The sequence below is a fragment of the Pinus tabuliformis genome, chromosome 3_2 (assembly GCF_031772625.1).
Source record: "Pinus tabuliformis cultivar Carrire ecotype Pingquan chromosome 3_2, CPIR1, whole genome shotgun sequence".
NCBI classification, from domain to species: domain Eukaryota; kingdom Viridiplantae; phylum Streptophyta; class Pinopsida; order Pinales; family Pinaceae; genus Pinus; species Pinus tabuliformis.
The window spans coordinates 788,535,316-788,679,494 of record NC_142302.1 but is presented as its reverse complement, the minus strand read 5'-3'; positions in this window follow the sequence as shown (position 1 = coordinate 788,679,494).

Here is a 144,179-nt window from a genome sequence, read left to right as displayed (position 1 = left end):
GCTATCATTGGCACGAATTTTTCCAGGTGTGACAGTGTTCTTCAACCTTGCCTTTCCATTTTCGGATAGCCATGGTGTGATGGGTTCTCTTGTATTTGGTTGATCTAGATTTTCAGATGGTTTCAAAATTGAGTGAGATGGTCTTTGTAAGAAATAACACAAGGCCTAAGAATCCTTGGACTGGACAAGGTGGGATTGTGGTAAAGCTAGATTTTGTGTGCCTCAATGGGCCTATGAATCCTCGATCGATGAATTGTGGGATATACGGTAAAGCCTAGAGGTGTGTTCCCTCAATCTGGCCTAGGAATCCTTGACCAGTGAATGGAAGGATATATGGTAAAGCCTAGAGGGTGGAGTCTTGATTAGGCATAGGAATCTTCGACTGTTTTATGGCGGGATATACGGTAAATCCTAGAGACTAGCATATATGAAAATTATTCACAGTGTAGGTAGAGAAATCTTGTGGCATCCATGCTTTTTTAGGGCCTAGTGATCTAGTGGGGATTGCAATAAAGCCTTAGGAAATATGGTTTGTTTTGGTTTTGAGTCCCACATTCATGCTTGGAATGTGGCACGGGGGTGATTGGATGAAAGAGAGATTTGGTTCAGCTAATATATGGTCGGGTGGTTCATGGAAGTCCCATACCTGGTTGGATTTTGCATTCATTAATAAGAGCTCTTTCTCCTTGGGATTTCATATGTAAATATACCAGTTCATATGTCATTCTTATGGTTGTTATATCCTTGTTATTTCTGTTGGTTATATGTTGGTTTTAAGTATGTTTTATGATAGACTTGATGTATGGATCTCATCATTTTTTTATTTGCAAATGAGTGTACAATGAATAGATGACCTAATAGATGATAATGCAACTATTGTGATAGAGAAACAATTCTTCTTTATGAATCTCAGATAAATATGAGACCCCTATGCTCAGATCTATTGTTATGACCTATAGATTACATATTTGTGACATGTTTGACAAAATTCTTGTCATGGCTAGTAGGGGTCATATCAAGTACTTGTACCAGTGATTGCATTAGTATCCTTATTCCATTGTTATTTATCATTTCTGAAAGTTTCATGAAGTTCGGAGCAGTGGTCTGAGTCATGGACCTGAAAACATGGCACAAAATCTAGGGTCATTGGCTCAAAACTAGATGAAAAAGTCCACAATCACTGGCATGCCTTCCTATGGGAGTGAATGGAAGGCATCAGTCGCATGAATGGATTGTCATGGGAGTGGTTGAGGGTCTATATCAATGAAATGTCAAGTTGTCTCAGGGGTTGGTCACCTGCAAAGGTTGGTTGGCTCCTGAAGGTTCTGTGGCATGTGTGGAAGGTCAGAATGGTTTTATTTATTCGGTTCCACTTCCTTAACTATACATGGGGAGTTGAATCACATCATAGTAGCCTCTCATCACATGTTTACACCAGCAGACTAGTTAAATTTGGTAAATGCAGGAGGAGGGTGTTACAACTTCCACATAATTTTTGGTAGAGAAATATTGTGTCTTTTGTTATCAGTTTGATCTCATTAATAGTTGCAAGGTTTCAAGTATTTTCTACAATCCTAACCCATATATTAAGGTGGTCTATGGTGAACCAATTATCATACTCTTGTATTTAGATGATCTACTTGTTACGGGTGTAAATCATCGAATTCATGAATGAAAGTAGTTAACAAATGGGTTTGATATGAAGATCTTGGGATTATGCATTATTATTTGGGACTAGAAGTTTGGAAAAAGCTGGGTGAGATATATCTTAGTCAAGGGAAATATGTGATCACGATTATTCATAAATTTGGCATGATGGATAACAAGCCTATGATGACTCCTATGATTACCAATCTAAAGAAGTTGAGGACTTCAGATTCTATTCTGGTGGATCCTACTTTCTACATACAATTGATTGGGTCCTTGATGTACTTGGTAAACACTGGACGAGACATTTTTTTTGCAGTAAATGTTCTTAGTCAGTTTCAGATGGAGCCAAACATGATTATTGGATTGTAGGCAAGCACATCCTAAGATATTTTTGTGGAGCTATAATTTATTTCCTTCATTATAATGGTAATGAGATTCAACTCATGGGATACACATATTACGATTGAGGTGGCAATGAGACAGATGGAAGAAGAAAAACAAGTGGATGATTTAGCCTAGGATCTTCCATGGTCCCATGGATGAACAAAACACATGATACACTTGCTTTCAGTAGTGTTGAAGATGAATATGTTGCTACAACTGAATTCTGTTGGGAAGCAGTTTGGCTCAAAAAGTTATTATCATATTTATTTAAAGTACTACTTAACCCTACACACATACATTGTGATAACAAAATTTGCATAAGATTGATAGAATACCTAGTATTTCATGCTAGGATGAAGCATATAAATATTAAGTACCACTACATCATAAGCTTAGTAGATATGGGGTTGTGGAGCTACATTATCTACTTATAGATGAACATGTAGTAGATATTCTGACAAAAGCATTACCAAATAAGAAGCTTGAGTACCTGCAAGGTAAGCTTGGTCTGGTGGACATCTCTTCCCTAATAGAGAGGGAGTGATGTTGGATAGTTCTTGTCTTTATGGGTCATGCACTAGACTATGACTAACAACCTTAAGTATTAGTGAAGACAATAAAGAAGGAATGGAGTCCGAAGGATTGCAAAACATCTAAGATTGGAACTTCTTATGGATTGAAGAATCCAAGAAAAAAGTTAGGGACCGATACTCTCCGAGGATGAGGAAGGGCATAAAAAACAAGAGTAGTCGAAGAGGATGAAAATTATTTGAAGATCCAGGATTGGGAATCCAAGATAATAATAGTGTTAAAAGGACATATTCAGTTAACACCTAGATGGGGTATGTTCCTTAGAGGCAGTGTGGCAGATCATGTAAAGTTTCCTAGCATGATGTCTAGTTAAGGCCTTCAATGACAATGTTGGTAATGGTATAGATGCTTGACAAATATGGATTATCAATCTTAATCTTCTTATGATAATGCTTCAAGGATGAGATTACTTGTACTTCATGATGGGATTATGAATACCTCCCTCATTAACAGGGAGTGTTGGAAATTGTAACTAGGTTCAGTCTTCATAATGACATGACATGGTATATTTTGTATAAAGAAAGAAAAAGAAAGAAAAATAATTTTATTTTATTTAAAGCATGGGTTTCATACTCAGTCTAGGTCAAAGCACGTTTTTTGTGCTTCTAGGTATTTCTAGGTCTTTCTAGGACAAAGAAGAAATTATGTTGCGTGTTATAGTCCCATTTGGACTCATTGTAACAAAGAAAAATATTTATTTTGTCAAGAAAAGACCATGCATTCCTCTAATACCAAGTCAACCCCAACCAAGGATAAGTCAGCCTAAAGGGAGGGATATTTAACTCCTCAAGAAGGCGATAAATACAAGGTGATCAACCTCATGTCTCTCACTCATTCATCGCAAGTTTGATCTACAATAACAAAGGAGAAGAAGAGCTAGAAGGATGAAGAAAGGAAGGAAGAATAGAAGTTTCTTGGGTAATATCTCTCTCTCTATCTCTCTCTCTCTCCATCAATACATGCAAAGTTATGGTTTTTGTGTACTTGTAGTTGTAGGGAGCCAAAATCGTAGGGTTGAAATTCTGAGAAGCAGTTGCAGGGCTAAACTTATTGAGAAAAGCTACAGAAGGTCGAATTTTAGAAGTTGGCTTGAATAAGTTCTTGTTGGCGGTTGACTTGGTGCTTGAGAGGATTTTGGGATTTGGTATTTGGGTCTTATAAGTCTCATTATAAGAATATTCTATAAGAAGAGAATCATTTCTTTCTAGTTTTCCCCCTTGGCGAGGCTTTTGCTAGCTTGGAGCCTATATCTTGTGTACTTTGTTTCATTGTGATGTTCATTGTTTTGGTAATTTCTTTATGAAAAAAGAATAATAAGTTATAAAAGTCCATCTAACATCACAAGTAATTATCAAATAAGGAAAGTCAACAATAATTTGCAAAACCCTTGATTTTCCAACACCTATTGGCCTTCCTAATTCTCATGGAGGACAATCCAAGTCTTCTAGTAAGGCATGCCCAAGCTTTGGGGTTGTAATTTCACTCCCCAGGCCTATGCATAAATAAGCCTTATATATATATATATATATATATATATATATATATATATATATATATATATATATATATATATATATATATATATATATATATATATATATATATATATATATATATATATATATATATATATATATTGCGTCGTAGATGACTCTGCCTTATAATATGGAATAATTTCGTTTTATGTCTCATGTACCTAATATAATGTTGCATCTTTGCTATGCACATAATTAGTTCAAATTTATAGTAGATAAGTGCCCTATTTCACATGTTTTTCATTATTGTGGTGTTTATATACTTGGATTATTAACTATGACATATTCTATGTTCCAGGGGGGTTGGGTCTCTTTCATACACTAATCATGTTGAGTCCAAAGATAAAGATGCTCTATACAATCAAATTATAGTGGAGATAATAACTATGTGTATAGTGCTAATAATATATTTGATCTATTTGACCGTGTAGAATCTCACATAATAGTGGCTATATCCCTTACATAGGGTAATTAACTATGTATACTAAGAGCTTGGAGTCAAGAAATTGATTTCCATACGTGGTTATGGAAAAATACCTTCAACATAACCTCTTTTATAAATAACCCAATGACATGTATTATCACCTTAATTTCCTCTATGCTCGAGGCTCACTCTAAGGGTTTTTACTTGAATGTAAATGCATGATTGTGGTATTTTTGGGTTTACAATGACATAGGTGTTTGGCTCTCTAAATATTGTTTCTTTCGGTGATGAGATATGCCATATGGTAAACCAATTTAAAGTTATTTTATCTCATTACAGACACAAATATGTGATGGTCTATTTTCACTTTAGGGTGCAATATATTGATTATTTATCCTTAATCAGATGTATAAATATATATATTGGTATGAAAAAATGCGTTTAATAAAGACGGGTGGCATTGGAAATGCCCCTTTATTTTATTTGATATTATCTTCATCACATTGGGAACACAATACAAGAAGTTAATATAGTTGGGTGTCGGGGTCAGACTTCCCAATGCTAACTCAAACATTGCAGTGAAAGGTGGGACGAAATTCGAATCGAGGTTGGATGGTCGTGGTCAGGCTCCATGGAATGGAGCGACAATTGCCAGTAGAAGTTGGCGCTGACCTTGAGGTGATTTGTTCTCAACAAAATCCAAGTTGAAGTTCTGGGCCTATCTTGTGGTGGTTCATTTTCAGGATCGTACAGATTGCAGGTTGGGATGCTCTGGAGGCCATGGTAGAATCCAAAGGGCCTTAAACTTGTATAGACATAAAACTTGTTGCACCCCATATAATTATCTCCACTACAATAGCACATAACTCTGTCACCACCACTTGGGTGGAGGATCTTCGCCCAAGGGACATATAACTCACGTAAACACAAGCCATAACCAAGGGAGGGATCAAAATTATTGAACGACAATGAATAAGTTTGAAGGATCAACGGGTATTGGTGTGTGCAGGGCCTCTCCCATGCGACATTAGCATAAGGAGGGGAGCCCCCGCCTCAATCTAGGTCGTCGATCACTTTTGAAACAATCAATGGTCATGATGCCGATGGAACCCATCTCCCCATTGTGACGTAAGTGGGGAGGGGTTGAACCCCCAAAAACCATCAGATTAAACTATTTCTCCTCAACCATTGGTTATATGAGTGGATCCTATCAAAATTACGCCATTGTAGGTATAAGTCTACATACATATATCTTTTGAATATGATTATTATAACACATATCATGAGGAATGATCCTCGACGATGCGTATGGTGTGGTATCAACAAATATATATGTATGCCATATTGAATGTAGGTTGTATAAATCACATATATGTAACACCTATTAATCCTATGTAAGACATGACCGAGGTTTGGCATGTATACCATATATAGACAAATATAATGCGACCACTACGTAATGTGTAGTGAAATGAATCCTAAATAATTTATTTCTATAATGCCTTATGTGATGCACACAGAGGGATGGCTTATGGGATAAAACAATGTTATGAGATAGTTCGTCGCATCGTGATAAGGAAATCATTAATATTTGTATGTGTCCATGAAATTAAACATATATACCTATGTATACAATGGGTGTATTAACCAGAGGAGCACCAAGACATTGTACTTATGTTTTGGCTTATAGGTGGCATCAATATATGCTGGGATAAACCGCGTAGGCACTCGAGAGTTTTAACCCAAAAACAATGGGTTACTATGCCACGTGGGTATCTCATGGTGCCACATGCCAGTAAAGGAGGAAATGATAAATTTTAAATGAATAATATTTTTACAAGAGCCTAATATTTTCTTCCTTGTTGTTTGAACGGAAGGAAACTTGGACCAATCCTTCCTATTTTAGTTACATTGAATGCATAGTCAACAAATGTATTTATTTTTAGCCAAGCATGAATGGTATTTAAAAACAACCATTTTCTCAAGAAACCTCATACCTCAAGCAATGGAATTTGTGTCCTTTTCTCAACCATTTTAAAATAATTACAATTATTTACAAGAGGGAAAATATTAACCAAGAGATATCACAAATGGGATCAACTCCATATAAACTAGGTAGGATTATCTAGGGTGGGATCACCTCCACTGAAATTAACAAATAATAGGGGGTCTTAAAACCCTCAGAGTGTTAGTCTCAACAAAATTAGAGATATTCCAATCCAAATTTATGATGAAAAATGATTCCAACTCTCCTTTATTTACAAATTTCCTGATGGGTTTTTCTCCAATGTGAGATGTTGCAAGTGCAACCCCCAATTTGGTATTTTTTCCCTATCTACGCCAAAATTTACCCAATGTTTCCCCAAACATTGGATAATTTGGATTTCCCCCCTTTGTCAATTGTTATAGCCCATGGGGTTGGATAGTCTACTTCATCCTTCCTTGGGCAATTAATACATAGGGTACATGTTATTCAACCAGCTCAAAAAACAAAACAAAAGATAGATCAATGACTTAAAAATTATCCTCTTCGAGGGGAAAACCTCCTTTACATTACATAAATGAACAATTCTTTAATGATTCAAATGACAAGACCTCCTTGGTATATATAGGAGTCTAAGGGGTCACAATATAATTAGAGCCTACATAACAATAATAATGTAAGGACACAACAATAATAATAGTGGGATTCTATGGGGCACACCAATAACAATATGGGGGATACATGGGAACAACGATAACAATAGGGGTTACACTAGTATTATAGGGACCTAAAATGCCCTATCCTTCAAAAAAGGTTTCTTCCTCAATGCTTGAGTAGTTCTGTATGATTATATATAAAATTTTCATCCTCCCATTTAGAATCTTCAATGGGTAAGTTATTCCACTTAATTAGATATTCTAAAATTGATCGATTCCATAGATGTCAAGTTCTTTTTCTATGACTACTTTAGTCTCTAATATTATTTTTCCTTCTTTTTCAAATTCCGACAATACTGTTTAAACTAGGATTTTGTCACTAATAACCTTATTTAAGCATGAAACATGGAAAACTGGGTGTACTTGGGAGGATGTAAGCAACTCTAATTTGTATGCCATAGTTCCAATCTTTTGTAGCACCTTGTAAGGACCATAATACTTGGATGATAATATATTATTCTTCTTATCTTGCTTGAGGGACATTTTTTTGTATTGTTGTAGCCATAAAATTACCTAGTCGCCTACATCAAAACTTCTTTCACTGTGATGCTAATAGGCCTATTGTTTCATTTGATTCTGTGCTAGAGTGAGGTTATCATTTAAGAGTTGGAGAAATTGTAGTTTATGCTTGATGTTTTCTTCCACTACTTGAACCTTATAATTTTATCTTAAAAATTATGTGATGGATGGTGGATGATATCCATAAAGTGCCATAAATGGGGTCATTTTTTCTGCAATATGGAAGGAAGTGTTATACCACCATTTAGCCAGAGGAAACCACTTGACCCATTGTGTTTGTTTATAAGATATAAAGAAACACATATATCCTTCCAAACATTTGTTCACTATCTCATTTTTCCCAACAGATTGAGGATTATAAGATGAGCTATAAGGTAATTGAGTACAAAGACAAGGAAATAATTATGTTAAAAAATTTCCAATGAAAATGGAGTTTTTGTCACTTACAATAATATTTGAGTTTCCCCGTAGCTCTAAATTCTTTTCATAAATGAAATAAAAACTGTACTAGATTTAAAAGGATGAGATACTGCACAAAAGTGTGCATACTTGGTTATTCTATCAACTACCACCATGATGACACTTTTTCCTTCAGACTTGGGTAAACTTGTGATAAAATCCATTAAGACCTCCTCCCAACACTAACTTGGAATGGATAAAGGTTGTAAAAGACATGGTGTCTTAATTGTCTCAACTTTATTTTGTTGGAAAACCAAACATTTCGCCACAAACTTATGAATATTAGATTTAAGGCCATCCCAAAAAAATTCCTTCTTGACCCTGTGGTAAGTTTTTAAAAATCCTCAGTGCCCTCCTAAGGGGGAGGTGTGTAATTCCAAAAGAATTTTTTGTTTGAGTTGGGAATTTGTACAAATATATAAGATATATTTTTACCATAATGAATCATTTTTCTAGATAAGTGTATCAGATTTACTGGGATCTTGCTGCAACTTTCAAATGAGTGTCCACTTCTTCATCCTTTCTTGAGACTGCATCTGCAACAACATTTTGCTTCCATTTTTCGTAGATGATTTCAAAGTCAAAACCAAATATCTTGGTGACCCATTTTTACTACTCTTCTTAAAATAATCATTGTTCCAAAAAGTATTTAAGACTATAATGACCTATTTTTACCTTGAAGTGTCTTCCCATTAGGTAAGGTCTTGATTTATTTAGTGCATGTAGTATTGCCAACATTTCCTTCTCATAAATAGGCTTGTGTAAATATTTTCCCTTGATTGGATGAATTTCAAAAGAAATGAACATTCCTTCTTGCATTAAAACAACACCAATTCCATTTCCTGATACATCACATTCCACAATAAAGGTTTTTGTGAAGTCTGGTGTAGCTAAGACCAGTGCTTGGCACATTTCCTCTTTAATATTTTCAAAGGATTTAGTTACTTCTGGAGTCCAAGAAAATGCATCTTTATTTAGTAATTTTGTTAGATAATTGCTATTCTCCCATAATTATTAACAAACTTGCATTAATATCCTTTCAACTCGAGAAATCCTCGAAGATGCTTTAGAGTTGTGGGGTTTTTCCATTCCTTAATGGATTTAATTTTGTTAGGGTCTACCTTAACACCCAAATATTCTGCCTCTTTTACTCCAAAGAAACATTTGGAGGTTTTTGCATATAATTGTTTCTCCTCTAATAGTTTGAGCACCCTGTCAACATGTTGAACATGATCCTTCCAAGACCTTTTGTAGATTAGTATATAATCAAAAAATACTAACACAAATTTTCTAAGGAAGGATTTGAAAATGGAATTCATCAAACCTTGAAATGTGGAAGGTGCATTAGTAAGGCCAAGAGGCATGAAAAAAAATTCATAATGACTTTCATGAGTTCTAAATGTTGTTTTTAGAATGTATTCAACATTCATTATAATTTGATGATATCTTGAACAAAGATCCAACTTGGTGAAGTAAATATATCCATGTAATTCATTCAACAATTCATCAATGACAAGAATGGGAAATTTATATTTAATAGTGAGTTTATTGAGCTCCCTATAATCGAGACACATACACCATGATCCATCCTTCTTGTGCAACAATACTACTGGAGTAGAGAAAGAACTTTGACTAGGTTGAATTATATCGACCTCTAACATTTCTGCCACCATACGTTCAATTTCACTCTTTTGGGGATAGGAATATATGTAAGGCATGATGTTTGGAGGAACACTTCCTAGAATCAAGTGAATAACATGATCATAATCATGAATAGGTGGTAGGCCTTTGGGAGTCTCAAATACCTTGTAATGATTATGCAAGACTTTTTGGAGATATGGAGAAATATATGATTTTGATGTTTGAACCTCCAATGAGCATAATTGTGAAATTACGTACTGTTGTTATTTCTTAAAAATATTTGTCATTCCATTAAATATGATCATCTTCCATGATTTCCTTGTGATACCCCTTAATTCAATTTCCTTTCCTTCCCAAAAAAATTCAAGAAAAATTCTTGAAAATTAAAAGCTTTTGTCCTCAAAGATGGTAACCATTGGACTCCTAGCACAACATCAACACCACCCATTGGAATGGAAAGCATTGGACTATTCAATACATATCCCTAAATGGTTGAATTGATATTATGGAACTTTCCAGAGAAATTTATTTTTCCTCCATTTTCAACGATCACCGACACCCTAGTGCTGGATATAGAAAGCAATTTAATTCCTTGGCTATCTTACAATGAATAAAATTATGGGTACTACTCGAATCAATCAACACTATTACCTTTTTATCTTGATATATCCTTCTATCTTGTAAGTTTGAGGAGTGTTAATTCCTTCCAATGTATTACAAGATATGGTCAGATTCATTTCTTCTTTCTCTGAGGTTGGTTCCTGGTGTATATCCTCTTCTTTTGGTGTTTCTTGTTCCTTTTCTTCCTCCTCTTCACAATATATGTAAAATAATTTATTCTCAACACACATATGACCTTTAGTGTATTTTCTATCACAACTATAACTGTTACACTAAAAAATGTCACCATGACTACTTACAGTTAGTATGGCTCAAATCAACAGTCATACTACCCTTTTTAGGCAAGTCTTATGCCTCTGCTATCCATCTCAAACTCAAAGAAGAGAGAAAGTCTTGTAAAAAATGTGTTTATCTCTGGGGTCGCAGGTTCTCTCGAGCCTTACCTGCGGGGATGCTCACAATGTTCACAAAGTCTGCGTCTTTGGACGCTCTGTATGTCAAAGGACAGGTGCGTCCTTCTGTAAAAGGCAAAATGCGCAAGTTTCATCTTAAAAAAGTTACTTGTGGTTACTTCTAGAACTTTCTAGAGGTCGGTTTGATGAAATGGATGCGCCTCCAGTTGGTTCATGTATCTCTATTAAGGGGGAACTTATCCCATCAATAAGGGAGCTATCCCACTCAAAGAGGGGGATTATCCCATTGATGGTGGACCTGAATAACCTCTTTATAGCACTATAAATAAAGGCATTGAGCCAGAAGGAGGAGAGGTTGAAGCTATACATTTTCTTTGGGTAAATGCTGCAGGAATTAGGACTCCCATTTAGAACCTTGTGAGGAGAGATTGTCTTTGCTTGATTCTACTTGGAAGTGGGTGAGCTTTGTCAAAGTAGAGGAAAACCCTTGATGGACCTTGGGAGGAACTTGCACAACACCAAGGCCAGGTTGTAAGAGTTTCTTTGTTTCGTTATTAATACAAACTGGTTTATTTTTCTCAATAGCTTGTGTTAATGAGTTATTTCATGTGTTCCTTGGTCTGCATGTTGAATATATGTTTTATTATATGAAATGCAAGTGCTTGGTAATTGTTTGATTGTCTGTGGTTGCAGGAATTGATGTGAAGGAGGAGCTCATCCGGATCGGCAAGGACGGACTACAACAACAACGTTTTGGAATAAGGTAAGCCTAAACACTTGTAGTTTTCATGTTTTAAAAGGTATATTTAGAGAAAGATCACTCCATTTTGTCTTGTTTGTCGCTAGAGAGTTTAGACTCCTAGGGAGGTCAGTTGTGCCCGCACAAACAACTTTTTCCGCCACGACAAATTGGCGACTCCACTGGGGAATCCATTAATGAGAAAGTCTTTTCCTTTGTGTGAACTTTGCTCTGAGAAAATCATTTTTATTTTCTGGTTTTTGACTGTGAGAATTAGTATTTGGGTGGCTTAGCTTTAGATTTAGTTAGATTTGGTTTTTCTTAACTTTTCCAGAGAGACGCACCCTCTGAGTTCTGCACAGTGCGTCTTTGGACGCGCTGTTGCCGTTTGCACAGAGCGGGCCCGCGCCTGTTATAACGGGTTGCCTGCGTCTTCCTGTAGAATTTAGGAAAATTCCATTTTTTGCTTTAATTGCTTTTAGATTTTGATTTTTCTTAGTGTTTTCTGCCCAGATCCTTTAGTACCCTGTCAAAAATTTTCACCTGAACTTGTTTTGTGAGCTTTGAGTGTTTTAGTGGATTTCAACGAAGTTTAGGCCTGGGGTTTGATTTTTGAATAGGTCCTGTAGTGACTTTGACGGTAGAAAGTTGTCCAACCTTAGATCTCTCTGGTTTGTCAGCCTTCTTAGAAGTCGGGCCTGTCGTAAAGTCTCCTTGTGTGAGCAGCTTGCCATTTAAGTTGTCTTTTGGGTCAAATTTCGAATTACTTGTTTATAAAGTGTTGATTTCCATTTTACAAAAGAACAAAAAGATTAGAGTTTTGTTTTGACTAGTTTTTGGTTCTGCAATAAGCTAGTCCTTGATTTGATTGTGATCAAGTAAAACACCTTAGAATAATCATTGTTGGCTTTGCCTCATTAGGATTAATTAGGGTAATTTCCTTTTGATTTGTTTTGTTTCTGAGTGAATTTTCATAGATTTCATAGTTTGCAATTGATTTTTATTAAAATAGATTTATGTTTTTCGTTAAATAGGAAAATACAAAAACATCTTCTTTAAAAGTCTTGTTTCAAGTAGCTTTTTGTTTTTGAAAGAGAAAAAGAGTTTTTTTTCGTGCAAGTAAAGAGTGGTCATGTTTTTATGCTTGGAAAAGACAAACGAATTGTTTCTTTGATTGTCCTTAATTAAGAAGTTGCTTTTATAAAAAGTGCATTCTCTCAACTTTTTAGTTAAACAATTCATCGAAAAAGTAAAGTAGTGGGTAAATCATCCTAGGTGCATTTTGTAGTGGTTTCGAGTCGAGTCAACACACCACTGGTTTCACTTCCATCACCTTTTGACTTAAGAAACAACCTTAAAAGTAACGCTTAAATTAAAATCAATCTAGTAATTTTTATTTTTCTAGGGCTCTGAAACACCAACATAGCTTAGGTTAGGGTCTTGGAGTAGGTGAGTACTTAACTCTCCAAGACTACAAAACCAAACGGATAGTTTATCTTGAGTAGAATAAATCCAATTGTTTCAATTGCATTCTGGGAAAGCTCCTCTTAAAGGAGAAGCACGAGCTCGTGTCCGAACCAGTGAGGGGATCATTCCCCCCTCGTTGGGAACGACGCCAGACAGTACGTATTACAAACGGTAAACCTCGGATTAACCATTGTCGAGGAGCCAGGGGTCACTTATCGGTAAACCTTGGATTATTGTCAAGGAGCCGGTAAGGGGATTGAGCTTGTTACTCTGCCCTTGCGTGCTGTCGGAGTTTAGACTGTTCCCCCAGGTGTAATTGTTGTGATTGGTAACTTTAGTGACCATAATCTTTAGGGTTCTACCAAGGTGACGGTGGAGGGAAGGTCCCACTGTACCTGGAGCAGACGTCGGTTATACTCACTTGGATTTTCCGGGGGGTTCACTTCACTTCGAGACGGTTAAAGTGGAGGAACTTGTGCCGGTCTATTCATTAAGCAGGTTGCCGGGGTAACTGTTCCACCCGCCATTTCTGTACTGAATCCAGCGAGGTTGGATTTCATCACCAACTAGCGCTTTTGGTCCGGAAGACTACTGTTTGTGTGTGGTTTGACGCTCTAGATTATTTAGGCGTGTGCTTCAATTTGTTTGCTTCTTTAGAAGACTTTAGGTGGTTTGATTTGAAATTTTTACTTTGTTTTCGTGTGTTGTAGTTAAAAATCTTTAATTGTGGCGGAATTACCGAGACAGTCCCGTAGACTTCGGGGCAAGTCTCCTGAGATTGTTACCGGAATAGATTTGTTAAGAAAACTCCGTAAATCGCGGGGTGAATCTCCTGAAGACATTCCGGGTCAGTACGAAGGGTTAAAGGTCCTTGTAACTCCTCCTAGTGACAGTAGAGTAGGTTCACCTGAAGAAGGAGAATCTTCCTTGGTAGTCCATCCAGATTACCAAAGTTTAGAGACAGGTTATAATCCCGAAGCTGTTACAGTTTCCGAGCTTGCTGGTAGTTTTTCATCTGCCAGTGAAACAGGCGAAGAACCTGAAATATCTGAACCTGTTACTCCAACTTCTAGTGTTCCAGATTCACCAAGAATAGAAAGAATTATCACCGAAAATCTTCCTACTGGTTTGATTGCTATAGAAGAACTTGCTCCAGAGGAGGATATAGGTGTCTCTAACCTTGAAGGTCAACTTACTATTGATCTAAGGGAGCGTGAATCCATATTTTACAGTCCTCCTAGAAGTACTACCTGGTACCTTTCGTTAACCAATTATTTGGACAACTCAGGGGCAGGTTTTTCTCCACCTCGTACTCCTTTTCCACCTAGAGGTATTTACACTCCTGTAAATATGACTGGTCAGTCGTCCGTGTTTACTCAAAGTCCTGAATCTTTTTTACACGGCGGTCCTTCTGTTCCCACTGGGTATCAATCTCTTTCTGGTACCTTTGCGGGGGCATCTCCTCAACCCGTTGATCATGGGTTATTAATTGGAAACAGTGGTAATGTACCATTGAGTGTAGGAGACATTTACATGATGTCAGGTTCAGTTCCCGTTTCTCAACCTCAAGGTGGCCAATTACCGCCTGGGGGGCAACCGCAGTTAACGCCTGGGGGACAACCTCAAGGTACACAAATCGTGTTTGGGGGGCAACCTCAAAGTCAGTATGCACCTATGGTGCAATACGCGCCTCAAGGTCAACCCCAGCCTCAATATGTACCCCAGGGTCAACCTCAGTATCAATATCAACCTCAAGGATGGCAACCTCAAGGGTATCAACCCCAAAGTTATCAACCTCAAGGGTACCAACCTCAAGGTCAAGGTCAACCCCAGTATCAGTATTTACCTCAAGGTTATCAACCTCAAGGTCAATACTCGAGTCAAGGTTATCAACCGCCTCAAGGTCAGTCATATGTTCCGAGTATGGGAACTGCACCTTACAATTATCAATCCTACCCTCAATCCGGTTATGGATCTCAGTATCCTCAACCTGTTACGGGTCAATACCCTGGAATGTTAGTATGGGATCCATCACAGGGTCAACAGGTGTTGCAGCCAAGTGTACAGATGGTTCCTCAAGCTGGACAACCCGTAGTTTCTGGTCCAACCCAGCAACCGCAACCTGTCCAGCCAAATGTTCAAACTTCTGTAACTTCGGTAGTTACTCAGCCGCCAATTGCACCTAGTACTCCATCCCAAACGACTGCGGCAACTACCGCTACATCTACCATACTTACTTCTGGAGTATCGACGGCTCCAGTTTCTACTGTCCCTGTTACCACACCTCAGACATCTTTACCGTTGTCTGGATCTACGATTCAAACCACGGTCCAGATGCCTATAGGTCAGCCTGGTATAAGTACGGTTGTGACTACTCAACCTCAATTTGTTCAACCCCCGTACCAGGGACAGTACCAACATGGGCAAGCTGTCCAACAACCGGTTTACCAGTATCAACCGTATCCTGGGTATACTTATCAACAACCTCAACAACCCCAGTACGGTCCGGTTAATCCTGGTTTTCCAGGAGGATATAATATCCCAAATGCGACTCCTGTTCCTAGTTATCCTGGATATCCTCCTCCTGGGGCTGGTATTGTGACCCAGAGTTTTAGAGATCCTAACCGGCAGTTACCATTTATTGCAACTTTAGATTTACCAGACTTGACGCGCCTAACGAACGATCCAATTCAATATCTTCCGTTCTGGCCGCCAATGCCAAACAAGTTGCCCAGTGATATACCCAAGTTTGAAGGTAAGTCTGGAGAGGATCCGTCCAATCACGTGATGACTTACCACCTCTGGTGTGCTTCGAATTCTATCTCAGATGATTCCATCCGCTTACGTCTTTTTCAACGTACACTCATTGGTCTCGCGGCCAAGTGGTACATTGAGTTACCACGGGCCTCTTTTTACAACTTTAGCCAGTTAGCTACCTCGTTCTTAACTCACTTTCAGTTGCCGGTCAGATACGATAACGGCACGGAGTTATTAACTTCACTAAAACAATCGACGTCCACGTATATTTCTGATCACATTCATGAGTGGAGACGTCGTAGGAGGTTAGTGAAAGTTTTTATCCCGGACCAAATCTTAGCTGAATGGTTTGTCAAATCATTATTACCGAAGATTACTGAAGATGTAGCTAAGGCCGGAGTAGTTACTGAGGAGCAAGTCATTGCTCAGGCACAATACCTTGACTTAGTTTACACTCAGTCGGGTACATTACACGAGAAGATTCCGGATCTTCCAAAGTCGAATCAAATCACTGCCGCTCCTTCGGGATCTCATGCCGCTGATGGTATGATTGGTATCGTGACTACGAAGAGAAAGAAGAAGTCTTCCAAGGCTTCGAATACTCCAATTATCACTTTGCCTGATTCTCCGACAGGAGAGTCTTCTCCTCCTGAACTTACCGCCGATATTCACGCTGTAGAGTCATCTACGGCCAAATCAAAAAACGGTGGGAAGAAGAAAGGAAAGAAGAAGGCTAAAGCAGACAAGGCTCCGAAGGAGAAAACAGAAAAGTCGGAAACCAATGACGAAAAGCGCAAACCTCGATATCCTTGTCTTATTTGTGAAGAGGATCATTTTACGAGAGATTGCCCTCATCGGGCCGAGGTTGTGAAAATAGTCAAAGGTGCTCCCACTCCTGCTGTGTTAAAAAATCCATTTCCGGAGCAGGAGAATAAGATGATAGGTTCTTCTTCGAATGCCAGTGAAGAACCCATTTTGATGATGTCTCATGTGAGGATTGCGACTCGATCGCAAGATTATGGTAGTAAGAATCCTGTTGATGGTAAGGAAGCAGAATCTTCTCACTCTAACCCATCAACCTCAGCTCCTGGTTCCGATCCACTACAGATCGAAAAACCTAACCCAGACTTAGTGATTAAGCCGCCCGCCAAGGGTGTACTTCGAAGGTCTGCTTTCAATCCACATGCGAGAGCAGCCCAGAATTACAACATTGTTGAGGACTTAGCTGTTTCACCCTCAGCAATGTCGGCGTTAGAAGTGCTGCAATCATGCCCAGCACAACGAAAATTGCTTTTGTCGGCTATCGGAGCTGTTGATGTTCAGGACCCGAATCTAATGATCTTCGATCTAGAAAATAGTACACCGCGTCTCCCCCATCAAATGGCTTTCCAAATTCCAGTGATAGTCAAAAACAGGCCTATTCATCGGACTGTGATTGATGAGGGAGCTTCTACGTGTATTATGTCGATTCAATGTTGGAGATCGCTTGGTTCTCCTTCGTTGAACCAATCCCCCACCATCCTTAAGGCCTTTGATGGCCGTGGGTTCCGTCCGTTTGGTATTCTACAAGAATTGCCTATAGGGGTAGAAGGTAAAACCGTTAGTCTGGATGTGGAAGTGGTTGATGCCCCTCTAGACTACAACCTTCTTTTGGGTCGAAGTTGGTCATATGCTATGACAGCGGTCGTTTCATCGGTCTTCAGAGTAATTAAGTTTCCACATAACGGTAAGATCGTGACTATTGATCAGCTGACATACTTTTCATCCGACCCAGCCTCTTCAGAGAGTATCCAGCATGTCGGTAAGACGACAATCCCTTATAGGGACGTTGGTGTAGGTTTAGTTAAGGATTCCGGTTTACTGGGAACTTTTCCTCTCCCTCCACTCAACGTAGACCCTTCATTTGCAACAATTCATATGATTACATCAGAAAACATTATTTATGATGATCCTTGGATTGTCCCATCTGACTCTGAGATAGACTCATTCGGTGATGCTATGCCTTTGAGTCCATATGAAATTGCTTATGAAGCTGTCATGTCTTTTACCGACTCGCATTCAACCGAAATCGACCAAATGAATGTGGTCAGTGAAGAATCACTTTTCACCTCAACCTTAGAACGGATAGCGTTTCCCGAAGTCGTGTCATCTGACGAACAACTTCGCGAAATCCTAAGTGTAGATGATCTACCATGGGAGGATCTCCATCACAGATCTTCGTTTTTACCTAAGGATGATGCATTTGAAAATGATTTTTCATCTATCTTTACCGCTGAATATGTCAAAGACGCTCAGGATCCAACGAAACATTCTGATTCAGAGCTGAATTTAGGGAATATTTCTCGTACTATTCCCATTGATATTTCAGTGAAGCCCGGAATTGAGGAGAACATTCATATAGGTGCCGCATGTACTGAAGAAGAAATCCAAACTTACAAGGCCCTATTCCAAGAATTCCGCGATGTGTTTGCCTGGTCTTACGAGGAAATGCCGGGAATCGATCCTGCCATTGTTGTTCATGAAATAAAGACCTACCCGGATGCTAAACCCGTCCGGCAACGGTTGCGTCAGATTCACCCTCGAAAAGCGGCTGCGATTAAAGCAGAAGTCGAAAAGCTGTTGAAAGCAGGTTTCATTTATCCGATCCCGTTAACGGATTGGGTATCGAATATTGTTCCGGTCAACAAGAAACAAGGAACAATAAGAATCTGTATCGACTATAGGGATATAAATCGAGCTTGTCCAAAAGACAACTATCCTACGCCTTATATCGATCAAATTATTGATGATTGTGCCGGAAGTGAAATGTTTTCCTTCATGGATGGTTTTTCGGGCTATAATCAAATCAATATTCTACCTGCCGACCAACCAAAAACGGCATTCATTTGTCCATGGGGGACATTTGCTTATTGCAAATTACCTTTTGGGCTTAAGAATGCCGGGGCTACTTTTCAACGGGCGATGTCTTATGCATTTCATGACATCAAGCACATTGTGCAACCCTATCTCGATGATTTGCCTGCTCATTCTTTACATCGAGCTGATCACCTTGTCCACCTACGAGCAATCTTTATGAGGTGTAGGCATTATCGAATTCGGTTGAATCCCCACAAGTGTGTTTTCTGTATAGAAACAGGTCGATTGCTGGGATTTGTTGTTTCAAAAGCCGGCATTCGCGTCGATCCCTCGAAAGTCGAGGCTATCATCAAATTGCCTCCTCCTTCGAGTTTGCGCCAACTCCAAAGTTTGCAAGGGAAAGCGAACTTTTTACGCCGATTCATCCCAAACTACGCCGAGGTCACTAAAGGTTTTACACGGTTGTTGAAACAGAACGCACAATTCTTTTGGGACGAGATTGCCCAACAATCTTTTGATGCACTTAAACACGCGTTGACCCATGCACCGTTATTGCATCCTCCCAACTACAACCAGGACTACTTCTTATACCTCGCAGCTTCGCATTCCACCATTGGAATGGTGTTAGTTCAAGAAGATGAATTCGGAGCGGAGCATGTGATATATTATCTTAGTAGGACCTTGAATCCCACTGAGCTAAAATATTCGCATGTGGAGAAATTGGCCCTGGCAGCCGTTCAAGCTGTCCAGCGTTTTCGTCACTACATTCTTCTCCGTAAAACTACAGTTATTTCGGATTGCAACCCTATGATTTATATTTTGACAAAACAACTGCTAGGGGGCAAGTACTCTAAATGGATTGTTATCCTGCAAGAGTTCGACTTGGAGTTCGAGAAGTCCAAGTCTAAGAAATCCTTAGTTTTTGCGGAATTGATGTGTGATTTCCCGAGTGCTGACACAGAGACTGTGGCAGAGGAGTCCATTGCGGACGAATCTTTGTTTCTTATCAGTACTGTAGATCCGTGGTACGGGGATATAATCATCTATCTCCAAACCCAAACCTTTCGGCCTGAAGCTTCCAAAGCGGAACGTCGAAAAATTCGGTTTCAATCCCAGCCATACAGAATTATTGGAGATACACTTTATCGCCGGGGGGCAGACTTAGTTTTTCGACGTTGTTTAACTCACGAAGAGGCTGAGAGAGTTTTGAATGATTGTCACTCTGGAGCATGTGGCGGTCATATGTCTGGGTATGCCACAGCTCAGAAGGTGTTGCGCGCTGGCTATTTCTGGCCGTCTATGTTTAAAGATTGTATCATTGCCGTCAGGAAATGCCACAACTGTCAAGTGTTTGATCGCAAGATGCGCGCTCCACCTGCTCCTCTCCACCCTATAATTGCCGCTGGTCCATTCGCCAAATGGGGTATCGACTTTATTACTTGTAACCCTCACTCGGCCGGGGGGCATGCGTATATCATCCTTGCGGTTGATTATTTTACTAAGTGGGCCGAGGCGATGCCTACATTCGACGCAAGCGGCAAAACAGCTGCAGTTTTCGTATTCAATCATATCATAACTAGGTTTGGTGTCCCACAAGCAATCATTACTGACCATGGGAGCCATTTTCGAAACATCATGATGACTGAGCTTACAAGCCAGCTTGGTTTGCGCCACGATAGCTCTACTCCTTATTATCCGCAAGCCAACGGTTTGGTTGAGTCTATCAACAAAGTTCTAGTTATCATGATCCGACGAACCATTGGTGTTCATCGGTCGAATTGGCACAACATGTTATTTTCAGCGCTATGGGCATACCGAACCTCAGTGAAAAATTCAACAGGGTTCACTCCTTTCCAGCTAGTTTATGGCTTGGAAGCTGTGTTACCCATTGAATGCGAAATCCCATCACTTCAAATGGCTGTCGAATTACTTCCAGCTACTTCCGAAGAGGAGAAACGTTTATTATACTTGGCTAAATTAGATGAGACTCGACGTGACGCTACATTGGCAATCGAGACTCACGCGAAACGAATGAAAGCTCAGTATGATAGAAATGTAACCCCTCGAAGTTTTTCGGAAGGAGACCTAGTACTATTATATGATCAAGCTAACGATAAGCTAGGTGCTGGAAAATTCGTTCCCATGTGGCATGGACCCTACATTGTAAAGCGAAAGCTAGCAAAAGGGGCTTATGAGCTAGTTGATTTTGATGGGGACTCTTTGGGTAAACCCAGAAATGGACTTTACCTAAAGAGGTATTATGCTTAAATGGTGGATGGAGAAATTTTTAGATAGGTTAGATTTTCTTTCTAGCTAGCAATTTGTTAGTTTAGTCAGTGTGCTTAGCTTAGAGAGTGTGTTTTTTCGTCATTATTCTGGCTTATCTTGGTTTTACTCTTGATATTGCAGATGTCGACGCCTCTCCAAACATACATTGGATTTGCTGATGGTGCTTGTCGTAGTACACGGAATATCTCTTCCGCAGCTTGGGTTATCTATTCGCCCTCTGACGAGTTAGTTTCTATGCATGGGGTAAGCCTCGGTCAAACAACGAATAACATTGCAGAATACAGTGCAGTGGTTGAATTATTATCCGAATCTATTTCATTTGGAATTCGACGTTTGATAGTGAGGTTAGATTCTGAACTTGTTGTATTACAGCTTAATAGAGTTTATGCCATTAGAAATCCTGTGTTATTAAGGTTGTTTTTGAGAGTGCGTCTCTTGGAACGTGAATTTGATTACATTGAATATCAACATATTCCAAGGTCTTTAAATACATTAGCAGATGCAATTGCTTCTCGAATGTTGGACAGACATTTACGATAATCATGCAAGTAAATTTAAAAACATTTCATCACATATGTTAAACAAGATAAGCCGGTAATAGTGATATATATAGATAGAAGTGTGTCAAAAAATATATACATCGTCTTCGATCATAGGTTGAAAAACACCTTATGATCGGCAAAATGATAAGTACAAAAAGTCAAAATGTCACATGTGACTACAAAAGTGACTAGTCAATCACTGGTGGTGCTCTCTGTATGACACCACTGCGCGGGCTACCTTACGCAAAAATCTCCTAAACGGTCCAGGGACCGCGACTACAAAGCGCTGAAGCCTGATAGGAATGTCGTCCATAGTAGTCTCAGGTATATCTGCCGTGAGACGCTCTAGATCATGCTCCAACTCAGCTAGTACTTCTGCAGCCGCGTCCTGTGGGGCCGGTACCGGTGCAGCTGGATGTAGTCTATCAAAAGGCCGGAGGTTGGCTGGACGCTGTGGACCAACATCTGCATTTTGAAAATTTTTACTGTTAGTTTGAGACGATATATATGAAAAATAAAAAAAATACATAATTAGAAAACTTGTGAAAAATAAAGTACCTCTGTCATCCCATTGTTCTCCCGGTGGAAGAACCATGTCCGGATCACCTCTAAAATCCACTCCGGCATACGGAAAGTCCTGTATCGAAAAAACCTGGTCCTCTAACCAGTGAAAGTAACTATCTGAGAATCGAACCACCGCCGCGCCCTCGTCAGGATGCCGGGCCATCACCGCAACCCATCGTATCAGCTTTGGCTCCCGAGGACCCAAGATATCAACAGTGAGTTGCTGAGGGATCAGCATTGGAACTCTCTCCAAGGCAAAGCTCACGACTAGAGGCCCATATCCAAAAGTTTTTAGTCGTCCGTTCTTTGCCTTGGTCAGTTGGCTCTTCATATGAGCCGACACAGCTTCACACCAGTTGAAAATGGTGCCTTGGTAACAGTCAATTGCCATCCGCATTTGGGATCCGGAAGCAATGTGTAAAGCGGCCGCGCCGCAAATTCTGGTAACCGTGAACGCTATGACTTTGAGTTCACGCAGAGTGATGTGTTTTATCTCTATGCCTTTCGAATGGTGAGCCCCAGGTGTGCACCACTCGTCGCGGAGACTATCAAGGGATTGGCCACCCGGCCTAGTCCCCGCAAGACTGAGTTGCTCACCTCTGTTCGGCAAGCCAGTGAGAAAGTATACATCCGAGGGCTCTATCTCGAGCTGGTGCCCTCCTATGTAAAAGCATTGTTCTTGAACGTTCCATCGCTCAACCAGCCATTCCAAGAATCTTACCTGGCCCCTCATGCCCGGTATGGTCCAGTATTTGTATAATCCGCATGCTCTTAGGGCATCCAGGGAAGGTTGATGATTTATTGCAACTTCATCATCCTCTACATGCTCTCGTTCTCTCCAATCTAACATGGTTAATACCCTGCACATCAAAAATAGCAATTAGAAATTGATTTGGGAATTTTTGGTAGTTTTTTGAGAGAGTTGGGGTTTTGAAATGCGCACTTCTCGGAAGACGCACCCCGGCTTTGTAGCACAGGGCGCCCGGACGCGGCTGGCCTGAAGGTGGGCCGCGTCTTCCGACCATTTTCCCGTATGAGAAAAAGTCGGGGGACGCGGGTCACCCGAAGGGCACCCGCGTCCGCCGAGAGGCGCATTCCAAAACCAAAACCCCCCCAAAAAATAAAACTAAGACCTAAAAATTGATTCTAAACGGATAGAAATGCAGAGTAGGATGTGTAAAATACCTGGATAAAACGGCGTTCGATTCCGACGGTCGGATTTTCTGCAGCGACCACGGGAAATTTTCTTGTCAAAAGCTCCTTTTTCAACCTCAACAGTGAAACGGTAAAAATGACATGGTAAAAAGTCTTTTTATAGGTTTTTTGGATGAATTAGTTCATTTTTTACCATGAAAAGGTATTTCTCGATGTATTTTTGCCTATTTTAAACAGGTATGAGTAATGTGTTGCTTTTGTGCAGGACAAAGGGATCTCGAGGGAAATAGTAATTTTTCACAAACAAAAATATCAGAGTCATCTTTAAGCCCTTTTCTGACTCCTAAAACATGAAAAGATCGCCGAGCGTTTCTTTTACACTCGTTAAAACGGAATTAAAAGACGGTCCCCTTTTAGCTCTTTTCTGACCGCAAAATCAGGAAAAGATTGCCGGGTTTTTGTCGTTTCAAACTCGATAAGGAAATAAAACGACGTGTCCTTGATCGCTTTTTACTTTTCAGGTCAACGACACTATTATGAAAGTACTCCTTGGTCGCAAGATCAAGCGGTTCCCCCAGGTATTATTTTATACTTTTTCGGGCTTGAGGGACACAAATATACGAAAAAGTTCAACGTGGAGTCTCCTTTAGTTTTTTCAGACTCTCTAAAATTGAAAAACACCGAGTTTCTCCTATACTGGGCTCGTTAAACTTTTACAGTAGAGGACCTGTTCAATTACAAACAGGAACGAACCACTCCTTCCTAGGGTTCGAATTTAAACTAGGTTGGACTCGTCCGAAGGATGAGCTTATAATCAAGCATATGTTATCCTCCTCAAGCTTGTTAAAAATAAAGAGGTACTTGCCAGAAATGGTGGGGGAAAAGAGAGAAGAATGAACCTGTTTGTTACCTTTTGTCTCGAAAGAAACTTTATTACCGCTCTTGAACACGACACTGTTCATTCACCTGGGTTGGGAAATCTTTTACCTCACAGTTGATCAAACCACTTTGAAAGTCTTTAACCGGGTTCCGGGATTAACTTTGAGTTATTCGTCACCAAGCCATCTGTCGTGTCGTTATGTGTTCAAGAGGTCTGCAAGCAAAAACTTTCATCTGCAAAATACTTGTCATCCATTTGACCATCCTTGAGTCAGTCCTTACAGCAACATTTCTTCAACTTGAACAATGATTTCGTGTTGCGGGCTTGCCTGCAACGGGTCGCTTTCTATCGACATCGACACATTATCTAGAAAGATGACTTAGGAATCGACAATACCTTGAAGTCTGCATGCATCAATGGCAGGTTTCTCGCCTTTGACGTCAGTTTACATCATTGACTTTCGATCAAAGGATTCCGTGAAGTGTTCGACATCAAAACATCTATTCACATTTCACGGGTTGTGCTTGGTACTTTGAGAACCATTGACATTACTGGTGGTCTCTCTCACGCTTGTTAACAGTTTACATCATCGACTGGTAATCAAGTGGTTTCTAACATGTTCGACATCAAATCATTTAAATCACATGGCTAGAATCGTACCAATTCGGGAAGTAGAAGTGAAGACCCTGGATCTAGTTTCTACCATCCAGGCTGCGAGGAGTTTTGTATTCATTATCTATGTAGACTAATCATAAACAGATGGCTGCGTCCATACTGTGTCTACAAAAGTCTATAAAAATGATGTACTGCAAGATCATTCCTGTATCAGAATAGTTAGTCCATTAGTTAAAGTTTTGAATCTGAGTATGGGAATGCCTACCTCAGTGATGATATAATCTTATACATGTATTTTGTGTTGAAAATTGCAGGTTCCAACCAGGTCATCCACAAGACAATCCTTGAAATGATAAAGCGCTTCACCCTTCCTAGATATTACAAAACCCTAATCTATTCCAGGCTTCGCACTTTAGGGGGCAATCTGTTACACTAAAAAATGTCACCATGACTACTTACAGTTAGTATGGCTCAAATCAACAGTCATACTACCCTTTTTAGGCAAGTCTTATGCCTCTGCTATCCATCTCAAACTCAAAGAAGAGAGAAAGTCTTGTAAAAAATGTGTTTATCTCTGGGGTCGCAGGTTCTCTCGAGCCTTACCTGCGGGGACGCTCACAATGTTCACAAAGTCTGCATCTTTGGATGCTCTGTATGTCAAAGGACAGGTGCGTCCTTCTGTAAAAGGCAAAATGCGCAAGTTTCATCTTAAAAAAGTTACTTGTGGTTACTTCTAGAACTTTCTAGAGGTCGGTTTGATGAAATGGATGCGCCTCCAGTTGGTTCATGTATCTCTATTAAGGGGGAACTTATCCCATCAATAAGGGAGCTATCCCACTCAAAGAGGGGGATTATCCCATTGATGGTGGACCTGAATAACCTCTTTACAGCACTATAAATAAAGGCATTGAGCCAGAAGGAGGAGAGGTTGAAGCTATACATTTTCTTTGGGTAAATGCTGCAGGAATTAGGACTCCCATTTAGAACCTTGTGAGGAGAGATTGTCTTTGCTTGATTCTACTTGGAAGTGGGTGAGCTTTGTCAAAGTAGAGGAAAACCCTTGATGGACCCTGGGAGGAACTTGCACAACACCAAGGCCAGGTTGTAAGAGTTTCTTTGTTTCGTTATTAATACAAACTGGTTTATTTTTCTCAATAGCTTGTGTTAATGAGTTATTTCATGTATTCCTTGGTCTGCATGTTGAATATATGTTTTATTATATGAAATGCAAGTGCTTGGTAATTGTTTGATTGTCTGTGGTTGCAGGAATTGATGTGAAGGAGGAGCTCATCCGGATCGGCAAGGACGGACTACAACAACAGCGTTTTGGAATAAGGTAAGCCTAAACACTTGTAGTTTTCATGTTTTAAAAGGTATATTTAGAGAAAGATCACTCCATTTTGTCTTGTTTGTCGCTAGAGAGTTTAGACTCCTAGGGAGGTCAGTTGTGCCCGCACAAACGACTTTTTCCGCCACGACAATAACAAATCCCTTTTTCTCTTTTTTCCTCTAATTGTTGTGGTGTCAACCTTGTAGGTTGTGGAAGGCTAGGAGCAAAAACACTTCCATCTTTATAGTTGTGAGAGGTAGACTTCCTTGTTTCCATAATTTTTCTCTCAAACTTTCTTGCCACCACAAATGCCTTCTCCAATGAATCAAGGTTCCCAAAGGTGAACCTCATGTTGTATGTTATCCTTTAAAGTCCCTATGAAGACATTAATCCTATGCTCCTCAGGAATATCGATTACTTTGATATTCAATTTTTGGAAGTCCTTAATGTGCTTTGCCATTGAACCCTTTTGTTTGAGACTTATCAATTGGCTAAAGAAGGTGTTGCTCTTTGTATCAAGATAATGTGATATCATTTCATTCGTTAAAATTTACCAAGTGACAAGTGGTTTACAAGAACAAATACATAAATACCATACAAATTGATTGGGTTCTAAATATAAAGATGCAATGCGTACCTTTTGTGTGCGTTGATCAAAATATTGCTCCATCTGTAGTATCCATGTTACTGTATCCTTTCCATCAAACTTCCTCATATCTATATTTTGAATTTGGTGGCTTTTAAACCCCACATTGGAGTCTCTAAAATCATAATTCATATTCCTTTTGTCGTCATAATGATTTTCATGGATTACCTTGTCACCACTAGGAAGCCTTTCTTGCAACAACTTTGTCAACCCTTCTAATTTTAAATTCATCGCGTCCATGTCTACTTTAAAAAACTCCATGTTTCCTTTTATTTTTTCTTATAAACCATCCATCTTATATTGCAATTCATTTTTTGTTACTCTTTGTGAGAGAAAAATTTGTTGTACTTTGTCTTGTAATTTTGATATATCATGTTGAATTTCTACCTCTTCTTCATGCGTCATAGTAGAGCTTTTTGGTTGCTTACTAGGTGTATCCATTTTTTTCGAGGCTTTTTGGAATCAAACAATGATACATATGTTTTAATATTCCCTTTGAATCACTTCAAACAGATTAAAAGAAAAAAGAAAATATGTAATAAAAAAAGAAAATACACACCTTTTTCTTTCTTTTAAGAGCATGATATTGAAACTATTTTATCTCTACCATTTCGACCTCCCAATGTCTGAAATTTCATCTTGCGGTATCCCTTTGAGTCTTCTTTCCAATCCCAGAAGTCATACCAATATTGGATTCTTCAAGGTAAAGTTATGCCAAATCTCCCATGATGACCTGATTATGGACAGGTTCAGTAGATCGAATTTGTACGGAATACCACATGTCAGTTTTTCGACATTTGGACTTGAAAATGATACATGAAAAACTAAAGTCCGTTCGCTTTCATTTGAATTTTACAAAATTCAAATATGATTCTTGGAGAAGAATTTATGATGCTTTTCCGTAGGTCATTTGTTTGAGGTTGAATTTTGGAGCCTGCAAAACCCCTAAATTCTTTGGAACATAGCTCTGAAAATATAGTGAACAAGTCTATGAAAGTTTTACATGAAGTTCACCAATTTTTAAACTCTAGTTGGTATAAGTTTCAGCTTCTAAATCCTCATAGAAAAACAATTATAGCGAAAATATCAAGATGACCCGTTTGAAGTAGCAAAACCCTAGAATCCAAAGCTCTGATACCAAAGGTTATACAACCAGATCACAAAACAGAAGAAAATATAGAACAAAAAATTACAAATTATCCTCTTCGAGGGTTAAACCTTGTTTACATCACATAAATGAATGTTGTTTAATGATTCAAATGACAAGACCTCCTTGGTATATATAGGAGTCTAAGGGGGCATACTATAATTAAAGCCTACATAACAATGATAAAGTAAGGACAAAACAATGACAATAGTAGGCTTCTATGGGGAACAACAATAATAATATGGGGCTACATGGGCACAAAAATAACAATAGGGGTTACACTATTATTATGGGGACCTAATAGTACATTACATTCAGCTCTTCTTGACATTGATTTCCCTCAAGAAATGACATGTCTAGGCACCTCACAATTGTCATATCAAGTGTTGTAGCTAAATCTAGCACCCTATGGCACAAGTGTTGCAGGGGAGATAGAAAACCTCCGAGAGACAACCTCTGGGTTGATTGTAGACCAGTGCCTAGGAAATCTTAAATAGAGAAGTGCATGAAAGGTTATATGTGAGGGGTTTGCAACACTCCAATTGTCATATAATGAAGGATAATAAGGGGGCTTGGTTCATTCCTCCAAAGGTATAAGTTATGTATTTCAAGTACTTCCTCACACACACAGTCCCCAGAAGTATCACATAGAATAGAAGAGGTCAATTACTTCAAAGGGGATTACAGCTTAATAGGATGTGTTGAGTAAATGAGAGAGGATTAGGAGAAAGCATAACTCATCATATAGAGCCCAAAACATCCAGAATTCTATAGTGAACACATAGAGCTGCAAGCAATGGGAAATTCTACATTTGTTTGAGTTACAAGTAGAGATAATGGACTGAAGAGAGGATGGGTGCTATGATTCATATAGAGTAGTTTACATATATAATTTAAACCCTTCATTTAGGCATATGCATTAATAAATCAAAACACATGGATCTGCAAGGAAGCATGAAATCATTTCTAACAGCTATTATAACATGAATGCAAAGAAGAATATGAACATAATGGAATTAAACAGGAGGATAACATACTGTAATACTTAGAAGGGAGAATAACCACCATTTATTTGCTTAGTTTGAAATATCTTCCTTTGTAAAGTAATACAATATCAAATACAAGTCATTCTCTTATAGATTTATGAGTCAGATTGGTATCACAGAGTTCAGACCCATCAAGTGAGAAATTCCAGAACCAACCAACCCTTGTTAAAGTGTTGCTTCCCCCTTTTTATAAGAAGTGGGGGGGATGAAATTACAGTTTATAAAATATCTAAGCCAGAGCTCCAGTTGTCTGCTAGACTAGCTGTCTCGGCCCATGTAAGGTGTTGTTGCCCAAAATTATTACAATTGGGATTTGATCCCTTCTTGAAAATAAATAGAAATTTACAAAAGTAAAAATAAAATTGGAGGATGATGGAGGAAGTTTCCCTTCTATTTTCCCTGTGAATGGCCTCTGGTCAAGCCACTTCCATGTTGTGATGTGTTCCTCTATTGCGGAGCTGTTTTCTGTCATTTCTGCCTTTACTGTGTGGACGACCAGTTCTGTGGAATAGGGAGTGGGTCACTGCAAGTGCCTGTCTAAGCAGTCCTTTGTTGTGTAGAGGAGTGAGGCTCCATGTTGAGCCATTAAGTCTTCTTGAGTTCCCCCCATATTGATCTATTGCTGCGCCATACTTCATTCATTGCTTTAGTTGTCGACCCATACACCTTCAATGCCCTGTATTGTACTATCAGGGCCTCACTGTAATCAAGGATTTTTCCTTTGAAATATTACGAATCTACGAGCTATGATCCCCCTTAAGCCCCTTTATGCTTTTCTTACAATATAATCAGGGGATATGACTAGGGGCTTAGCCCTCAGGTGCTAAGGCTTTCAGGCTCCCATCCTGGAGGCCTTTTTACTTTGTTACTTGGAATCTTGCATCTCGATGCTTAATAGCACTTTACCTTTAGCCTTTTCCCCTTGACACTTGCGATTGTCAATCTGTGGGATAGAGTGATGAATGAGCGTGTGGCTTGTGAAAGGGTCAGATCCGACATCCCTATAAATCCAGTGTATAAAATATCACATCCTAGGAGTTCCCGATTACCTTTGGCGGAAGAATGAACTTTGCTATGTGCGATCGCCGATTACCGATCTACAGGGAGGTGACGTCATCACTTCCACATGTCACTGTATGAGTGGTGGCACGTGTCATCTGGAAATGCCCCTATAGGACCCCTGAAAATGCCGAATTTGAATGCCATGTGTCCTCTATACTGGCACATCACTTCCGTACTACCACGTCATTTATGACATCAGCTGACATGTCATACATATAGGCCAATGGGATTGTGCCATGTGGCCCCTTAGAGGAGAGAGAAAATAGCCCACCTGACCTTGGTTTTGTATGCATTTATTTTGTTAAATGATTGATTTAGGCCTTTCCCCGACGATTTAACATTATATCGCAAATCAATGATATCACAAGGATTTTAGAGTTAGAACCTCGCCGCCACGCCGGTCATCGATATGCAGGATTTACTGTGATACTGCGGGATTGCAATACTATGGGACTGCGGGACTGCATTATTGTGGGACTGCGGGACCGCAAGACTGTAGGACTGCAAGATCGCGGTACTGCGGGATCATCATACTGTGGGACCTACAGGATGTGGGATTGCGGTATCGCGGGACTATGGGATTGTGATATCACAGGAATATGGGATGCGATATGGCTGATATGCAGGATTGCGGGAATGCAGGATTTTCTGTGCTCGGGGCCCTCCAATGTGCTCCTCTCTTTCATTTCAAGGCAACATAACCCCCATATTCAAGTTTCTCTAACTTTCGATCTAGAAGTCCATTTTTGGACTTCTATATATCGTTGGAAAGCTTATCATGATAACTATGCATTGGAGAGGGTCTGATTTGACCTTGAGAGCTTTAGTTGCTTGGGAAATGGCTTTAAAATTCACTGTTTTCTGTACTCTGGGTAACTGATAACCATATAAAGCATTGAGTGACAACATTGGCTCCAACTAGGGACAATTCCTTGTTGGCAAGGTGTTGAGAACATGTTGAACATCCATGACCACCTTGTCCTCCTATAAATAATAAGAATAAAAAATAGGAGGAGGTTATTGATCATGTTCTCTAGGTGAAAGATGTGCATCGTGGACTAGAGCCTCTTTAGTGACTTCCTGGTGGGCTTCCTCTTCTTGCGCAACTTCCCATGACTGGGAGCGTGGTGGCTCTACATCACTTGACTCTTCACCAGAGTCGTATTCATCATAGGAAGGGGAAACATCACATTCGGCCGAATCAGACCCTAGAGGGTTTGTTGGTAGCTCAATGATGTTTCCTTCTTCACTTTCTCGCTTAGTGGGTGATGCTTCTTGATGCGAGTAGATGTTTTCTTGGAGTGGAGCTCCACAAACATCTTCAACAAAGTCATCAACCTCAGGAATGTCTTCGTCATTAAAGTATGCACAAAAATATTCAAATAGAGCATTCGGTGGATATAATCCTTTGTAATAGTGATTGAACACTATATGAAAACTTTTTAGGGAAGATATGCTACCACGAGGTATTGTTCTGTACCAGACTCTAGCATCCTCATCTAAAGACAAATTGAACAACTTCATTTGTACATATTCAAGAAGAATACCTTGTTGCTCCATGCATTCATGAAAGTATTTGAGGTGTTGGTGAGGACTTCTCTATGTGTTCCCACTGAATCTAGGCAAATAGGTATTCTACTCATGAAACAAAGGGACATGATTGGGATAACCAACAATAGAAGATAGATTCAGTGGGGCAAAGTGGTTGGCTAGAAATGCAGGAAGGGCCATCTCGAAAACTTCCCTATATGAGTGATTTCAGTTTCAAAACTAGGGAAAGTTTTTGGCTGTTGTAGCATCAGAGTGAGTATGGGGCTGCTTGAAAGTCAGGATGATCAAACAAAGATATGGATAGTGGAGTCGCTAGGATGTTTACCATAAAATTGACAGTGGAGTCACCAAGATGAGAGATCTTCAACCCACACTTCCCTTAATCACCTAACAGAGGAAATGTAAAATTTTGTCGTACCCAATGAAATGTATTCTAATTTGTTCCCCAGCAATGATGCCAGAAAGATGTTGTAGCTAAATCTAGCACCTTATGGCACAAGTGCTAGAGGAGAGATAGAAAGCCTCCTAGAGACAACCTCTAGGTTTATTATAGACCAGTGCATAGGAAATCTTAAATAGAGGAGTGCATGAAAGGTTATATGTGAGGGGTTTGCAGCACTCCAATTGTCATGTAATGAAAGATAATAAGGGGGCTTGGTTCATTCCTCCAAAGGTATGAGCTATGTATTTCAAGTACTTCCTCACACATACAGTTCCCAGAAGTATCACATATAATAGTAGAGGTTGGTTACTTCCAAGTGGATTACAACTTAATAGGCTTTATTGAGTAAATGACAGAGGATTAGGAGAAAGCATAACTCATCATATAGAGCCCAAAACATCTAGAATTCTATAATGAACACATAGAGCTACAAGCAATGGGAAATTATACACTTGTTTGAGTTACAAGTAGAGATAATGGACTGAAGAAAGGATGGGTGCTATGATTCATATAGAGAAGTTTAAAGATATAATTTCAACCCTTCATTCAGGCATATGAATTAATAATTCAACACACATGGATCTATAAGGAAGCATGAAATTGTTTCTAGCATCTATTATAGCATGAATGCAGAGAATAATATGAACATAATGGAATTAAACAAGAGGATAACGTACTATAATACTTAGAAGGTGGAATCACCACCATTTATTTTCTTAGTTTGAAAAATATTCTTGTGTAAAGTAATACAGTCTCAAATACAAGTCATTCTCTTACAGATTTATGAGCCAAATTTGTATCACAGAGTTTAGACACATCAGGTGAGAAATTCTGGAACTAGCCAACCCTTGTTAAATTGTTCCTTCCACCTTTTTATAAGAAGAGGGGGATATGAAATTACAATTTACAAAATATCTAGGCTAGAGCTCCAATTGTCTGCTAGAATAGCTGTCTCGGCCCATGTAAGGTGTTGTTGCCCAAAATGATTACAATTGGGATTCGATCCCTTCTTGGAAATAAATGGAAATTACATAAGTAAAAATAAAACTAGAGGATGATGGAGGAAGTGTCCCTTTTGATGTCTCTATGAATAGCCTCTAGTCAAGACACTTCCATGTTCTGACACGTTCCTCTGCTGCATAGCTGTTTTTTGTCATTTCTGCCTTTATTGCATGGATGACTAGTTTTGTGGAATAGGAAGTGGGTTGTTGCAAGTGCTTGTCTCGATGGTCCTTTGCTGTGTAGAGGAGTGAGCCTCCATGTCGAGCCATTAATTCTTCTTGAGTCCCCCCCCATATTTATCTACTACCATGCCACACTTCATTCACTGCTTTAGCTACTAACCCATACGCCTTCAATGCCCTCTATTGTACTATCGGGGTCCCGCTATAATCGAGGATTTTTCCTTTGAAATATTACAAATCTATGGGCTATGATCCCCCTTAGCCCCCTTTGGTTTAGCCCCTTTCCGCTTCTCTTATCATATTGCCGAGGGAAATGATTAGGGGCTTAGACATCAGGCACTAATTCCTTCAGGCTCCCATCCCAAGGGTATTTTTCCTTTGTTACTTGGAATCCCACATCCCGATGCTTGATAGCACTTTACCTTTAGCCTTTTCCCCTTGATACTTGCGATCAACGATCTGTGGGATAGAGTGATGAATGAGCATGTGATTTTTGAAAGGGATAGACCCGACATCCCTATAACTCTAGTGTATAAATATCGTGTTTGGGGAGTTCCCACATATCACAATCGTGGGCCGAGAAGGAACTTCGGTGGAAGAATGAACTTTGCTGTGTGAAATCACCGATTACTGATCTACAGGGGGGTGACATCATAGTTTCCACCTGTCACCCTATGAGTGGTGACACGTGTCACCCAAAAATGCCCCTATAGAATCCCTAAAAATGTTGAATTTGAATGTCATGTGTCCTCCATACCGGCACGTCACTTCCATACTACCATGTCATTGATGACATCAGTTGCCATGTCATACATATGGGCTAATGGGATTGCACCACGTGGACCCTTGGAGGAGAGAGAAAATGGCCTGTGTGGCCTTGGTTTTGCAGGCATTTCCTTTGTTAAATGATTTAGACCTTTCCCCGACGATTTAACATTTTATTGTAAATCGGTGATATCACAAGGTTCTTAAAGTTAGAACCTCAACCGCTACACCAATTGTTGATATGAAGGATTTACTGTGATATTGTGGGACTGCAGTACTGTGGGACTACAGGATTGCGGGATTGCAGGACTACAGTACTGCGAGATCACGAGACTACAGGATTGCGAGATCGCAATATTGTGGGACCTGTGGGATGTCGGATTGAAATATCGCGAGACTGTGGGACTGGGATATCGTGGGAATGTAAGATGCGATATGGCTGATATGCGAGATTTTGAGAATGTTGGATTTTCTATGCCCAGGGCCCTCTAATGTGCTCCTCACTTTCATTTCAATACAACAGAACCTCCATCTTCAAGTAGCTCTAACTTTTGATCTAGAAGTCCATGTTTGGACTTCTATATATTGTTGGAAAGCTTATCACGAGAACTATGTATTGGAGAGGGTATGATTCGAACTTGAGAGATTCAGTGGCTTGGGAAATGGATTTAAAATTCACTTCTTTTCTGCACTCTGGGAAACTAATAACCATATAAAGCATTGAGTGAAAACATCAAGCATGCCAACTATTGGGAAAATTAATTGCTTAATAAAAAAAAACTAGTCACCTTGTTACAGATCCATTTGGGCACGTCAAATCCCAACATTCAGATCAGTGATTTAGGATTCATCAAACCCTAAAATTAGTTGTTTCATGCCCTAAACAAGTCAACCCTTTGAATTCCTCCTTCCCAGACTATTTCATGACTTGAAGACATCCAGAAATTTCCTCTAGAAGGACTAGCACAGGTAAGCCCTTATGAAGGTGCGCTGAAGAGCAGCTAAGTCCACTGCCAAAGTGCTCTGCAGAGCACTTAGGCTTCCTTTCACCTGTGCTGGGTGAGAATGAGTGAAATTCACATAGGGTGTGGAGTCATATAGAAGTTTCCCTCTCTTATCAACTCCTATGAGCTCGAAAATGGACGAGGAATGAGTTAAGGATCATCTTATCCTCTCATTGCTTCCTCCATGGAACTAATTCTAAGTATGGAAGGTCATTCAATGTCACCATTAATGACAAAACCTCCTTCATCTTCCTATAAATTGACCACTCATCTAAGTGATCAGCGACTGGATTGTGTTGAATTGTAAAGAGATAATGTTGCTATGAGACTTGACTTTGGAGCAAATGATGTGATGCCACAAGCTTGTCTTGCTTTTGATGTGATGTGGATGGGATCCAAGCTGGAGGAATGAATTTGAATCAGACACTAATGGTTTTAATTCCTTATTCTATCTAATAAAGTGTTTGAACCTTTTTCCATATTTGTGTTCTTTCATAACACTTATATGTATGAATTGCTTCTGATTCCTTTCATTTATATTCAATGGATCATATGCTTTGATCGGCTTTCTTCTTCTGTTGTGTTGACAGGGTACGTTTCAAGCGGTTTAAGTATGGGAAGGAGCAACAAAATAGATACAAAGGAGATGAGAGGAAAGCAAAACTACAGGTAGGCCTTCTATCCTCTATTCTTATCTATTGTTTATAGGGAAAGTATAAAACACTTTAAACTGTTTTTCTAGGCACAACTACTTGTCTAGTGAATTAGTATTTATCCGTAGATGCTAAATTCTCCAAAACAAATTGGTAACTCTACTGGGGAAGAATCCTCTTTCCTAGTAGCTTATCCACCTCCTAAGACATCCTTGTAGACTCTATTTGTGTTCATAGATTGTAATTTAGTTGTTTACATTGAAAAATTGGTCAAAACTGTGTCAAATTGCCTCTTAAAATGGCTTACTGTCACCAACACAGGCTTGTGAGGGAAAGACTGCGCTGCAGAGCATCCCTGGCTTAGGGACAATGCTCTGAAGCACATTGTCTCCCACTCTGGGCTGTGTTGATCCTCCTAGGATCAATTTCCCACCTTTGAAAAGAATTTTTACCAAATTTTCTCTATTTGTTTGTTTGTTGATTGATTAATGAATGTTATGTCTCTGAAAATGAGTGTTTATCTCCTGGTCTAGCCTGGCTTTGATTGAATTGATTAATGTTTCTTCATGTTTTCTTTGTCATTATCGATAAATAGTCAAAGTTAGAATATAATTGACTAATCATTCATTCAAAAGAAAGTGTCGGAAAGTCTTCTCTTCCTTCGAATTTGAACTGTCGTAAAAGTCTTCGTTCATATGAAAGATTGATTGATTGTATGTGCATATTTCCTTTTTGGTCATATTCACGTTAAGGGAATTGAAAAGAAATACATGCATGTTGCATTGAAAAATTTTGTGTGTGCTGATAAGAATAGTGTAAAGAAATTACATTTAGAGTGTGCTCTTTGCTCTTTGATCAAAAGAAATCTGATTGCTCTATCCCTAAGTAGCTAGGATTTTCATCGTTAATTTTAATGGAAAGAATGCTTATCATGATAGTTGCATTCCTAGGAATTTTAGAATACATCACGTGGTGAACTTGAAAGGAAAATTCCTAAGCAAGATCAACTTAAAATAAACATCAATTTACCTAATGGAGGATTGTCATTAATGAGAACATTTAGTGGTTCTAGGCTAGAGACGTGTTCTAGCGTCGTAAAACAAAGCAGCTATCACTAACTTGTCTACAATACATCCCAAGTGTGATACCTCATTCCACATCCATGAGTATATCGTAGCTCGTCCATGTACCTTCGGGTATATATGGTAGGACAACTCTAGGTTGCTATCCATCATTAAGTAACCGAGTCAGCCACCTGTAAACTGTGATACACCGAACACAACATTCGAGGAGATTACTTGCCCGTACTTCTTGGTTCACCAAGAGGTATTCTACAGTTCATAGTTGCTTGGTAAACCTTTTGCCTACTATACCCCTTTTTGTTTATTTCTTTTTTATAATAAAATTAATCAGGAATCATGGAGGAACATCAACCCATACCCCATCATTCACGGAGAACAACGAGCAAACCACCTTTGTCTCCCAAAGAGACACCAATTCGAGCAAAGTGGTCTCAATTAACTGAGTCTAGTACATCAAGAACTCCTAGTTCTTCATCTGAGTTACTTGAATCATCTATTTCGATAAGTACAGAGATTCTAGTTACTCCAACTATTTCTGGCCCATCTGTTTCTGAAGAAGAAGTTTCACAGTTACCCGAGGACATTAGCATTGATCCTAGTGAAACAATGACCGAGGTTGTTCAACAACAAATTGATCCTCAACTTGAAATTGTTCAACAAGAAAGTACTTTTGAACTTGAATTAGTTCAACTAGAAGTTAATCCAGAATCTATCCCAGTTCAAATAGAAGTTACATCTGAAGCTGAAATTGTTCAGGAACCTCTTTCTGAAACTGTTGTTCACTTACCCAAACATCTGGACTTCGAATTTGAAGATTCAAAAAATGTTACTTTACCGGAAGACAATCAATTGGTTACCCCTCAAACATCAGTAACTATTGAAACTTCAACTTCATTAACACCAAAAATCTTTTACGCACCTGACGGTGAAGTTCTTCCACCAGGTTTAATTGCTATAGAGGAGGAATTGGAAGAAGATTCCACACCTAGAACCCCGTTTCACTTTGGAACTGGGATTTATACTTACCCTAATACCTGATTTTTTTGCTTCATTTGATCCTGCTTCTTTTCAAGTACCCATCGATTCTTTAGGATAACTTTTGGGTCAGTTAACTATGGCTGAACAACCATCAACATCTCAGACTATATCATCTGATGCAGCTGCAACAAAATATTCTATTGTAATCTCTTTGATGTTTCTACTACACCTGAGTCGTACCTATATGGTGAATTGTCCATCCCGGTTGGTTATCAATCATTGTCTGGAACCTACTCAGGGGTTGCTTCTACACCATGGTCATCACCCATGTCCTCAACCAGAATTTTACCTGGTTCTTATCTAATGGGAACACAATAGTTTGATCCTGCATACCAGTATCAAGCTGGGTAATCTGGTCAACAAAGACCTATGTATCTATTAAATACTGGATTGCCACCATATGGAGAGCAATATTCTTATTCATCGTATCCTCCTTATTCCGGAGGACTACCATATGGTAATATCCCACCGTATTCAAGTCAATTTGGAACTAGAGTTTGTCAATGGCAACCAGCAATTCCATTTCAACTGAGGCTTGTGTATCCAATGCAACCAATGCAAACTGTGTCAACTATTCCTACTACACCTGTTGTTACCACTGTACCATAGTCACAAGTTTAAATCGTTGTATCTCAACCAGTACAAACTGATCCTTCTACCTTGCAACCACAAGTTTCAAGTCAATAAGTTCAAGTTCCTCAAGTTTTTTTACAACAACCACTTGTTTCTGGAGTTTAGCAAAAACCTTAGGTTAATATACCCTTATATGGACTAACCCAAGCTTATACTGGTATATTTTATTCACAGCTTGGCCAACCTTTCATTGCTGAACAGCAACAACCGTTAAATCAACAACAATTGTACCAACAAAAACAACAGTTGATTCAACAACCGTGGCAGCCTCAATTTCAACAACCCCAACTCCAGCAATTCCAACCCTAGTTTGGACTTGTGCCACAGGCTCAACCTGGTTTTGGTCAATCTCAAGCTTACCAAGGTCCTGGTCAACAAATCTTTGCAGGTTATCAACAACCACCTTATATTGGTTTTTTTCAACAACCATACCAAGGTTACCAAATGCAGATGCCCTATGTTGGTATACAAAGACCTATAGCTCAGGCAATTCCATCATATCCTAGGTATGCTCAACCTGACTTAAATCGATAGTTGCTGTTTGTAGCAAATTTAGAATTACCAAATTTAAATTAGCTCACTAATGATCCAATCTTATATGCACCTTGGTGGCCAATAATTATGCATAAGTTACCATCTGACATTCCGAAATTTAACGGAAATCCTAGAGAAGACCCATCAAATCATGTCATGACCTTTCATTTGTGGTGTTCATCAAACTCCTTAAATGATGATTCGGTCAGACTTCATCTTTTCCAAAGAACACTTACTAGTCCAGCTGCTAAATGGTACATTGAATTACCAAGAGCTTCTTTCGATAATTTCACCACTTTAGCCACTACATTTTTTACCCACTTCCAGTTACCTATCAGATACAAGACTGGAACGGAACTCCTAACCAACTTTAAACAGACTACTGCTACCCATATATCATATCATATTCATGAGTGGTGGCGTCGTCATCGAATGGTTAAGACATATGTTCCCGATCAGCTTTTAGCTAAGTGGTTCATAAAATCCTTGTTGCCATCAATCATCGAGGATGTGGCAAAAGGTGGAGTTGTCACAGAAGAGCAAGTTATTGCTCGTGCCCAATACTTGGATTTGATTTACACACAATCCGGCACGCTTTATGATAAAATTCCCAATGCACCTCGACTAGCTTTCACTATTCCCCCTCCTCCACAATCGAGTAAGGACTCTCATGTCGGTGATGGTGTGATTGGTTCTTCAAGCACACAAACAACAGGAAGACCATCTGATCAAACTCTTGTTTTTTCCAATCAAACTACCAATGCATAAGAAAATACTCTTGCCTCCGAGATTAATGCTGTGTCATTTGACAAAGGAAAAAATCCAAAGCAACCAAGGAGCAAGAAAAAGGGGAAAAACAAAATGAAACAAGAAAATTACCCTCTAGAGAAATCATCTGATTCCTCTACTTCGGCAAGGAAACCTCATTATCCATGTCTGATATGTAATGACGAGCATTTTACAAGAGATTTTCCACACCGCTCTAAGGTCTCTAAACTTTTAAAGACTTCAAACACATCGGCAGTGTTGATTGATCTGTTTCCAACCCCGGAGACACATTTGGTTGCAACAAACCATGCTTCCACATCCCAAGTACTCATGTTATCCATCACAAAGCCACAAAACAAAGTTTTGGTGTCAACGAGAAACAAAGATTATGGAAATCCGTTGTCATGATCGAATAATCAGGCCACTGATCAACCTAATCCTTTGACTTTGACTTCATCTGAAGTTGTTCCACCCATTGTACCTGAATTGACAATAAAACCACCAAAGGGAGTTGTGCACAAATCAACATTCAACCCTCGAGCTCGAGCAGCTCAAAATTATAACATAGTAGAAGATCTTGCTCAATCACCTTCCGCTATGTCGACACTCGAGGTGTTGCAAAACTGTCCCTCCCAGAAGCAGGCTTTACTGTCAGCAATAGGCGGAATAGATCCTACGGATTCAAATCTTGTGGTTTTTAACCATGCGGGATATACACCATAGTTACCGGCACAATTAGCTTTCCTAATCCAAGTAAAAGCTCTCAATAAGAATGTTCACCGAACTATTATTGATGAGGGGGCATCTACTTGCATTATGTCCATGAGCTACTGGAAAAAACTTGGTTCACCATCGTTGTCATGATCACCAACCACATTGAAAGATTTTGATGGAAGAACATGTATTCCATGTGGGATTTTGAGTAACCTGCAAATCGAACTTGGGGGAAAAACAGTTACTGTTGAAGTTGAGGTAGTTGACGAACCTCTCGATTACAAGATTTACTAGGAAGGCCTTGGGTATATTCTATGGCTGCTGTGGTTTCCACGTACTTTCATACTATTGCATTCCCTTTCAAGGGGGTAATCACAATCATTGATCAGCTAGCCTTCTTTTCCAATAGTTCACAGGCTATGAGAAGCATTATTTTGGTACATGAACCCCCGCTGTCACTTCAAAGTGTTAGAGTAGGTCTCTTTAAAGATCCTTCCCTAATGGGTACTTTTACCCTACTGTCACTCTCTGATTTGGCGGAAGTGGCGAGAGTAGAGACTTGCAACATGATTTCCTCCACCTCATCTAATTTAAGGAGGATTACCAACAAAGTTGAAGTTGATAGTAATATTGAGGTGATTTTGTTAAGCCCCATTGAATCATCATAACAATCAATCTTTTGGGCTTGTGCGACAAACCCAAATCCACACTCAACAATTGTATGGGTAGATAGGTCGATAGAATATGGTACCTCTTTAGATCCTTTTTCATGTATACATTCTACGGATGAAGGAATCATCCAATCAATGATGATAGTAGAGGAACCATTGGAAGACTATCATCATCACTCCCATCTTCTAGATGACATCGAAGATTATTCAAATGAACTAAATCACCCATCAGTCGTTGATTTCCTATAGAATTCAGTTTTCATAGACACAATCGAATCTGAGCGAAATCTATCAAATATTGAAGAAACAATTTCTATTAATATTTCGACCAAGCCTAAGATTGTAGAGAACATTCATGTCGACAAATCTTGTTCTCCATTGGAACTTGATAATTACCATGCCTTTTTTTGTGAATTTAGAGATATTTTTGCATGGTCTTACAACTAGGCATTGACTCTAGTATTGTTGAACACGAAATTAAAATGTACCCTGATGTCAAGCCAGTTTGACAGCATCTTTGACCTATTCATCTAAAGAAAGCTACTGCAATTAACGTAGAAGTTGAAAAACTTTTGTGGGATGGTTTCATTTACCCCGTTCCTCTTACTGACTCGGTTTCCAACATTGTTATAAGGAACAATACAAGAGTGCGTCGATTATAAGGATGTAAATCAGACATGTCCAAAGGAAAATTATCCTACACCTTTTATCGACTAGATTATTGATGAATGTGTCAGATGCGAAATATTCTCATTTATGGATGGATTTTTCGGCTACAATCAAATCAATATACGCCCACAAGACCAATCGAAAACAACTTTTATTTTTCAATGGGGCACATTTTCTTATAGGAAACTCCCATTCCGTTTGAAGAATGTTGGGGCCACATTTCAGAGGGCTATGAATTATGCCTTCCATGACATCAACAACATTGTTCAACCTTACCTTGATGATTTACCTTCTCATTCATGAAAGCGGATTGATCACCCACAACATTTGAGAGCAATATTTTTATGGTGCCGACACTACAAGATTCAACTCAATCCACACAAATGTGTGTTTTGTGTTGGTTCTGGTCATTTGCTTGGATTTGTAGTGTCTCGAGAGGGAATTCGATTGGATTCTTTAAGGTTCAGGAAATTCTGGATTTGCCTCCACCTTCAAATATTTTAGAGTTACAAAGACTCCAAGGGAAAGCCAACTTTCTGAGGAGGTTCATTTCTAATTACGCTGAAATGGCTAAAGGTTTTACATGTCATTTGAAAAAGGAGATACCCTTTCATTGGGATCAGGTTGCGCAAGCTTCCTTTGATGCTCTTAAAGATACCCTGATTAGAGCTTCATTAATGTATTCTCCAAATTATAAAAATGTCTATTACCTGTATCTCGCCACTGTAGATATAACCATTGGCATGGTTTTAGTCCAGGAAGAAAACGGTATTGAACATTCTATTTATTACTTGAGTTGTAATCTCAACAACATAGAAAGTAAGTACTCATACGTTGAAAAACTAGCTTTGGCAGCTATGCAAGTTGTTCAAAGATTTTGCCACTATATCCTGTTACGGAAAACAAATGTCATTTCAGATTGCAACCCTATGATATACATTTTTTCAAGTCAATTGCTGGGGGGAAAATATTCAAAGTGGATAGTTATTTTACAGGAATTTTATTTAGAATTCATCAAGTCTAAGTCAAAGAAATATCTAGTTTTCGCTGAGTTACTATGTGACCTTCCCTCGACCTCCATTGAATGAACATCCAAACCATCAAGTTTGGATGAGTCTCTATTTCTAATTTCATCATCTGATGCTTGGTATGGAGATATACTGATCTATCTCCAAACCCAAACTTTCTGGCAAGATACCTCTCGCTCGCAACAACGACGTATTCGTTACCAAGCCAAAGATTATCTGATCATTGCGACACTCTTTACCGTCGTAGTATCGATATGGTTTTATAGAGGTGCCTCACGAATGAGGAGGCCGTGAAAGCATTGAATGATTTCCATTAAGGTGCCTATGGTGGACACTTATCTGGGTATGCGACCACACAAAGGATTCTTCGTGCAGGTTATTTCTGGCCAGCTATATTTAAAGATTGTATTATTGTTGTTAGAAGCTATCATGCATGCCAGATATATGACTGGAAAACCAGATTACCACCTGCATCACTGCATCCAGTCATTTCTGTTGGTCCATTCGCCAAATGGGGAATTGACTTTATGACATGTAACCCCACCTCGGCCGAGGGGCATGGGTATATTATAGTCGTCGTTGACTATTTTACCAAATGGGCCAAGGTGATGCCAACATTGAACAACAATGGTGAAATGGCTGCTCTTTTCTTTTTTAGCCATGTGGTTGCCCGGTTTGGTGTAGCACAAGCCATAGTTACAGATCATGGGTCGCATTTTTGCAATCACATGATGGTTGAGTTAACTGCTAAGTTAGGATTGTCACATGATAGTTCCACCCTGTATTACCCACAAGTGAATGGACAAGTTGAGGAAATCAACAAGGTCCTGAAGCAAATGTTGCAAAGAATGATAGGGGTTCATAAAAGAAATTGGCACTTAATCTTGTACCCTTCCTTGTGGGCATACGAAACTCAGTGAGAAATGCAACTGGATTTACACCCTTTCAGTTGGTGTATGGTTTGGAAGCAATCTTACCGATATAATGTGAAATTTCATCGCTCAAACTCATGATTGACCTGTTACCCAACACTTCTGAAGAAGAAACACGTTTCTTGGAATTAATCCATCTAGATGAAACCCGTCGTGATGCTGCATTGGCTAAAGAAGTGCATAAGAAACATACTAAGGTGCAATATGATAGAAATGTCAAGCCTCATATCTCTTCATATGGAGACCTAGTCTTGCTTTACAATCAGGAAGCTGATAAACTTGGAGTAGGGAAATTCGAACCAATCTGGATGGGTCCTTGTGTTGTCAAGTGTGTTCTAGCGAAAGGAGCCTACGAATTAGTAGATTATGATGGGATTCCCTTGTCATAGCCCCGAAACGGGCTGTACCTTAAACGTTACTATGCTTTATTAAGTGTAGTAAAACTCATTGTATATATGCTTTCATTGCATGTGTGTGTGTGTGTGTGTCTTTTAGAGATTTTTATCTAGTTAGTAATCCACTTTTCATTTGTTGCAGATGTCAGAGTCTTCGGAACCTTTTGTTGGTTATGCCGATTGTGCTAGTCGTAGTATGCATAATTTGTCTTCTACAACACGGGCCATTTTCGCTCCAAGTGGTGAGTTAGTGAGTTTTCAAGGGATTTGTATCGGTCGATCGATGAAAAATATTGCTGAGTATATCACGTTGATTGAACTACTATATGATCCATTTCACTTGGCATTCAATGAATCATCGTTAGGCTAGACTTGCAACTCGTTGTATTACAACTAACAAACATTTATACTGTCCGAAATCCAACAATTTTTCGCATGTTCCTTAGAGTTTGTATTTTGGAAAGATGTTTTGAACACATTCAATATCAATATATTTCCAGAAATCTTAACACATTAACTAATTCTCTAGTGCATTATGTGTTAAATAGACATTTTCAACATATGTAAAAGTAATATTTTCAATTCACATCATCAGTTGAATAGGATTGCATATAACCATAAAAAACACTGAAAGTAAAATAGATAGGTGTTTTAAATTTTTTTACAAAATTCGTGCCCAAGACACAATTGGTCATCTGACCTGAAAACTCAAAAATACATACAAAATATCCTAAGTAGATCTAGTGGTGCTCATGGTAACAAGTCATAGCCTGTGCTATCATGCATAAAAGCCTAGCCCAACGGTTAGGAACACCAATAGTGTGGCACTGCAGCCTCATAGGTAACTCCTCGATCTGGATATCTGGAATACCAAGGGTTAATCCCTCTATGTGATCTTGCAACTCTGCTAAGGTCTCGGCCAAATCCAAGTCCTGGAGAACTGCTCTCCTGATGTTTCTCTGTGCTAGCCCACCTACAACCTGTTGGCGTACCACAGGTCGAATAGTACCCACATCTGTATGCATAAGAGTAATTTTAGTTTAGTCTTGGAAACATTAAAAAACACAAAAACATGTAGAAACTTGAAAAATCAAAAAACACTTTGGTCAAACAACTTACCCATAGCACCCTATTGTGCTCCAACTGGGAAAATCAAATCTAGATCTCCATGATAATCCATCCCTAAGTATGTATGCTTCTCGATAATGACATGTTGTCGCTCAAGCTAGTTGAAAACTTTAGGGGAGAAAATGATTGTTGACTGACCAGCATGTCGAGCCATCCATTCGACCCACCTCCGCATATGTGGATCTCTCAGACCAGCCACAGCTAGTGATACATGCTATGGTTGCATCAATGGGATTTTCTCTAAGGCAAAAGAAATCAAGATCGAACCATAGCAAAAATTCTTCATCTTACTACTTTTCACCTTAGTCAGTTGTTCTTTTAGCAGTGAAAGTACAACCTCGCACCAGTTGAAAACTTTTGGCTCTAGACACTCCAGTGCATACTGCATATAAGATCTGTTCGCCAGATGTAGTGTCACACTGCCAGCCAATTTTGTGATCGTAAAGAGGATCATTCGTAAAGGAAAATCACTCACATCCCAGATATTTATTTTCCCATCCCTGCTAGGTTGTGTACCTAGCCGACAAAACTGTTTGATGTAATATCTCACCCATTCACCTCCATGGGCAAATCCATAAATTGAGATGGGGGCACCTCACCTCGACAGTCTGGTAAGAAAGTAAATATCCTCAATAGTAATAGGGACCATCTTGTCCCTAATGTGAAATGTTTGATCTGTCAGATCCCATGAACGAACAAGGAACTACAATAGTTCTATTTGTTGCCTCATTTCGGACAACTTGAAGTATTTGAGTAACCTGTAATTCTTGAGGGCCTCAACTGTACCTGGGTTATTTAGGGAAACCATGTCTTGTTCTTTGTGCTCTCTTTCTCGCCATGTAATCGACATTTTGATCTGATGAAATCCTGAAACACAATCGTAAGCTAAATTAGGATCCATTCCATGCAAAAATAAGAGCTAATTTTGGAGCAAACAACTAAAACCAACTTGGTAAATGTTCTTAGCGCAACCTAGACATTGAGACAGTGCACTGCAGAGCATCTAGCCTTCTATCTGGGTGCTCTTCAGCGTAGTTTTCAATGTGAAAGCCTGCGTTGATCCCAGGGAAAAAAATGAAACCCCAGGGGCCCAAAAAAACCCTAAAACTTGCATGAAATGAAAAAAGAATGGACTGAAAAGAAATTAGAGAGGTTGAGTTCTAACCTGGTCCAAACGGCTCGGGAAACGGTCCACAGAATCTTTCGCAATCAGTCGGTGAAGTTTGAGGTAAAAACTGAGCTCAGAGCACAAAACTGGATGGTAAGTTCCAAATGGTAAAAATGATATGGTAAAAACTTATTTTATGTTAATTAATCAACTAAACATTAGTATTTGCCTATTTTTACCTATGAAACAAATATTTTTAATCCATTTGGTGATGTTTTGAGCAAGTTTACAACTGATTTGCAGAATTCATGTGCTCGGTTGTAAGTTGTACTTTTGACCACAAAACACACTTTTATCTCTTTTTTGAGCTTTGTTGAAAATGAAAAAGGAACCCCCTTGGAGTCCTCTTTAAGCTCTTTTTAGACTCTCTAAACATGAAAAGATTGTTGAGTGCTTGTCCTTTCCAGCTCGTTAAAGGATTGGAAAGGATATCTCTTTTGTATTATTTTACACTTTCTTGGACTTGAGAGATTAATTTCCGAAAAAGAACTTGTGGAGTTTTATTTTTGTCCCTTTTCAAACTCTCTAAACATGAAAAGGACCTAGTTATCTTTGTCGTTAAACTCGTTAAAAACATCAAATAGCGACAAACTTGTCCATCTAGACAATATCGAGTTTCACCTTCGCTTGATCCAGGTGGATATTGGTGGCCACCCACCAAGTCCACTTGGACCCCCACCATTGTTTCTTTTAGCTTTTTCAGTTTCCTTAATTGTAGCACAATTTACTATTTTTAGCAGTTTTTTGGGTCCTGAACTTCTGGAGCCATTTTTAGGCCCTAAACAACATTTTCTGGGAAAACTGGGAGCAACATGGGTCCATGGACCGATGTTTCTCTTCCCAAAGTTGTAGTTCTCGAATAGATCTTTCTATCGAGATATTGTACGCGTCAAACGAAGATCATATACCAAAGTTACGACTCCGGGAAGTTGATGTACCAATTTACCCAAACGGGGCCCACAGTTTGGCGTTTCATCTTCTAGGGTTAGGTTTTTGGATGTTTAGGGTTTTCCATTGTTTCTCAACAATAAATAGGCCTTCAAGCCTCATTATAATGGAGTTCAGAGGCATGTAGCCACCACATCTCTTCTCATAGATAAGCTACCATCGCCCTAGTTGGTTTTATTTCTATTGTTGTTTGTAAGAATATTTCAGTATTTTACATTAATGAACTGAAGTATTATTTCGACTGGGTCTCTGTGTTTATGGTTATCTCTGTAATTTGTTGTGTTCCTGTTTAAATCTGGATCAGTGGTATCAGAGTGGTCTGCTTTTCCTCTGGTTTTCTTTACATGTCCCTAACAAGGTCGGGATATAAGGAGTTAGGGCTTGAACTGGTTGAACCTTTGCAAGACCAGCCTCGCAAGTCCCGATAGCATCCATGGCGGATGAAAGACGAGGGGGCAAGAGATCCTATCAAAATCTTGCTCGAAGAAGCCCTCGAGCGACAAAGGAATGCGATGATGAACAACTTTTACCAGATCCTTTAGCGGCTACCCAAAAGCGACGCATCGGCTTCCAGTAGCCACTCTTGAAATGCCACACCATTTAAGGTACAAGTTAATTTTGAAATTCCCATATTCGAGGTTCAGATAGACGTAGATGCTGTAGATAAATGGTTAAATCTGTTGTAGGGTTATTTTTCTATTCATGAATTTTCGAGTTGAGAAAAGATTGTTTTCTCTCTTCTCAAAGCAGCCCCCCATGTCAAGGACTGGTTGGAAACCTACTGCGAGCAGAAGGATGAAAGTACCGGCCCACTATTTTCAGCCGCACCCACCTAGAACTCATTCCGAAATGCCATCAAGGAGCAGTACTACCCTCTCGGAAGCTATGAGGATCAATACATAAAGTGGACCACACTGCAGTAAGGAAGGGACCAAGACGTGCTGGAGTTTACCAATATTTTCCATACCCTTCACACAAAGTTGGGTATCAAGGATTCGGAGTAGCATTTGATACTCAAATACTGTGGCTACCTGCACAAGTACATCCAGGAAGAAATAGAATTCCTAAACATCTCCTTGCTCGGCATAGCATACCGATATGCCATCAAAGTCAAGCAAAAGTTTAAATAGAAGTAGCGAGACTTTGGATCTGCGAATCCGAAGCAAGGGAAAGGTGCTCCCAAACTGCAGAACAAAGGACAAAGCCAAGGCAGAGTGGCCCAAGACAACCCGCCAAAGTTGCAAGCAAAGAACAGTGTCGTGAAGCTAAAAAAGGACACGGGAAAAATGGTGTGAGTTCCATAAGAGCTCCACTCACAACACAAGTGAATGTCAGGCCAAGCAATCACTGGTGGTTGAGCTAAAGGTTTTAGAATCAGATGCATGTTCTGACTTTGAGTTAGAACCCGACAAGGGGAATGACAAAGGGAAGCATATTATTGATGTGGAGCCCAACGCCACAATTGCCACCATGAAGATCTAGAAGGAGGAACCCGAAGATCCAAAGGAGGAGGAGCGTCTCTTCCACTCCCAGATGTGGGTAAAGGGATCCCCACTACAGTTCATTGTCAATAATGGGAGCCAAAAGAACCCCATTTCGGCAGAGGTCATGAAGCGGCTAAGCTTACTGACCACGACACATCCACAACCGTACACCATCGGGTGGCTTCACCAAGGACGGGATCTTCGCGTGAGCCAGCAGTGTCGCCTTCCATACAACATCAAGCCCTTCACGGATGAGGTATTGTGTGACATTTCTCCCCTAGAAGTTTTTGATTTATTATTAGGACAACCATACTTGTGGAAGCGACATGTTGTGTATGAATCAAGGCTTCGTGCTGTTATTATTACTTTGGGAAATAAGTTTTATAGGATACCGGAGGTAGCACCGCCTATCGCCATCTCTTTGGTTACTGCAAAAAAATGCAGTACGCTCATTTCCAAAATCGGGAAATTTGTTTTCCTGATGATATTCCCTCAAGGAAAGAAGAATATGGTGGCCACGACCTCTAGACAAGGCCCCTCCACACAACAACTACAGATGGACAAGGTAGCGGAGGAGTACAAGGACATCTTCACCTCCCCTGCAGGGATTCCTTTGCATTATTAGGTCAAGTACTCCATCGATCTAACCCCAGGTGCACTGCTACCCAATGGACCAATATATCGGCACTCCATTTTGGAGAATGATGAAATCAAGAGGCAAATTTAGGAGCTTCTGTAGAAAGGTTACATCCATTCGAGTTCATCGCCCTGTGGGAGCTTGATCATGTTGGTACAGAAGAAGGATGGGACTTGGATACTTTTTATTGACTATCGAGCGCTGAACAAGATAATTGTTCGTAACAGGTACCCGATCCCACAGATTGATGACCTCCTGGACCAACTAAAGGGGGCAAAATATTTCAACAAGATCGATTTGAAGTTAGGATATCACCAGGTATCGATCGAACCCTCTGATGTGTGGAAGACTACCTTCAAAGCCAAGGAGGGCCTTTTCGAATGGTTGGTTATGCCTTTCGGATTGACGAATGCTCCTGCAACCTTCATGAGGCTAATGGATGACATATTGCGACCATTCACCAACTCATTTGTAGTGGTATACTTGGATGACATCCTGATCTTCAGCCAGAGCTGGGAAGAGCACCTCCACCACATCCGACGAGTTCTCCAAACATTGTGGCAACACAAGTTATGTGCTAATTTGGAGAAATGCACTTTTGGCATGACCCAGGTTTAGTATCTAGGATACATTATTGATGAATAGGGGGTGCATGTGGATCCAACCAATATCCAAGTCATTTGGGATTGGCGCTCTCCAACCACTCTAGCAGAGCTCCACAGCTTTCTAGGTCTTGCCAACTTCTACCGCAGGTTTGTGTTGGGATTTTCTCATATCACTTGGCCCTTGAGTCAAGTCACCAAGGGAGGAGCGGAAGAAAAATTATTTTGGTCTGAATCTCAACAGAAGGCATTCATAGAGTTGAAAGAATGCCTCTACTCGGCACCAGTGCTCGCATTGCCAAACTTGCAACAACCATTTGAGGTCGAGATAGATGCCTCTGACTATGCTATTATGATAGTCCTTACTCAACATGGGCATCCAGTGGCATATCATAGTGAGACACTTTCAGACACAGTCCGGAAGTATCCCACTTATGACAAAGAGATGTATTCCGTTGTGCAGGCCTACCAATAATGGAAGCATTACATTTTGGGGAAGGAAACGGTCATCCACACAGACCACTGACCCCTACAGTTCATACAGACCCAAGGAAAATTTCAAAATGATCGCCATCAGAAGTGGTCCACATACCTGCAATAATTCCATTTGAATATCAAGTATAAGAAGGGCAGCACCAATAATGTTGCAGATTTCCTTAGTCAATCACCGATCATGGCACTAACCACCGTGCTCAACTCTTGTGGGCATGAGACTTATGATTGGCAACTTCTCTACAAAAGCGACCCAGAATTAGGCCACACATACCAGACACTCTTGGAGGGTCGGCATGTTCCAGATTTTCACCTCTAGGATGCCTTGTTATGCCACCTGGGTCACCTTTGTGTTCCTTCAAGCGAGCGTGCCAAGATGATTTGGGAAGCACACTAGTCAGGCTGCTGGGAATTTTGGAGTTGAGAAAACGGTGGCAGTACTGTAGAAGTATTTCTATTGGCCGATTCTTCGATAGGATGTCAGGAATTACATTAGATCATGCACCACCTATGCCATTTCCAAACCAACCGTCAAGAAGCAAGGCTTCTATACCCTGCTGCCTACCCCTAGTCAACCTTGGGAATCCATCTCCATGGATTACATGTCAGGCCTTCCTTCCAATAATCATGGAAATGACTGTGTTTTTGTGGTCGTTGAAAGGTTCTTGAAGATGGCCATTGTGGTGGCCTGCAAGAAGAATATCACAGCAGAAGCCACTACTAAACTCTTCTTTGAATGAGTGTGGGTACACTTTGGGATCCCATAGTCTATCATCTCAGATAGGAACAACAGGTTCCTCAGTACATTTTGGTCTAGTCTCTGGTCAATGCTGGACACCAAACTCACTAAGTCCACAACTTTCCATCCTTAAACTGATGGCCACACAAAGGTTGTCAACAGGATGATTGTACACATTCTGTGCATGTACAACTCAAAGAATCCATGCACATGGGATGAGAGCCTCCACTATGTACAGCACAGCTACAACCAGGCTCTCCATAGCTCGACTGGCCACAACCCTTTTCAAGTGGGCTTTGGATTCCATCTACTATATCCCATTGATGTGGCCATGCCATTTGCAGCTACTCACCCAGATTCAGCTCATGTCTAGTCTGAAACAAATAAGGCAAACAGCTTCATTGAGCACATCCAACATATTCGCCAGCAGGTCCATGAAATTCTAGAGAAATCAAATGCCAAGTACAAGTAGCGACATGATCAGCATCGAGTGCCACATAAGTTTCAGGTGGGTGACAAAGTCTGGTTGCATTTGCAAAAGGAATGCCTTACCGGAGCCTATCAGAAACTTAGACCACTTCGATATGGTCCTTACACCATTACCAAAGCTATGGGAGATAATGCATTTGAGCTCAGCATTCCCCCATTCCTTAGCCTACACTCAGTGTTCAATGTGGACCGCCTTTGGCCATACTTTCCACCATTACTAGACACATCCAACATTGCAGAACAGCTCACGCCCACAGAGTTAAATCCAGATTGCATGGAACAAGTTGCAATTGATTAGATCATGGACACACAGATCAAGCACACTTGCCGACAGAATATCCAACTATATCAAGTTGTCAAAGCAAGCCAACTCCTTCACTAGGGCAAGTGGCTCACCAGGGACCAAGTTCAGCAGAAGTTTCCTCATCTCATGGAGGAACTCAACGCAATGGGGACCATTGCTTCCTAAGGGGGGAGGAATTATCTAGGTGGATATTGGTGGCCACCCACCAAGTCCACTTGGACCCCCACCATTGTTTCTTTCAACTTTTCAACTTCCTTAATTGTAGAACAATTTACTATTTTTAGCAGTTTTTCATGTCCTAAACTTCCAAAGCCATTTTGAGGTCCTAAACGATGTTTTCTGGGAAAACTGGGAGCAACATGGGTCCATTGACCAATTTTTCGTCTCCCAAAGTTGTAGTTCTCAGATAGATCTTTCTAACAAGATATTATAAGTGTCAAACAGAGATCATATGGCAAAGTTACAACCTTGGGAAGTTGATGTACCAATTTACCCAAATGGGGCCCATAGTTTGGCATTTCATCTTCTAGGGTTAGGTTTTTGGATGTTGAGGGTTTTCCATTGTTTCTCAACAATAAATAGGCTTTTGAGCCTCATTGTAACGGAGTTCAGCGGCATGTAGACGCCACATCTCTTCTCAGAGATAAGCTACCATCGCCCTAGCTGGTTTTATTTCTATTGCTGTTTGTAAGAATATTTCAGTATTTTACATTAATGAAATGAAGTATTACTTCTGCTGCAACTCTGTGTTTATGGTTATCTTTGTAATTTGTTTCATTCCTGTTTATTTCTGGATCATCGCTAGACTCGTTAAAACCTCAAATAGTGATGGATTCACCCGAAGGGTGAAATTATACAACAAGCATATGTTATCCTCCTCAAGCTTGATAAAAAATAAAGAGGTACTAGTCAGCAATGACTGGGGAAAATGGAAAAATGGGAAAACCACTTTATGGTAGCAGGTCACTCTTGAACATGACACTTTCAGTCCATCTCCGTGACTATCTGGGTTGGGTTATTAGCTTGATGGTTATCACACCGTTGGTCTATCATACCATCCATTGCTTTGTTTTGGGTCAATTCTACCAATTCACTTTAGTGTCATCGACATGTTCAAGAGAAGTCATCTAGTCAAAATCCATCTTTTGCAATACCATAAACCTTCATTTTCATGATTGCCATTCCTGAACCTTGTGTCATTAGTCAAATTCCATCTCTAAAATCACTACATTCATTTCATGTCGTTGATGTGGGATACATCAAGGCCCTCCTGCGATGAGTCACTTCTTGTCGACATCAACTCATTATCCAAGAAGTTGACTTAGAAACACCCATTCAGTACCTTAAGGCTTGCATACATGAATGGCAGGTTTCTCGCTTTCGGTGATAGGCATACATCAATGGCCTTCAACCAAAAGACTTTATATGGTGGTCGACATCAAATCATCCATTCACACCATGTAGAATGTACTCTAGTACCTTGAGCATCATTATCATTATCGGTGATTTCTCTTGCATCTGTTAGCAGATTACATCATCGGCTGGTAATCAGATGGTGTCTTCCCATGTTCGACTTCATATCACATATTCACATGGTTAGACTCGTACTTGATTGAATAGTTGATCGAGATTGAAGACCCCAAATCGAGTTTCATCCATCCGAGCTACGATATCAGGAGTACTAAATCATATGTACAATGGCTTTACATTGATAGTCATTCCGATCATGGGTCTATATTTGTAGATGGTTGTTTATGTACATGTAATGAAAGTTTATAAGCTGAGCATGGGTATGCCTTCCCTCAGTGATTCATGTAAAATAAAATATCATGATATATGTATTGTAATTGATGCAGGTCATCTTCCACTTCGATACCTCCTCATCACATCGTAAAACATTTCATTTGACATTGGCATTTTCCGACTTCATGCTTTAGGGGGCAACTGTTATAGATCCATTTGGGCACATCAAATCCCAACATTTAGATCAATGATTTAGGGCTCATCAAACCCTAAAATTAGTTGTTTCATGCGCTAAACAAGTCAACCCTTTGAACGCCTCCTTCCCAAACAGTTTCATGACTTGAAAAAATCCAGAAATAGCCTCTGGAGGGACTAGCACAGGTAAGCCCTTATGAAGGTGTGCTGCAGAGAAGCTAAGTCCACTGCCAGGGCGCTCTGCATAGCACTTAGGCTTCCTTTCACCTGCATTGGATGATAATGAGTGAAATTCACATAGGGTTTGGGAATATTCTTATCTTGTGCAGTCATCTAGAAGTTTCCCTGCCTTATCAACTCCTATGAGCTCGAAATTGGATGAGGAATGAGTTAAGGATCATCCTATCCTCTCATCCCTTCCTCCATGGAACTAATTCTAAGTATGGAAGGCCATTCAATGTCACCATTAATGAAAAAACCTCCTTCATCTTCCTATAAATTGACCACTCATCTAAGTGATCAAGGGTTGGAATATGTTGAATTGTAAGGAGATAATGTTGCTATGAGACTTGACTTTGGAGCAAATGTTGTGTTGCCACAAACTTGTCTTTCTTTTAATGTGATGTGGATGGGATCCAAGCTAGAGGAATGACTTGAATCAGACACTGATGGTTGTAATTCCTTCTTTTATCTAATAAAGTGTTTGAACCTTTTTCCATATTTGTGTTCTTTCATAACGCTTATATGTATGAATTGCTTCTGATTCCTTTCATTTATATTCAATAGATCATATGCTTTGATCGGTTTTCATCTTCTGTTGTGTTGGCGAGGTACTTTTCAAGTGGTTTAAGTACGGGAAGGAGCAACAGAATCAATACAAGGGAGACAAGAGGAAAACAGAACTATAGGTAGGCCTTCTATCCTCTTTTCTTATCTATTGTTTATAGGGAAGGTCTAAAACACTTTAAACTATTGTTCTAGGCACAACTACTTGTCTAGTGAATTAGAATTTATCCGTAGATGTTAAATTCTCCAAAACACACCTAGAAATTAATTATGAACATGAGGAGCATCTTTTTATTTCAAGGAAATCAGAAAAATATATGCAAGCAAATGCCAACAACTAACACTGGTTCTACATGATTATGTTCTACGCTATCAATCTCATTTGACATGAAATAAAATGTAAGACTTGAAAAACAATACTAAATGAAAAAGAAGGAATTAAATGACAAGAAAAGAATTATGATAATCACATGAATTAAATCAATACTGAATTAAATGACACCTTGTTGAATTGGAAATTTAACCTATTACACCCAACATAATTCCAATGCTAATCTAGAGCGGCAAATTAAATGAAATCTAGAAATTGCAAGAAACAACAAATCTGGAAAATGCAACAACCAACAAATTACTTGAATAAAAGGAAATTTACTTTAAGTGACAACAATTGAAATTCAAATAAACAAACACACAACTAAACTACTTTAGATGCTCAAGGCATCACCTCATCCAAGGTAGTGGTCCCAACTGTCCAAGACTCAGTTCTGCCTTGAAAAATAACTCAAATCAGATTACGAATGACAGATGCAAAACTCAATGGATAGCTTCCTTCATTAAAACATATGAGAGAAATAATTACTTAAAATTGAAGTTCTTATCTTTGCCTCCAATTCAACAATGGTTCATTCTCTCCCCTCTCCCGCTCTTTAATCTTTGTTTTCATTTAAATACAAAAAGAGAAAAGGGAAGTTACAACAAAGCTGATTACAAACTAATTTCTATTACAAACTAAACAAAGTCTTTCGGTAGAAATCACATGAGAGAATTTTTTGGCCGATGCGTTTCGAACCAACAAGCGTGGCTCATCATCAGGATGAGATGAAGAGGCAGACCATAACAAAGGCTTAAATAGAGAGCAATGTAGAGACATAGTTTCAAGTAACGGCTATATTTGAACAATAATGTTTAAATTATAATATTAATTTATTAATATATTAAAAACAAATATTATTAAGTAACAACTATATTAAATGACAAGTTTTGAAAAATAATATTTAAATTAATTTATTAAAACCAAACATTACTAGTTCCTTGAAAAGTAATATTTAAATAATGATATTAGTTTATTAATTTATTAAAATATTAATATGTAGTTCGGCTATATTAAACGGCTAGTTTTTGAAAAAATATTTAAATAATGATATTATTTCATTAATTTATTAAAAATATTAATAGATGTTAAAAAGTGATAATAATGATGACAAATTAGTGGCCCAACATCTCCCCCAGAATGAACATGTTGCATGTCCTCATGCAACCCGATGCCTCTGTATTAACCATGTTGTAATACAATAATCAAAATGCTCACCCAATTTATGATATTGATGGAACAAATGACTTCTTCTTCAAATACTTCTTTAAAATAATAGATATTCAATTCTAATAATGTTCGTGAATGTGTAACAATTGACACATTGACTTTCAACCATATGTATATGAAGTTGCAACAAAATATGATACAATTAAGAACAAACTTCATTAACCATTTTCTCAAAAACTAGAAACCATGTTTTGCTAAAATTTTTCAAGCAGATGTCTACTATATTAATGCTTCTCTAATCCAGAAATCAAATATTTCTAATACATAGATCCTGAGATATAAACAAAATGGTTGTAGGTGACATTGCATGATTTTTGGAATTTTACAAACTGATTTAGCTTGAAATTTTCTGGGTTTGTGTATTTTAATGATATCTTTTTGTTGTCCAAAAATCACAAGAATTTAGCTCATAGTTTTAAAAATATACACAAATCAATTTCTGCACTATATAAAAATGAAATTGTATGCCTTAAATGAGGAAGAAAGGATAAAACATCCATCATGCATAACAACTCCTCCCCCAGACTGGAGAATTGGCATGCCCTCATGCTATACTAGAAAACAAATTGAGGTGGTTGCTACAATCATTCTTGAAAGCTATGCTTGGTGTAAAGCAACATCGAATAAGGGAGGTTTTGAGAATGAATAAGGAGATCGATGGATGATAAAGAATATTAATGGCGTGGTCATGATAAATAAATAAATGAAAGTAACACTCCCCCAAACTGAAAGCTTTTGTGTCTCTGAAAAATGGGAAGTGGTAAAAAAGTGGAACTAATGGTTGAAAAACATGAGTAAATAATGCTCAGTGGTTTTTCATGATATGATCTTAAACTTTTAATAAATAAAAAACTTATGTTATTTTACCTCAAGTTTTACCTCCATAAAAATGTGGAATGAAATGTATGGACTAACATTTGTTGAAACTAATGTAGGTTGAGCTGAGGCTGAAAGTGATGCAAAAGGTGGAAGCCATGCAAGCTAAAAGAAAGTAATTACAAAGCGTAGCAGGGTTTTCTTCCCCCAAACTGATTAGTTTCCCTGTCATCAAGATTTTTGTAACACATCTCATTAGTAGCGTCAATCAACCATTCATCACCTCAATTACCTTATTATATATAAAAGTGACATAATCATGTTATGAATGCCATGGGATAATACTAGATAAAAAGGGAATATAAAAGAGGGTAAAAATGATGAGAAAAAGATGCATTCCCTATACCCATCAACTTTGGTTTCTATGGACACAAAAATGGTGAGAATTAGCTATCTCAGTGTTTGCCTCTCAAGATCTGACCAATTACCGACGTTCACAATTAGAATTAGGCCTCTGTATTCTACCAAAAAATAAGAGTAGTGTTGTCAAACTAAGAATAAATGATGATTGATTTGGAAAATCAACTATTTGATCTTTTTTTTTAAGATATGAAACTTGTAGAATAAAAGAATGATAGATTAGATGATACGAAATGTCAAATATCAAATATCCCAAAAGTTTCATCCCTTGCATATAAAGTGAATATTTATAACTCAATAATAGATATAAATCATAACCATCATCATCTAAGAACTGATTAAATATCACCCCATGGATCGTAAGTTGTAGCAAACCTTATATATGCAATAGTAAGATTTACCATAAATTAGTTTTGAGAAAACAAGGTAACCAAGTATATCATAGTATTGAATTAACTTCTAGACCATATGCATGGCCATTGCTACAAGCAAACATCCATAACCTTGACAGGGATGCCTTTTTAACCCATTGAGATGCCAGTGTCCCATCTATTAGAAATAAATACATAGTTACAAGAGCATTTCAATTTACTTAGATGTTTACTCAACATCATTGTTTTGGCTTGGTAACCAGTTAATAAAAATGCCATTCATGGGAGCTAACAAAAGTGAACAAGTTGACTCATGATGAGACCTCTTGTCCTTCAACTTTACAACCAAAGGCCATTACCCTGGCTTGGTGACCAGTAGTGGTAATGTCACTTTATTAGGACCTATGATCATGGTAGTTTGGCTCGTGATGAGACCTATCCTCCAGTTGAGTATTTTTGTTTAAAATTCAACTATGGTTATTGTTAATCAACAAAGTATTATTAATATATTATTAATAGATGGGGTGGAAAGTCAACTCCTTAAGAGTTAGGGATTGTGTAAAAAGTTTTATATAACTATTTTCAATTTAGGTAGTCTTGCTTCTCAAAAACTAATAACCTTCATATGAATGTTGATAAATATATTTTGCTTTTGTTAAGATTGGGGTTGAGGAACAGTTCGTTAGATAGTGACAAAAAGATTTAAGTACAATTTTGTGGTAATTATCATAAATTTTACAAGATTAGGGACTTGACAGATTAAGAAAGTTGGAAATTGACATGATGAAATCATGTTTGCATAATTATTCCTTTAAAAATAAAATTATGTTTATAAATAAACAAAGATAAATTGACCACCCAATCATTATATCAAAGAGGACCTAGAACATCAAAAGTATTTCCCATTTACCAAGTGTTAAATAAAAAGCGTGAAAATGGGTAACCGTGACATAGGTAACAAAAACTGTAATAGAGGGAACAATAACCACAACCAAGGGAATAACAATTGCGACCAAGGGAACAAGAAATGTGATTAAGGGAACAACAATCATGACCAAGGGAACAACAACTGTGACCAAGGGAACATCAACCACAACCAAGGGAACAACAACTGTGACTAAGGGAACAACAACTGTGACCAAGGGAACGACAACTATGACTAAGGGAACATCAAGCATGACCAAGGGAAGAAAAACTGTGACTAAGGGAAAAACAACCGCGACCAAGGGGAAAACATCTTTGACTAAAGAAACAACACTCGTGACCAAGGGGACAAAAACTGTGACTAAGGGAACAAAAATTATGATTCGATATTTATTTATCCAACAATACCATTGTTGCATGTTACAACCTCGAAACTACTCATTCCATTTTAAGCTCATGGACATGAAGTATCAAGCATGACTTGTGGAAATCCCTCCCAAAAACTATCTCAAAGCGAAATCCTAACAAGGTGATATGGAAAAGGACTAGCCATACAACAATCATAGTCACTTTAAAAAATAATGAGGAATTAAGAGTAAATCATTCCTGACAAGACTTACCATAATAATGTTTAATATTAGATATGAGGCAACCATATACTTGATAAGATTTGGGGAACAAACTGATAGGTGTGGAGCAACATCATGAAACATAAGAACTTCCTTCTTTTATTTTGATGAAAGAACAAAAGAGGTGATTTTGAAGTAAAAAACACCTGAAACAGAAAAACATAATAAATATTAGAAAAGAAACAACACTTTATTGAAAAATAATAAGTAAATAAATAACCTAATTTACAACATTTGTGATTTCGGTTGCAGGAATGTTGTTTCTTAAGGGAACAACAATCTGTCAATGGTGAATGAATGGAAAAAAAAGATATTTTGGAAAAATGCTTTGGTAGCAATGATTTGGATCTTCAAATGGAGATCAATTCTTCATTTCTCCTGTTATGAATCTGTCAAGTAATGAAAAAGTCTTCACGTTGTTTTCTCCATGTTGGTGAGCAATAACGGGAACAATTTTGTAACAAGGTATTATGTTTCAAAATATTTTTAGATCATGACACCTAGAAAAAATCAAAATCATATGATATTAAATTTCCCTACAGGTCTTTGGATCAAATTGCTTTATTTCATTAACATTTTCTTCAAGAATAACTCGTTCATAAATTGACCTTCTTGATTCTCCCGGGACCTGCAAACAACGAGCGTCTACGAGCAAGAAAACATGAAATCATGGAGAAAGAGAGGTGATCCGGCTCTCCTAATCCAAGAAGTATGCAAAGAAATAACAAGTAATTATTCTTTAAAACAAATCCACGGGAAAAATAGCAAAGTAAAATTAATTTATTACCTACAGGAGAGTAGTGGCCAATCATGCTAACCTGTAGTGTTTTAATCATAACTTCTTTGTTTTTCATCCGATTTGAGTGATTCCAGAGCTAAATGAAAGTAAATTTAGGGGATATATCCAATAGAAACAAGTTTTAAAAATTTCATGAGATTATGTGTCAAATTTACTTAGCACGACTTGCATAACAAAGTCATTTTCAATTTCCCATCTTAGACCAACAATTGATATTTTAAGCATAATTTTTTTGGTTAATGACAGATTGAGTTGATTAAAATTGGAAATGAAATTATATTCATGTATATATCTAAAATAGAAACAGGTTTTGAATAAAATAAGAAGTGGTGGGTCAAATATGCTAAGGAACGACCGAAAAACAGAGTTTTAAGAATGTTGATTTACGATAGGTAGTCAATAGTTTGGTCATAACTTTCTCATATGATATCAAAATCAAGTGATTCAAATTGACTTGTAAACTAGATTCATGGGGGAATATACCATACGAACATATTTTCAAAATATAGTCATTTAGGTTTCCAAAAATAGACCGTCCCAACTCTGTCCCTGAACTGCCTACTAGACAGCCTATCAATGTTTAAAGTATAACATTTTTGTTTAAAATCCAAATTTAGTAATTCAAATTGGGTTGTAAATTATGTTCATTTGGTCCCTCAAAAAATAACTATCCCAATTATTTTTTCAAAAAATTTATCAAGTCCGTAAGCCATAAAATATGATAAACAAACATTTTTTCCAAATTGGTAATCAAAATGGATATGAGTGTTTGTAGAAATATGATTTTCTATATAAAATGTCTACATACACAAATAAATTCAAACATTAATCATCGATGTTAATTTTCACAGCGTGTTGCAACAAAACCAAATATTTTTACATATAAAGAAATTTATTTATTTATCTCCTTATTTATTCTATTTTCTACATTAGCCTACTCTGCAAAAAAAATATGCTTACGTATAAGAGTACTTCCGGTGGATCCATTTTCGAAATAAGGCCTCAAGTATGTACATACTCGAATTTGAAAAATGTATGTTAATAAATAATAAGGTATGAGAGGCCAGTTTCCCTTGAAAGGATGGTGTTAAGAATTGCCGAAGTATGGAGTGATGCTGCAAAAAAATGATAGAGTGAAACCAATCTTCAATATAGCCTTTACTCTCTTGATTTCCATAGTTTTCATTTCTTGAATTTCGTGAGTTTCTAATGTCTTATTGATCTCAACGACTTGTTGACGTAGAGTAGAAGAAACCTCATTTTCTTCCATAACTTCTACATTTTTTTTTATTTCAAACCTTCCCAATCTCAATATAAGGTTTATACAATGGTGCATGTGAAATAGAATTGGTGGGAAGGGTGGGTAAATTTTCCAGTTCAACACTGTAAGCATGCTGTACTGGTTTATTATTGTGAGGGTGTGGAATGAGTTGAGTAGGAAATTGTGTAGGGCATGGAGGATTTTGATGATGTAGTTGATTGGGTTGTGTGGATGATTTTGATAGGCAAGCAAGATGTTATTGAAGATCTGGTGAATAATATGGATGGTGTGTTTATGCTACAAGATGAGGGAAAGTATCCATGTAATCATAAGATAATCCATGCCAAATTTGTGGACAATATTGGTGTGGGTAATACTGAGATTGGTATGGATGCCCTAACATAGGTGTATTCCATGATGGATTATGCAAGTAATAAAATGGAGAGGAAGTGTTTTGAACTATACATGTAGGCCGTGGTTTCCATGGTTTTGACCTTGTTGCAACTTCCCCATCTCTTTGATGCTTCCATCCTAGATAAGGAAGAGTGACTATCTACGGGATGCTCCTTTTGGTATTAAGGGAAAACAATTCATCAAATTTTGCATGATTTTTCTTAACCTGCAAAAATGCAATTGTGAATTTAGAGAGCTAATAAAATCATATTTGAAGTTTTCAAATAAAACATTGATTTCAGCTCTTATGTCTCTTGTTCTTGTAGTAGATTTGGAAAAGAAATAAGAAAGTTCTATAGAATTATTACCAACCCTGGAGATTCCTCTTGTATACCTTATGCATATTTCAGAAACATCATCATATGATAACTAAAAAACATAATATTTTCCCATTAGATTTAAGAGTTCTAAAAATTCGTCTTTAATTCCTTTGAGTAGGACTGTTTTCAATGTGTTTTTTTTCCAAATGCTTATGCTTTGGTTTTTGAAGGTTGTATTGAAATCACTCCACATAGTCCTCCAGGATTTCATCTCCCCTTGTATCATACCAAAAATATCTTCATTTGAGTTGTAGTAGTCTTTACACTTCTTCAAGAATACATTCTTCATATCTTCCCATGTTTGAATGTAGTTCCCACCAAGGATCATCAACTATCAAAGAACTGCTCCTTTTAAAGTAAGAGGAGAAATTTTCAACCCTTGAGCATCAGTACAATAATCATATCCTTTACAAAGTACTTCAAACTCAAATAAGAATGTATATGGATCTTCATTTACCAAACCATGAAAATTTGGTAGAGTAGATGGGGGAATGATGTGCATTTGTGTCAATCCTCCTAGATCTCTGATAGGAAATTCAAAAGTAGCAGCGTGTGTCATTTATTCCAAAAATATAATATGTTCTTCATGTGCTACTTTGGGGATCCTCGTTCAGATGTTCCTATCAATTGGTTAGTGAAATGGGTGGAGCTTACATCACCACTTGAGTGGAATCATGAGACTTTTTTTGTTTTCAAAATTATACCTCTAAAATTCCTATTTCTATCAATGCATGCTATATGACCTAAGGCTGACTACTAAGGGTAGGCCAATCATTGGTTACCCAGGATGCATGCATAGGTTCTTACCTTCCATATCCAATATCCATCTCTCACGAAGTCAGGTATGCATCTGCAACCATATATTAGTGTGGTAGTGCTATTTGACTGCCTCCCTGGAAACAATGCCAAAATGTTGGGCAAAATAAAAAAAACAACTAATCACCTAGACATTAATTATCAACCCGAGGAGCGTCTTTTTATTTCATGGAAATCAGAAAAATATATGCAAGAAAATACCAACAACTAACATTGATTCTACATGATTATGTTCTACACTATCAAGCTCATTTGACAAGAAATAAAATGTAAGACTTGAAAAACAATACTAAATGAAAAAGTATAAAGTAAATGACAAGAAAATAATTATGAAAATCACATGAGTTAAATCAATATTGAATTAAATCACACATTGTCGAACTGGAAAATTAACGTATTGCACCCAACATAATTCCAATGCTAATCTAGAGCATAAAATTAAATAAAATCTAGAAATTGCAGGAAACAAAAAATCTAGAAAATGAAGCATCCAACAAATTACTTGAATAAAAGGAAATTTACTTTAAGTAACAACAATTAAAATTCAAATGAAAAAAAACGCAACTAAACTACTTTTGATTTTCAAGGCAACACCTCGTCCAAGGTAGTGGGCCCAACTGCCCAAGACTCAGTTCCTTCTTGAGAAATAACTCAGATCAGATTACAATTAATAGATGTAGAAATCAAAGGATAGTTTCCTTCATTAAAACATATGAGAGAAATAATTACATAAAATTTAAGTTCTTAGCTTTGCTTCCAATTCAACAATTGTTCATTCTCTCCCCTCTCCCTCTCTTTGATTTCTGTTTTACACAGAGAGCAAAGGGAAGTTACAACAAAGTTGATTACAAACTGATTTCCATTACAAATTTGGACTGTCCAAAATGAATTGATCAGCAATATCATATCTGAAAGATATTTCTATCAACATTTAGTAGGAACAAGTCGAATTTGGTATTACAATTGGAAGAATTTGGAAAACGACCGCAACAATAAATCTGAGAGAATCACCTTCAGAGAACCTTGCATTTCTCTCAATCCAAAACTAATTTTGGAAAACTAATTTGGAAAACCCATGGCTCAATTTTCAAGTTTCATCTTCATTTTCCCAATACTTCCAACGCAAAACTGTCACATTTTATCCCAACGAATTTTTCAGTTGGAATATTTGATTATGAGTTGGAGATCAAATTTGCAATCTGGAAGAGATCTTAGAGGCTAAAATAGTGGGTGATGTTATAACAAATTCACTAATAAACCATTATTAGCAAAATAATGCATAATAATCATAAATTTATTAAAAATAAAGAAGAACAAGCATTATTTACTCACAAGAGCATAAATAACTATAAAATGGAATTATATGATAGATTATGATAAATAACACAATAAAGAATGGTAGAAATGGATGAAATAGTTGTTAAAGAGTGATAATAATTATGAAAAATTAGTGGCCCAACACCAACACCCCCTTTTGCCTCTTGTAGCTTGATAGCCATAATGATTGCATGGAATATCATCATACAATAGTTGCTACTCCCTCTTACTAGATGATAGGTGAAAAAAATACATATGTCTATCATTGTTGAAGTAAAATTTTATTTTCTTGATATAGTAGCATTTTCCCATAGTTCTAATAAGTTGTAGAGAATTGATCCTGTTGTTGGAGGTAATAAGTTCATAATAGTTTCCACAAGCTTCCCTTATTTTAATATTGTATCCACATTACTTGAAGGTGACTTGTTTCCATTTTTTTAAAGTGTTTTCTATGCATGAATGAACATTTAATAACTTCATCCTTGTGTAGGTGAAGGACCCATCAATCCAGGAGGGATGAATAAAAATACCTGTCCATGTAACTTTGTAATTATCTGACCATGGTAAGAGTGATATGGCATCCTACAATGCAATCACGACATCTTTCCATCTGCAAAACATCTCACCTTTACGGGCTAGATTCCTCTTTTTCATAGATTTTGTTATCCCAAGATAATTGGAAGCATGGTGAAATGTAGTAGCATTATAATCATTGAGTGCAATAATAATCTCATAACAAAATTGGTATATAGGTCAAGGGTATGAGGCCATATTTGAAAATCAATAACCTTTCCCCCCAAACTCTGTAAATAATGGCTCTTACACAAAACATAAAATTTCTGCATATATAACTTAACATTTTCCCTACTTATTTCTATTGCCACATAACTTCTTACCTGATTTTTACAATGCTTCTTACAACCAAAATGTATTGTGCTCTCCCTTTTATAAGATTGCCATTAACTTTAGGAGAGTTTGTTGTTGCGATAAGGTTTTCTTTGGTGTCTTTCCCATCAATATTTAACCTGTTTTTGCCATTTTTTTGTTCCATGTTCGTTCAATCCCTAATTTGAGTGTGAAGCTCCAATGTGACTTCTATTGTTATATCATGTGTAGTTATAATGAGATTTCCCTTGAGTGTATATTTGGGAACAAAATATTTTTGATATTCATAGAATATGATCTCATCTTCTACCTTGTACTTATCATCATGCATGATTACATCCAAAAATTCACAGACAAACTTATTTTTGGAGTACTCTTCTAATAGGTGAGCTCTCCAATCTCTCAATAATGTGCATATGTCATGTTCAACATTCTCTTTGCATCTCAACTCACAAGGTTGTAAGATATTATTTGAAAATATAGGGCTTTCACTACTACAAGATTCCTTCCGTATTACTTTGTCCTGCTTAGATGTTAGAACTCATGGGCCACCATTGTTCATTCCTCTTAGTACTTCCTTTCTTCCATTTGGGTCTCAGAATTCCATTTCCATTGCTTAGTAGTTCATGAAAAATATTCCTAGCGAGTATAAGCATTGCACTTCTAACACCACATTCATATCCTCCAATTCTATCCCATAAAAATCATTAGTAAGTGTATACTTACCTAATGTAATTCTCAAACGTGGAACTACCTATGTGCATGTCATATTATACCCATCAAATTCCATCAATTCAAAACCTTCAATTTCATGGGTAGGGATGCCTCTCCTTGCCACCACGATTACAACAATGAAGTTGTATGTTGCTCCAACATCAATCAATACTATGATTCATTTTCCTCAATTAACACCCTTGATTTTGAAGGTGTGATATTTAGGGAATCCTAAAAAGGTGGTGATAGTATGTCCTTAAATTTTTGGGCTTGGTTTCTTATTTTCCTCAGCCTCTTCCAAGGGCAGTACTTCTTCAAAAATACAAGGCTCATTTCTTAGTGTAGGTGTCGTGTCATCTTCATTGTCGCTATAGGACACTACTTCGATGTAGTGAATATTTTCCTTTCCCAAAAAACATTTACCAAGTTCCCATGGATCCTTGCAAGTGAAACAAAGCTTCTTTATTCTAAGATAATTTTGAGTTTCTTCATCCAACTGATCCCTCTTGATTTCACTTTTCTCAGATGTCCTCATGTCCTTGTCTTTTATAAGGATTTGACTTGTGGTTGGAGTCTTCACTTGTGGTGCTACACTTCCCATATCTTGAGTCTTGGTGATGGTCTCTTGCAAGGTAGTGGGATAGAAGGCCTTGACCTAGCCATGTAAGGGTTTGACTAACCCTTCCATTAAAAAAATAATTTATCTTTGTTCAAATATGTCCATCACCATGATTTCCATCTGTTCAAATTCTATGATGAAAGCCTCTGTTGTTCCAATCGATTTGAGTTTTTCCAACTCTCTAAAATGTATATTTTGACGGTACTCGAAGTTTTCAACAGTAAGGGGGTCTCCTCAGTATGAAGTCCTAGCTAGTGTTGAATGTTGGTATTGTATGGATGGATGGTGGTAGTAAGTGTGTTGGCATTGATGTCAACACCCATGTTGGGAGATGTGTTGGGAAGTTGGTATTGCCTAATAGTTAGCAAGTATGTTGGCATTGATGTCAACCAAACTAGCATGGATGTATGTGCTATAATGTTTATTCTGGGGGGTGTTCCATGGTTGCTACAATCTCTGGTAGAGAATCATCACAATAGAAGACCTATTGGAAAATCCATAAAAAATAATTGTGTTAGCCAGGAAGTATAGGATTCTAGGCACAAGAAGAAGATTCAAGGTGTAAATAATGGAAAAGAGTTTGCAGCCATGTTTTAGGAATAAAATGGGCGCAAGGACTACATTAGACCTTCTCCACTGGAGAGTGCTTTGGAAAAGGTTTCCAATGGTATGTGGAAGTCCATAAATGGATCTCATAATCAAAAGTTATTAATAGTTGAAGTAAGGAACTTGAAGTCGTTAGGAGCAGGTTGAATTTCAGAACCTCGGAACCAAGGAAGCAGGTCAAATATTGGAACCCCGAATTTTGGAACTTCAAAACTTCAAAGGGTCAGAGTCTCAGGATGTCAGAAGGTTAGAATATCAAAATCAGGCTGAATATTGGATCACCAAGTTTCAGAACCTCGGAACCTTGTAACTTCTTATTAATGAATCCTTTTAAAAGCACTGAGGGTTGCATGGAGTAGGTATTTACAAAGAAAATCATTTGCAAAACCAAGGATCGAGGGACCCTTTCTCTCTCCTCGAATAGGACACATGGAAACAGTTGATTGGACCTCAAGAGATGATGGTAGAATATGACATCAACATGACAATGTTGTATGAAGGAAATGTGGTAGTCATATTCAACACTATTCAGTGGCATAATGGGGCGAATCATGGAGGCACGTGTCACCAATAAGGAGATGGCACATGGGGTTGATGACAAGAGCATGATGCACCTTGGAATTATATTTTGAAGGTCGAATATTTCTTAACTCCTCTATAATTTCATTTTGAGAAATTTCTGATACCAGGGAGCTTCCGATGTTGTTGGTGTTTGGTCATGGAGCCTAATGAACCAAGGGCATAGAGAAAGAACACAAGGAGATAGGCCCCGGAAAGGATCTTAAAGGGCTTAATACCTAAGTGCTATGGAGATTCCACATTGGGTTGATGACATGAGCATGATGTCACCCTGGAAGTATATTTCGAAGGTCATAGATTCTGTAACTCCTCTATAATTTCATTTTGAGAAAGTTACTATACTAGAGAGCTTCAGATGTTGTTGGAGTTTAGTCATGGAGCCCAATGAAACAAGGGCGTGGAGAAAGAACACAAGGAAATAGTCCCCTGACATGACACTGAAGGGCTTATCACCTAAGTTCTATGCCACCGGTCACATCACCCAGTCCTATGGTGGGAAAACAATAAGAGGCGAAGCAAAAGGGGCTAAAGGCCAGGCTCAAAATCTTGTGATCTTGTAATATCCTGGAACATAGTCGCCTTAATAAAGTTATGATATGTGGGGCTCCAAGAATTCAACACAAAGGTGTATGAAGGATGAATGAGTTGAAAACTAAGAGTAATGATCCGGACTTAAAACAAGAACACAACAAATTACAGAGATAACCATAAACACAGATATGCAGCGAAAATAATATTTCATTTCATTAATGTGAAATATTGAAAAATGCTTACAAGCAGTGATGGAAATAAACCAGCTAGGGCGATGGTAGGTTATCTCTGAGAAGAGATGTGGTGGCTACATGCCTCTAAACTATGTTACAATGAGGCTCGAAGGCCTATTTATTGTTGAGAAACAATGGAAAACCCTTCACATCCCAAAACCTAACCCTAGAAGATGAAACGCCAAATTGTGGGCCCCGTTTGGGTAAATTGGTACATCAATTTCCCGGGGTCATAACTTTGGCATACGATCTCCATTTAACGCATAAAATAGCTCATTAGAAAGATCTGTCCGAACACTACCACTTTGGGAAGGGAAACATGGGTCCATGGACCCATGTTACCCCCAAATTTCCCAAAAAACGTCATTTAGGGCCTCAAAATGGCTCTGGAAGTTCAGGACCCAAAAAACTGCTAAAAATAATAAACTATGCTACAATTTAGGAAACTGAAAATATTGAAAGAGACAATTGTGGGGGTCCAAATGGGATAGGTGGGTGGCCACCAACATCCACATGGATCATTCCTCACCCCTTAGGAAGCAATGGTCCCAATTGTGTTGAGTTCCTCCCTGAGATGAGGAAGCTTCTGCTGAGCTGGGTCTCTGGTGAGCTGTTCTGCAATCTCTGATGTGTCTAGAAATGGTGGAAAACATGGTCGACAACAGTCCACATTGAACACTCGATGCAAGGGAAGGAATGAATGAATGTTGTTCTTCAAAGCATTGTTGTCCATAGCCTTGGTATTGGTGTAAGGACCATGTCGGAGTGGTCTGAGTTTCTGATGGGTTCTGGTAAGGCGTTCTCTCTGCAAATGTAACCAAACTTTGTCGCTCACCTGAAGCTTGTGTGGTACCCCTGTGGGTGAGGAGAAGTTGTTCCTGTGTTCTGTCATGACCGTATCCCTTTGCTGCCACTTCTGCATGGAGGAACCCTTCGTGGGGGTCATGGATGTGGTGACAATCTTCCCCTTACTTTGGGATTGAACCAGACAGATGAATTTCCTGGTCTGCGAGATGAGCTTGCTGCCTTTCTTAGCAGTGATCAAAGAGGTGGCAGTAGGTGGGGCTACCTCTGGTATCCTGTATAATGAATTATTCAAAGAAATAATGACAGCACGAGGCCTTGACTCATACATAGCATGTCACCTCCACAAGTATGGTTGGCCTAATAGTACATCACAACATCCAGAGGTGTAACATCACACAATACCTCATCTGTGAAGGGCTTGATGCTGTAGGGAAGGCGACACTGCTGGCGGACTTTGAGATCTTGTCCTTCATGAAGCCACCCGATATTGTATGGCTGCGGGTGTGGTGTAGTTGGTAGGCCCAACCGCTTCACGACCTCTGCTGAAACGAGGTTCTTCTGGCTCCCACTGTCAACAATGAATTGCAGAGATGAACCCTTCACCCACATTTGTGAGTGGAAAAGGTGCTCCCCCTCCTCTGGGTCTTCAGGCTCATTCTTCTGGATCTTGGCGGTGGCAACAGTAGCGTTGGGCTCCGCATCAATGATTTGCTTCCCTTTGCCATTCCCCTTGTCGGGTTCTGGCTCAGGGTCAGAACATGCATCTGATTCGGAAGCCTTTAAGTCGACCACCAACGACTGCTTGGTCTGACACTCACTTGTGTCATGAGTGGGACTCTTGTGGAACTCATACCACTTTCCTGTGTCCTTTTTTGGCTTCGTGGTGTTGTTCTTTTCTTGTGGCTTCGAGGGGTTGTCTTGGGTCACCCTGCCTTGGCTTTGTCCTTTGGGCTTCGAATTTGCAGATCGAAAGTCTCACTTCTTCTGTTTGAACTTTTGCTCAATTTTGACAGCGTATCGGTATGTTGTGCCGAGTGAGGAGATGTTCAAGAACTCCATCTCTTCCTAGATGTATTTGTGTAGGTAGCCGCGGTATTTGAGTACCAGATGTAGCTCAGAATCTTTGATATCCAACTGTGTGCGAAGGGTATGAAAAATGTTTGTGAACTCCGGAACATCTTGGTCTCGTCCCTGCCGCAGTGTGGTCCATTTGATGTATTTGTCCTCATAGCTTTTGACAGGGTAGTACTGCTCCTTGATGGCATCCCAGAAGTCATTCCAAGTGGGTGCGGCTGAAAACAGTGAGCATGTAATTTCATCCTTTTGCTCGCTGTAGGTTTCCCACCAGTCCTTGATGTGGGGGGCTGCTTTGAGAAGAGTGAAAACAATCTTTTCCCAACTTGAAAGTTCATGAACAGAAAAATACCCATCTAGCAGATTTAACCATTTATCTACAACATCTGCGTCTATTTGACCCTCAAATATGGGATTTTGAAATTAACTTGTACCTTAAATGGTGTGGTGTTTCCAGAGTAGCTATTGGAAGTTGATGTGTCGCCTCTGGGTAGCCGCTGAAGGATCTACGCAAAGTTGTCCATCATTGCATTCCTTTGTCGCTCGAGGGATTCTTCGAGCAAGATTTTGATAGAATCTCCTGCCCCCTTGTCTTTCTTTTCATTCGCCATGGGAGGCCATCGGGATTTGCGAGGCTGGTCTTGTAAAGGTTCGACCAGTTCAAGCCCTAACTCCTTATATCCTGACCTCGTTGGGGACATGCAAAGAAAAATAGAGAAAAAGTAGACAGCTCTGATACCACTGATCCGAACTTAAATAGGAACACAACAAATTAAAGAGATAACCATAAACACAGATATGCAGCGGAAATAATACTTCATTTCATTAATGTGAAATAGTAAAAAATGCTTACAAACAGTGATGGAAATAAACCAACTAGGGCGATGGTAGCTTATCTCTGAGAAGAGATGTGGTGTCTACATGCCTCTAAACTATGTTACAATGAGGCTCGAAGGCCTATTTATTGTTGAGAAATAATGGAAAACCCTTCACATCCAAAAACCTAACCCTAGAAGATGAAACGCCAAATTGTGGGCCCCGTTTGGGTAAATTGGTACATCAATTTCTTGGGGTCGTAACTTTGGAATATGATCTCCGTTTGACGCGTACAATAGCTTGTTAGAAAGATCTATTCGAGCACTACCACTTTGGGAAGGGAAACATTGGTTTATGGACCCATGTTGCCCCCATATTTCCCAAAAAATGTCGTTTAGGGCCTTAAAACGGCTCCGGAAGTTTAGGACCTGAAAAACTGCTAAAAATAGTAAACTGTGCTACAATTTAGGAAACTGAAAAGATTGAAAGAGAAAGTTGTGGGGGTCCAAATGGGATAGGTGGGTGGCCACCAACATCCACCTGGATCAAGTAAATTTGTAGGTTTTAACCCCGTATAGAAATTACCTGCATACGAATTCTAAAACACAGAAAATAAACGATGCGAGAGCATAACACATAAAACACATATACACAGAGATTTTCCCCTGATCCCAAAACTGGGACTACCAGCTTGATTTTTCATTATATTCCTTTCAATGTTACAATACATATTTATACATGCCGAAACATCCAATACCATGGACCAAAAACCATCACGTCCAAAAAGCATGTGCGAAAATCATGCATAAAACCATAGGTGGGTCCGCCCAACCTAACATAGGGTCCAAAACCAAAATTTTCCGGGGCGCTACCCCAGACCCCATAAAGTGGGGTTACGGGTGCCCCCTAAACCCCCTGTTATCTATGTGGAAAGAATATAACACAACCCAACATTCTCCCACTTATTTTTTTCTTTCCACAGGGGGCCACAAGAGAGCTTAGTCATTTTTCCAGCCCTAAAATACCCATTGTCTCTCTACACCAAGAGAACTTCTCAGAACTCATAGATTTTGTCAATGCATCTGTAGTATTCTTCAAAGAGTCCACCTTTATCAGCAACACCTTTTTGTCTTCTATCATATCCCTCACAAAGTGATACTGAACATCAATGTTCTTTGTCTTTGAATGATATGCAAGGTTCTTTTCCAAGAAAATTGCACTTTGGCTGTCACAGTCTATCCTTATAGCTTCTTGTACTAACCCCATACTTGAATACAATTTCTGCAACAAAAATGCTTCCTTACTTGCATAAGTGGCTGCCATGTATTCTGCCTCTGTAGTTGATAGTGCCACTACAGATTGTTTCTTACTCATCCAACTGATTGCACCTCCAAATAGGTTAAACACATACCCACTTGTAGATCTTCTCTGATCCAGATCTCCAACTCAGTCTGCATCAACAAAGCCATGAATATCCAACACTCTATCCAACCCTAGTCTTCCTTGGTAGCACATACCATAATCACTAGTGCCACGCAAATACTTGAAAACCCGCTTCACTGTGGTCCAATGCTCCTTTCCTGGTTTTGACATAAACCTGCTCAATACTCCCACTGCATGTGCAATGTCTGGTCTAGTACAGACCATTGCATACATTAGGCTACTGACTGCACTTACATATGGAACACAGGACATGTCCTCTTCCTCTTCTTGTGTCTTGGGACATTGTTCAGCAGATAACCTCACATCTATAGGAATAGGAACCTTCACTAGTTTCCTATCCTGCATATTAAGCCTCTACAGTATTGTCTTGATATGCTTCCTCTGGTTTAACCAGAGCTTCCTCTTTGCCTGATATCTTTTAATTTCCATGCCCAAAATATAGTTTGCAGCACCAAGATCTTTCATGTCGAATTTGGAGGACAATTGGGTCTTCAAATCGTGGATAATTTCTTTGTCATTTCCAATTAACAACATATCATCCACATACAAGACTAGATAAATAACATGGTCACCAAGTAATTTAAAATACACATAGTGATCTGCTTTGCTTCTGGTGAAGCCAAGTCCCCGTATAAATGTATCAAATTCTAATACCACATCCTTGGTGACTGTTTTAACCCATACAGAGACTTATTTAACTTGCATACCAGTTCTTTCTTACCCTTCACTGCAAGGACTTCAGGTTGCTTCATTTATATTTCCTCTTCCAGATCCCCATGAAGAAACGTTGTCTTCACATCCATCTGTTCTACCTCAAAATCAAAAGCAGCAGCAACAAATAAAAGTAATCTAATAGAAGTTACCTTGGCAACAAGAGAAAAAAATATCACCAAAATCAATTCCCAACACCTGGGAATAACCTTTTTCTACCAACCGAGTTTTGTATTTCTCCACTTTTCCTTCTGCATTTGTCTTTTTTTTGAACACCCATTTGTTGCCAATGGGTTTCCTTCCAACTGGCAACTCCACCAGATCCAAAGCCTCATTTTTGTGCAAAGATGCCATTTCATCAACCATGGCCTCTTTCCAGAGTTTTCCATCCTCTGAATCCACTGCTTCATTCACAGTTCTGGGATCATCATCAGTAACAAACAAAGCAAAATTTGAACAGAAAGCAGATGGAATATACCTTTCTAGCTGCCTTCTTTCTCGAAATGATCTTCTCACAACAGGAGTTTGTGGATCTTCATCTTCTAATTCCTCCGTTGTTGTAGAGTCCGATTCTTCCTCCTTTAGCTCAAACTCTACCTTCTCAGGTTCCTTTGGTTGGACTTCATGTTTAATAACATCTTTTACCTCTCTAAACACCACATCTCAGCTGTACACAACCTTCCTTGTTATTGGGTTCCAAAGCTTATAACCCTTTAAGCCATCCTTATACCCAATAAAGATGCACTTTTCAGATTTACTATCCAACTTGGTTCATTTGTCCTTTGGAACATGTACATATGCATCACATCCAAATACCATCAGGTGTGAGAGAGATGGTTTCTTACCAGTCCATACCTGTTATGGAGTCTTATCCTCCAACGCTGATGAAGGTGACCTATTGACCAAGAAACATGCAGTATCCACCACCTCTGCCTAGAATTCCTATCCTAACCCAGCACCATTGAGCATGCTTCTTGCCCTTTCCATCAATGTCTTATTCATTCTTTCTGCAATTCCATTTTGCTGAGGTGTATATGGAGTAGTCTTCTGCCGTGCTATACCACACTTCTTACAAAATTCTTCAAATTCCTTACTGCAAAACTCTCCACCGTTATCTGTCCTCAGCACCTTTATCTTCTTCTCTGTCTGGTTTTCCACCAGAGCCTTAAATTTTTTAAACCTGTCAAAGACTTTAGATTTCTTCTTAAGGAAATATATCCATGTATTCCTTGAGAAGTCATCTATAAATTATACATAGTACACAAACTTACCCAGTGATGGAACCTTCACAGGTCCAAACACACCACTGTGCACAAGTTCTAATATATGTTTCGCCCTCTTACTACTAGAGGGGAAACTCACCTGATTCTGCTTCCCATATACACAATTTTCACAAAAATCAAAATCCAAAGAGGTATTACTCATACCTTATACCATACCTTTACCATGAAGTATTCGAAGGCCCTTTTCTCCAATATGTCCAAGCCTTTGATGCCATAGCATGGTCTTCTCTCTAGAGACCACTAGATTTTCTGCTCCACTTTCAGGAACCACAAAACTATTGCACCCATCAATAATCGTGCTACCTTGAAGCTTGTATAGAGTTCCAATCTGAACTCCTTGCATCAATACCAATGCTCCCCAAACCATCTTGCAGGTATCCTTCTCGAACACTGTTTTTACACCTGCATCATCCAGCTTGCTAACAAAAATCAGATTTCTGGCTAATGCAGGAATATGTAGAACACCTGGAAGCATTCTAACCCTTCCACCTTGCAACTTCAACTTTACTTTTCCACAACCAATGATTCTAGCCTTCCTTTCATCCCCCAAGATGACATCACCACCATCATATTTCTCATACTTGCAGAACCACTCTCTATGGGGAGTGAAGTGAAAGGATGCACCTGAGTCAATCAACCATGCCTCATGATCTACATGTGTACTTGAAGAAGCCAAGTACACATCCCCAACTTCATCTGAGGTGGTTTTCGCCTCTGCAGAAGGAGCCTCATCAGATCCCTTTCCTTTGTTAGGAGCTTTAGATTTACATTCCCTTTTGTAGTGCCCTTCCTTTCCACATTTCCAGCACACCACCTTTACAGGTTTTCTTGGAGATTTAGATCTCCCTTTAGATTTAGATCTCCCATTCAATGACTTATTTTTGTTTCTATTCTAGGTCCACCCTCGTACAAACAAGGTATCACCATTTTGGCTCTCCATACTTTTCCATCTCATCTCCTCCGTTAGTAAGGATGAGACTATTTCATCAAAATGCAAGGCAATTGCATTGCTATCTATTGCAATAACCAGACTATCCCATGAATATGGTAGAGAACACAAAAAACTGATGCACTTATCTTCATCTGAAATTTTAATATCAACAGATGCTAACTAACTTACCACAGTATTAAATGCATTCAGATGCTCTATCACCGAGTCTCCATCTTTCATCCTCAGGTTATACAGATTTTTCCACAGGAACAGTCTATTCACCAGAGACTTAGATTGGTACAAAGTCCCCAACTTGTCCCACAAAGCCTTCGCCGTAGCTTCCCCTGATACATTCAGCAATACTGAATCTGAGACACACAATCGTATTGTGCTCTTTGCCTTCCAATCCAAATTCTTCCATTCTTCATCGAACACTCCCGTTGGTTTAGTACCTGGATCTACCATGATCCACTAGTCTTTATCCACCAACATATCCTCCATATTGAGTTTCCACAACTCAAAATTCTGACCATTAAATTTCTCGATCTCTATCTTTCCACTGCTCGCCATCTTCTTTCACCACCAGAATTGATCTCGCAGATCTCCCACTGAACAGGGTCTACCACAAGCCTGAACGAAACCCCTCAGCAACAAAGGCATCCCCTTGAAGCCAAAGCAGCTCTGGTACCAAATGTAGGTTTTAACCTCGTACAGAAATTACCTGCATACAAATTCTAAAACACAGAAAATAAACAATGCAAGAACATAACACATAAAACACATATACACAGAGATTTTCCCTTGGATCCCAAAACCGGGACTACCAGCTTGATTTTTCATTATATTCCATTCAATGTTACAATACATATTTATACATGTTGAAGCATCCAATACCATGGACCGAAAACCATCGCGTCAAAAAAACATGTGCGAAAATCATGCACAAAACCATAGGTGGGTCTGCCCAACCTAACATAGGGTCCAAAACCAAAATTTTCCGAGGTGCTGCCCCAGACCCCATAAAGTGGGGTTACGGGTGCCCCTCAAACCCCCTATTATCTACGTGGAAATAATATAACACAACCCAACAAAATTCACGTAGAAGAGTTTATTGCTGGAATAAATAGTGACTATAAATATCATTGAGTCAAGGGCGACGTTGACCATGATTTTCAGAGAAGAGTGTTGGGCCTGTCTTGAGTTGAAATAAGGTACCTATGATCTCTCATGCACACTTCATTGAATTAAATTAAGAAAAAATAGGACCATGGTTTCACATGATGAAATAATGGAGTCTATCATGAGCTGAGACAAGCCATCCCTAATCTTGGTTGCATGCTACAAGGAATTGAATTAAGATCAGATCCTCAAGTGGAAATTCCTTGCATTAATTGTACTACAACCGTAGTTGGTGAGTAAATGAAGCCAATTATTTTATTTAATGTTGCAATGACAGAATACAAGAAATGAGACACAACAATAGGATGGAGAAGCCATGTAGAGCTACACTCTGATAGTGTAAATGACATAGTGATGGATGACAGAGACAACATCAATCATTGTGTTTCAGTGAAAAAATTCCAAGATTGCAAGTGAGCAATGTGGGGGGAAGCAACATTGTTTCTAGTGATCTATGTGGAGAGCTATGTGCATGAGTGCATTGTTGAGGAGAGTCCAAGTGTGTCTGCTCTGTAGAAAGAGGTTGTGTATGCCTATGTTGCAGAGAAAAGGGGGTGAGTGGGCCAGTGCTACTATGTGAGGCCAAGATAGCCTATGGAATAGAAGAGGGCCAAGGGTAGAGTATATGCTATGGAGTGTGAGTTGTGTGGATAACTCTCAGTGTGTGTACACTGCTAAGAAGAGGCCATGTGTGCTTATGCAAAAAGAGAAGGTAGAGAGAATAAATATCATGTGAGTATATTGTTGCAGAGTGGGAAGAGTGCAGAGAGTGTTGCATATTAGTGAAGAATATCGAGTAGAAAAATGGGTTGTTGAAGATTGTTCATAGGACAAAGTGTTGCATGGTCCAAAAGGTTGCTGAGGAGAACAAAGAGAATAAAACAGGTAGAGAGGCTGCCAATTACAATGAGAAGTAAGTTTTTCTTTTGAGTGTGGGTTGGAGATTGCATACAACAAGTTGGTGCTTCCATCTCTAGTGCGTGTATGAGAAGGCTTGGGGGTTGGTGCCTCCTGAAAGTTGGTGCTTGCAAGAAATATATGAAGTTGGTGCTTCTGGTAGGTTGATCAGGTCTTTTCAAAAGGAAGGTGTTGGTGCTTCCTACCAAGTGGGTGCTAGAAAATAATCAAATGGAGTTGGTGCTTCCTATGAGTGTGTTGAGGGCCCGGAAATCGGGTCGACAACAAGGGGGGTACCCACCTGGTACGGAACTTGGTTGGTAGCTCCTTTTCCTTTTGGTATAGCGGGTCCGACTGGGGATAATGGGACCAGTTTCCCAATTTAAGGGGTGTTTGTGTGTGTAGAGTTTGATGATGCTGATATAGAAGTATATTTTTGAGCTAATTTAATTCTAACTTCTAAACTGACTCTATGCTATTGTAATCTAATAAAAACAACACATCTAATCTACGCTAACCCGAGGTAGATTTCCTCTATTATGCGATCTAAAAAGATTTCGAACAATAACTGGTAATAAAGATCATTCAGCTATCATAAGAATAGAAATCATTTAAGATAAACCATTCTACATAAAAAGTTAGACAAAACAGTTGTGAACAGCATATCGCATAATAAGTTATTCATATGTCAAGCACAAATAAATGACTCCACCGTACAGAAGTGCCAAATGGTAACCCACACATTCATACATTAACATACAAACAACTCAGCTGCATATCACTCTAAGAATATAAGCAAAAATTAGTCAAGAGATAAAAGTACCATTTATGACTGATTTCACTCATAAACTTCAAGCAATAACGATTTATCTCTACTTGTTCTAATATCTACTAAGAGTACAGAAGTGCAACATCAGTAGCAGACATTAAAATGCAAACATAAATAAATCTTGATCCATCCATTCATCAAAAACCCCCTCCGAGGGTGCAAAAGTGCATGTTCTGAGGACAAGTTTTTTGACAAATTTCCAGACCCTTCTCCAAATGCCATGAGAAGGGTTAAATACTACTAACTAATTAATCTTAATTACACAAATTTAGGAAACGGCTTCAAATGACCGCCCTTTTACTAAAACAAATTTATTTCTAAAAATTGAATCTAATTTCTAACCGTTTCTGTATCTGCTCCTTAGTGCTGTAAGCAATGCAACGTTCGCCTGGAAAGAGTCGGCTGGTTGTCTTTTTCCTTTCGTTCGAGCGATAAAAGTAGAAATAACAAGAGCTGACACCTCTTTCTGACAAAGTAGGAGATATTTTTGAAAATCTTCCTCTGGCTGGGTGTATTCACTGTGTGTATACTTAGTGTAACCCAGATTTCTTTCAAACTGATTGTGTTGTTGCTATTTCAGTTTCCGGTCGTGCGAATGACTCAATGAGTTAGGGATTTTGTTGCCTGAACAATCTTCTGTGTTGAAACTTGCTTCCGTTCTTTGTTCCAGGCTTTTCTGGAGCGTCTTCCCTCTTTAGCGTTTTTCTTTTTGCTTTACCCAGTCTGAGCTTCAGGATCTTTTGCAAACATGCTGCTTTTGTGCGCCTTTGACTCTGAGTCTTGGATAGTCTATTTCCATCAGTATCTGTTGAGTGATACTCTGGAATCCGTGGTCCTGCTGCATGCGGAAACTATTTGCGAAGGCATCTCCTCTCTGTTCTCCTAGTATTGGCGCTTTCCCCTTCTCCTTAGATGTTTCCTGCATATTGATTTATATTAGTTGCTGCCTTACAGTTTACGCAAAGGAAAAGAAGAATTACGAAAAGATTGACATGAAAGCATTAAGTTCTAATGAATGCATAATCATGACACTCATAATGACTTGACTCTTCGAAAAACGCAACACAATCATTCTTGGATACTCAGGCGTACAATCATTAATTTCCCTTAAGGTGTGCGCTCAATTTTGGGTTTACAGACTATGTCGAGGAAATCTTGCGATGAGTGGTTTCTGTGATTCGCATCGCAGTATCGAGGATTGTGATGTCAAGAAGTGTCATCGCAGGAATTGATAGTCTCATTCATCGCAGATCGCAAATCGCAGGATCGCAGATCGCAAGATCGCGTTTTTCATTTAATCACTGTGTGCTGCTTATGCGATGTTGCGATATGCGACGTCGCATATCGGCCATCGGCGATTCCTTCAGATTTTTCATTTAAGGGCGCTTTCAATATATGCGATGCGATGAATTTCGCGTCGCTTCTTCGCAGCTTATTTATGCGCATAGGAAACGCTTCACTCTCTCTTCGCGATGCGATCTAGCTTTAGGGAGTTAAAATACAAAAATTTTGATAAAAATATTTTTGGATTTTTTGCTAAGGGTCCCCCTTTGCTTGGTGTTATTGCTAATATCAAACAAAGAGGGGGGTTGTTGGTGACCACAACAATGGCAATTCACTGTGAAGAACCAGTTATCTCTGCTTTTCTATTGAATTTCCACTTCCGAAACAGAAAAATTTTCGTATGTCTAAATTTTGTTATGGACAGATAGAGTATGTTACCCCTTATCCTGTCAACGATACTTTGTCTCAACCTTTTCATATTCCAATTGTCTGCTTCCTCAGGCTTAGTTCTTGCATTCATACCAAACATTACTTGGTCTTATTAAAGATAAAATAAGGTCTTCTCTGCGTACTGGCTTTTTAAAATATGCTCATTTGTCGTAGGTAGAGCCTCTGCTGCCCGCAAGCGTTCATAGCCTCGACAGGGTTACCATGTTATCCAGCAATGATCCTTTTTCCTACTTGAGGTTATTTACAACATTTCAGAGAAAAATCCTTTTTGACACTTTTTCCTTTTTTATTCTCTAAAGAACAATGTCTTGGTTTGGTGGCCAAATTATGACACAGTCATTCACTTGATTTACACTTTTGCTGAACAAGCTGGCTCGTGATGAGACCCCTTGTCTTTTGATTGCAACAATCTTGAGTCGTTGCCCTGTTTTGATAGAAAGTATTGGAAAAGTCAGCAAGTTATAATATATGTGATCATGATAAGCCGGCTCGTGATGAGACCTCTTATTCTTTGAGATATAGTGTTTTCTCGGATTGTTCCTCTGAATGCTACGATTTCCTTTAGCAGGGAGGAAGTCATTGTTTTTCCTTAAGAAAGCTCTGGACGACAATAATAGAGTTTGAAAACAGCAGCTTTACAGAGAATATTTATTTTATTACTAATGATACCTTTTATTGTGCTGACATGAAACAATTTTTTACCAAAGGTTGCTTTCATCAAAGTTTTTCTTTTAAGGTTGAAACTAACATCATATTCAGGCTAAAGTTAACTCTACTTGTCAATAATAAAAATCAGATTTTTCGAAAAGTTTTGCTATTTGTACAAGCGAAATCAAAATCTGATAGAGAAGTGGTGTGCTCTTTCATGAATCCTTTTTTATGATCATTTACAACCGGTTTTATTTATAAGAAAGAAAAAAAATAAAATAAAAACTAAAACTATCCTACAAAAATAGAAGAATGATCTTCTATGGAAAATACATTTTAAGAATCTGTCCATTCACAGGCAAAGAATCTCTTCTACTTGCCAAATCCTGCAACACAAACGTCGATGGGCCTATGACTTCTACAATCTGAAAAGGACCAAGCCATAGCTTCTGAAATTTCGTATGTTTGCCCTTTTCTTCATGAGCCTTATCCCATTTTAAAACTAAATCTCCCATCTGAAAGTTTTTTCTGGTCATTATGCTTGAGTCATAAGAGGATTTTATTAGCGCTTGGTGGTGAGCATGGGTTTTCTTAGCTTGTTCTCGTCGTTCTTCTAGTTTGATTATTTCCATTTGTCTCAGTTGTAAGGAGGAAGTAGATACTTCATCGATGTATTGTACTAAAGACAAAGAGGGAATGACTAAGTGAGTTGGAAGAACCACTTCTTTCCCATAAACTAGATTAAAGGGAGAAGTGTCGATTGAAGCTTTCTTCGTAATTCTATCTACCCATAAAGCATTTACCAGTGCTTTGTGCCAATTCTTTTGGTTTTGGTCGACTGTTTTTTTAATAATCGTGATTAGGTTTTTGTTTGTTGATTCAGCCAACCCATTACCTTGTGGATAGTAGTTGGCAGAATACTTCAGTTTGAACCCTATTTTAAGTGCAAACTCAGTCATTGTATTTCCAGAAAAGTATGAGGCATTATCAAACATTAAGGCCGTTGGCAATCCAAACCTAGTGATGATAAATTGATCTATGAATTCAATAATGTTTTCAGAATTAGCTGTCTTGAGAGGAACTGCTTCTAGCCATTTAGTAAAATAATATGTTGCCGTGAGGATATACCTATGCTGCTTAGAAGAGTGAGGAACGATCTCACCTATTATGTCCAAGCCCCATTGGCTGAATGGTTGCTCGATGTTAACCGGCTGCAGTGGCATGGACGATTTCTTTTGTCTCCCTGCAGCAGTTTGGCAGACTTGGCATTTCCTTACGTAATTGTATGAGTCTTTGAACAGTGTGGGCCAATAATATCCTGCACGTAAAATTTATGTGCAGTAGCTTCTCCAGCATAGTGTCCACCTGCTGGTCCATCGTGGAGTTCCTCATACGTATGTACCTCTTCAGATGAGTTCTCAGGAATTTGCGATGCTCCAGCTAACATCTTGCAGAAGCCTTGACCTCTTACGATGTTTGCTGGCTTGATCTCAAGATCGTATTCTTGTAAGGCGGTAATCCAATTTGCTCTCTTTTCGCCCACATCCTTCTGTATCAGAAGGTTTCTTACCGCTGGAAACGGCACTATGACTTTGGTATGGGCTTTAAGTAAGAAAGGTCTGAAATATTTGATCGCTTTGAAAACAACATATGCCTGTTTCTCCACGTCTGAATAATTGAGTTCAGCACCTTGTAAGTTCGAGCTAAAAAATGCGATTGGAGCTTCCGCCTTCTCTTGATTTGCTTGAGTTAAAATCGCGGCATAAGATTTCTCTGAGGCAAATGTGTATAAGATAAAAGACTCTGAAAAATTTGGGGTTGTTAAAGATGGAGGGTTGATGATAGCTTGTTTGATCAAGTTGAATGCTTCATGTTCGTCTTGACCCCATTTAAAATTTGAATTCTTTTTTATCATATTTTGTAAAGGAGAAATAATACGTGAAAAATCCGGGACGAACCTTTTTACAAAATTGATTTGACCAAGGAAAGATTGCATGGCCTTTTTGTTATGGGGCATGGATATTTCGGAAATTTCTTTGATTCTGTCAGGTTCAATGTGAATACCAGATTTTGACACTATGAATCCTAGCAATTTCCCTTCACTTAATGCGAAAAAAGATTTCTTTGGGTTAAGTGAAATCCCATACCTTAAACATCTTTGAAAGATTTGTTTCAAGTCTTTGAGATGGTCGCTTCGCTTCTTGGAGTACACTGTTATATCATCCAGGTAAATCACTACAGATTTATTGACTAATCCTTTAAACGCGATGTCCATGGCTCTCTGAAAGGTAGCGCCGGCATTGATCAGATCAAATGGCATCTTCCGATATGCATATGTGCCCCATTTAGTTCGGAACGTGGTTTTTAACTGATCATCGGGATGTACCAGCACTTGATTGTATCCTGAAAATCCATCCAGAAAAGACATTAATTCTGAGCCTTCTACTGCCTATAATATTTGCTCCATAGGTGGGAGGGGAAAATTGTCTTTTTGACAGGCTTTGTTGAGATTCCGGAAATCGATACAGATCCTAATATCTCCGTTTTTCTTTCTAACGGGCACCATATTGGATACCCATTTGGAATATCTGACGGGGAAAATTATTCTGGCTCTCAAGAACTTATTTAACTCAGTCTTTATCTAATTTTCTAAGTTGGGGTGGATTTTTCTGAGTTTCTGCTGGACAGGTTTTTCATTGTCAATCATAGGGATAGTGTGTTGAATGATAGAAGTGTTGTATGTCTTCAGCTCATCGTAATTCCAGGCAAAAACGTTTTTGTATTGTCTAAGAAGACGGATATATGCTGATTTTTCTTTAGGGGCTAGGCCGTGGCCTAGATTAACGTTTTGTGGCTTATCATCGGTTCCTAGGTTCACTAATTCATAGTTTAGAGTCGAACTGTAGAGTTTAGAATTGGCAGACCTTTTAAACCGACTTTTTAGATCATATAAGTCTTCTAACTTAACCACCGATTTAGGTATAGCGTTATCAGTGCTATTTAGTTGTATTTGGTGATCATGATGGTCTTCATCAATTATTTGGTTTGAGTAGGATCCTTCAGAAGTGAGGAAGTTTACAATGTCAGGATCGTCGTTGAATACTCTCCAGTTGGTGATGTTGTCAGGGATGGATGGTCTAAAGATTAATTCTATTGAGAATCTATCTGGACTAAAATCTTCGGAGGGAAGAAGTCTAGAGGCTACGTTAGCTAACAGGTCTGCACTCGCATTTTGGAGTCTTGGGATTGAAGAAATATTGAATGCTATGAAATGTGCAGTCAGATCTTGTACTAAATATTGATAGTGCTTCAAATGACCTGATACGCAATGTATGGTGTTACGTACCTGTTTGACGACGATCTCAGAGTCTCCAAAGACTTGAAGATACTTAACGTTCAACCCGATTGCTTTGTATAGGCCTTGCACCAAGGCCTCATATTCCGCTGTATTGTTTGTGCAATCGAAATCAAGTCTGCACATAAGCATGGTATTATTTCCGTCTGGGCTAATCAGAACGCATCCTGCTCCTGCTCCCTCGTTAGATTTGGAGCCATCAAAATATAATTTCCAGAACAAAGATGTATTTACAGGGTTATCTAAAAAATTAACACATTTTGAATTATCAGTTTGGGAAAAATTTTCAACTTGGGATAGAACTGAATTTTCTAAGTAAGGTGAGGTATGAGCATTGAAATTGCCGAGGAAAGAATCTACCGAGTAATTGCCTATGATACTACTGTTGTATGCTATTGCTTCATTCTCTCCTTCCAATTCCGTCACTATGTATTTTTGGTGAAACTCTCATTCAACCTTTATTTGATTTGGTTTACCGTTGTAGGGTAACCACATGTGCGACCAGTCGGTTGAGAAATATCCGTGGAGTTTTTCAGACCAATCCCTGCTAAGAATCAAACCATAGAATTCAGGGATATCAGCTACTAGAATGTCGATAACCTGGCATACCTTCGGGTTAGACGACAATCTTATGGTCACTTGATTAAGTTCACCAATCACTTCGACTTGAGATCGATCAAGTTGAACTATGCGCACTGCAGATTTTTGTGGTTGAACATTCAATTTGGCACATATTGATCTGGGTAAAATATTCGTTGAAGCACCAGAATCAACCAATCAATTGTGCACGTTTTTAATGAAAATTTCATAAGTGAGAAGAAAAGGAGGAGTATGAGATCTTGATCTTCCTCCAATCGAGGCGATGTCATTTGGATCAATCTTATTGATCGTGTTGGTTGGAGGTCTTCCCATGTTGTGGGAAGCTACGGCTGTAGGTAAGGATGTAGTAGGCACGGCATGTAATTCCTTCATCATTATTTTCTGTTGATGTTTCAATTTGCTCAAATCGTAAAGAGTGATATTAGCCCTAGTCTTTTTCATGTCATCGATAATGTTATACTCCATTTCATCCGACACTATCAGTGTTCTTGATGGAGGTGCTTGATCTGATTGGACTGGGCTAAATTGGGTCGCTCTAGCGGTTGTTTTCTTTGTTACGACCTTATCTTTTGTTGCAGGGCTTGCGCCCTTCTGTTTAGGGGTAGTTTGGGGAGGATCAAGTTGGTTTTTGCTTCGTGTGCTAACCGGGAATGCTTCTTGATCTTCTTCTTGTGGGAGGATGAAATCCCACATTCCTTGTAGTTCCACAACTTCTTCATCATCGGTCTGCCCTTCAGTGGTATTCTCTTCTTCTTGTTCTTCTTCAGATTCGATGTTTGAGACAACATTGGGTGGTCTGACATCCATGGGAGGATTTCTTTTAAAAGCTCTGTAGGGATTTTTTGAAGAAGTTTCTGCTACTTGTTTTTTTATGTCAATCATCTCATTGGACATGGCCTTTAACACTTTTTGTAATCCTTCCAAATCGAAAGGATCTTTCGTTTGTTTCTTCTTGGTGTCTTCTTTGAAAGAGATTTTCTTAGATTTGCGTTCTTCTATTGCAGATCTCTTTTCTAGGGCCACTACGCGCTTTTCTACTGCTAACGCCTCTGTCAAGTTTTCAACTAAGGTCGTCTTGTTTGCCCTATCTACGAAGATAGCCAAGTTTGATGGTAAGGCCGTGATATACCATTCACATCTTACTTCCTCGCTGGGTTGAGAAGCAGCAGGAATTTTGTTGAGGATCTTATTGAACCGTAAATTGAAATCTTTAATGGGTTCTCTAGCCTCAGCTTTAAGATTGGATCGGTCATTAATCAATGTCGCTGTTGATCTGTCATCACTGAACTTGGTAAGGAATTGACTCTAAAAAATGTCCCAGCTTGTGATAGACCCGGAAGGTAACGAAAAGTACCATGACCCGGCTGTTCCTTGCATTGTATAGGGAAAAAGCCGGACAACAGCATCTTCGTTGGTAACTCCATTGAGATTAACAGAAAGCATGAAATTATTGATATGCTCTTCAGCTAGTGTTGTGGGGGAAAGTATCCAACTCGGAATGACCCTAACCCACTCTAAGGGTGATAGTTCCTTAGCAACAGCTGAAAGCAAAGCTATCTAAAGTTTCTTCTTTATGACATGCAAGAGATAGAAGGAAGAGATCCACTTACCGATGTCTTGCGCAAATGGCCGATCCAATCTCCTTCGTTTGCCGCTTGCTCCCAGATCCAAGTCTTTTCACGGGCCCAGCTACACGAGATCCTGCAAATAAGACAAGAAAAGGAAACTACAAGAGGCATGCATTCATAATCGATTCAAGGATTAGCATAAATCAAAGACGCAAGTAAGACAATACACCATTGAAACACATGCGAATAGAAGAACCTCAAATGCTTTATTAATATATGGAAGTAAGGTTCAGGCGGTGATACAACCATGAGAGGTCCAATCCAGCATGACCTTCCCGACGGAGAGAAATCTCTTCTTCACCTCCCTCAAGCAATCACCCAATACTCACAACGGTAAACCAACATCAATTCTTTGCACTAAATTCCGACCTCCAGATCCCATGGGATGAGATCCTTATATAGAGTTTTGGAGTGAAGATAAGTCAGCTTGATGTGTGACTTGTTGTCCTCTTCAACTCCAGTTGTTCTTCAGTCCTTCACTCAGAGTTTCTGCCTTCCACTTGGAGTTTTAGAAGCTCTTAACTCATCATTAGGCGAATCTTATGATCAAGTGCCTTTTTGGAAGCTTCCTGGGCACTGGCACATTGGGAAAAAGATTCCTCCACATGTCAAAGTACGCCCAACGCAGGTAGCTTGTGTTGTACCTGCTATGCAGCGCAGGTAGCCCTTGTTGCACTTGCTATGCAACGCAGGTAGCCTTTGGAGCAGCTGCTTTGATCCAAAATTGACCTGTTTCTGAGTGTTTTTCAGTGGAGAACTGATCTGAAGTGCTGTGGTTTGCTGACCTTGTTCCTCTAGGGGTAGGAACAACATGTTTAGGGACTTTGGATCCCTTAGATTATTGACATTTCATGCTCTATGCTGTAAGGCACAAAAATGTCTATAACAGTTGCCCCCTAAAGTATGAGGTCGTTTATCGGGTGAAATGCTTTATTAGGAGGATCTGAAGTTCATTCAATCGTTGGGAGGTGACCTGTAACAAAATACAATACAATACATTATCTTTTCATACTTTCTTTTCATGATCTAGCTGATGCGGGCATTTCCCATGCTCAACTTTATAAATACATTTGTTGTACATCGACAGACGATCGTCTGATAATAGACTGATAATTCTCTGCTTTTAATTATCATCCTTTTAGTAGGATGATCATCTGCTGCACATGTCTATGTTTTTATCTCCTGAATATATATCGCAGCCCGGATGGATGAAACTAGATCCGGGGTCTTCAAACTTGTCCGATCTTCACTCTAGTACAAGTCGATCCATGTGAGAATTTCTTGAAGTCGAACATGGAAAGACATCGCTTGATTACCAGTCAATAATGTAAACTGTTAACAAGCGCGAGAGGAATCACCGATAATGATGATGACCCTCAAGGTACTGCAGCACAATTCACGTGGCGTGAATATAGGATCTGACGTTGAACACCACGCAAAGTCTCCCGGTCGAAGGTCATTAATGTATACCTATCGCCGGAAGTGAGAAACTTGCCATTGAGGCATGCAAGCTTCAAAGTACTGAGGGGGTGTCCCTAGATCAACTTCTTGGATAATGAGCTGATGTCGACAAGAAGTGATCCGTCAAAGGAGGGCCTTAATGAATCCCACATCAGTGACACGGAACAGAGCTAGTGATGATGGTGAAAACGATCCGTGAAATATGATTCAGGGTGGCGGTCATGGAAGGATGAAAGATGATGTATGGTAGTGGATGGGACCCGGTTGACACTTTCTGAATGACATCTCTTGAACATATAACGACACTGATGTGATGGATCAGTAGCATTACCCCATGTATGGATGGTATGGCGAGACCATGGTGAAGGGACCGGTGAATGATAATAACCCAACCCGATATTTACGGAGGCAAAAGTGTCATGTTCAAGAGCGACTTGCTACCATTAAGCTTTGAGGTTCTCTCGATTTTTCCCCAGTCATTTCTGACCAGTACCTCTTTATTTTTGTCAAGTTTGAGGAGGATAACATATGCTTGTTCTATAACCTGCCCTTCGGGCAAGCCCATCGCTATGTTTTAACGAGCCTAGCGATAGGGAAACTCGTTCTCGTCTAAAGACAAGTTTGTCGCTATCTAATATTTTTAACGAGCCCAGCTACAAAGACAACTCGGTCCTTTTCATTTTTAGAGAGTCTGAAAAGGGTACATAAAGTGGACTCCAGGGGTCCTTTTTCGTCATCTAATCCCTTAAGTCCGAAAAAGTATAAAACAATACAGAAGGGATGAATGTTCGATATCTTCATCGAGCCGAACTAGACAAGCGCTCAATCTTTTTGTGCAATAATCCCTCAGGTCCAAAAAGATTAAAATCTAGAGGAGGGATAGCTCTTCCTGTTCTTTTAACGAGCTGGAAGGCCAAAACTCGGCAAACTTTTCATATTTTACGAGTCAGCGAAAAGAGCTCAAAGAAGACTCGTCTTTTGAGGAACGAGTGATAAACAGGGATAGCAGCAGATTCCAGGTACAGGTTGGAATTTTCCAATCACGGCAGTATTACAAGGATGGCTAAGTGAAATCACTCTTCGCAGCTGTTCCTCAAAATAGGTAAACAATCAAGTGGATGTGAATGATCGGCCAAATGAAAAGTGGAGGTGACGGTGCAAACACGACCAAGGCTTTTTATGGCTGATGAATTTACGGTCTCAAATGGTTATTTACCGGTTCATTTTTTCTGGATGAGCTTGAACTCTGGAGGAAGCTTGCTCACATGCTTATGTTTATTTTTTTTTTTAACGAGCATGAATTCCACGTTAAAACTGCTCGGTTTTGCGTTTATATTTTAACGAGCATGAACTTTTCCAAAACTGCTCGTTTTGCGCATGCCCCCAGCATCATAATAACGCATGTCAAAGGAGGGTGCCCCCCAAGCTTCATTGCATTCAACTTGGTGGTTGGAATGAAGGTTTACCTTTGAATTTTGAAAAGGGGATTTGTTTCATTTTTTAATGAGGTTGACATAGTAAAAGAACTATCCTCATGACTCCTTGTTTCATTTTTTAATGAGGTTGACACGAGATAAGAACCGTCCTCGGGGCCCACTGTATTTACAGTATTTCCATTAGGGCGATGATCCATCCTAACAAAATACTTAGGAATCTTCTGAATCCGTTGGATATAGAAGATTTAATATTGTAGGTTTCCACTGTGGCTACTTCCGCCAGATTACTTGCCGGCGGTAGGGCAAAAGTACCCATTAAGGCAGGGTCTTTTAGGAGACCTACTCCAATATTTTGGAGCGATTGATTACTTTCATGGATCATTGTGCTGCTTCCCGTAACTTGAGAACTGTTGGGGAGAAATGTTTGTTGGTCGACGATTGTAATTTTTCCTTGAAAAGGAAATACAATCCTCCTGAAGTAGGTCGACACAACTGCAGCCATGGCATATATCCAAGGCCTTCCCAGTAGGATGTTGTAATCGAGGTTTCCGTCGATTACTTCCACATCAACTTCTACTGTTTTGCCCCCCAGTTCAACTTGCAAGTTACTTAAAATCCCGTATGGAGTGTATGATCGTCCATCAAATGCTTTTAATGTCGTTGACGATTTCGACAAGGGTGGTGAGCTTAAATTTTTCCAGCAACTCATCGACATAAGACATGTAGATGCCCCCTCATCAATAATTGTTCGATGAACAGTTTTGTTGAGGGCTTTCACTTGAATAAGGAAAGCTAGTTGAGCTGGTATCTGAGGGTCATACCCTTTATGATCAAAGGCCACAAGATTGGAATCCATTGGGCCAATCCCACTTATCGCTGCTAGTAAAGCTTGCTCTTGGGAGGGGCAATTTTGCGGTACCTCAAGTGTCAACATAGCGGACGGCGATTGGGCCAGGTCCTCTATTATATTATAATTCTGTGCTATTTTTGCACGAGGATTAAATGTCGATTTGTGTACTACTCCCTTTGGCGACTTTATCATTGGTTTAGGAATGATGGGTGGCACGACTTTGGTCAAAGTTGTTGTTGAACTACTAGGTTGTTTATTTGCCTTTTTGTTCAACTGCTTTGGATTCCTGTAATCTTTATTCCTTGTCAAAGCATTATTCTGCTGTTTTGAGGTAGACAACATAAGCACTTGGGATCGGGAAGCATTTTGATTAGCAACCGGATTTTGTCTTGGATTAGGAAACGGATCAGTCAATACTGCTGGGGTTTTTGAACTCTTGAAGAGTTTCTTAACTTCAGCTATATGTGGACAATCTTTCATCCAATGATCCTCATCGCATATATGACACCCTGTCGGGGGTTTCCCTTTCCTTTTCTTTTTCTTCTTGCCCCCTGGTTGCTTCAGTTGTTTGCTCTTGTCGGTCGACATGGCATTTACTTCTGAGGCAAGAAGTTCCTCATTTGCATTTTGACTAGAGATTTTGCGTTTGCCAGTCACGCCATTACTGGCGTGAGAGTTAATATTCGATTTAGGAGGGGGAGGAATTGAAAATTCAGGTCTAGGGGCGTCAGGTATTTTATCGTAGAGCGTGCCGGACTGAGTATATACTAAGTCTAAATGTTGAGCACGAGCGATGACTTGCTCCTCTGTTACGACTCCCCCCTTGGCCACATCTTCCGTTATAGCCAGAAGTAATGACTTTATAAACCATTCAGCTAATAGCTGATCAGGAACGTATGTTTTCACCATCCTACGACGGCGACGCCACTCATGTATATGATCTGATATGTGAGTAGCTGTTGTCTGTTTGAAGTTGGTCAGTATCTCGGTTCCTGTTTCATACCTAATTGGTAATTGAAAATGGGTTAAGAAAGTCGTGGCTAAGGAGCTGAAATTGTCGAAAGAGGCTCTTGGCAATTCTATATACCATTTGGCCGCCGGACCTGTCAATGTCCTCTGGAAGAGGCGAAGTCTTATCGAATCATCGTTTAGAGTGTTCGACGAACACCATAGATGAAAAGTCATGACGTGATTCGACGGGTCTTCACCTGGATTTCCATTGAATTTAGGAATGTCGGAGGGAAGTTTGTGAGGAATCGCTGGCCACCAAGGGGCATAAGCAATCGGATCGTTTGTCAACCGATGTAAATCGGGTTGTTATGAAACCAGCCTTAGAAAAGAGAGATCCACGCCTTAGAATTCAGCCTCTTCGAGGGGGCAACCTCCTTTACATTACATAAATGAACAATTCTTGGATGATACAAATGACAAAACCTCCTTTCTATATATAGGAGTCTAAGGAGTCACAATATAATCCAGCCGACCTAACAATAATAATATAAAGCCACAAAAATAACAATAGAGGGATTCTATGGGGCACAGAAATAACAATATGGGGGTAATAGGGGCACAACAATATAAATAGGGGTATAACTACAATAGTAATGGGGTAATCACTAGTATTATAGGGACCCAACATGCCCCTCTCCTTCAAAAAAGTGTTGTCCTCAACGCTTGAGTAGTTCTGGATACTTCTGCATAAAATTCTCATCCTCCCATGTGGAATCTTCAGCGGATAAGTTCTTCCACTTGATAAGATACTCTGAAATTGATCGATTTCGTAGCTGTCGAGTTCTTGTTTCTGTGACTGCTTCCGGTTCCAATATAATTTTTCCTTCCTCGTCAAGTTCTGGCAATATTGTTTGAATTGGGAGCTTGTCACCTATAACCTTCTTTAAACATGAAACATGGAAAACTGGGTGCAATCGAGAAGCTGCAGGAAGCTCCAATTTGTATGCCATAGTACCAATCTTTTGCAACACCTTGTACGGACCATAATACTTTGGTGATAATTTATTATCCTTCTTAGCTTGCTTTAGGGACATTTGCTTATATGGTTGTAGCCGTAGGAATACCCAATCACCTACATCAAAACTTCTTTCACTGCGATGTTGATCTGCCTGTTGTTTCATTCTATTTTGTGCCAACACGAGGTTATCCTTTAAGAGTTGGAGGACTTGTTGTTGATGTTCGATGTGATGTTCCACTGCCTGAACCTTAGAATTTTCTCTTAAATATGATGTGATGGATGGTGGTTGATACCCATAAAGTGCCATAAATGGGGTCATTTTTGTTGCTGTATGGAAGGAAGTGTTATACCACCATTCAGCCAGAGGCAACCATTTGACCCATTGTGTCTGTTTATCAGATACAAAGCAACGAAGATATCCTTCCAAACATTTGTTTACTATCTCAGTTTGCCCATCAGATTGAGGATGATAAGATGAGCTATGAGCTAACTGAGTACCAAGACAAGAAAATAATTCTGTCCAAAAATTTCCAGTGAAAATGGGATCTCTGTCACTTACAATAATCTTTGGGTTTCCATGTAGCTTTTGAATTGTTTCCATAAATGCAGTAGAAACTGTACTGGCTTTAAATGGATGTGATAATGCACAAAAGTGTGCATACTTGGTAAGTCTGTCAACTACCACCATGATGACACTCTTTCCCTCAGACTTGGGTAAACCTGTGATAAAATCCATTGAAACCTCCTCCCAACGTTGGCTTGGAATGGATAAAGGTTGTAATAGACCTGGTGTCTTAATTGTTTCAACTTTATTTTGTTGGCAAACCAAACATTCCGCCACAAACTTTTGAATATCTGATTTAAGGCCATCCCAAAAAAATTCCTTCTTAACCCTGTGGTAAGTTTTTAAAAATCCTGAGTGCCCTCCTAAGGGAGAAGTGTGCAATTCCATAAGAATCTTTTGTTTTAGCTGGGAATTCTTACAGAGGTATAAGCGATCTTTGTACCATAACGAATCATTTTGCCAGCTAAATGTATCAGAAGTACTGGAATCTTGTTGTAGCTTTCGAATAAGTGCCCACACTTCTTCGTCATTCTTCCATTCCTCCCTTGCTTCGTTTATCCAATCTGGTTGGATAATAGAAATGGCACACAACAATGCTTCCACATCCTCATCCTTTCTTGAGAGTGCATCTGCCACCACATTTTGCTTCCCTTTTTTGTAGATGATTTCAAAGTCATAACCCAACATCTTTGTGACCCACTTTTGTTGCTCTTCAGAGGATAATCTTTGTTCTAAAAAGTATTTAAGGCTATCATGATCCGTTTTTACCTTGAAGTGTCTTCCCATTAGGTAGGGTCGCCATTTCTTAAGTGCATGGAGTATTGCCAACATTTCCTTCTCATAAATAGCTTTGCTTAAAAACTTTCCCTTGATTGGACGACTTTCAAAAGCAATGGGTCTTTCATCTTGCATTAGAACAGCACCAATTCCATTTCCTGAAGCATCACATTCCACAATAAAGGTTTTTGTGAAGTCCGGTGTAGCTAAGACCGGTGCTTGGCACATTGCCTCTTTAAGATGTTCAAAGGCCTTTGTTGCTTCCGGAGTCCATGAAAATGAATCTTTCTTCAATAATGTTGTTAGAGGTGCTGCTATTCTCCCATAATTCTTAACAAACTTGCGATAATACCCTGTCAACCCAAGAAATCCTCGCAGATGCTTTATGGATGTGGGGATTTTCCATTCCTTAATGGCTTTAATTTTGCTAGGGTCTACCTTAACTCCTTCATGAGATACAATATGACCCAAATATTCCACCTCCTGGACTCCAAAGAAACATTTGGATCTTTTTGCATATAATTGTTTCTCCTCCAATAGTTGTAGCACCCTGTCAACATGTTCAACATGATCCTTCCAAGACTTGCTGTAGATTAGTATATCATCAAAAAATACTAACACAAATTTTCTAAGGAATGGTTTGAAAATTGAATTCATCAAACCTTGAAATGTTGAAGGTGCATTGGTAAGGCCAAAAGGCATGACCAAAAATTCATAATGACCCTCATGAGTTCTAAATGCTGTTTTCGGAATGTCTTCAATCTTCATTCTGATTTGATGATATCCCGAACGAAGATCCAACTTGGTGAAGTAAATTGATCCATGCAATTCATCCAGTAATTCATCAATAACAGGAATGGGGAACTTATCTTTAATAGTGAGCTTGTTGAGCTCCCTATAATCTGGACACATGCGCCATGATCCATCCTTCTTGTGCACCAATACTACTGGAGCTGAGAAAGAACTTTGACTCGGTTGAATTATACCAGCCTCTAGCATTTCTGCAACCATACGTTCAATTTCACTTTTTTGGACATAGGGATATCTGTACGGCCTGATGTTTGGAGGAACACTTCCTGGAATCAGATGAATAGCATGATCATGATCACGCATAGGTGGGAGACCTTTGGGAGTCTCAAATACCTTGGAATGATTGTCCAGGACTTTTTGGAGATCTGGAGAAATAGATGATTCCAATGTGGAAACATCTAGCGAACATAATTGTGCAATTACACCTCTTTGCTCCTTTTTTAGAAGCTTTGTCATGCCATTAGAGCTGATTATCTTTCCTGGTTTCCCTGCAATACCCCTTAATTCAACTTCCTTTCCTTCCACAGAAAATTTCATGAAAAGTTCTTGAAAATTAAAAGCTATTGTACCCAAGGATTGTAGCCATTGGACTCCTAGTACAACATCAGCACCTCCCATTGGAATGGAAAGCATTGGGCTAGTCAATACATATTCTCCCATGGATAGCTTGATATTATGGCACTTTCCAGAACAATTTATTGTTCCTCCATTTGCAATCATCACTTGACACTCTGGTGCTGGATATAGGAAGCAATTCAATTCTTTTGCTACCCTACAATGAATAAAATTGTGGGTGCTTCCTGAATCAATCAACACTATTACCTTTTTCTTCTTGATTTGTCCTTCTATCTTGATGGTTTGAGGAGTGGTAATTCCCGCCAATGCATTACAAGATATGGTCGGATTTATTTGTTCTTCATCTAGGCTTTGTTCCTGGAATATATCCTCTTCTTTTGACCTTTCTTGCTCCTTTTCTTCTTCCTCTTCACAATCTATGTAGAATAATTTCTTCTCAGCACACTTATGACCTTTTGTGTATTTGCTATCACAATTGTAACAAAGCCCTTTTGCTCTTTTTTCTTCCAATTGTTGTGGTGTCAACCTTGTAGGTTGTGGAAGACTATGGGCAACAACACTTCCGTCTTTATAGTTGTGAATGGTATGCTTCCTAGTTGCCATAATTTTGCTTTCCATTTTTCTTGCTAACCTGAATGCCTTCTCTAATGAATCAGGTTCCCAAAGGCGCACATCATGTTGGATATTATCCTTTAAAGACCCTATGAACACATCAATCCTATGCTCCTCTGGAATATCTTTTACCCTTATGTTCAATTTTTGGAACTCCTCAATGTGCTCCATTATTGAACCCTTTTGTTTGAGACTTATCAATTGGCTAAAAAAAGTGTTGCTTTTTGTATCCTCATAATGTGCTATCAATTCTTCCGTAAAAATTGCCCAAGTGATAAATTGTTTACGAGAACAAAGCCATTGATACCATACAAACTGATTTGGTTCCAAATATAAAGTTGCCATACGTACCTTTTGTGTGTTTTGCACATTATTGAGATCGAAGAATTGCTCCATCTGTAATATCCATGTGGCGGGATCCTTGCCATCAAACTTCCTCATATCGATTTTTGGAACATGGTGAGTCTTCGATCCAACATTAGAGTCTATGGAATCATGATTAACATTTCTTTTGTTCTCATCATGAGTTTCCTTTACTACCTTTTCACCATTAGTGACCCTTTCTTGTAGCAACTTCTTCAATTCATCCATCTTATCATCCATGCCATCAATTTTAGCGTCCATGCCATTCACCTTAGCTTCCATGCCATCCATCTTAGCTTCCATGCCATCCATCTTAGCTTCCATGCCCTTTATCTTAGATTCCACGCCATTTACCTTAGATTCCACGCCATTTATCTTAGATTCCACGCCACTTATCTTAGCTTCTGTTAGCTTTTGTGAGCGTGACATTTGTTGCACTTGTTCTTGTAATTTTGATATATCATGTAGCATTTCTTCCTCTTCTTCATGAGTCATGCTAGAGCTTTCAGGTTCCTTACTAGGTGTTTGCATTTTCTTTCCTCGGGGCATCAGTTACCGATAATAATGCTTTACTATGCCCTTTGAATTCCGTTAAACCAAGCTTACACAAAAATTAAAAAAAAAACTACACACCTTTTTTCACTTTATAGAAGCCTGATATTGAATCTGATGTATCTCTGTAATTTCGGATCATCCAGTTCTAAAATTTCTACCTGTAGTAGCCTTCTGCGTCCTCTTTCCAATGCCACAAGTCTGAGCCAAATTGGATTCTCCAAGGAAGAGTTATGTGAAATCTCCCACAGTGACTTGCTTTTAGACTGGTTCAGTAGAGCGAACTTGTACGACGTGCCACGAGTCACTGTTTCAACCTTTGAATCTGAAACACACACAAGAAACTAAAGTCCGTCCTCTTTCTGTACCTTTTTACGAAATTTCAATCCGATCCTCAGAGAGAGAGTTATGACGATTTTCCCCAGGTCACCTGTTTTGAATGTAATTCAGGAGTCTGCAAAAAGGCCAACTTCCTCAGATCATATCTCCGAAAATATCACGCGAAAAGCTCTGAAATTCGGACCCAAGGTTCAGCGCCAATTCTTCTCAAATGGGTTTTTTTTGCGACTTCTGAAACGTCACAGAAAAAAAGTTATAGCGAAAATTCCACGATGACCTGTTTGGAGCAGCGAAACCCTAGAATCCAAAGCTCTGATACCAAATGTTATGAAACCAGCTCACAAAAAGATAGAAAAGAGAGATCCACGCCTTAGAATTCAGCCTCTTCGAGGGGGCAACCTCCTTTACATTACATAAATGAACAATTCTTGGATGATACAAATGACAAAACCTCCTTTCTATATATAGGAGTCTAAGGAGTCACAATATAATCCAGTCGACCTAACAATAATAATATAAAGCCACAAAAATAACAATAGAGGGATTCTATGGGGCACAGAAATAACAATATGGGGGTAATAGGGGCACAACAATATAAATAGGGGCTATAACTACAATAGTAATGGGGTAATCACTAGTATTATAGGGACCCAACACGGGTAACTCTAGAGTTGCCACGAATGGCAGCTGTTGACTCAGATTAGGCGAAGCGTACCCAGGATACGATGGGATCGCCTGAGCAGTTGGTCTTTGCATACCGGCATAATGTAATTGATGCTGGTATGATTGATACGGTTGGTGGACTACCCCACTGTAAAGTGGTTGGTTTAGACCGTTTTGGATATACGGTTGTCCACTGTTCGCAAAAATCTGCTGCTCGGTACCTTGGTACACTTGCTGGAATTGCGGTTGTTGATACTGCACCAACCATGGTTGTGACACCATGGGTTGTTGTGCTATACTAACCACTGGACCAAGATGAGGGGTAATGGTACCCGTTTGTGCTTGTGCCGCCCCGTCGGCTGGCGATTGTGGTTGAGTCGCAGGGTCAAAGGGCTGTTGCATTACAACCTGAGGAAACTGAGGTTGACATACAACAGGCATCGTTTGAACTTGCGACACGGTTACAATCGCTGGCGTCGTCGGGATGTTCGTCACAGGCATTTGTTGTTGCATAGAATACACAACTCTTGGTTGCTGGGGTAGCATAGGTATCCAACCACTTGTAGTTATTCCAGTATAACCTGAATACGGTTGTGAACTCCCGTATGGGTAACCTCCCGGAGGGGGTAACGAAAAAGCATATTGCCCCCCATACGGTGGCGGTCCGGAACTGAAAGGATTTATCAAACCTTGAGGATCGGATTGCCCAAACTGATTTCCAAAAGGATCAATTTGTTGAGTTCCAACATAGGAGTTACCGGGTATTATCCCGGGAGAACAAACAGGAACAAACCACACTATCGTCATTGCCCCCGAAGGGGTTCTCTCTAGCTGTTGAGAGCTGGGAACAGATGGTATGCCGGCGAACATTGTCGGAGTGACTGCAGGGGGTTCTGCCGTCGCTGTGTCATTTGGCACAGTCCTAGATGTTGACGGTTGTTCAGACATTTTGAGTCTATCCAGTAGATTGCCCAGTGATCCTCCAGGAACCTCCCTGGGTGATAGGCTAGCTTCTGATGCAGAAGGGAATAGAGTGATCCCTGCTCCAAAACGGGTTGGAGTAGTTGCTTGCGGATCTTCTACAATTTCCTCTATTGCGATCAGACCAGGTGGAAGGGGAAGACCGTCAGGTCCGTAAAATATTTCTGGTGCCGAAGAAGGGGTTGTTTCGACAGCGACAGTTGTTTGAGGAGCAAAACTCTCTGAACCGATCACCGATGGAACCGATTCAGTAACGCAAGTATTTGCTCTCAGACTAGGATCAGTGTTACCGTCCTTCTGGGGCTGTTGAACTTCTTCAATAGGGGCAGGGTTTCCAGAAATGTTTGGAGTAACCGGAACCTCAGATGTCGTTGGAACACTTGTTCTAACTGTGACAGGAGATTTGGAACCAGTTGAACGAGTCCGCTTTGCCCGGGTTGTTTTCGATTCCGGAGACAAAGACGGTCGACTCGTAAGCCTCCGCGAATGACGGGTCATCGATTGACTTTCTTCCACGATTGTGGATTACTTGATCAACCAACAATACACAGGGTAAAATGTATTTTCGAATTGAATTAATTTTAGACGCTTTTAAGACACAACTTGCTTTTTCACTTTTTAAGAGTCGAGAAAAAGCTAAAGATGACTCTAGTCTCCTTCGATGTATTAACGAGCCCGAAGTGACAAATGCTCGGATGGAATTTTTCAGTTATAGAGTTTGAAAAAGGCCAAAAGAAACTACTCTGGAGTTCTAGGCAGAGGGTGTGCCAAACCTTTCGCGAAACCACAGAATACGTTTTACGGTACGAGTGGTCGATCTTCGTGAATGTTGTGTTCACTGCATTGCGATCAGTAGGGCGGCCGACACAGCTTCCTATGGATAAAGGCTTTGTTCCTATAGGTGTCTCCCAATATACGCGACGGTACGCGGGAGCACAAGTCCGTATTAGTGCTATCGTCCCTCAGGAGGAATCACCCACCTTCGTAGAGATCGACAGTCACTATGTTTAACGACGCCGGAACACGTCTCTACCTAGACCTCTACTGTGTTTCGTTATGTTTCAAAGCGTTGTTATGTAAATTCAGTTCGTTTTAGGTTGATCTTGCTTAGCAGTTTGCCTTTATGGATCACCACGTGATGTATGATACAACTCCTAAATGCAGTCTAAGAATGATAAGCAAGCTTTTTTCAATTCTTTCAACTTATGAAAATCTTAACTACTGAAGGAAAAGAAAGACATCATCTTTTCAAACAGATCATAGAGCACACACTGATGCACTTTCCTAAATCGACATGCAAACTGTCAAAATGCACATGCACAATGCAAGTATTTCTTTTCTTCTTCCTTAATGTTGATGTATTACAAAAAGAAAGCTGTTGTATAATTTCGAATTCAATTTCAAGCGAAAGCAAATAAGTTTTTGTCCAATAATCAAAATAACACCTTAAGATTCACTCGTTTCAACACAAGAAATACTGAAATTCGAACCATATAACGAAAGCAAATGCTCAAGCAGCTATGAACAACAATAAACTAGCTCTCAGAATCACAACGACACTTTCTTACAGGTCTAGATCCAAGAGGTCACAGCAAGACTAGTTCACTTTCGCTATGGGAAACTGTGAATGAAAGCAAGAAATACAATAAGAACAATCACGGTTTCTTCATACAACTGAGGCGGAATGAAGGCAAAGAAAGGTAGTTTCAGCTGGGTATACAGGTTGACAACAGGCTGCAAAAACAATATTGAAAACTGGGCAACAGACAGGAGGGAACCCCAGCTGCACAAGGCAAAACTGGATCAGCGCAGGTGCTGCACTGTCAATCTGAGATGCAGCGCAGGTAGCCCCTTCGGGACCTGCGTTGCAGTGCAGGTAGCCTTTGTTGCAGCTGCACTGATGAGACAACTCTCGTCTCTCTCAGATTCCGGGTCACAGTTTGCTCAAAAATCAACGGTTTTTGGGCAAATCAGTTGCTATCAGTCAAGTATACTCTAGAGGATGATTAAGGAAGATGAACACTATCACAAAGAGCTAAAAAAGAGTCCTTGTGGATCAGCTCTTCAAATCATAAACATGCCCAGCACTGGGCTAGAGTAGCTGCCCTCTACTTTGCATTCGAAGGATTCGGATGCAGTTCGATTCGGTACTCCCTTTGTTTAAGAAATGAATAGCAAGAAACACAAGCTACCAACAAGACACGATCCCCAGTGGAGTCGCCAGTCTGTTGTGGGGGAAAGTATCCAACTCGGAATGACCCTAACCCACTCTAAGGGTGACAGTTCCTTAGCAACAGCTGAAAGCAAAGCTATCTAAAGTTTCTTCTTTATGACATGCAAGAGATAGAAGGAAGAGATCCACTTACCGATGTCTTGCGCAAATGGCCGATCCAATCTCCTTCGTTTGCCGCTTGCTCCCAGATCCAAGTATTTTCACGGGCCCAGCTACACGAGATCCTACAAATAAGACAAGAAAAGGAAACTACAAGAGGCATGCATTCATAATCGATTCAAGGATTAGCATAAATCAAAGACGCAAGTAAGACAATACACCATTGAAACACATGCGAATAGAAGAACCTCAAATGCTTTATTAATATATGGAAGTAAGGTTCAGGCGGTGATACAACCATGAGAGGTCCAATCCAGCATCACCTTCCCGATGGAGAGAAATCTCTTCTTCACCTCCCTCAAGCAATCACCCAATACTCACAACGGTAAACCAACAGCAATTCTTTGCACTAAATTCCGGCCTCCAGATCCCATGGGATGAGATCCTTATATAGAGTTTTGGAGTGAAGATAAGTCAGCTTGATGTGTGACTTGTTGTCCTCTTCAACTCCAGTTGTTCTTCAGTCCTTCACTCGGAGTTTCTGCCTTCCACTTGGAGTTTTAGAAGCTCTTAACTCATCATTAGGCGAATCTTATGATCAAGTGCCTTTTTGGAAGCTTCCTGGGCACTGGCACATTGGGAAAAAGATTCCTCCACATGTCAAAGTACGCCCAGCGCAGGTAGCTTGTGTTGTACCTACTATGCAGCGCAGGTAGCCCTTGTTGCACTTGATATGCAACGCAGGTAGCCTTTGGAGCAGCTGATTTGATCCAAAATTGACCTGTTTCTGAGTGTTTTTCAGTGGAGAACTGATCTGAAGTGTTGTGGTTTGCTGACCTTGTTCCTCTAGGGGTAGGAACAACATGTTTAGGGACTTTGGATCCCTTAGATTATTGACATTTCATGCTCTATGCTGTAAGGCACAAAAATGTCTATAACAGCTAGCATGCCTGTTTCTGGATTGAATTTAGGTAGCCATTTCTCAGGATGGGCCGGTATTGGGCTCAGGGGTGGAGGCATTAAAACTGCCCTAGGGTTGTTCCATGGAGACTGGGCCATCGTTGAGCTGCTAGTTAATGAAAGTGCAGGGGATGATCCCTGATGCTGAGAAGATGAAGATATTATGATCTTTGATGATTGAAGAGGAAGGGTTGTGGAAGATGGATGAGTGATTTGGGATGAAGATGTGGGTGGTTGACTTCACGGTGAGGGGGTTGAAATGGACGAAGTAGATGAAAGAGTCTCACTGTCAGACTCTGGTGGTGTTTTCCTTGCTCTTTTCCTAGTGGGGAGAGGAAGTTCAGTTGGCTGGATGCCAAACTTTTCACTCTTCAATCTGGTCAGGGGATGAGCAGGATTGTATTGCGAAGTCATGCTGCTTTGAGATTTATCAGACCACTGATTGAAAATAGAGAATCCCTGGAGTTTACGAATCAGAGTTTGAATTTCAGGGGGTTCAATGATAAGTTGGTCTGATATATTAGGGTATGTAGCAGTGGTGGATACTCGAGCGACTTCTAACTCTGGGTTTAACCGTACTGGAGAAGTCGGGGGAGTTGATGAGGGTGATTTACTCTCAGAATGGTATTTAGATTTTGATTTAGGTGCCATTCATAGTTCGTGCCCTCCTTCTAGCGCCAAATATGTTGAGGGCCCGGAAATCGGGTTGACAACAAGGGGGGTACCCACCCGGTCCCGAACTTGGTTGGCAGCTCCTTGTCCGTTTGGTATAGCGGGTCCAACTGGGGATAATGGGACCAGTTTCCCAATCTAAGGGGTGTGTGTGTGTGTAGAGTTTGATGATGCTGATATAGAAGTATATTTTTGAGCTAATTTAATTCTAACTTCTAAACTGACTCTATGCTATTGTAATCTAATAAAAACAACACATCTAATCTACGCTAACCCGGGCTAGATTTCCTCTATTATGCGATTTAAAAGATTTCGAACAATAACTGGTAATAAAGATCATTCAGCTATCATAAGAATAGAAATCATTTAAGATAAACCATTCTACATAAAAAGTTAGACAAAACAGTTGTGAACAACATATCGCATAATAAGTTATTCATATGTCAAGCACAAATAAATGACTCCACCATACAGAAGTGCCAAATGGTAACCCACACATTCATACATTAACATACAAACAACTCAGCTGCATATCACTCTAAGAATATAAGCAGAAATTAGTCAAGAGATAAAAGTACCATTTATGACTGATTTCACTCATAAACTTCAAGCAATAACGATTTATCTCTACTTGTTCTAATATCTACTAAGAGTACAGAAGTGCAACATCAGTAGCAGACATTAAAATGCAAACATAAATAAATCTTGATCCATCCATTCATCAAAAACCCCCTCCGAGGGTGCAAAAGTGCATGTTCTGAGGACAAGTCTTTTGACAAATTTCCGGACCCTTCTCCAAATGCCATGAGAAGGGTTAAATACTACTAACTAATTAATCTTAATTACACAAATTTAGCAAACGACTTCAAATGACCGCCCTTTTACTAAAACAAATTTATTTCTAAAAATTGAATCTAATTTCTAACCGTTTCTGTATCTGCTCCTTAGTGCTGTAAGCAATGCAATGTTCGCCTGGAAAGAGTCGGCTGGTTGTCTTTTTCCTTTCGTTCGAGCGATAAAAGTAGAAATAAAAAGAGCTGGAACCTCTTTCTAACAAACTAGGAGATATTTTTGAAAATCTTCCTCTGGCTGGGTGTATTCGCTATGTGTATACTTAGTGTAACCCAGATTTCTTTCAAACTGATTGTGCTGTTGCTATTTCGGTTTCCGGTTGTGCGAATGACTCAATGAGTTAGGGATTTCGTTGCCTGAAAAATCTTCTGTATTGAAACTTGCTTCCGTTCTTTGTTCTAGGCTTTTCTGGAGCGTCTTCCCTCTTTAGCGTTTTTCATTTTGCTTTACCCAGTCTGAGCTTCAGGATCTTTTGCAAACATGCTGCTTTTGTGCGCCTTTGACTCTGAGTCTTGGATAGTCTATTTCCATCAGTATCTGTTGAGTGATACTCTGGAATCCGCGGTCCTGCTGTATGCGGCAACCATTTGCGAAGGCATCTCCTCTTTGTTCTCCTAGTATTGACGCTTTCCCCTTCTCCTTAGATGTTTCCTGCATATTGATATATATTAGTTGCTGCCTTACAGTTTACGCAAAGGAGCAGAAGAATTACGAAAAGATTGACATGAAAGCATTAAGTTCTAATGAATGCATAATCATGACACTCATAATGACTTGACTCTTCGAAAAACGCAACACAATCATTCTTGGATACTCAGGCATACAATCATTAATTTCCCTTAAGGTGCGCGCTCAATTTTGGGTTTAAAAACTATGTCGAGGAAATCTTGCGATGAGTGGTTTCTGTGATTCGCATCGCAATATCGAGGATTGTGATGTCAAGAAGTGTCATCGCAGGAATTGATAGTCTCATTCATCGCAGATCGCAAATCGCAGATCGCAGATCGCGAGATAGCGTTTTTCATTTAATCACTGTGTGCTGCTTATGCGATGTTGCGATATGCGACGTCGCATATCGGTCGTCGGCGATTCCTTCAGATTTTTCATTTAAGGGCGCTTTCAATATATGCGATGCGATGAATTTCGCGTCGCTTTTTCGCAGCTTATTTATGCGCATAGGAAATGCTTCACTCTCTCTTCGCGATGCGATCTAGCTTTAGGGAGTTAAAATACAAAAATTTTGATAAAAATATTTTTGGATTTTTTGCTAAGGGTCCCCCTTTGCTTGGTGTTATTGCTAATATCAAACAAAGAGGGGGGTTGTTGGTGACCACAACAGAGTGGTGTCTCAAAAAAATATTGATGTAATAGAGTTGGAATTCTTATTTTTACATCAATAACAAAACAAGCTTTGGTGGTTTTTCTCCTAGAAGGGTTTCCACGTTAAAAATCTGTGTCTCATGTGTTTGTTGCTCATGATGTGTATGCTTGTATTGGTTGATATGGATGTTGTTATGGTTTGTTAATGGTTTCTCTCATATAATGGATGCCAAATTTGAATGAGTAAAGATAAATTGGCATAAAAGTTAAAATTATCCTTAATATTGATTCACCCCCCTCTCAGTATTAACATTGTTTCCAACAATTGGTGTTAGAGCCAAGTTCCTTCAGGAAAAATTAATTGCTCGAAGGTAGATCAAAGGGAAAAAATGACTAATCAAACTTGTCTTACATCATAAGGTGTTCCATTTTTAAATGGAACAGAGTATGTACTCTAGAAGGTTAGAATTGAAGCCTATTTAATGACTTTGGATTGATGATTGGTGCTCCTTATTGAATGGAGAAAAGAGTAAGCAGAATGAAGAAGCCAAGGAAATCATCATGAATGGGTTGTCTAAACCATATGCTGAGGAAGTAAGAAATTATGAGACAACAAAGGAAATTATAGATAAATTGAAATTTATTTATGGAGAAGATTACAAGGTGGCTCGAGAGAAGGTCAAAGAACCTTGTTGCTCAACTAGTGAACTAGAACATGTAGTTGATGGTGAAGAAGAAGACTTGGATGGGAGATCATGCGACTCATAATGTAATATTTGATTTGTGATAAATGTAAGGAAATAGGTTACTTGTTATCTAGATGTTCATGTGAATCACTTGAGGATAGAGATAGCCATGCATCTAGTAGTAGTAATGAAGATAGACCTACTTTAGTAGAAATAGAAAATGAGGGATATTCTGAAGAAGAAGAGAGTATATCTCGTAAAGAGAATAGGGGTATCACTGGAAGTGATGAAGATGGAATACTCCTCAGACCTATGGAAGATTATATGGACATAGAAGTGGATTTAAATCTTTTTGGTGGCTCATCCAACACCCATGATAGTGAAGAAATAGATCTAGATGAAATGATCTATTTGAGGAAGAATTTGATCTCTTCTATAAAATAGATCAAGGAGCTGTCAAAAGAAAATCTCAAGCAAAAGGAGCAATTGCACGAGTATGATCTTGAGAATGAGAAGTTGAGAAAAAAAATAGTTGATCTAAATGCTCAACAAGAAGAGGCTAGAAAATTGAATGGGAGGTTAGCCATTCAACTAAATAATGGAGAAGCTTACTATGAGAGACTACAAAATGAAGTAGTCTCATTGAGACATGAACTAGAAAGGGAAAGTGAAGAGTTGTCTCAATATCAGAAGCTTGAGGAGAGAAAAAAGGCTTTGAATGAGATGCTTGTTAAACAGGGATCCCCTCTCATTAAAGCTAGTATGGGTTTCAAAGAAAATCCAAGATCTAAGATTGCCAAGGCTGAAAGGTGAAGTTCCCAGGTAAAGGAAGTTCAAGGTTTTAACAACAAAAAAGGAAAAGAAGTTGTTGAACTTTAGCAACAGAAAGGAAATCATCAACAGTAGGAGAAGAAAAGAAAACAACAATATGCTAAGAATCAACAACAAAGAGAGAAGTAGAAGAGAGCCAAGAAACAACAAGGAACAATGCAAGGCAGTAGCAGAATCTTCCATTGAAGCCACATGAAGAACCAATAGAGGTCCTTTCCCTTCTAAGGAAAACGCCTTCAAAGAAAAGGTATTGTTAACTATCAGAATCCTTTTCATGGTTATTGTTTCTCTTGCAATAATTTTGGGCATAAGGCCATAAACTGTAGATGGCATGGAAGAAAATGAGATGCATTGGGTAGTAGCAACCTAAGAATGCATAAAGAGGCTAGGAGAAGGCATGTTGACAATAATAGAAGGCTTGAAAAGAGTGTTTTCAAGAATAGTAACTCCTTTTCCCCATTCTTAAGCCAAATCAAATGCTACAACTGTGGCAACTTTGGGCATGAGGCAGCACACTACAGATATGGGGAGAAAAAGCATGCTTCTCAGCATATGCATGAAAATGTAGCAGCTCAGGATTTGAAGACAAGAAGAAACAATGGAGTATAGGAATACAAGTTTGTCTTCAGTGCTTAGTATCAAAAGAGAAAGATGAAAAGAGGAGGAAGAAATCAGAAGAAAACTAGGAAGAATGATCCTCTTACTCTTGTAGTAGACCCCTCTGTAAGGAAAAAAGGAAGCAAGAAGATTTGGGTTAAGAAAGAGGAATTGAAGGAGAAGTTTCCTCTAGCCATGTGCAACCAAGAGAAATCCAAACATGGGAAAAGAAGAAGCTGAAAATTAATTCTCCTGTTAGGAATCAACCATTTGAAGGTTTGGAAGAAGAAGGAAGATGATCTGCTCAGGGGGAGTAGATCCTCTGTTTCTCTTCAGTAAAGGAAGAGAATGGCCTCAAGGGAGGTCGAATAAGTCTGATGTAGGAAGCTATAAAGAATAGATAGAGAGGTTCATTCGATTGTTTAAGATATGGTTGTGTCCCTGTTACAGATCAATTTGGGCACATCAATCCCATCATCCAGATCAGTGTTTTAGGGCTCATCAAACCCTAATTTCAGTTGCTTCATGCCCTAAACAAGTCACCCTTTGAATTCCTCCTTCCAAAATAGTTTCATGACTTGAAGACATCCAAAAAGAGCCTCTAGAGGGACTAGCACAGGCAAGCCCTTATGAAGGTGCATTGCAGAGCAGTTAAGTCCACTGCTAGGGTGCTTTGCAGAGCACTTAGGCTTCCTTTCACCTGTGCTAGGCGAGAATGAGCGAAATTCACATAGGTTTTGGGGAATATTCTTATTTTTTGGAGTCATCTAGAATTTTACCTCACTTATCAACTCCTATGAGCTCGAAAATGGATGAGGAATGAGTTAAGGTGCATCCTATCCTCTCATCCATTCCTCCATGGAACTAATTCTAAGTATGGAAGGTCATTCAATGCCACCATTAATGAAAAAACCTCCTTCATCTTCCTATAAATTGACCACTCATCTAAGTGATCAGGGGCTAGATTATGTTGAATTGTAAGGAGATAATGTTGCTATGAGATTTGGCTTTGAAGCAAGTATTGTGATGCTACAAGTTTTTCATGCTTTTGATGTGATATGGATGGGATCCAAGCTGGAGGAATGGCTTTGAATTAGACACCAATGGTTGTAATTCCTTCTTCTATCTAAAAAGTGTTTGAACCTTTTTCCCACATGTTTGTATTGTTTTATAATGCTTATGTGTGTGAATTGTATTTGATTCCTTTCACTTATACTCAATAGATCATATGCTTTGATCGGTTTTTGTTTTCTGTTGTGTTTATAGGGTACTTCTCAAGCGGATTAAGTACGGGAAGGAGCGGCGGAATCGATACAAGGGAGACGAGAGGAGAGCGAAACTATAGCTAGGCCTTCTATCTTCTCATCTTATCTATTGCTTATAGGAAAAGTCTAAACACCTTCTAGATACAACTACTTATCTAGGGAATTAGTATTTATCTGTAGATGTTGAATTCTCCAAAAAATATTGGTGACCATAATGGGGAAGAATCCTCTTTCCTAGTAGCTTATCCACCTCCTAAGACATCCTTGTAGATCTTATTTGTGTTCATAGATTGTAATTCCATTGAAAAATTGATCAAAAATGTGTCAAATTGCCTCTTGAAATGGCTTACTATCACCAGCACAGGCTTGTGAGGGACACAGTGCGCTGCAAAGCACCCCTGGCTTAGGGAGAGTGCTCTGAAGCAGACTGTCTCCCACTCTGCGCTGCGCTGGTCCTCCTAGGATCAATTTCCCACCTTTGGAAAGAGTTTTTACCAACTTTTCTCTATTTGATTGTTTGTTGGTTGATCAATGAATGTTATGTCTCAAAAAATGAGTTTTTATCTCCTGGTCTAGCCCAACTTTGATTGGATTGATTAATGTTTCTTCATGTTTTCTTTGTCATTATCAATAGTCAAATTTAGGATATAATTGATTAATCTTCATTCGAAAGAAAGTGTCGTAAAGTCTTCTCTTCCTTTGAATTAGAACTGTCGTAAAAGTCTTCATTCTTATGAAAGATTGATTGATTGTATGTGCATATTTCCTTTTGTTCATATTCACATTAAGGAAATCGAAAAGAAATACATGCATGTTGCATTGAAAATTTTTATGTGTGTTCATAGGAATAGTGTAGGGAAATTACATTAGATGTGCTCTTTGCTCTATGATCGAAAGAAACCTGATTGCTCTATCCCTACTAGCTAAGGATTTTCATTGTTAAATTGAATGGAAAGAATGCTTATCATATAAGATTTCATTTTAGGAATTGCAAACGTACATCACGTGGTGAACCTTGAAAGGAAAATTCTAAAGAAGATCAACTTAAAATTTATCTGAATTTACCTAATGGAGCATCGTCACCTAATGAAAAACATTTAGTGGTTCTAGGCTAGAGACATGTTCTAGCATCGTAAAACAAAGCAGTTGTCGCTAACTTGTCTACAATACATCCGGAGTGTGATACCTCATTCCATGTATGTGAGTATATCATAGCTCATCCACGTACCTTTGGGTATATAAGGCGGTGTTACAGTACGTAAAGTATATGGGAATGCTCTCACTGTGCGGTTCTGCATTAGACAATGCTTATACATACTGGGCCTCCATGTACCTTCAGGTATATATGGGAGGACAACTCTAGGTTGCTATCCATCCTTAAGTAACCGAGTCGTCCGCCTTGTAAACTGTGATACACCGAACACAGCATTTGGGGAGATTGCCCGCCCATACTTCCTAGTTCGCCAGGAGGTATTCTGCAGTTCACAGTTTCTTGGTAAACCTTTTTCCTAGATTATCCCTCTTTTGTTTTGTTATGTTACTTTGATTAAAATAAAATTAATTGACCGTGGATAATATCCTCCATGATCACTCCTTAGTTGATCTTAGGTTGAAACATATGGCAACAAATCCAAATTCCACCGAACAAGGAATTCCTTTTGATGGGAATCCTAGTCCTTTTCCTCCTTTCGGAAATATTGGTGCTCCTTATATGGCTACATTGTACCTTCCGGGATTTACCATTGGCTTACCAGTATGGTTGTTTTCAACCTCCTTGGTTCAAAATGTCGTAATTTCTCCGCAATCGAGTACACCTCCAACTGGACAAAATCAACCTTCAGTTGATCCTAAAGTTGACCCTTTTCCTTCTTCCTCGGTTGTTTCTTCCTCCCCTTCTTCCTCTTCACCTAGTGAAAGTAATGGTACTAGTAACTAGGTGGCTAAGAGGAAGAAGAAAGGGAAGAAGAAGAAGAAGAAGAAAATTCAGCAGAGGGGCAACCAAGCAACCATCGCTTTGAATGCAACAACGGATGAGAAACTGTTCGTCAAGCCTCACAAATTTCGATATCCATGCAAACTTTGTGCGGGAGATCATCTTCTTCGAAATTGTCCTGATATTCCTCAAATCTTAGAAGAATTGTCTTCTCGTTCACATCATCCTATGTCATCAACTTCTGGAGATCATGTTGGTGACACACCATCAACTAGTGGTAGTAGAGTTCAGGGAAAAAAGGGTAACGTTAAGTCTCCTTGTAGGTTATGTGAAGGGAATCGCCCCATTCACCTTTGTCCCTATCTAGATGAAGCCAAAAAATTGTTAGATAACCATCCTACTTCACCACAGCAACTTCCATCTGGTTATAGGAAACTCTCCCTAAATCCTTCACTAGTTGATGAATTGACTAAACAAAATCAATTGTTAGTCAAATCCAGTCTCTCTGAAACTGAATCTTATGAGTCTATACCTGACTCAAATCAAGAGGTCGAGGAAAAAATTGACCCAATTTCACCTTGAGTTAATCATACCTTTCCCGAGGAGAGTTAATATGATACTACTCAAGTTCTTTTTGTTTCTTCAAATTCCAATGAGCTTGGGGGAAATCCTCTTGTTCCATCAAGATAGGAGGAAAATCATCCCGCTCTCATAACTCAAGGGGTTAGTTCTCTCGTTTCTATGGTACCCTCTCCAAGTAGTCTAGTTTTGATTGGAATCGACTAGCAGGATTCTGTCTTCCTTCTTATGTGCCTTTCCAGATCATATTACAGGTTTATAATATGATTGTATCTGTCACTATTATAGATGAAGGTGCAACTGTGAGTAGGTCCCTATAATACTAGTGATTACCGCATTAATATTGTAGTTGTATCCCTTATTAATATTTTTGTGCCCCTATTGTCCCCATATTGTTATTATTGTGCCCCATAAAATCCCTCTATTGTTATTTGTGGCTTTATATTATTATTGTTAGGTTGGCTGGGTTATATTGTGACTCCTTAGACTCCTATATATAGAAAGGAGGTTTTGTCATTTGAATCATCAAAGAATCATTCATTTGTGTAATGTAAAGGAGGTTTCCCCCTCGAAGAGGCTGAATTCTAAGGTGTTGATCTATCTTTTCTATCTTTTTGTGAGTTGGTTTCATAACATTTGGTATTAGAGCTTTGGATTCTAGGGTTTCGCTGCTCCAAATAGGTCATCGTGGCATTTTCGCTATAAATTTTTTTTCTGCGACATTTCAGAAGATAAAAACAAACCCATTTGAGACGAAATCACACTGAAGCTTGGGTCCAAATTTCAAAGCTTTTTGTGCTATATTTGCGGAGATATGATCTGAGGAAGTTGGTCTTTTTGCAGACTCCTGAATTACATTCCAAATAGGTGACCTGGGGAAAATTGTCATAACTTTCTCTCTAGGCATTAGATTGAAAATTCGTAAGAAGGTACAGAAAGAGGACGGACTTTGGTTTCTTGTATATATTGTTTAGAGCCAAAGGTCGAAACAGGGACATGTGGCATGTTGTACAAGTTCGCTCTACTGAACTAGTCTATATTCAGGTTAGTGTGGGAGATTTGGCATAACTCTTCCTTGGAGAATCCAATTGGGATCAAACTGGTGGCATTGGAAAGAGGACACAGAGGGCTACTATAGGTTGCAATTTCAAAACTGGATGATCTGAAATTACAGAGATACATCAGAGGAAATATCGAGCTCCTACAAAGTGAAAAAAGGTGTGTAGATTTTTTTTAAATTTTTTCTTAAGCTTTGTTTGAAAAATTATTTTGAAAGAATTCAAAGGGCATCGTAGAGCATTATTATTGGTAACTAATGCCTCGAGGAAAGAAAATGCAAACACCTAGTAAGCAACCTGAAACCTCTAGCATGACTCATGAAGAAGAGAAAGAAATGCTACATGATATATCAAAATTACAAGACCAAGTGCAACAAATTTCACTCTCACAAAAGCTAACAAAAGCTAAGATAAATGGTGTGGAATCTAAGATAAAGTGCATGGAAGCTAAGATTGACGATTTGAAGATAGATTTGAAGACAAATTTGACAAATTTTCTACAAGAAATACTTACTAATGGTGAAAGGGTAGTAAAGGAAACTCATGATGCAAACAAAAGAAATGTTAATCATGATTTCATAGACTCTAATGTTGGATCGAAGACCCACCATATTCTGAAAATTGATATGAGGAAGTTTGATGGCAAGGATCCTGCGACATGGATATTACAGATGGAGCAATTTTTTGATCTCAATAATGTGCAAAACACACAAAAGGTACATATTGCAACTTTTTATTTGGAACCAAATCAGTTTGTATGGTATCAATGGCTTTTCTCTCGTAAACAAATTATCACTTGGACAATTTTTACAGAAGAATTGACAGCACATTATGAGGATACAAAAAGAAACATTTTTTTAGCCAATTGATAAGTCTCAAACAAAAGGGTTCAATAATGGAGCACATTGAGGAGTTCCAAAAATTGAACATAAGGGTAAAAAATATTCCAGAGGAGCATAGGATTGATGTGTTCATAGGGACTTTAAAGGATAATATCCAAATTCATGTTCGCCTTTGGGAACCTGATTCATTAGAGAAGGCATTCAGGTTAGCAAGAAAAATGGAAAGCAAAATTATGGCAACCAGGAAGCATACCACTCACAACTATAAAGATGGAAGTGTTGTTGCCCCTAGTCTTCCACAACCTATAAGGTTGACACCACAACAATTGGAAGAAAAAAGAGAAAAAGGGCTTTGTTACAGTTGTGATAGCAAATACACTAAAGGTCATAAGTGTGCTGAGAAGAAATTATTCTACATAGATTGTGAAGAGGAAGAAAAAAAGGAGCAAGAAAGGTCAAAAGAAGAGGATATACTCCAGGAACAAAGCCTAGATAAAGAAGAAATAAATCCGACCATATCTTGTAATGCATTGGCTGGAATTACCACTCCTCAAACCATCAAGATAGAAGGACAAATCAAGAAGAAAAAGGTAATAGTGTTGATTGATTCAGGAAGTACCCACAATTTTATTCATTGTAAGGTAGCAAAAGAATTGAATTGCTTCCTATATCCAGCACCAGAGTGTCAAGTGATGGTTGCAAATGGAGGAACAATAAATTGCTCTGGAAAGTGCCATAATATCAAGCTATCCATGGGAGAATATGTATTGACTAGCCCAATGCTTTCCATTCCAATGGGAGGTGCTGATGTTGTACTAGGAGTCCAATGGCTACAATCCTTGGATACAATAGCTTTTAATTTTCAAAAACTTTTCATGAAATTTTATGTGGAAGGAAAGGAAGTTGAATTAAGGGGTATTGCAGGGAAACCAGGAAAGATAATCAGCTCTAACAGTATGACAAAGCTTCTAAAAAAGGAACAAAGAGGTGTAATTGCAAAATTATGTTCGCTAGATGTTTTGACATCAGAATCATCTATTTCTCCAGATCTCCGAAAAGTCTTGGACAATCATTCCAAGGTATTTGAGACTCCCAAAGGTCTCCCACCTATTCGTGATCATGATCATGCTATTCATCTGATTCCAGGAAGTGTTCCTCCAAACATCAGGCCGTACAGATATCCCTATGCCAAAAAGAGTGAAATTGAATGTATGGTTGGAGAAATGCTAGAGGCTGGTATAATTCAACCTAGTCAAAGTTCTTTCTCTACTCCAGTAGTATTGGTGCACAAGAAGGATGGATCATGGTGCATGTGTCCAGATTATAGGGAGCTCAACAAGCTCACTATTAAAGATAAGTTTCCCATTCCTGTCATTGATGAATTACTGGATGAATTGCATGGATCAATTTACTTCACCAAGTTGGATCTTCATTCAGGATATCATCAAATCAGAATGAAGACTGAAGACATTCCGAAAACAACATTTAGAACTCATGAGGGTCATTATGAATTTTTGGTCATGCCTTTTGGCCTTACCAATGCACCTTCTACATTTCAAGGTTTGATGAATTCCATTTTCAAACCCTTCCTTAGAAAATTTGTGTTAGTATTTTTTGATGATATACTAATCTACAGCAAGTCTTGGAAGGATCATGTTGAACATGTTGACAGGGTGCTACAACTATTGGAGGAGAAACAATTATATGCAAAAAGATCCAAATGTTTCTTTGGAGTACAAGAGGTGGAATATCTGGGTCATATTGTATCTCATGAAGGAGTTAAGGTAGACCCTAGCAAAATTAAAGCCATTAAGGAATGGAAAATCCCCACATCCATAAAGCATCTGCGAGGATTTCTCGGGTTGACAAGGTATTATCACAAGTTTGTTAAGAATTATGGGAGAATAGCAGCACCTCTAACAACATTATTGAAGAAAGATGCATTTTCATGGACTCTAGAAGCAACAAAGGCCTTCGAACATCTTAAAGAGGCAATGTGCCAAGCATCGATCTTAGCTACACCAGACTTCACAAAAACCTTTATTGTGGAATGTGATGCTTCAGGAAATGGAATTGGTGTTGTTTTAATGCAAGATGAAAGAACCATTGCTTTTGAAAGTCGTCCAATCAAGGGGAAGTTTTTACACAAAGCTATTTATGAGAAGGAAATGTTGGCAATACTACATGCACTTAAGAAATGGCGACCCTACCTAATGGGAAGACACTTCAAGGTAAAAACGGATCATGATAGCCTTAAATACTTTTTAGAACAAAGATTATCCTCTGAAGAGCAACAAAAGTGGGTCACAAAGATGTTGGGTTATGACTTTGAAATCATCTACAAAAAAGGGAAGCAAAATGTGGTGGCAGATGCACTCTCAAGAAAGGATGAGGATGTGGAAGCATTGTTGTGCGCCATTTCTATTATCCAACCAGATTGGATAAACGAAGCAAGGGAGGAATGGAAGAATGATGAAGAAGTGTGGGCACTTATTCAAAAGCTACAACAAGATTCCAGTACATCTGATACATTTAGCTGGCAAAATGATTCGTTATGGTACAAAGATTGCTTATACCTCTGTAAGAATTCCCAACTCAAACAAAATATTCTTATGGAATTGCACACTTCTCCCTTAGGAGGGCACTCAGGATTTTTAAAAACTTACCACAGGGTTAAGAAGGAATTTTTTTGGATGGCCTTAAATCGGATATTCAAAAGTTTGTGGCAGAATGTTTGGTTTGCCAACAAAATAAAGTTGAAACAATTAAGACCCCGGGTCTATTACAACCTTTATCCATTCCAAGCCAATGTTGGGAGGAGGTTTCAATGGATTTTATCACAGGTTTACCCAAGTCTGAGGGAAAGAGTGTCATCATGGTGGTAGTTGATAGACTTACCAAGTATGCACACTTTTTTGCATTATCACATCCATTTAAAGCCAGTACAGTTTCTACTACATTTATGGAAACAATTCAAAAGGTACATGGAAACCTGAAGATTATTGTAAGTGACAGAGATCCCATTTTCACTGGAAATTTTTGGACAGAATTATTTTCTTGTCTCGGTACTCAGTTAGCTCATAGCTCATCTTAACATCCTCAATCTGATGGGCAAACTGAGATAGTAAACAAATGTTTGGAAGGATATCTTCGTTGTTTTGTATCTGATAAACAGACACAATGGGTCAAATGGTTGCCTCTGACTGAATGGTGGTATAACACTTCCTTCCATACAGCAACAAAAATGACCCCATTTATGGCACTTTATGGATATCAGCCACCATCCATCACATCATATTTAAGAGAAAATTCTAAGGTTCAAGCAATGGAACATCACATCGAGCATCAACAACAGGTCCTCCAACTCTTAAAGGATAACCTTGTGTTGGCACATAATAGAATGAAACAACAGGTAGATCAACATCACCGTGAAAGAAGTTTCGATGTAGGTGATTGGGTATTCCTATGGCTACAACCATATAAACAAATTTCCCTCAAGCAAGCTAAGAAGGATAATAAATTATCACCGAAGTATTATGGTATGTACAAGGTGTTGCAAAACATTGGTATTATGGCATACAAATTAGAGCTTCCTGCAGCTTCTCGAGTGCACCCAATTTTCCATGTTTCATGTTTAAAGAAGGTTGTAGGCGACAAGCTCCAGTTCAAACAATATTACCAAAACTTGGCGAGGAAGGAAAAATTATATTGGAACTGGAAGCAGTCACAGAAACAAGAACTCGACAGCTACGAAATCGATCAATTTCGGAGTATCTCATCAAATGGAAGAACTTATTTGCTGAAGATTCCACATGAGAGGATGAGAATTTTATACAAAAGCATCCAGAACTACTCAAGTGTTGAGAACAACAATTTTTTGAAGGAGAGGGGCATGTTAGGTCCCTATAATACTAGTGATTACCCCATTACTATTGTAGTTGTATCCCTTATTAATATTGTTGTGCCCCTATTGTCCCCATATTTTTATTACTGTGCCCCATAAAATCCCTCTATTGTTATTTTTGTGGCTTTATATTATTATTGTTAGGTCAGCTGGGCTATATTGTGACTCTTTAGACTCCTATATATAGAAAGGAGGTTTTGTCATTTGAATCATCAAAGAATCATTCATTTTTGTAATGTAAAGGAGGTTTCCCCCTCGAAGAGGCTGAATTCTAAGGCATTGATCTATCTTTTCTATCTTTTTGTGAGTTGGTTTCATAACAATCCTTTCCTCAGCTGATTGGTAAGCGCTTGGTTCGCCACTACTTGTGCCTATTACCCAGAATTTGTTGGGTTTTAATAGAGGAACCAATCAACCACTAAGGATCCTCCCTTAGTTACCTATTAGTTTGGGAGGAAAAATCATTTATCTAAATGTGATGGTAGCCCCATGCCCTTTAGATTACAATTTAATTATTGGGCACGACTATGTTTATGACATGGGAGCTATTGTTTCCACACTCTTTCGAGTGACATGTTTCTCGCATGAAGGCAGAATTATCACTCTTGACCAGCTTTCATTTCCCGGTCCAAATATGGCTTCCAGTCAACCGTATTCCCTAAGTGGTCCTTTTGTACCAATGCTATCATCCTTGCCACGGGTTAATTATGTGGCAACCCATTCCATACCTACATCAACTGATGATCAATTCAGTAATGTTGTACATTACGTACTGGAAGCATTGGAACTAGATCTCTCCTTCATGACCTCTTATGACTTGTGATCGACCCATGAGGATAGTTCTTTTACTGTGTCAACCTTGTTAAAAAATGAAATAGGTCCACGAGGACAGTTCCTCGTCTTGCGTCAACCTCGTTAAAAAAAGGAAACCAAGGATATGAGGATAGTTCTTTTACTGTGTTAACCTCGTTAAAAAATGAAACAAGGAATCCGAGCAGAGTTCCTTGTCTTGTGTCAAGCTCATTAAAAAATGAAATAAGGACCCTTGGAGAAAAGTTCCAATTCGTGTCTTTGATTAGATCTCATAAAATCCCAGTCGAGCCTTTCACCTAATCTCGTAAACGAACCTTCATTCCATCCACCTAATAGCCACGAGTAGTCTACTTAGGTGAACGTAATAAATCTTGGGGGGCATGCACCTAGTGGTAAAGTTAAGTTTCCCTGTAGGTTATGTGAAGGGAATCACCCCATTCACCTTTGTCCCTATCTGGACGAAGCCAAAAAGGTGTTAAATAACTGGCCTGATTCACTGTAGTGACTTCCATCTGGTTACAAGACACTCTCCCTTTCATCATGCTAGGGGCACGTAAACCAATCTCAAGCATAGTTGATCTGAATTTGAAACTACTTGACATTTGTTTGCAAGGTATTCAATTCAGAATTAAACATGTTTAAAAGATTTCCATGTCTTGCAAAAAGAAAACACATGAAATTTTCAGCTGTTCATAACCCATTTAAGCATAGCAGAGTTATTTCCTTTTACTATTTAACACATTAAAATGAATTTGTTCTACAAAATAAATCAATCACAAATGCAAAAGAAGTTGATAAAGCAGTTCACCCCCTCCAGGGCTACGTCTGCTGGGTCCAAAGCTCCCAACCGGGCTTGTCCTTGTTTTTATTAAATGCTAAAATTGAAAATACAGCTGAATAGAAGCATTTACAGGTGAAATAGATGGCAAAAATGGATTCAGAACACTTGAATCCTTCAGGATTGACTATTGGATCACCTCCAATGGATACCTGCAACCCTATACAGTCTTCACAGAACTGGGCCCTGGTGGCTCCTAGAACTTTCACGGCTCCAAAACCTCTGCAAATGACCTCAGATGGCTGTAAGACCTGCACCAATGGCTTCATAAGGTCGAAAATACCTAAAATCAAAAAACAATTCGTCCAAAACCAACTTTCCTAGCCAAAGTTATGGCCATTTAAAGTTTCTCCAGTTTGCCCCTAGAAAAACTCCAGTTAACTTTAGTTAACTCCAGATAGCTCTGCCAATTATGGCAGGTCCACCAAATTTGGCGCTCCTGCCAAAATTCTGCCAACTTAACTACAGTTACATTTAATGTTTGGGTGGTTGCCTCAGATTTGGTGCTGGCGGAATATTCCTTTTTAAATTTTTTTTTGAAAAATTAAAATTTCTAATGTTATGGACAAAATCTTCTTTTTGCCATAACTTCCTCATACGGCGACCGTTTTTCGAACCGTTTGCGGCGCCGGAATCAGGAAGATGAGAAATTTCCAGTCATTCAACTTTGAATCAGTTCTAAGCACTTTAAATTTTGAGCATTTTACGACACTTAGGACATGAGCACCTGATCACACCTCCCCATTGGGAAGCTTTTGGACCCCAAAAGCCTTCAACTACCTGTTAAAGAGGTGAGGGTACAACTCCCTCACTCTGTCCACCTCCCTCACTCTGTCCACCTCCATCCACTTTGCCTTGTTCAGTTTGCTGCCTTTGAAACCAACCCGAACATAATCTACACTGCCCCTCCTTGAAGTGCGTGTCCTTCTGTCAAGGATTGTATCTTCTTTTAGCTCATCTAAGAATTCTGGCGAGAAATCTTCTATAGATGGCAGCTGAACAGCATTTTCATGATCAACAATCAAAGGAGGTTCATACAAACGTAAGTTCTCCACATTGACAACAGAATACATTTGCATGTAGGAAGGCAAATCTAATTGAAAAGCATTATTTCCAACCTTCTTGAGGATTTTGAATGGACCATAACGAATAGGCTTCAGCTTTTTACCTTCTCCTTGCATCCTTTCCTTACTAATGTACAGCCATACCTCATCTCCTTCTTGAAACTTGTGATCGACTCTATGCTTGTCGTGTCTTTCCTTGTACTTGCCTTGACTCTTCTCAAGTTGTTCTTGAATTTGCTGATGTATTTGCTAAATTCTTTCAATGAATGAACGGGATTTGTCAATATCACTATGTCCCTCAATGGCAACATCTTTCTCAAGAATGAAATCAAGAGGTGATTTTGGCAAGTAACCAAAACAAGCTTCAAACGGTGAGGTGTTTGTGGAAGAGTGCTTGGCACGATTGTAAGCATGTTGTATGTACTGCAAATGTTCATCCCAAAGCTTGGGATGCCGGCTGCAATAACCTCTCAAGAGGTGCACAATGGTTCTATTCACAACTTCGGTTTGTCCATCTGTTTGCGGATGGAAAGTAGTACTTTTCTTCAACTTTGTGTCCATCATCTCCCATAGGTTGGACCAAAAATTCCCCACAAATCTGGAATCCCTGTCACTAATAATGGAATTAGGCAAACCAAAGTGAATCCATACATGATGAAAAAATAATTCAGCAGTTTGTTCAGCAGTTATAGTTTTCTTACAAGGCATAAGTATACACATTTTGCTGAAACGATCAACTACTACATATAAATACTCATGTTGCTTTCGAGATTTTGGCAAACTTCCTACAAAATCCATAGAGATGCTCTCCCATGGTCTAGAAGGTACCAGCAAAGGAGTATACAAACCAAGATTCCTGTTGCTAGGCTTGCTTGTAGCACATAATGAATAACCTCTTATGAACCTTGAAATAGAATCTACCATGTGAGGCCAATAGCAATACATCTGTAGATGTGCAACTGTTTTGCTCACACCAAAATGGCCAGCAATAAGAGAAGAATGAGCTTCTCTTATGACATTTATCCTCTCCCCCTATGGTATACACAACTTGCCCAAATGAAATAGCAAATTTTTATGCATGTGATAGTCATTTTCCTCTACATGATTTCCTTTACTCAAGTTAGCATACACATTTTTAAAGTCATCATCAGATGCATATTGTTCTATGTAACTATCATGTACAATGGAATCATTCTTAAGTAAAGTAACAACACCAATAATAGGCCTTGAAAGCATATCAGCAACCTTATTCAAAGTACCTTTCTTATACCTTATTACCAAATGGAACTGTTGCAAGAAGCCCATCCATCTGAAGTTTCGTGACTGTTGTAACTTGCTTTGTGATTGCAAGTACTGTAAGGGCTGATGGTCGGTATGTATAACAGTTTCTTTGCCCATCAAGTAGTGTTTCCACTTTTTGACACTTTGTACCAACGCATACAACTCCTTATCATATGTAGGATAATTTACAACAGCACCATTAAAAGTTTCAGAATGAAAAGCAATAGGCTTACCATGCTATAGAAGAACTGCACCCATAGCATAATCACTAGCATCAATTTGTATCTCAAATGGCTGTCTCAAATCCAGTAATGCAAGGACTAGAGCTGAACTAATCTTCTCTTTCAAAGATTCGAAAGCTTTTTGCTGCTTGCCTCCCCATTGGAAAGCATGCCTCACACTTGTCACTGCATGCATAGGAGCTGCTATAGAAGAGAAGTTAGAGATAAACTTCCTCCAATATTGAGCTGCACCCAAAAAACTTCTTACCTCTGTTATGGATTTGGGAGTAGGCCACTTCACAATAACCTCAATCTTAGCAGGATCAATTCTCAAAGCACCTCCTCCTACTATGTGTCCCAAATAAACCAAAGAAGTCTTTCCAAATTCACACTTTGACATTTTAAGAAATAACTGATTCTTCTTCAAAACATCAAGTACTTTTCTAACATGCATGACATGATCTTCTCTAGACTTGCTGAAAATTAAGATGTCATCTAAGTAGACAATAACGAAATCATCAAGAAAAGGACGCAAGACATCATCCATTACCCGCATGAAAGTTTCAGGTGCATTGCACAAACCAAACGGCATCACAAGCCACTCAAAGAGTCCTTGTTTGGTTTTAAAGGTTGTCTTCCAAATGTCACTTTCTTCAATTCTTACTTGATGATATCCACTGCGCAAGTCTAGATTAGTGAAATATCGAGCATCTTTCAGCTGGTCTAGCAAATCATCTATCCTTGGGAGTGGGTAACGATTCTTTACCGTTATCTTGTTCAAGGCCCTGAAATCAACACACATACACCAAGTGCCATCTTTCTTTGGAATCAATACAATCGGTGACCCACATGGCGAATTACTTGGCCTTATGAAACCCTTGTCCAACAAGTCCTTGATTTTCTTCTTTATTTTAGCATTCTCAATAATAGACATGCGGTACATGCCTATGTTTGGAAGAGGACAATATGGATGCAAATGGATTTCATGTTGAATCTCCCTCTTAGGAGGCAAACCTGTTGGCTCCTGAAACATCTCATGATATGCATCAACTACATCATACAGATCTGATTTAAGTTTTGGATCACAATTGTCAAATGACTCATAATTCACATCAACCTTGGGCTTGATCATAAGAAGAACAAAATTTTTACTTGAATTGACCGGCCTTTTTACCTGTCATGCATTCACCATCGCTATATTTGTCTTCTTGCAATGAGCTCTAACAATGAACTCCTTGCCATCTTTGAACAGATGATATTGGTTTTCATGGCGATGAAAGATAGCTTTCCTGTCAAAGAAGTAAGGACTTCCCAAAACAATTCCTGCTATATCAAAAGGTACCACATCAAGTTCAACTGTGTCAATAAAATGTGCAGTAATTGTAAAGCGCAATGTGCACTTTCATGAAACTTGTAAATTTGCATCCTTGCAAATCCATCCAAGTGGATATGGTTTCGGATGTGGAACGGTCTCAAGTTTAAGCTGCTTGACCAAGTCCTCTGATATAAGGTTTGCTTGTGACCCACTATCAAAAAGTGTGTCAATTTTAGTATGTTTTGAAATCATCCTCACATGAAACAATTCAATTATTTCTTCCTCATTAGGAGCTTGTACATGGCAGTTTGAGGTAGTGCTGGCTTGAGTTTCAAATTCATTTCCCTTCAAGTTTTTCAAACCCATGGCTGTAATTTTGGTTTCATCACCTGAATCTTCCCCTAAATCTTGTGGTGTAGATGTAGTAGCAGCAGTTTTCTGTTTCCCTTTGGATTTGTTAAATTGAGGTCTTTTTTCAGGATATAATTTCTAACAGTTTTTCTCCTCATGGCCTGGTTTAGAACAGTGTTTACAGATCACTTTCTCACTCTCCTGTTTGACAGATGCATTCTTTTTACCCTTTCCCTTGGAGGTTTTCTCTTTGTTTTTCCCCTTGGGGGGCTTGTTTCTACCCTCTTCAAATGTGTTTTTTCCCCTTGCCTCTAAATGGGTAGCTTGGACACAAACCTCGTCTAGGCTAGTAGGGTTAAACATCAATATGGTGTGTCTAAGGTAGCTATGCAAGCCACCGATGTATTTCAGCAAGGTTTCTTGGGTCTGTAAATCTACCCCTAACAAGAGAGCTCTTCTCCTGAATTCTTAGGTGTAGTCTTGGACAATCTGACCCTTAAGTTGTCTGAAATTTTGCCAATTCATAATGGCCTTCTGCATGTGAGCAAGAGGATAAAACTGTTTTTTAATGGCTAACAGAAATTCAGGCCATGTTAAGGTAACCTTACCAAATTTCTTGATCTCCTCTTTAGTCTTGGCCTCCCACCAGACCAGTGCTGCTCCATCCATTCTCAAAGAAGCCAACTGAATCTTTGTGGCATCATCATGCATATTTTGGATCCTCAAGTAAACTTCCAACTGCCTAATCTAGTTGTCAAGCTTTTCTGCATTCACTTCACCATTAAACATAGGTAATTCGAATTTGACATCAAGCTTCAAAAAAGGACTTTTTCCAAATGATCTATGCTTATGAACATAAGAAGACGAGGATGAAGAGGAAGAAGGTGAAGATGGGGGTGGTGGATCACCATTTCCTCCATGTCCTTTCTTGGAATGATCATCATCCTTCTTACCTCCTGAAGAGCCCTCTCCTTCATGTAGATGTTTGGACCCTTCTCCAGCCAATTTCTCATTTCTTTCTTGGTACAATATCCTCACCATTTCAGCGAGGTCCAAGAAAGCCTTTCTGAAGACTCTTTCTTCTTCTCTTGGATCTGTCTCTATAGGAATTTCTCCTTCATGTTCATACATCCTTGAAGCTTCTGTTGAGACTCTTGAGGGTGAAATTGAAGGTGGAGGTGATGGCTCTCTGGCCTTCCTTGACTGGGGATTCTCTCGTTCTCTAGTCAACTGTCCTTCCCCTCTTTTAAGTTTTAACCTAGTAAGCATCAATACTTTGCAAGACAGTTAGAAGATCTTTGCACAAAAAACCTGAGCTCTAATACCAACTTGATCTGAATTTGAAACTACTTGAAATTTGTTTGCAAGGTATTCAATTCAGAATTAAACATGTTTAAAAGATTTCCATGTCTTGCAGAAAGAAAACACATGAATCAGCTGTTCATAACCCATTTAAGCATAGCAGAGTTATTTCCTTTTACTATTTAACACATTAAAATGAATTTTTTCTACAAAATAAATCAACCTCAAATGCAAAAGAAGTTGATAAAGCAGTTCACCCCCTCCAGGGCTACGTCTGTTGGGTCCAAAGCTCCCAACCAGGCTTTTCCTTGGTTTTATTAAATGCTCAAATTGAAAATACAGCTGAATAGAAGCATCTATAGGGGAAATAGATGGAAAAAATGGATTCAGAACACTTGAATCCTTCAGGATTGACTATTGGATCACCTCCAATGGATACCTGCAACCCTATACAGTCTTCACAGAACTGGGCCCTAGTGGCTCCTAGAACTTTCATGGCTCCAAAACCTTTGCAAATGACCTCAGATGGCTGTAAGACCTACACCAATGGCTTCAGAAGGTCAAAAATACCCAAAATAAAAACAAAAATCGTCCAAAACCGACTTTCCTAGCCAAAGTTATGGCCATTTAAAGTTTCTCTAGTTTGCCCCTAGAAAAACTCCAGCTAACTTTAGTTAACTCCAGATAGCTCCGCTAATTATGGCGGGTAAGCCAAATTTGGTGCTCCTGCCAAAATTCCGCCAACTTAACTGCAGTTACATTTAATGTTTGGGTGGTTGCCTCAAATTTCGTGCTGGCGGAATATTCCTTTTTTAATTTTTTTTTGAAAAATTAAAATTTCTAATGTTATGGACAAATTCTTCTTTTTGCCATAACTTCCTCATACGGCGACCGTTTTTCGAACCGTTTGCGGCGCCGGAATCGGAAGATGAGCACTTTCCAGTCATTCAACTTTGAACCAGTTCTAAGCACTTTAAATTTTGAGCATTTTACGACACTTAGGACATGAGCACCTGATCAATAGTTCTTCATTTCAAGCTCATGTAAAAATGAAACTGAAATTATTCAAGCATAGTTTTCATTTCAAGCTTGTGTAAACATGAAACTGAATCCAAGCATAGTTCACTATGGTTCAAGCCTATGTAAAAATGAACCCATTTCCATTTTTTAACCCTCGTGATGAATTTACGAAAAAGAAATTGTGGAGTTTTCTTTTTTTCCCTTTTCAAACTCTCTAAACATGAAAAGAACTGAGTTATCTTTGTTGTTAAACTTGTTAAAAACATCAAATAGCGACAAACTTGTCAATCTAGACAAGACCGATTTTCACCTTCGCTAGACTCGTTAAAACATCAAATAGCAATGGATTTGCCTGAAGGGTGAACTTATAGAACAAGCATATGTTATCCTCCTCAAGGTTGATAAAAATAAAGAGTTACTGGTTAGCAATGACTAGGGAAAATGGGTAAAAGGGGAAAACAACTTTATGGCAGTAGGTCACTCTTGAACATGACATTTTCACTTCATCTCCGTGACTATTTGGGTTGGGTTATCTGCTTGACAATTATCATACTCATGGTCTATCACACCATCAATCACTTTTGTTTTAGGTCAATGCTACCAATTCATTCAGACTATTTGGGTTGGGTTATCTTCTTGATGGTTATCATACCTATGGTCTATCACACCATCCATTACTTTGGTTTTGGGTCAATGCTACCAATTCATTCAGTGTCACCGATATGTTCAAGAGAATTCATTCAATGCAATACCATAAACCTTCATTTTCATGACCGTCATTCCTGAACCTTGTAATGTCAGTCAAATTCCATCTCTAAAATCACTACACTCATTTCATGTCATTGATGTGGGATACATCAAGGCCCTCCTGCGACGAGTCACTTCTTGTTGACATCATAGCCTATTATCCAAGAAGTTGACTTAGAAACACCCATTTAGTACCTTGAGGCTTGCATACATCAATGGTAGGTTACTCGCTTCCGGTGATAGGCATACATCAATGGCCTTTGACTGAAAGACTTTGTATGGTGTTCGACATCAAATCATCCATTCACACCATGCAAAATGTACTGTAGTACCTTGAGGATCATTATCATTATCGGTTATTTCTCTCACATGTGTTAACAACTTACATCATTGGCTCATAATCAGATAGTGTCTTCCCATGTTTGACTTCAGATCACATATTCACATGGTTAGGCTCGTACTTGAGCGAATGATTGAACGAGATTGAAGACCCTAGATCTAGTTTCATCCATCTGGACTGCGATTTCAAGAGTACTAAATTATATGTACAATGGCTTTACATTGATGGTCATTCCGATCATGGGTCTATATCTATAGACGACTGTTTATGTACATGTAATGAAAGTGTATAAGCTGAGCATGGGTATACCTTCCCTCAGCAATTCATGTAAAATCAAATATCATGATATATGTATTGTAATTGATGCAGGTCACCTTCCACTTTGATACCTCCTCATCACATCATAGAGCATTTCATTCGACATTGGCATTTTCCTGACTTCATGCTTTAGGGGGCAGTTGTAACAGATCCATTTGGGCACATCAATCCCATCATCCAAATCAGTGTTTTAGGGCTCATCAAACTCTAATTTCAGTTGCTTCATGCCTTAAACAAGTCACCCCTTTGAATACCTCCTTCCCAAACAGTTTCATGACTTGAAGACATCCAAAAATAGCCTCTAGAGGGACTAACGTAGGTAAGCCCTTATGAAGGTGCACTACACAGAAGTTAAGTCCACTGCCAGGGTGCTCTGCAGAGCACTTAGGCTTCCTTTCACCTATGTTGGATGAGAATGAGCGAAATTCACATAGGGTTTGGGGAATATTATTATCTTTTGGGGTCATCTAGAATTTTCCCATACTTATCAACTCCTATGAGCTTGAAAATGGATGAGCAATGAGTTAAGGTGCATCCTATCCTCTCATCCCTTCCTCCATGGAACTAATTCTAAGTATGGAAGGCCATTCAATGCCACCATTAATGACAAAACCTCCTTCATCTTCCTATAGATTGACCTCTCATCTAAGTGATCAGGGGCTAGATTATGTTGAATTATAAGGAGATAATGCTGCTATGAGATTTGGCTTTGAAGCAAGTATTGTGATGCTACAATTTTGTCATGCTTTTGATGTGATGTGGATGGGATCCAAGCTGGAGGAATGGCTTTGAATCAGACACCAATGTTTGTAATTTCTTCTTCTATCTAATAAAGTGTTTGAACCTTTTCCCCACATGTTTGTATTGTTTTATAATGCATATGTGTGTGAATTGTATCTGCTTCCTTTCACTTATATTCAATAGATCACATGCTTTGATCGATTTTTGTCTTCTGTTGTGTTTATAGGGTACTTCTCAAGCAGATTAAATATGGGAAGGAGCGATGGAATCGATACAAGGGAGACGAGAGGAAAGCGGAACTACAGGTAGGCCTTCTATCTTCTCATCTTATCTACTGCTTATAAGAAAAGTCTAAAACACTTTAAACTATTGTTCTAGATACAACTACTTATCTAAGGAATTAGTATTTATCCATAGATGTTAAATTCTCCAAAACAGTCCCCTTGCTGATTACAGGAATAGATTGGTTTATCTTCAATTATATCAACATTGTGAGAAATAGGAAAGAGCATCCAGGTTTCAGGGGAGTACACAACAACATCTTATGTTTTGGGAAGAAGAAGATGAGCTGCAACAAAAGTGTGGAATGACAAAAGGTCCACAGTCAAGTCGGGTCCACAAGATTTTTCCTCATGCAAATTTAAAGGAACAGATGCAAGAGATCAAAGAGAATTGGCTCAAGGGGAGCTTCTTTATTAAGTAGTAGTAGGAAACAATTGTCAGCCTCAAGAAGAAATATTGCACATGAAATGAAAGGTTTACATCTTGGGTGAAATACCCTTATTTAATTTAAGTTGTGAACTTTATTTTTCTTAGTAGTCTTATGTTCATGAAACACAATAAGTACAAGATTTGAATGCCCCTTAACTTTCAATTGGTATCACTATGTCAATTGGTGGTCTAGGTTCATATGGAGCAGCCTTTTGTGCATATCGGAATTTATTTCTGAAAGGAAATATTAGAGTTTTATTTGTACAATATCCAATTTGTATCATATTTTTTGGTGCAATTGATATTATTTAAGAAACAATCTATATTTGGGGTAGCTTGATATTAGGGGGAGAAAAATTGGTTAATGTAGATGCTCAGGTGAAGTGAACATAAAGGATGAAGAAACAAAAGCAGTGAACAACAAGATCAATGCATCACCAATGTTTGGTATTTGTAACAACAACAATACCATGAGAAATTTTAATTGGTACAAAAGATGCATTGGAAGAAACAATACTTTTCCAGCAACCATTAGGTGTCAAGAACTAGAGGTTTGTTAAAAATGAGGGAGTATTTGTTCAAAGGGAGAATATAACATAGATCTAGTTTATAGAGCAACAACAACTATTAGCCCATGAAGTGAATTTTGTTGAGCAAAATGCACATCAAAAACTAGACCCTCGGTCATTGAAAATCATTGATTGCATGGGGGAGGAAAGGAAAATTGTAGCCCTTTGCCATTGATGTCAAAGGGGCAGAGAATTATTGGAAAATCTGTGATGGCCCAATAATATGAAATAAAGCCATTGGTAGCTCATGCAAGGAGATGTGTGGAAGTAGCATGAGGATTTTCCATCAATCTGGAGAAGTGAAGAGGTGTTGCCACCAATGCCAAAGGGGGATATTGTTGGATTGTTGGCATTGTCTAGATGGCCGGTGGCAATAAGTGTGTTGGCATTGATGTCAACACCCATGCTAGGAGATGTGTTGGGAATTTGGTATTTATTGATAGTTAGCAAGTATGTCGGTATTAATGTCAACCATATTAGCATGGACGTATGTGCTAGCATGTTTCTTCTGGGGGAAGTCCCATGGTTGTTGCAGTCTCTGGTAGAGAATCATCACAGTAGCAGGCCTATTGTAAAATCCATAAAAATATGACTATGTTGGCCGGGGTCTCCAGGATTCCAGGAACAAGAAGAAGAGTCAAGGTCCAAAGAATGGAAGAGAGTTTGCAACCATGTTTCAGGTACAAAATGGGCTCAAGGACAACATCATACCTTCTCCACTACAAAATGATTTGAAAAGGTTTCCAACGGTATGTGGAAATCCATAATAGATCTCGGGATCAAAATATATTGATAGCCGAAGTAAGGATCTTGAATTCCTTAGGAGCAGACCGAATTTTGGAACATCGAAACCAACGAAACAAACCAAATACCAGAACCTTGAATTTCAGAACTTTGGGGGGTCAAAGCCTTAGGACATCAGAAGGTTAGAATATTGGAATCAGGCCAAATATCAGATCCCCAAATTTAAGAACCTCAAAACCTCGTAACTTATTATTAATGAATTATTTTAAAAGTGTCAAGGGTTGCAAGGAACATGGATTTAAAAATGAAATTGTTTGCAAATAAAGGATTGAGGGACCCTTTCTCTCTCCCCTGATAGGAGACATGGAAGTAGTTGATTGGCCTTCAAGAGCTGACCGTGGAAAATAACATCAACATGAAATGAATGTACGAAGGACACGTGGTAGTCAGATTCAACATTATTGAATGACCTAATGGGGAAAATCCAGGTGACATGTGTCACCACTAAGGAGATACCACGTGGGGTTGATGATAAGAGCATGATGTCACCTTGGAAGTATATTTCAGAGGTTGGAGATTTCATAGCTCCTCTATAATTGCATTTTGAGAAAATTCTAATACCAAGGAGATTTCGATGTTGTTGGCGTTTGGTCATGGAGCCTAGAGAACCAAGGGTGTAGAGAAAGAACACAAGGAGATATGCCCCTAACATGATCCTGAAGGTCTAAACACCTAATTTCTATGGAGACACCACGTGGGGTTAATGACACAAGCATGATGTCACCCTGGAAGTATATTTTGGAGGTTGGAGATTTCGTAACTCCTCTATAATTGCATTTTGAGAAAGTTATGATACCAGGGAGCTTCTAATGTTGTTGGTGTTTGGTCATGGAGCCCAAAGAAACAAGGGCGTAGAGAAATAACACAATGAAAAGGCCCCAGAAAGGATCCTGAAGGGATTAGCACCTAAGTTCTATGCAATTAGTCACAATCACCCGGTCCTATGGTGGAAAAAAATAAGAGGAAAAGAAAAATGGGCTAAAGGCCAGGCTCAGAATCTCATGATATCATAATATCCTAGAACATAGTCACCTTAATAAGGTTACAAGATATGGGGCTTCGAGATTGAAACATAGAGGTGTATGTGTTGGAAATAATACTGAGAGGTGGGGGGGTGAATCAGTATTATCAAATCAATAAAACTTTTTCATTTCCATTCTTAGATACATATACACTACTTTAATTAAGGGAACCCGCCTGTATACGCAACTGTGTCTAATGCAACTAGTGTATATCCAGAATACTTATGATTCAGTTAATCCATTAAATGTTGATCTTTAGTTAGTGCATCAGAACTTCATTAACCATATGTATAGTAAGCAGAAGCAGTAAAACAGAATAGATCCTCACACACAAGAAGCACACATGAACACCATGATATAAGGTAGAAACCCAATGTGGGTGAAAACCACCTACTGCAAGTCGTCTCTATCTTCCTTTAATAAGAAACTTCATTTTACAATCTTTTGTACTGGTCCAGTCTTATACCAGTACGCAGGCTACAACCCTCTCTCGTTTTCCAAATTCTCCTGTATGGGAGCTACAACCCCCTTAGCTCTTGTACTATCTGATCCATTTACTAGTGCGTAGGTGCCTGCCTAATTAATGCTCCAATCTTCACTCGACCTCTAGCTGCTACTGGAAGGGAGCTACCACCCCCTTAGCTCTTGTACTAGCTGATGTACTAGTACGTAGGCGCCATCCTACCATCTCCTTTCATCCTCCAGGGCCCACATTTCATACATTTTCAGACTGGATACTCTTGAAGCACAACACTATAATCTGAAGGCCACGTTTCATCCAATTTTCATACTGGACCCATCAATATCACTGAAGCACAAAACAATCAATACTAGCATCATCAATTTCTGAATCACTGAAACACTGAAACCCTGTCAACAACATAGTCACCAGAACACAGAGCAAAACACTGAACTCTGCAACAATATTCATAACCATCTGTATCATCAAAATCGTGCGTCAGAGTGCATACGCTACTTGGAAGTGCTGAACCAACGTGTATACGCAACTTTACCAAGGTGAACTAACGTATATGTCATCAATTGCTTATGTATAACTTGATGCACTTCCTGACTTCAAACATATTACATATACAAAGATAATATGTGTGTTAGCACCCAGATCTAGTCCATCAGATCACATAAATATCAGTCATTATGATCTTGATCCAATATTAGTTCTCATCCATCAATACTGAAGCTAAACACAATCAATCAAACAGGATATGCAAAATACTGGCACCATTAAACTGTCATCAGAACTCATCAACAACCAGAACCACCTATAATCATAGCTCAAATGGTATACGCTACTATAATGAACCAAACCCGTGTACATACGCGGTTACACCAAAGCCAACCCGCGTATAGATCTATAAATATTCAATCATGACTTGCAGCGATTTCAAACTTAAGGTATACCCAATTCAGATCATTACATGCGTCAGTATACAGAGCTAGAATAAACATAATAAATCATATAGAGATAGTTCATTTCAAACCATTTGATCCCGATCTATCCTTAGATCTTGTTCTCCATCAACCGGTGAGATCCCTCCTTAGCTCAGATCAAGCAATGCATCATCAACCCATAACCTGCATACTAGATCTCATCATTCAACAGATATTCAAGACTTTTTCAATACACTTTCCTAATGATCTTCTTCTCCTTTTATAGTATTAGGCCTTGCTCAATACCATGGTCCAAAACCATAACAAACCAATACCATGGACCCAATACTTGGGATCAACACATCTGACGAGATACTATGGTCCAAAACCATAGGTTCAAATACCAAGGACTAACTACCATGGACCAAAAATCAATGTACGCGCCTTCTCTTGCATGAAAGTGCGTGTATACACATACACGTCTTTTCAATGACTAACCCGTGTGTATACGCAGCTCAGTCACAGTGAACCTACGTATATATATTTTCTCTTCATTCTTGTAGTCTGATCATCAAATCCTTGCTGTTGACCTGTTGCACTATGATCTGTCATCTGTGTGATTTGCCATCAAGGACAACACTTGTCTCATAATTCCAACAATCTCCCCCTTTGGACTTGATGGCAAAGCTAACTTGTCACACTTAGAACTATCATCTGATTCCTTTGAGTTGTCCTGCATCCCATGCATTCAGTCACATCTTGATATCTCTTCTGAAGATTCATCTAGTTATAACTAAGTGAGATGTTCTTATATGAGTGGGTTGCCATCAAGTACAACACATGCATCATAATGACAACAATCTCCCCCTTTGGACTTGATGGCAACAACACCAAATCACTCTCCCCCTTTGACATCAAGGGCAAAGGGCGGACCAAGATATTCTCTTTCCTTGATAAACATTCCGTTGTCCATACTCCCCGTGAGTACCTGCTGAAATTTCTAAATAAACTCCCACTTTGTATATGCCAAGGTGTACTAATCTATCCATGCTCCCTTTGAGTACATGCTGAAGTCTTTGCTTTGCTGAAATGTGATGTTCATGCTCCCCCTGACTGTAAGCAAGGTCTGAAAAAAGATCTTCTACAGGAAAGAACATGACTCTGTCATAAATGACCTTCCTATCACCAAAGACTCATACATACATCCATCTCCCATCCTAGTGGGGATATACCAATATTAATTCATCCACCCAACCAAGTGGGGATACATCAAAATTTCACACATTATAAAACAACATTACATCATCCATCCCAGGCATAGTGGGGAAACCAACATAGGCCATTACATGACCTTGATAATAAAAGAAATACATGACTGAAATATTTCATCATTACATCATGTGACCAGAAGAGATTTCATCAAGTGACTACAATAGATAGAGACCCATTATTACATCATGAGTCTTGATATGACCTTTATATGAGACCAAACATCTAGATAAGACTATGATAGTCATTAGCAACTATCGTACACAATGTATGATCTGCTCCATAAGCATATGTCAACAGCATCTAGACCAGCAATCATGTTCTCCCTCTGTACTTGTGCCAAATGGTTTTTGTCAGGCCCATATCAGACTCTTCTCATTCCGAGTGTGGCCCACTGAAAAAAATATACGCGACTGTATCCATAGAAACAAGCGTATATACGCGGATACTCCTTATGAAACTCGCGTACAACCATTTCCAAATCAGCAACCTGTAAATGTCCTATGACAAGGTATGTCTGCATATAGATATCAACTCATCATCATAAAATCATTCACATTATATCATATGCGTAAAACACCATAGCCATCTTATCAACAAGATCATCCATGTATCATCACTTGGGAATATCTGCATCAATCAACATATGTAAGTATCAACCTATCAACATATAGGTAAGAACTCATCATCATCATGTCTCCAACAATGCAACTTAGAGTAATCATTCATGTATCCAGCACTATGTATCTTGAGCTCAAGATCTTTTGTCAATATCATCAACATCAACAATCCTCATCCACATGAGCACCAAGAACTATAGGAATCCTACATCATAATTGTATTAGATGATCTTTATGCACATGACGACAACAACATATGAGAGACTCATCATCAAGTAATGAAGTTGTGTATTCAAGCTTTGTACTTCTCCTTATCCTTATGAAGATCACCATGTAAGAATCATATATGCACCATCTGAGAATCAATCCACAAATAAGATCTGAACATCAACTATGTAACCCCAAGAATCATATGAGATTTTATCATGGACAACTCATAACCACATCATAGCAAGATATATCATTTAGCCATATAAGCATCATCACCAAGGACTATTAACCATAATGCCAACAATGCATTATTAAAGGCATATGCTCCCCCTCAACCTGTGCCATCTCCTTATTGTTAGATCTGATCATGCATATCTCAGCAATAAGTATCAAGACCTCATCATCATCAAGTTAGGATCAAAACACTTCTAGACAAGTATCAAGACATTTCCACACATCCTCAGCAGACTGTAACTATTTAACCAATAGAGCATATAATGGTCTGAGTCATATCAGACCCTTTTTTCTGAGCCTGTCCCCACTACTTTTCCTCAGACTGACATATAAGAGACTTTGCAGTGTCTAACTCGCGTATATACGTGACTTCACTTTATGAAACTTCCGTATGAGATTTAGGACACTGAAGTTTTACACTTTCAGCTCCCCCTGAGTCTGTTATGTCTGTGATGTGCTATGTCTGAGTATATTGTGCTGTGCCACATCTTTCTGACTATACTTCCTTCTTCTTCCATATCTTCAAGTGTGATGATGTTTTCTCCTTTTGGTGTGGTGCTCGAACCTTCTTCCTGCATTCCTTTGCTATATGTCCAAGCTTGTTACATGCATAACATCTCATATGTTTCATATTTCTCCTGTAGTAATCAATAGCTTTGTGACCAAACATATTGCAAGAAAAACAATATCCTCGAAAGTACCTGGAATGTGATGATATTGAACCATTCTTCTTCTACATCTAGCTGCAACATGTCCAAGATTATGACATACATATCATTCAACACTATGCATTGGAGGAGTAAAAGTTCCTTTGAAGAATTTCTTTCCTTGGATGTTGGTGGGGTTTTCTTCTCATCTCTTTGTTGTGCATTTCAGATTTCTCATTAGAGTTTCTTGCCTCTCCTTGTGAGCTAGATTCACTTTCAGTGGATTCATAAAAACCAAGACCGGTTTTGATAGCAGGAGACCTTTGACTACTAAGAATATCATCCAAGATCTTAGTACTATCTTGAAATCGTAAGAGCTTATCCCTTTCTCCTAATTCATCATTTAGAATATTTACCTCAACCTAAAGATGCTCTTCCTTTTCACGATAGTGCTTCTTCATGTCTTCTTCAGCTTTCCTTCCTTCTTCCAACTGATGCCTTAATTCAAGAACTTCGTTTTCTTGTTTTTCAAGAGCTTGGAGTAGATCTTTATTCTACTTCTTTGATTCTTCAAGATCTTCCTTTAGCAAGCAGATCATAGCTTCAAGTCTTTCATAATAACTAGATCTATCTCTGAGTTTCTTGATGATTGTGCTCCTTTCATTGACTTCATTTCTTAATGATGTCACTTCATCCTGCAACTTTTGACATTGATCTTCCTTGTTCTTGAATAACTTTCTTACCTTGTTTCCTTCCTCTACTTGAGCTCTTAGTTTGGTAGCTTCTTCTTTGAAAGCACATTCCTTTGTGTTCATAGATCTTGTTGATCTCTGATTTTGTCTGTAAGCCTTTTAAATTTTGACTCTATTTGATATCTTTCTTACTCATCCATAAGTGCAAGTTCAGTTGTTTCACTATCACATTCATCATCTTTAAGAGGATAAATAGATGTATCACCAGAGGATAACAAATTCATACCTGATAGATCTTGTTCATCTTCATTCTAAAGTGATTCTGAATCTGATGTTCTCCTTCCACATATTCCCCAATTAATACACCCACTGTCATAGATCTTCTGAGATGTCTTCTTCTTCTTAGGTGCTTTCTTCTTAAGCTTCTTTCCCATAGTTCCACGGATCTCCTTCAAGCGATCAAGCTTATACCAAGGATAATTTTAGGGGCGAATGTTCGCCCTTTGGCGAAATTAATGGGTTTTAAATTTTTAGTGGGCGAATATTTTGTATCATAGTACATTTTTACAAATCACCTCAAATAGCCCACCTTATTTTAAGGGAGAGGGTAAAAAAGGTAAATTTAGCCCTTGAAATTAGGACTTACAACCTTCCATTCGCCCATTTTCAAGAATAGGTTTTATTTAAGTGAATCCATTCGCCCATTTTCAAGAATAGGTTTTATTTAAGTGAATCCTATGGGCCAAATACCATATTTATAAAAGAGGTATGGTAAATTAATAAAAATATAAATAAATGAGAGGTATGGTAAATAAATAAAACATTTTTTATATTTACTCCATAAGTCACCTTATATACATGTAAGGGTGTAAACAAATAAAAATATAAGTAAAGTGGAGGTATGGTAAATTAATAAAAATATAAATAAATGAGAGGTATGGTAAACAAATAAAACATTTTTTTTATATTTACTCCATAAGTCACCTTATATTTACGAACACTCAAAAAATGGGTTATATTTAGGTGAAACCTATGGCCAAAATACTATGGGACAAATACCATGGACTAGATTGTTATTAATACCATGCAAAAAACCATTATTAACCCTAATATTAGAATTAATAAAAATAAAAATGGCACATGGTATTGACCCATGGTATTCACCTAGAATGTAGCCTATTTAAATGGGGGAATTAAACCAGCATGTAGCCTATGCTAAGATTCACTAGGACTTTACAAAGTTTTATTATTTAGTGAAAGACTCGCCAAGATCTTACAAGATTTTATAATTGAGTAAAATATTCGCTATGCCTGGTGAGAGATTCGCCAAAACATTATATATACATATTATATTATTGATAAAATCGCCTTCCATTTTTCCTATATACCATGGAGATTCGCCCATTTATTATATTTATAAATTTAGGGGGGGTTCTTAAAATTTTCCCTGGCTTATACCAAAGGACCTACTCTGATACCAATTGTTGGAAATAACACTAAGAGGGGGGTGAATCAATATTATCAAATCAATAAAACTTTTTCATTTCCATTCTTAGATACATATACGCTACTTCAATTAAGGGAACCCGCGTGTATACGCAACTATGTCTAATGCAACTAGCGTATATCTAGAATACTTATGATTCAGTTAATCCATTAAATGTTGATCTTTAGTTAGTGCATCAGAACTTCATTAACCATATGTACAGTAAGCAGGACCAGTAAAACATAATAGATCCTCATACACAAGAAGCACACATTAACACCATGATATAAGGTGGAAACCCAATGTGGGTGAAAACCACCTGCTGCAAGTCATCTCTATCTTCCTTTAATAAGAAACTTCATTTTACAATCTTTTGTACTGGTGTAGTCTTATACCAGTATGCAGGCTACAACCTGCAGAGGGCTACAACCCTCTCTCGTTTTCTAGACTCTCCTGGATGGGAGCTACAACCCCCTTAGCTCTTGTACTAGCCAATCCATTTACTAGTATGTAGGTGCCTGCCTACTGAATTCTCCAATCTTCAATCGATCTCTAGCTGCTACTGGAAGGGAGCTACCACCCCCATAGCTCTTGTACTAGCTAATGTACTATTACGTAGGCGCCAGCCTACCATCTCCTTTCATCCTCTAGGGACCACATTTCATACATTTTCAGAATGGATACTCCTGAAGAACAACACTATAATCTGAAGGCCACGTTTCATCCAATTTTCATACTAGACCCATCAATATCACTGAAGCACAAAACAATCAATACTAGCATCATCAATTTCTGAATCACTGAAACATTGAAACCCTGTCAACAACACAGTCACCAGAACACATAGCAGAACACTGAACTCTGCAACAATATTCAGAACCAACTGTATCATCAAAATCATGCATTAGAGTGCATACGCTGCTTGGAAGTGCTGAACCAGCGTATATGTCATCAATTACTTATGTATAACTTGATGCACTTCCTGACTTTAGACATATTACATATACAAGGATAATATGTGTGTTAGAACCCATATCTAGTACATCAGATCACATAAATATGAGTCATTATGATCCTGATCCAATATTAGTTCTCATCCATTAATACTGAAGCTAAACACAGTCGATCAAACAGGATATGAAGAATACTAACACCATTAAATTGTCATCAGAACTCATCAACAACCAAAACCACCTGTAATCATAGCTCAAATGGTATACGCTACTACAATGAACCAAACCCACGTACATACGCGCTTACACCAAAGCCAAACCGCGTATAGATCTATAAATATTCAATCATGACTTGCAGCGATTTCAAACTTAAGTTATACCCAGTTCAGATCATTACATGTGTCAGTATACAGAGCTAGAATAAACATAATCAATCATATAGAGATAGTTCATTTCAAACCACTTGATCCTTATCTATCCTTAGATCTTATTCTCAATCAACCGGTGAGATCCCTCCTTAGCTCAGATCAAGCAATGCATCATCAACCCATAACCTGCATACTGGATCTCATCATTCATTAGATATTCAAGACTTTTTCAATACACTTGCCTAATGATCTTCTTCTCCTTTTATAGTCTTAGGCCTTGCTCAATACCATGGTCCAAAACCATAACAAACCAATACCATGGACCCAATACTTGGGATCAACACATCTGACGAGATACTATGGTCCAAAACCATAGGTTCAAATACCAAGGGCTAACTACCATGGACCAAAACTCAATGTATGCGCCTTCTCTTGCATGAAAGTGCGTGTATAAGCATACACGTCTTTTCAACGACTAACTCGCGTGTATACACAGCTCGGTCACAGTGAAGCTGCATATATATATTTTCTCTTCATTCTTGTAGTCTGATCATCAAATCCTTGCTGCTGACCTCTTGCACTATGATCTGTCATCTGTGTGATTTGCCATCAAGGGCAACACTTGTCTCATAATTCCAACAATTTCCCCCTTTGGACTTGATGGCAAAGCTAAATTGTCACACTTAGAACTATCATCTGATTCCTTTGAGTTGTCCTGCATCCCATGCTTTCAGCCACATCTTGATATCTCTTCTGAAGATTCATCTAGTTATAACTAAGTGAGATCTTCTTCTATGAGTGGGTTGCCATCAAGTACAACACATGCATCATAATGCTAATAGTATGAAGGATGAATGAGTCAGTAGCTAAGAGTAAATGCGCAGAAGAGTTGGTCGCTGGAAGAAGTAATGATTGTCAAGATCACTGAGTTAAGGGTGACAAGGACCATGATTTTCAGAGAAGAGTGTTGGGCTTGTCTTGAGTTGAAATAAGCTACCTCCAATCTCTCGTGCATGCTTCATTGAATCAAATGAAGAAAAGATAGGACCACGGTTTGACAAGATAAAATAATGGAGTCTTTCATGAACTGAGACAAGACATCCCTGATCTTGCTTGCATGATATGAGGAATTGAATGATGATTAAAGCCTCAAGTGGACATTCCTTGAATTAATTGTACTGTAGCCACAATTGGTGAGTGAAAAAAGCCCATTATTTGATTTAACGCTACAATGGCATACTTCAAGCAATTAGATGCAACAATAGGATGGAGAATCCATGCAGAGGTACACTCTAATAGTGTGAATGGCAGAGTGATGACTAACAGAGACAACATCGATCACTGTTGTTATTGAGAAATCTAGTGTCTATGCAGAGCTGCTAGTCCCACTAAGGCTGGTAGCTACCTTAGAAACAAACAAACTAAAACCACTTTCGTTTTCGTTTATGAGAAGTAGATAAGAGGGGAATAAAGGAGACCAACCTCTGTCTTGCGCTTGGTTCCTTGCTTGATTCCTCTCCCTTCTGATAGATTTTTGCCACTCGCTTCCTCGTCTACCCAACTTCAAATAGCACCTATGGAATCAAAGCAGCATAACACTATCCAAGAATAGAGATCTATTATCATAAAAAATATAGGACCATATATATATTTACCACACAAATGCATATATCATCAACCATACAAGAATGTGGAGGAAAACTTGAATAGCTTTATTAATAATCAAGAATAGAAAAGAGGATTACAACCAATTTTTCTGACCCAGCGTCATCCTCTCAGCAAGAAAGCCCTTCTTCACCTCATGAAAATCTTAGATCACCCAACACTATGATGTTACACCAAGAAACCAGCAGCACTTCCTTACAAGATACAAAATTCCAGCCTCCAACCTCTGGATCTCTGGGATGAGAGATCTATATATAGATATTTGCAGAGGTGTGAGTCAGCTCTGGGTTTTTGATTAGTGTCTTCTCTCTGATAGTTCTTGATTCCACTTGGAGATCTCATTGATATCTTACTCATCCTTGGGCGATTCTGAGAGGCAAGTGTCACAGGAGAAGTTTCTGGAAGATTCCATGATCATCCACCTCGCAAACTGTCTCTGCCACTTGTCTATTCTCATCCATCGCACCCTATAGAAGGGATTTTTAGTATGCATCGCACCTCCCATGCGCATTTAGGTGGGATGCATCACACCCTCAGCACTGAGCAATCAATATGGTCCAGTTTTGACCATTTTTGAGTAGTTTTTCATGGAGAACTTCTGGGAGATGATGTAATCAGTTGACCTTGTTCTTTTAGGGGTCGGAACAACAATTTTAGGGACTTAGGAGCCCTTGGTTTATGGACATTTATGATTGGGGTTGCAGTGCCCCAAAATTTCTATAACATTTGGCCCCTAAAGAATGAGGTCGTTAATCTTTTGATGTCAGGTGAAATGATTTATCATGAGGATTCGAAGTTTTTTCAAGCTGGAAGGCTACCTGTAATAAGATATAATACAATACATTATTTTCATAATATTTTCATGATCTAGCTGAGGCGGGCATTCCCATGCTCAGATTCATAAATTCATTTCATGTACATAAGACAGACAATCGTCTAAGTGCACACTGATGATTCTAGTAGAGCCATCATCCCTTGGATTGGATGATTATCTGTGCAACAATGATGTACATTTGATGTCTTTATTTTCCTGAATATATATCGCAGCCCGGATGGATGAAACTATATCCGGGGTCTTCAATCTCGTTTGATCTTCACTCAAAGTACAAGTCGATCCATATGAGAGATGTTGTGGAGTCGAACATGGAAAGACATCACCTGATTACCAGCCAATGATGTAAGTTGTTAACAGGTGCGAGAGGAATCACCGATGATGATGATGACCCTCAAGGTACTACAGTACAATTCACGTGGTGTGAATAAGGGACTTGGCATTGAAAACCACGCAAAATCTTTCAGTCGAAGGCCATTGATGTAAACCTGTTGCCAGAAGTGAGAAACTTGCCATTGAGGCATGCAAGCTTCAAAGTACTGAAAGGGTTGTTCCTAGATCAACTTCCTGGATAATGAGCTGATGTCGACAAGAAGCGATCCGTCATAGGAGGGCCTTAGTGAATCCCACATCAATGACACGGAATGGAGAAAATGATTTTAATGGAGGTGAAAACGATCTGATGACATAAGGTTCAGGGTGGCAGTCATGAAAGAATGGAGCGTAAACATATTGTAGTGGATGAGACACAGGTGAATTCTCTGAGCGACTTCTCTTAAACATATCGGCGACACTTACATGATGGATTGGTAGCGTTAACCCCAAATATGGATGGTGTGATGGACCAATGGTGATATGACTAGTGAATGGAACAACCCAACCTGACTCGGATGCAGAGTGAAAGTGTCATGTTCAAGAACGACTTGCTACCAAGAAAGTTTCTTCAAGTTTTCTTTCCAATTTTTCCCCAGTCATTGCTGACCAGTACCTCTTTATTTTGTCAAGCTTGAGGAGGATAACATATGCTTGTTCTATAATTTTACCTTCGGGCAAACCGATCGCTATGTTTTAACGAGCCTAGCGATAGTGAAACTTGTTCTTGTCTGTATGGACAAGTTTGTCGCTATTCGGTTTTAACGAGTTTAACGACAAAGATAAATCAATCCTTTTCAATTTTAGAGAGTCTAAAAAGGGACGTAAAGAAAACTCCAATAATTCTTTTTCGTCATATAATCCCTTGAGTCCGAAAAAGTATAAAATAATACAAAAGGGATGAATTTTCTGTTATTTTAACGAGCCGAACAAAACAAGCGCTCGACCTTTTTGTGTAATAATCCCTCAGGTCCAAAAATATTAAAATCTAAATGAGGGATAGCACTTCCGGTCACTTTAACGAGATGGAGAGGCCAATTTCTCGGTAATCTTTTCATATTTTACGAGTCAGATGAAAAGAGCTTAAAGGAGACTCGTTTTTCGAGGAACGGGTGATAAGTTCAGGTAGCAACTAATTCCAGGTAAGGTTTGGAATTTTCCAATCACGGCAGTGTCACAAGGATGGCTAACAGGATCACTCTTCGCAGCTATTCCTTGAAAATGGTAAACAATCAAATGGAGTTGAATGATCGGCCAATATAGAGTGGAGGTGATGATGAGAACACGACCAAGGTTTCAAAGGCTGATGATAATACATTCACGATGGTTATTTACCGGAAATTGGTTCATTTTTTAATGAGCTTAAACTCTGGGGGAACGTTTGCTCATTGCTTATGTTTATTTTTTAACGAGCTTGAATTCCACGTTAAAATTGCTCGAGGCTAGGTTTATTTTTTAATGAGCTTGAACTTTGCAGAAACATTGCTCATGGCAGGTTTATTTTTTAACGAGCTTGAACCCTGCGATAACACTGCTTGTGATAAGTTTGCATGCCCCAGCATAATAACGCAAATCGAGGTGCATGCCCCCCAAGCTTCATTGTATTCAACTCAGTGGTTCGAATGAAGGTTTACCTCTGAGATCTTTGAAAGTCTCGACTTTGATTTTACGATACCATAATCAAAGACTCGATTTAGAAAGGGAGTTGTTTCATTTTTTAATGAGGTTGACACAGTAAAAGAACTATCCTCATGACTCCTTGTTTCATTTTTTAACGAGGTCGACACGAGATAAGAATTGTCCTCGGAATCCATTGTATTTACAGTATTTGATAGAAAATAAAAAACTGAAGGATGATTAAGGTCACTGGAACTATCTTCCTTACAATTCGGAAGATGGGAACGATGGTGGTAATCTTCCCATGGTGCCCCGTCAATCATCATTGACTGAAAAATTCCTTCGTCTATAGAATGTACTTGTGACCAAGGATCTGAAGGGGTGCCATATTCCTTAGATCTATCTATCCAAACACTCGATGAGCATTAATTTGGGCTTGCCCCCCAGGCCAAGAAAATTGATTGCTACAATATTTCTAGAATGGTGATGATCCATGCTGTCAAAATGTTCAGGAATCTTCCGAATCTAGAAGATATCATATTGCAGGTTCCCACCGTTGCCACTTCCGCCAGATTGATTGGAGGTGGGAGGGAAAAATTGCCCATTAATATAGGGTCTTTTAGTAGGCCTACTCTGATATTTTGAAGCGAATGGGGGCTTCCATGGATCATCAGAATGCTTCCCGTAACTTGGGAACTATTGGGGAGAAATGTTTGTTGGTCGACGATTGTAATTCCTCCTTGAAAGGGAAATGCAATCTTCCTAAAGTAGGTCGACACAATGGCAGCCATAGCATATATCTAGGGCCTTCCCAGTAGGATGTTGTAATCGAGGTTTCCGTCGATTACTTCAACATCTATTTCTACTTTTTTTACCCCGAGTTCAACTTGCAAGTTATTTAAAATCCCATATGGGGTATATGTTCGTCCATCAAATTCTTTAAGTGTTGTCGAAGATTGTGACAAGGTTGGAGATCCTAAAGTTTTCCAGCAACTCATCGACATAATACATGTAGATGCCCCCTCATCAATAATTGTTCGATGAATAGTTTTGTTGAGGGATTTCACTTGAATGAGGAAAGCTAGTTGAGTTGGTAACTGAGGATCGTATCCTTTGTGATTAAAGGATACAAGATTAGAATCCTTTGGGTCAATCCCACCTATTGCTGATAATAAAGCCTGCTTTTGGGAGGGGCAATTTTGCAGTACCTCAAGTGTCGACATAGCGGATGGCGATTGGGCAAAATCTTCCACTATATTATAATGTTGTGCTGCTCTAGCACGCGGATTAAATGTCGACTTGTGTACTACTCCCTTTGGTGGTTTTATTGTCAGCTTTGGAATGATGGGCGGTGCAACTTCTATTGAAGTTATTGTCGAACTACTAGGTTGATCTTTATCCTTGTTGTTCGACAACTGTGGATTTCCATAATCTTTATTCCTTGTCGTTATCAAAGCATCATTTTGCTGTTTCGAAACTGACAAAATCAGCACTTGGGATGGGGAAGCAATATCACTGACAACCAGATTTGTTCCTGGATTTGGAAACAGATCAGTTAATACCGCCAAGGTTTTCGAATTCTTGAAGAATTTTCTAAGCTCAGCTTTATATGGACACTCTCTTGTCTAGTGATCCTCGTCACATATAAGACATGGACGATTTGATTTCTTATCTCCAGAAGGGTTTATAGAAGATTTTTCAGGTGATGATTCCTCCTGTTTCTTCTTCTTCTCTTTGTTTTTCTTCTTGCCTCCTGGTTGCTTGGTTTCTTTACTTTTATCAGTTGAGACGACATTTACTTCCGAGGTGAGAAGTTCATCTTTTGCATTTTGACTAGAAATCTTACGAGCCTTTTTAGATGTAGCCTTTGTTGATTTCGTGTCTGTTGTACCAATCACACCATCACCGGCATGAGAGTCATTGTTCGATTTAGGAGGAGGAGGAA